This window comes from Haliotis rufescens, unplaced genomic scaffold (assembly GCF_023055435.1).
Source record: "Haliotis rufescens isolate VD_foot unplaced genomic scaffold, xgHalRufe1.0.p SCAF_3, whole genome shotgun sequence".
In the NCBI taxonomy this organism is placed as follows: Eukaryota; Metazoa; Mollusca; class Gastropoda; order Lepetellida; family Haliotidae; genus Haliotis; species Haliotis rufescens.
In genome coordinates, this window is record NW_025964001.1 from 15672088 (window position 1) to 15779255 (window position 107168).

General features: G+C 39.3%; 2 protein-coding genes across 11 annotated transcripts in view; one reads left to right on the forward strand and one right to left on the reverse strand.

Moving 5' to 3' along the window:
* The first annotated feature begins 590 nt into the window (after positions 1-590).
* LOC124134880 (thyroid receptor-interacting protein 11-like) lies at positions 591-88595 on the forward strand. 10 transcript variants are annotated; one of them, XM_046499959.2, is made up of 28 exons: positions 591-839; positions 20380-20456; positions 21728-21838; positions 34328-34472; positions 59556-59695; positions 64554-64628; positions 66179-66344; positions 66754-66905; positions 67355-67553; positions 67866-67969; positions 68887-69021; positions 70041-70158; positions 70547-70708; positions 71188-71248; positions 71918-72149; positions 72776-72832; positions 73265-73432; positions 74137-74215; positions 74653-77894; positions 78448-78519; positions 78949-79070; positions 79838-80001; positions 80447-80550; positions 81313-81412; positions 84505-84586; positions 85174-85288; positions 86111-86230; positions 86933-88595. In XM_046499959.2, exons 1-28 carry the CDS (start codon positions 746-748, stop codon positions 87284-87286), a joined length of 6750 nt encoding a protein of 2249 aa, XP_046355915.2. In that variant the 5' UTR covers positions 591-745; the 3' UTR covers positions 87287-88595. The 10 variants fall into 10 exon arrangements, with proteins under 10 accessions (XP_046355915.2, XP_046355916.2, XP_046355917.2 ...); XM_046499960.2 differs by having other exon boundaries at positions 71957-72149; XM_046499961.2 differs by having other exon boundaries at positions 67866-67909.
* Positions 88596-93386: 4791 nt separating this feature from the next.
* Positions 93387-107168, reverse strand: part of LOC124134881 — an 18741-nt gene continuing 4959 nt past the window's right edge. Inside the window, exons 2-5 of the mRNA XM_046499971.2 lie at positions 103051-103171; positions 101063-101160; positions 99788-100310; positions 93387-99086 (exon numbers count right to left, since the gene is read on the reverse strand). Of these exons, the coding sequence (XP_046355927.1) occupies positions 98752-99086; positions 99788-100310; positions 101063-101160; positions 103051-103171 (1077 nt within the window). The 3' untranslated portion in view covers positions 93387-98751. The remainder of the gene's footprint in view (positions 99087-99787; positions 100311-101062; positions 101161-103050; positions 103172-107168) is intronic.

Here is a 107168-nt window from a genome sequence, read left to right on the forward strand (position 1 = left end):
GAACAAGAACCAGCCCTTACTACGAAAATATATCTTAAAATGTGTTATGGAACATAGATAAGTTTTGTTTGTTTTTTGTTTAACGCTGCGCTCAGCAATATTCCAGCTATATGACGGCGGCCTGAAAATGATCGAGTACGGACCAGACAAACCTGTGGTTGATATTATGAACAACACCCAACACCGTTGATGTACGATGATCAATCAATCTAGCTCCTGCGAATAAGATTTGTATTATAACCTGGAAAAGCACGGGAGGGAAACAAATTGTGTTAAATAAGCCTTTAGAAGATTAAAAATTCCTTTCTGAAAACAAGTTTTTTTTGCGTAAAATCCCTTTTTAAAAACTCTGTGGTTACAGAAGAAAGTAATGTGATTGTCGCGTGGTGAATGTTTTGAGGCATTGTTTGTTCGGAAAAAAAGGAAAGAATTCGTAACATTTAGGTCGTGGTAAAAGTGACTGTGTTGACAAGAATTGTTAACTCGATCCTCATACCATCTGCACAGCGCCGTAACATTAGCTTTGCAAGTTGGCTTGTGCACGAAATGAGAGTGGCCTCCCATTGTATATTTACACATGCGCATTGACACGTCGAGTGCCAATATGGCTACCGTCGTGTTGGCATTCGGCATGTAACAAGAAGTTTCATTCAAGATGTCAGTGGCATGCAAACTAATTATAACAAGTAGAAAGTAAAGAATATCATCAGAAACAATAAATGCAGATGCGACTGATGTAAGCAACATGTCATGGCTAGGCGGAAGCATATCCTCTCTAACAGGCCAGATTTCCAACTTGACAAAAGATATCTTGACAGAAGGAACTGAGGAAGTTAGCGGTATGTGTTGGATGATGTATCTGTTTATGCATCTTTTGTTTACCATTAAACTTTCAACTCATATGCATAAAATAGTGATAAAATAGATTGCATATTGAAATGGGTTTTTAAAAAAAAGAAGAAGAAATATATAGGGTACATACATTCTATAAAGGTATGTTTGTGTTCCGGTAGAAAGTGTAAGACCATATAGATCAGTTTGATTCATGCTCAAAATGTTGTCTCTACAGAAAAAAATAATTATATTTGCTTGTGAACCCATACTACCATGAGTGTTTTTTCCAAGATACTATCTATCAATTGACTTGTGAAGTATATTGAATGCAATATCATGCTTAAAAACGTTTAGGGGTCATGATTAACAGATGATTGTCTGGTTTTGGTTTGTTGTGATAGTTTTTATCTTAGAGCACAAATGAAGCCTAAATACCTGTGAAGATCAGGGTTAGAATTGGTCTACAATGACCCATGCTTATCATAAGAGGCAATCAACGGGATAGGTGGTCAGACTCATTGACTTGTTGATACATGTCATCATATTCCAGTTGTGTAGGTCGATGGTCATGATGTCAATCACTGGGTTGTCTGGTCCAGACTGAATTATCACTGTCTGCTGTCATATAACTGGAATATTGCTGAATGCGGCATAAACAACAAACAAACAACAAATGATGCATAAATGTTTCACTGCATCTTCATATATTCATGCGACGTAATGAGTATGATGATATCTGTGATCATATGTTGGAGCAACTTTAGAATGAAACGCTACAATTTCTCATGAAGACAACTTAAACCTGTGACCTTTTGATTGTCATTCCAACAAACTTACTGACAAAGCTGTGTCCACAAAGTTACAATTACCCGGTCATGATTAGGGTATTGTGGGTATGGTAGATTTGCATATTAACATGGTGCCATGCATGCACGTTTCACATTTCATTGGTAGTAGTATGTATCACCACTTCTCGTTTTCTGTGTGTTCTATAACCTGACATTTATCTTGTTCGGAATGACATGATGGGTCATGATATGTAGTTTTAGCACTGCCTGTCATTTGACATCACACATCTCTTTCCATAATCTACAAGATCATGAGTGGCCAGGAAGGCGCTGAATTTGGAAATAGCTCTCAACAGTAGATGCTGAGTTCACAAGCAGTGAAAGGATATTTATGAATTTGTTGGAGGGTTTTGTGACAAAAAGGTCTTGAAGGGTACACTGTCAGGATAATCACTGATAGAATTTGGCCCTAGTTGTATAGTCCTTGCCAAACTGCCCAATAGTTAAGATTTCATAAGGGCTGGTAGATATTTGTCATTTTTAAGGGTTTTGCTTCATGTTATCATTATAAGGACTAGTGGACCAAAAATGATAGTTTCTTTCACTGATAATGTGGATTTTAGTGAGGAACAAGGATGCCTACTATCTGAATCATATCTTTTGATTTGGCGTGCACGTTCCTTGACACTTTCCTTTTGAGGACGTATGGTAGATCTGGAAATTAAATTGTCTCCAAATTAATACGACTGCTGACCCCAAGCCAAAAATGTGACTCGATATAATGCGACTCCCCCCATCCCATCCCAAGTGGAATGAAACATATCCTTACCTTAACAATGCTTAATCCAACCTTACCTGACCCGTGAAGATTCTGGGGTAGAATAGGTCTTCAGCAACCCGTGCTTGCCTTAAAAGATGACTCTGCTTGTCGTAAAAGGCGACTAATGGGATCGGGTGGTCAGGCTCACTGACTTGGTTGATGCATGTCATCGATCCCAATTGCGTGGATTGATGCTCATGATATTAATCACTGGATTGTCTGGTCCAGACTTGATTGTTAACAGACTGCCTTCATATAGCTGGAATATTGCTGAGTGTGGCATTAAACAACAAAGCAACCAACCAATCCAACCTAACCATAGCCTAATCAAACAGCAAATAGCACTGCTTATTAGCACTGAGTAGAGCACTTCCGTAAAACAACAATAAGTAGTGTTTTCCTAAAAATAACACACAGTTTATATGTTTACTCTGTTGGCTGGCATTAAGGAAGTTCAAAAGCAATAAGATAATTGAACCAACAACAGTTCACTGATTGGTATGCGGAGAAGGTGTCAAGAAGCTTGACACGAGTGGGTAGAACTCTTGATCCCAGCAGTGATAACTCACGGGATCCCGATTGTGTAGTTCCTATTATTTGAATGACATTATTATATATTTGCTACAACTACTGCTCAATAAACTGTGTTTGTGTATATATTTAAGTTGGTATTTCCGCTATCCAAAGTGTGCAGTGAGGCCGTGTTATTGTTGATAGTCATTTTGGAATCATAAATGCAGAGTTAATTTATGCGAGCAAAGACCACTAACATTTTTCGCATTTATTTCACATTCGCGTTAATTTCAAGATTTACAGTATTTGATACCAAACCACTACATCCTGCACTTTCGTTGTCCTTGTCTGAAAAATAACTGAATTCTGGAACTGTCGAAAACAATGAACGCATATTTGAATAAAACACACAGATTTGTTTCAAAATGACCACACAGAGTAGATAGAGAGTAGATAGATAGCAGAGTATGGATGCATGTTAGACATGTGCAGTGTCAGCCAATAATAAACCTAGAATGCACTCCTGTAGAAAGTACTCAAAATTATGGAATTGACAATATTAGAGAAGTGGTTGATAAGTTCTGAGCCTTATATCATGTACATAGAAAGACTTGACCTAAAGTTGTTGAAATGATTTGTTTTTCAATATAATCCCCTTTCACACTGATACACTGAGTTTCGTAGAAATCCTTCTCTTGGCTGTCTAGAAAGTTCTCCACAGCTGCTATAACATCATTGTTTGGGTGGAAATAGGTTCACAATAGAGCTTTCTTCATATTTGGGAACACAAGGAAGTCTGATGGAGCCGATCAGGAGAATAAGGCGGGTGCTGCAGGAGTTCAAAACCATATTCGTGGATTGTTGCCATGACAATGATTTGTGCACTGGCACATTGTCCTGATGGGAAAACACACTTTTTCTCAGGTTTCCAGGTCTCTTAGTCTTAAATTCATCCCTGTAATTGCTTCAAAAGTGCAACATTATATGCTCTGTTTATTGTTTTCCTTTTGGAAGATAGTCCCACCATGATGGCAACCTGAGAACATGGACGTAACCTTTCCAGGTGATGGGACAGTCTTTTCCTTCATTGGTCATGTTGGTGGTGGCTGTTTTTATTGTTGTTTGGACTCAGGCTGAAATTGGTTTCATCCATTGTCAGGAATCATTGCAAGAAACTTTCTGGATCAGTTTCAAACAGAGCTAGAATATCACGAGACATGTGCCTGGTATCTTTTTTGACCTGATGTCAGCTTTCGATAATAGAATGTACTCTCTCCTGGGAAAGGCCTTCTGAACAAGATATATGATGCTCAATCATTTGCTAGTCGGTCATCACCATATCTTGGGATTCTCTGGATCATTTCTGGTGATGGTGGCATAGGAAGGGACATCCTTCCCTTGTGTTGTACTTGTATTTTCATGCTTGATGTTTGGTGTTAAGCCCTCTTTTCCCTGCAAATACTTGATCACTGCAAGTCACTCAAGTTTGTCCATTTTCTTGACTTGTCACAGCAAAACAATTTGCTCAAGTGACTAAAGTTTTCGTATATATACAACATGTAATGTCCTCGACAAAAGAACAGCCTCAGTGGTCTAGTGGTAGAATGGAAGGTTGGCAAGTTTGATCGTCGGCACCAACATAGCAAAAGACATGAAAGATGATACTTGTTGTTACCCTGGCTGGCACTCAGCATTAAGGGGCTAAAATAAGGACTGGTCGGCTCAGAGTGAGTATATTCAGCACACACACTCACATGCATGCATGTCGCTATATAAGTGCAATAATTTTGGACGTGACATTAAACCACATTTCACTTCACGTCACCTCAACAATAGATTTTTCTATTACGCAATTCTGTCTATGTGACAACCTTCATATGAACATATGTACATTAGGAGTGGTCGGGTAGCCTAGTGGTTAAAGCGTTCGCTCGTCACGCTGAAGACCTGGGTTTGATTCCCAACATGGGTACAATATGTGAAGCCCATTTCTGGTGTCCCCAGCTGGAATATTGCTAAAAGGGTGGTGTAAAACCATACTCACTCATACATGTCATATGTACACAATGTATATTAGATCCCTTTTCATGCCATTTACACCCTGTGAATTAAGTTGAAACGGAAAAATTAAAAACAAAGGTAGATCAAAATTAATAATGCTAACATAATAAACATGATAAACTGGTGCCTGCTAAAAACTGTTCAACCAAAGGCTATTCGTGAAAATAAGCATGTGAAAACGCCAACCATTTCTCAGTTTATTCAATGCGGGAGTGAGTGAGTGTGATTTTAAGTGAACACTTTAACCATGTTAATCACTAGGCTACATCTTTATCCTCATGATCCTTATTCAATGATATAGCATATAGAGATTATATATCACTGAGAGGAGCTTATGAACACTAGATGATCCCATCCAGCGATGTCCAGCATCCAGAAATTGGCACTAGTCCTGTAGTCCTTGCCAAACTGCCCAATAGTAAAGGTATCATAAGGACTAGTAGAAATTTGCCATTTTTACAGGTTTTGCTATATGTTATCATTATAAGGACCAATGGACTGAAACTTTTGGCTTCTACCGCTGCCCATCAACCCTGTTTCTATGATGAAGTTCTAGGGTATGGTTTTGTTGGTGTAATTGAACATTAATATAATAATTGTGTCAAAAGGTATTGTAAAGTGTTTGGAAACTTTTTGCGCTGAATTCTAAAATAACTAATGTACAATTATTAAATCTGTGATTAAGTATGTTACATTGGTTAGGTTTTATTCTACCATGACCATGTTGATAACATTTTAGAATTATGCACTTTGCTTGGTCCTCCAGTGGTATAGAATCTACAGAAGACCATGATTTTGCTGATTTTGCACATTACCATGATTGCCACAAAAGAAAATATTCATTCACAAGCACTTCTTTCACAAACCCGCCTGTTTGGCAATTGCCAATACCATGAATACTGGTCTTAATCTTATTAAAAAACATTGCTAAGTAATGTGTTGCTGTTCCTACATTATGTACGGCATGTGTGGCAATATGTTTTAGGCAGAGAACCTGGCCAACCACTTAGACAGTGTATTGTGTACTGGTAATTCAGCAACATCCGCATGGCTTGACTTTTGGCACTACTCTATCATGTACCGGTACTGTGACAGCAGGTGTACTGCATCAAAAAGCTTAAACTGCCCAGCTGTAGAACTTAATGACATCATGACAGTGGTGCATACTTCGGGAACAAAACTTTACAGAGGACACTTCGTTATCTCTATGAATGTCAGTTTGAATAATTCTTGCAGGACATCTGCAATATGATTTTTATTGTATCTCATTGAAGTGGTTCAGTATTATGGTGAAAATAGAGGTTTTGAACTTCGGCTTGATACCTGTAAATATTTCAAATTTGAAACCTTATTGCATGTGATTTCAATACAATTCAAGGTATCAAATCTACATTTGAAACCTCTGCATTGAAAACATGCTGAGGCTTTATCTCCTATTTCTACCATGAATTGGGAAAATAACTGATTCTGATAGGTCAATCAGGCCAAAGAAGCTGAAACATTGCAGACTTGATTTTTACATGTTAAACTGTTGACTACTTATTCAGGTTAGCCACAGTGCAGTGATACTACCTTTAAGAAATGACTACAAAATCAAATTGTGATAAATCTTTAAAAACCCTTTTTTGCACAAACCAAAGTGCCTAGAGAGCAATATGTGACTTAGATTTTATTAATGGAATTGATCAAATCAATAATGTATTATTGAAATTAAATTCTTCAAATTGTGTAAAATGTTTAACCATGTTAACATGCATGTCTAAGCATCATCACAGAGTTTAGAAGGCACAAAGACCTGATATGTTGCAAGGATATGTAGCACAACAAGTGGGTTCAGAGAGTGTAAAAACTATTAGTATTACACTGTCATCAAGGTGATCATACTGCCCTCTCAAACACATCACATTGCGTTTGGATCCTACCTGGTGACCAGTTGTGTTTTGTTAGGCACTATTTGCATGATGTTATGGCACAACTAGTAAACTTTTAAATCACAGTATTAGCTGAAATTGTGTACTCATACAAAGTTTGATCATATCTTTTCCTTTATCATGTTTATTCACAGATCTTTTTAATTTATTATTAATATTTTACAGTTTTTTTCCAGAATGCACAAACATGACACAAATCATACTGTTGATACTTTACATTAATATTTGTGACAATAAGTAGTATATTCAACAACCCATGCTTGTTGTAAGAGGCAACTGATCATGTGGTCAGGCTCGCTGACTTGGTATCCCAATTGCGTAGATCAATGCTCATGATGTCAACCACTGGATTGTCTGGTCCACACTGGATTATTTACTGACCGCCATCCTATAGCAGGAATATTGCTAAGTGCTGCATTAAACAACAAACAACAGCAATAAGTAGTTGACATTTATCCTGGTCTCTGAAGACCAAGGGGAAGAACTCTGTCAGGACTAGCCTTTACAAGGCCAACTCTGACATGCCTGATATTCCAGTCACCTGTACACCGACAAGCTTGGAACAATTAGTTAGGATAATTCATTATTACAAAAAAACATGTAATTAGATGGCTATGTTCATTATTCTTCTTAATAAATGAGTCCTTGATGGTATGGGTTTTGAACTTTGGTTTACACTGTTTACAGATCGCCTTCTATGTCAAGGTGTTTGAAGTAGTTTAAGATAGAATATAAACACATGCCTTGTCACACAGTGGACATTTTTTATCTGGTTTTATCAATGATGATGGATTGGTCATAGTCAGCTGTAGTATACATCATTGTGCTATACATTTATGTGATAGTTTAGCTTCTAACTTGTAGTTCGTAACATTATCAACTATGTCCAAGGCTAGTTTTTCTGATAGTGTGATCTTGCAGAAATAATTTATTCAGCTTACATAACAGTTTTGCTTTTTGTCAGCTGCACCATACATTTGTTTATGATTCACCACACACTGTCTCTTATTCAGTACATATCACAACCAGGATACAAAAATCCCTAATAAAAAAGCTCACTTTTCCAGTTTCCATGAATAAGGAAGGGCCAGTATTTTCATTACGCACCTTTACAGCTATGTAAGATTTTATGGAAATTTGTTTGGCTGCTTATAGTTCCTGAATTTATACTTGATAAATGATTTATCATAGAAGGCTCAAGAATCACCACGGGAAAAGTGCCGTACACCATTCGTCAGTTTATGTATGAGGGCTTTATTTGACTATCACCCAACTCCCATGTGTCCTGTGTGTTCACAGTGCTGTTATGTAAACTGTTTGGAACTACAGTTACCCTGTGTGAAACACCACCTGGTCTGATAAATATTGGCCACAACTTGCACCACTGAAGCAACACCTGTTACCATGGTTACTGTGGTAACTAGAATGATAAGGAGTATATTTAGGTTCTCTGTAGTCTTTGTGCTGTAGTTCTGTGTCTTATTGGTTTCTTATTGAAATTTGTATGACTTTAATAACTGTTAATACATTTTACTTCAGAAAAAATAATGCACTTGATAAACTACTATCAGTCATTTAACAAATGTTTAAGGTATTCTTGAATCAAGGGATATTTTCTTTTTTTGTGTGTTTGTGCTGAGCAAGTGAGTCGTTTCCCCTCGATTGTGTTCACATCTACCACGGACTACAGGATACCAGTGGGTATTCCGGATAAAAATGTAGGTCCCCAGCATCCTATCCTTGTAAGAGGCAACTGGATTGGGTGGTCAAACTCGGTGACTTGTAGATCGCATGTCATCAATCCCGATTGCTCATGATGTCAGTCACTGGATTGTCTGGTCCAGATTTGTTTGTTGACAGACTGCCGTCATACAGCTGGGATATCGCTGAGTGTGGTGTTAGAGAAGGGGAAAAAACAAACGATATACAGGAAGTTAGGCCTGGGCCATGTGCCACAAAACAGTTGCAGTCCTAAGGCGATCGACCCGTGAAGATTCCAGGGTAGAATAGGTCTTCAGCAACCCATGCTTGCTGTAAAAGGTGACTATGCTTGTCGTAAAAGGCGACTAACGGGATCGGGTGGTCAGGCTCGCTGACTTGGTTGATGCATGTCATTGATCCCAATTGCGTGGATTGATGCTCATGATATTAATCACTGGATTGACTGGTCCAGACTCGATTATTTACAGACCGCCGTCATATAGCTGGAATATTGCTGAGTGCGGCGTTAAACAACAAACCAAAAGCGTTTACTGCTGTGACACCGAGGTCCCAGAGACTCTTGTGTAATAGATGACGCCAACATTTATCGAAGAAAACATCTTTGCTACAACATGTTGTACACCATTTGAAAGGTCTAATCCTATTGTTTATAAATGGGAAAGTTATGTTTATCACATTATTTAAATAATGCATTTACAACCTAATGAAGTTTGTTGTAAATAAAACAAATGTAAGCTAATACAATCATAATGTCCAGATTATTGACCAAGGAAGCGAAAATTTGACGATATTCGGCCATTATAAGATTTCATAAATACACTTTCCTATTTCTTTTTAATTTAGATTGTATACATAATTGGAAAATTATTTTAAGAAGAATTATTAATATTTCCCAATAAAAGCAGCTGTCCGCTCTATAACACGAAGAAATATGTCCGTTTTTTCGAAGCTTTGTATGAATAACACGTTTGTTGAAGACTGACATATGATGCATCGCTAGAAAGCTTCTTTTTTTTCCTCTACATGGTCGTAAAATCGCCTGGAATCTTTTCATAGCTGTAACGTGCAATTTTATTGGATAAAAATTTGTTTCTAATGAAGCTTTCTTGAAGAAATCTGATTCGTGATTGGTCAAATTTGAGCATGTGACCTAAGGCAGCCAATCAAATTTCAGCTATGGTACCGTCCTTGTGTATGATGAATTTCAGATTTTGAGGATTTTGAGGAAAGATTTTAAATAGTGTTATTCTGAACGTTTTAAGCAGGAAATCGTGATCTATATATTGAGCTTCATGGATATATCGTGCTAGGTTACGAGCTGTGACAAAAAAAATTCATGCATATATTTTGGCATTAGACATCGTGTCCGAGCCGAGAAATAGAGGCAACGAAAGCCGAGTTGTCATTTGACTTACATTACACGCGATCGCACGAAAAGACAAACATAATAACTAAGATGTAAGTTTGACAACTTTTAGATATATTTTTGTTGATTTTAACTATTACTTTGTATACTATATTTAAAGATTTGCTTGAAACGTCTTTATTTTGCTCTTTGACATGTTCTATGTGGACCTGTTGTTGAAGTGTATGTCTGAGAATTTTATTTTCAATAACATTGCGGAAAATAGTGAATAATTTTTTAGTCTATCAATAAAAAATGATAAATTGAAGTGGAATACGTATTTCAGACATTGTGAAATGTGATAGATTTAATAAATGAATGATATGACAGGTAGGTTCATAAAAATATATACTATTTTGACGTGACTACAGCTTGGCCGGTCTACCTGCCTATGGTGCCTGGGGACTCGAGGCTTCTTGGACGGTGTACTGGCCTATAGTATTGAAAGAGTTAATTTCCCTTCCACCCAGCCTTTTCTGTAATGCTATATATAAGGGTTGGTCGGGTAGCCTAGTGGTTAAAGCGTTCGCTCGTCACACCGAAGATCTGGGTTCGATTCCCGACATGGGTACAATGTGTGAAGCCCATTTCTGGTGTCCCCCGCCGTGATATTGCTGGAATATTGCTAAAAGCGGAGTAAAACCTCACTCACTCACTGTAATGCTATAGTCCTAAATGAAGAAAGTCTAGATTTTCACCAGGTTCTGAATCTCCCATCTCACTTGGGCTCCTTTTCAATCTAAATGGAGTTACTTGTTTCGGTCAACATTTTATATTTTCAGAGACTAAGTGTGAGTCTAAGTGATTTACCTGAGCTTTTCTATTTGTTAGTCCGTCAGCATGTTTAAACTCAGTTACCATGGCGACACCTTTTTCTAGTCTTAGGCATAATAATGGGGTTCCATTGTGGCCACTGTACTAACAACAAATATAATATTAACTATTTGTGAAGTTGTACAATAACCATGGATGGGTTTTCCTTGTTTGAAACAAAATGGTGTTTGAGTAAAGAATATCGGACACGGACATTAAAGTGTATGTGCATGCTAGCACGTCTACAGCAGCACTGGTTATAAATAAACATACTTTTTAGCACCCCATGGGACTGGCTATAAATTATTTGCATTCAGTCTTATTTTGTATGCATTCAGGATGCAATACAGGGTGTGAGGTAGGCTACGATTAACCATGCAGTGTATTGTTTCCCATCGACCTGTCAACCCATGATGTGACAGTTTATTGAAACTTGATCATGTTGACGTGTCATTATGTGCGACCCACCAGGACAAAAGGGACCTTATGGGTGCTAGGATACATATGGCCTATGACGTCAAAAAGACGTTCGACGTCGACTTACATCAGTGAAGATGTGTCATTTCATGTATTTATGTAATAAATATAAATTGAAGCTTGTGAATTGTATTTTTGTGTTCCAAAGATGCTGTATTTTTAAGATATAATGAAAAGTCAAAATGTGATTTTTCAACAATAAGGTCCCTTATCTCATGGTCGATGACATATATGGGTGTATCAATTGGTTGTCCCACCACTAATCCTGGGCCCACTTGCTCAAAGCGATCTTAGCGCTAAGATGATCGTAACTCCCATACTTTAACAATGGCTTACAATAGTTGTAGCGCTAAGATCGCTTTGTGCAAGTGGGCCCTGATCTGAAGGGGAATCTCGGTTAGAATTGGTCCCCAGCAACCTGGTTGTATAACTTGTATGAGGCAACTTAATGGATCGGGTGGTCAGGCTTTGTGGCTGGGTTAACTGCATGTCTTCTAACCCCTATAGGGGCGGTCGGGTAGCCTAGTGGTTAAAGTGTTCGCTCGTCACGCCAAAGACCCGGGTTCGATTCCCGACATGGGTGCAATGTGTGAAGCCCATTTCTGGTGTCCCCCGCCGTGATATTGCTGGAATATTGCTAAAAGCGGCATAAAAACCATACTCACTCACTCACACTCACTCTAACCCCTATAAAGCTGATGACCCATGAAGATGCAGGATAGAATAGGTCTTCAGCAACCCAAGCTTGCTGTAAAAGGCGACTAAGCTTGTCGCAAGAGGCGTCTTACAATGTCTAATGGGATTGGATGGTCAGGCTCGCTGACTTGGTTGATGCATGTCATCGTATACCAATTGTGTAAATCGATGCTCATGATGGCAATCACTGGATTGTCTGGTCCAGACTCGATTATTTACAGACCGCTGTCTTATAACCGGAATATTGCTGAGTGCGTCGTTAACAAACAAACATGATAAACATCACATCATCCCCCTACAAAGTTGATCCTTGCTCTTATTATCAATCCCTGAATTGTCTGGTCTCAATTAGTTACAGGCTGACATTATATGGTTGGAATATTGCTGGATGCAATGTTAACAATGAAACAAGCCTAATCTTGACTAGCCCTGGATCATCGTAACGTGGCAATGTGTTTGTACGTTTGTATTTATGTTGAATGTTATCACTGGTTGCCTTGTAACTCTAGTGTGAGCATGGGCTGAATCATGACTTTGTATTTCTAGTATTGGAGAAATCTAATGAAATATTTGTATCGTGGTATGAGTCACTGAAATCAAGTAAGGCCAGATTTTGTTTAGCATGTTTAAAGCTGACGTGTTAATATGAACATGTGAAACACGAGGTAGTCCAGTGCTAGCATGCAACAGCAAGTCTCTCGATCCAAGTGTTGTGACAGATCGGACAGTTCCATGGTTAGACGGGAGTGATAAATGGATGTAAGGACATGCTGGTTTGGATCATATTCATTCAGCAATTAGACATTCTTGGGGGGCTGACCAATAAGTTAAACAAGTGTTGGCTGACAAACCAAACTCATTCACTCACAAGACTTGGTGTACAGGCACAAGTACAATATCGTTTTGCTTATCAGCTACATGTCTTGTTTATTGACATGATCAATTTAATAAATGTTTACAAGATGACAGTATTGTGTGATGGACATATTATGAATGCTTATTAGCATTATCTCAGCCTTGGCTTGACAGTATTCAGTCTTCGAGACAACATTAACTGATACTGACATTTCAATGTCACCTTGTTTGAACTGTTGCGTCGTCGGCCATCTTGGACCTTTTGAATTCTTGAAACAAATGTTTAAAACATAGCCAACATGGCCAAAGGCCCTTGATTTAATGTTTTGTAGTTTGTTCATTTACATATTTGTATGCAACATGTTGAATGAAATTAGCATTGAAGATGTCAGGCAGAATCCAAATTGTTTTTGAACAATAGTTAAGTTTATATAATGTGAGGAAAATTATATCCTGTTTGGGACATTTGTGGTTGACTGAATCCATGGTTACGTCTATAAATCCAGTAATGATTTGTTGATGTGAGTGTTATCAGGCATGTTTAAACGTCAATACATAACACCTGGCAGTGTATTGGCTTTTGTTGAATGAGGCCGGTCCTCTCATGGCTATGGGTTCATAAAGAAACTCTTGAAGATATTTTTAAGATGCAAAATATTTCCATTGATATTTCCATTGATGTTTCATTAGTGTGATTAGATATGATTGTAACATGTTGTTAACAAACATTCAACTCTGCTCTAACATTGATTAAAATGAGTTGGAAGTAAGTGGTGTGGGAGTGAATTGAAACTGCTTTGTCGGCAGTATTGGCTTTACATGGTGACCTGTAAGGCTTCAAATACAAGCTTTAGAATATGCCGTGATCAAATCGTTTCCATGAAATTCAATCTTACAGATTAAATATTTAGGTAATTACAAAACATTAGATAGCATATATAGTATGTTTGGAAAACAGAAGTCTCAGTTTTACGTATGTAGAATTTGATGTTGAAAGAGCAAATTAATCTGCATCATTCAAATATTGTACAAATGTTGTTGTCCTTTCATTCTGGTTTCATCCATTATAAGGAAAAACAGACTTAGAGTGAAATGTTATTTATGTAAGCTTTGCTCTGTTGTTACCATGGTTACTCTATATGTAATATTTGTCGTCTGTTAGTTATTACTTTCTTCAAATGAAGACATTTCACACTGGAACACAGAACATACATGGGTAAGACAGAAATTAAGAAATAGTTTTTATGGGCAAGCATGGTGAGTCTTATGGTTACAGCGTTTCCCTCGTTTTGGAGAAGATCCGGGTTTGATCATGTTGATCACCACATTGGTATGAGGTGAGGTGAGGTGAGGTGAGGTGAGGTGATATGGGGTTTAACATCGCTTCCAAGATTATTGCACTTATATAGCGACGTGCATGCACGTGTGTGTCTCTGTGTGTGTGTGGCTGCTTGTACTAGCCCGGACTGATGCCGATTTATGGTGCTAGCCCACTGAGATACCATGTCGCAGTTTGACATGAATACCCCACTCAGACACTGTAAACTGACTCCGAGCTGACCAGTCCTTGTTTTAGCCCCTTAATGCCGAGCACAAGACAGGGTGACAACAAGTACCATCTTTTAGCATCTTTTGGTATGATGTGTCAGGGGATGGAACCCCAACCTTCCGCTCTGCGGGCGGACGCTCTACCACTAGACACAGAGGCGGTCACATTCGTATGAGGGGTTGCTGGCGGTTCAGTCATCTTAAGGCACCACAATTTTCGAGAGTTGTGAGTTGTGTACTTTAGGTGTGCTGGAAACCTATGGTCATGGGTATGGTACGAATCTCAGATTCTCGCTTATTATGTTTTTAGGTTTGTTGCAAAATAATGTTGCAACGTGGTAAATATCTATGACCTGTATTGCTTTGGGCTTTCCTCCCACATTCATTAAGCTGACATCACGTTTATTTGAAATACTGTTAAAAACAGCATTAAACCACTCACTCACTCACATGGGTATGATGTGTGTGATATAGTTGTTAAGAATGTGATTAAAATTCATAGGGAATGATTGTTTGAGAACTGGTATTTTGACAAATATGCGCACACACACACACACACACAGACATGCATATGCACGGACACACACGCACATGCACATGCACGGACACACACACGCACATGCACAGACACACACACACACACACACATGCACATGCACATGCACGGACACACACACAAACACTGCTGCACGTTGCCATGTAAGTGCAATAATCTTGAACATTAAACCACATTTCACCACCTGAAAAAACCTGGACCAGAGATGTTTGCTTTAAAGAGGCCTTCAGTGCTGATTTAGCTGCAATGGTCCTGGGTACATAGTTACTCGCTTTCTACCATGCAGTCGAGTACTATGTTACTGAACTTGATATGACTGTGACGGTCAGTGACTTGGTAAAACATATTTGGACTACCCCCAGGCCCCCTCCCCCTTTCAGTTGCAACACTTGCCCACTGCCTCCGTCAGATACCTGACACTAACATGACTACCGTATTCGACGTAATAAGCGCCCCGCTCTAATAAGCGCCCACGGCGATATTTGCTAATATATTGGCAAGTGAACAATCCCAATTAGCACCCCTTCCGATTGATCAAAGTACACAAGACTTATTTATTCGTGTATAATACGCACTTGTGTGGTATATGCACCCTTAATTATGGGGAATTAAATTCTGGAATCAGCATAAACCACAAAATTTATCTTTCAACTCTGTTTTTTCCACCAAAATAATTTTCTAATAAGAGCCCCCTATTTCTAATTTTGAGAGCGCCCTTGGCGCTTATTACGTCGAATACAGTAATACTTACAATGAGTCTTTTGAAGTCAGTCATTTCATTTATTTATGGATCCTTAAATACTATAAAGAAGTTCTTTGAAAGACCTTTATAAGGCTTTAAATTTGGTGACTGAAGTCTGCATAAACCATGGTCATACTGACACAATCATATTTATTACCCATACTTTTCATGCTTAGGTAACTGGAAGTTATTGAGATTAATCTAAAACATTAGTTAAAGCAGAAACATTCTGTGTGACAGTGGGAATCCATAATCGTGAATGTCAAACATTATGATCATGGTAAAATAACTGCACTATTCATTGTTTGATAGGCATTACTTAGAAGATGTCATGCTTGATAACGGTATAAGGATCTATACCGAAATGTCGCTTTTTACAGTATTAAAGAAGTTCTTATCCACAAAATTGTGTCTACCTTGCACTATTCATGATAATGATTATATTTTGTTATGATATTTTTGTACCAGTGAGTGAAGGCGACTTCACAGATTTTAATATTATGGCACAAATCTTTGATGTCAATTCAGAGATGACACACCCAATTTGACAATGCCGAAGCGAAAAAAAAAAACAACTGATTTGAATTGGATTATTTCAAGCCACCTACAGGGGTGTTGCCAGGCAGGAATTGAATATTTCAGATGTACACAAAGACTGTCTCAGTTCATCCAAGCGACTAAATTGAGTCCTTATCAAGATTTGATGTGTCATGTGTTATAGAGGAACTCGCAAGACGTTTATCAGGTGACTAGTCTGTCGTTATCAGGTGGGTCTAACCCTGCTCCTAGCCAGGGCAACATGTGTTGGTTACTAAGATATGAACAAATTTATAACCATTTCTGTCACCGTGTGTATTCAGTCCTTGATTTAATGGTTTATGTTCATTTTGGTCGACTGATACGGCTTGTTTGCCTAAGCTGGGCCTGTCTGTCGTCTCGTGAGCTATACAAGTATTCAGGCTGCATGCGTGGCACTTTAGCTGTAGATGACGCGGCAACGGAATACTCTTCTTTTACTCGGTCTTTTAAAGCTTTCTTTGCCCTTCTCACATTTCATCCATACACAGCATATGTTTATGTAGACCCAATTAATTTGCATTTCCATTGCACTGAACCATCGCTGAACAGGTCACTTCACTCTGTTCTCAGGCTATTCAAATTTTTCAGACTGAAATCTCGATGGACTAGTCTCTAGCTCCAAGTTTCCTCCATGTTGCTGTGTACTCTAGATAGGTCAATAAATTAAAAGCTGGAGAATATTGACATGAAAGTTCACTTTGTTCGTGTGTGAAATGTTGACGGACAGTATGCGGCTTTTGTGTGGTGTATTTGCACATTAAGTGATGTGTTGGGTGATATGAGGGGCTGAAGGGCTCGTGTGGCCTCGTCCTTTATTGGCTGGCTGCGTCTTTCTTCTTTGACATTGCTGGTATATCAAGTTAATTGCCCGTGTGGAATAAGGTAATAATGAATATGTTGACACAACCTGCTCATCTCTGTAGATAAATTAACTGACTCAAATCTTAATTATTTGGGGAAGAAATGGAGCGTGGGGGATCTGTAGACAGAAACATGATTGGAGTGTGTGGAGCGAGTGAGTGATTTGAGTTTTGGACAGTATTTCAGTATATCATCAGGGTGCATTATTTTTATGCATTGGTTTATCACTCTGGACATGCCGACGACTAGTAGTTGGATGATACACCAATGCATCGGTGGATCGCAATTTTTTACTCCTCAATACAAGTATTGATCACAGCCACACACTTAGTAAAAAATATCTATTCTCACCTTAAATGTTTGCTTTCATAACTGTTAAACCAAACACTAGTTTGAAGTGAAAATTGGTAGTGAAATCGTACGTATTTTCATTCATTGCGTCATACTTTAGACTGCCATATGTAAAGTTTGCCAGGTATTTGGCCATTCTGTCTATTAAAGAAATGGCTTACACACCACAGATAAGAGCAGGTGCAAGTATCGTGATACCTATCGGACCGTGAGCAAGGTATCGTGATACGTATTGGATCGCCCTACTATCGTCCCAGCCCTACTAAAGACCTGGGTTCTACCCACACACATGGATATGTTGCTGGTGTGACAGCTGTTATATTGCTGGAATTTTGAAAAATATCCAACTGTATTCACTCACTCAAATATATCCCTGTGTGTCAGCGTCATATGTAAGAAAAAGCCAAAGTGATTCAGGTCAGTGATATTTACGATTCTTGTGAAACCCAGAAACGGGAAGGAGGGAGGGAGGGAGGGATTTAAGTTTCCTAAAATAAATGAGACAATGTCATAAATATAGTAAGTTAAACCAACTTTGTCCTTCATACTTACTACACCTAGGTCATAGCAACAACATCAATGTCAGTCTGCAATTCTCCAACAATCATATTTCTAAATCTGGATGTTTAAAAATCCCCAAGGTGTTGATAACTTTCTGATGCGTAGGATTAGCTGCCATTGATGAATTTTGAAATATGTTTTGATCAACATTTAACGTGTTTATTAGTGCAAATTGTAAACCAGTGTTTAAAATAATACTCCATGTAGTGGTTTACTTGTGTTTATCAGTTGACTTTGACATTGTTTCAAGAGTGAGTGAGTGAGTTAAAATTTAACGTCACATCGGCAATATTTCAGCCATATCGTGATTGTTTCAAGAGCATTGGGGGGGGGGGATGGGTAGCCCAGTTGTCTTAGGTGCCGCAATCCGCCGTGCAGAGTTGCATCCCTTAGGCACGCCAGTAATCTATGATTGTGGGTTCGAATCCCGGTTCACCTCAATAACGTTTCTAGGTTTGTCAGCACCACCCCTGTGCTCGTGGGTTTCACCGAAGTGAGACCTGCATCCCACATTAAGCTGACACGCTGCAATGTAACTGTAATACTGTTAAAAGTGGCGTTAAACCCAACTCACTCACTCACTCAAGAGCATGGGGGTCCCAGTGGCTACAGGCTTCACAGCGTGCTGGTCATGTGTCTCTAAGTCCAGAGTCACCCTGATCCTTGATCTGTCAACACCCAAGATGTGCCTATTGTTTCACTGTAATAAAAACTGTGGCAGCTTAGAACATTGACTAAAGGGGATGCCTATTAAAACCATACGCAAGTTAAAATTGTTGTCAGAGATAGAGTGGAAGAGGACAGACATAGTTCAAACTTCCATGAAATTTACAATATTATGATAATACTTCATGTCTTGGCAGTACATGGTATACCCTTTGCACACTGCTGTGCTTATGGTAAAAAGATCTGTAATGTGCACAAGAAAAAAGAGATTGTCGTTCATATTTTCAGTGTTATCACTTGGCAAGAAAATATGGATTGTTGCTAAAATTTTCAGGCTTTGTACCAGACGCTTTTCAAGAATACTTAAAGTCTAGGAGCTGGGTCGGGATCGCCAGTTAGGGCAGGGCAATTAATATGGCAAATATGGTATGTGTTTCAACCAACTGGTAGACGTCAATGACAAGCATGAACTGATTCACTCTCCACCAGGCTTTCTACCCACATTGAACTAATATGCCATGATATAATTAAAAACTGTTCAGCATATTCAGAGCAGTGTTTAACCCACACTAAGTTTTTAGAGAGAGAGGTCTCCAACCTGTCATCCACTTTTCAGTACAAGGATCAGTGGACTGCGTTCTATATTCTCCCCAGAGGTTTTCTTTACTTCTTAAGGGGGCACGGGTGGCCCAGTCGTCTAAGGCGCCGCGATTCGCTGTGCAGAGTTGCGTCCCTTGGGCACGACAGAAACCTATGATTGTGGGTTCGAATCCCGGTTCGCCCCGATTATGTTTCTAGGTTTGTCAGCACCATACCCGTGCTCGTGGGTTTCACCGAAATGGTAAACGTCTGAGACCTGCATCACTTCGGGCTTTCCTCCCACATTAAGCTGACACGCCGCGATATAACTGGAATATTGTTAAAAGTGGCGTTAAACCCAACTCACTCACTTTACTTCTTAAAAGCATAAGGTATTTACTCAAATGATCTAGTTCAAGGCATTTGAAGTGTCTACTGTTTCTGCAGTATATGATTGTTTATAAACGCTTACTATAAGCATGATAAAGAAGAGAGAAAAATAAGTTTGATATGAAGTAAAGTTTGGAAAATCAAGGTAGGATTGTAAATTGTGTTTATTAATGTGTTACGATGAAAAGTGTGAGAATTGTAGATCCTGTATGTGTGACTGCCTGTAACCATGGTAACATGGTACAAACTGATTGAAGCATGGAAATACAGATTGGAATAGATTACTGCACAAAATTACATTTATCAGAAGTTCCACAGTCATTTATGGAGATATCCATGGAATCTGATTGACAAAAAAATGCACCTAAGTTTATTGAGTCCTCAATGTATCATGATACAAACTTGCCAGATTGCATTTCTCTTCGTCTTGACCTCTTGTAACCCCTGAATCGTTTGAAATTTGAAAAGTCAAACTGGCTAAACAATGGCGTCCTTACTGGTGGCATATGAACCCCTGACTTCATATCTGCTTATCGTATCCTAATATGGCTTATCAGCCAGCACGAGGGGGGAGTCGGGACCAGGGGAGTCTGAACAAGGGCGTGTGTTGAAACTGCTGTTTGTTTTGTAGATCATGCCACCGAGCTGCGTCTGGCTCAGGAGAAGATCGCTGAGTTTCAAACTTTGTGTGGGGCCCTCAAGACTGAGGTGAGTTGACCCTTAGGAGATATACCTGGGTAGTTAACGAGGATAGGTTTCACCGCCTCATTAGCAAGATCAGATGCACAGGCTGTCCCTTGCCATGTGTTGAATATGTATAAGCAGGGTCTATACCAGGGATTCTTCCAGCATGGTTTAAAATGAATAATTCAGATAAAGAATTATCTATGCTTGTCTGCAGAATATATTTTATGATTGCGATAAGTAAAGAAGTCCTAGTATATAAAGGTCTTAAATTTAAAAGTCCATCATTTTGAATTCAGGTTTCAAACAAAATACAGTAAACTACGTTTATAATGAACACCCTTATAACGAACTGACAGATATAATGAACTGTTTTGGGGTCCCGTTCATTTTCTGTATATATGCTTTTAACGAACTAGAGTTATAACAAATTTAAATTAGTGGTCCTTAGGGTTCGTTATAACTGTAGTTTACTATAACGTGTATTGGAGTGCCAATGGCACAGTTACAATCGCATAAGTTTAACTGTTAAGATAACTTCTTGGTTTCTGAGTGGCACACTTAGAGATCATATTTAAAATAACATGATGCCTTGTGAGGGTGTATATTATACAAAGCCAGTGATAAATGTACACTGTGATGACATTAAAGATAAATATTAAAACACTCTTATTGCACAGTATGATTCAGAAAATAAACCTGGGTACCAAAACCTGAACAGGATGTTATCAATCTCAGTAAAAGAAAAGGAGGCAAACTTTCTGAATTACAACCACTTTTTGTCTAGCTCATCGTGAAAAATACAATCACATTGATTCTCTTAATTTCTAAAGGACACACCTAAACATCTTTTGGGTGCCCTATGGCACGTTTGATCTTTCTATCCCAGTTTTAACCCTTGCACCCAGAGGATGGGTGGTAATGCTGAAATCTACTAAAATGGCAAAGAAAAGAATAAAAACACCAAAAAATCTGATAGCCCCTTTCATACATTATACTTCAACTTGATGTCCTTCAAATTCCCAATTACAATTTATTTATTCCATGGGGTATGATTCAGAAAATAAACCTGGGTACCAAAACCTGAACAGGATGTTATCAATCTCAGTAAAAGGAAAGGAGGCAAACTTTCTGAATTACAACCACTTTTTGTCTTGCTCATCGTGTAAAATACAATCACATTGGTTCTCTTAATTTCTAAAGGACACACCTACACATCTTTTGGGTGCCCTATGGCACGTTTGATCTTTCTATCCCAGTTTAACTTGTTTATGTATTGTGTTCTTGACTTCCAGAATGACCGCCTCAAGATCTTCAACAGGGAGTTAGAGGAGAAGGCTGAATCATCCGAGTTGCAGATCAACTCCATCTCCTCCCAGTATCGAGATGTCTTGCAGGAAAAGGAGGTAAGCAGATCACACTCTTCAATTATTCTTGGCGAGATGTTGAGGTGAGCTTCTGATGTGGCATGTCCATTGTCTTCAGGGGTTTGTGCTATACCATCTGCTGATATGGGTGTGGCAATCACCTTATGGCTTGTCAGTACAGGGTGTCTAGTAGCACCACCTTAACATCACATGGCCTCTCAGTACAGGGTGTCTAGTAGCACCACCTTAACATCACATGGCCTCTGAGTACAGGGTGTCTCGTAGCAGGACCGTAACATCACATGGCCTCTCAGTACAGGGATGTCTTGTAGCAGAACCTTAACATCACATGGCCTCTCAGTACAGGGATGTCTTGTAGCAGAACCTTAACATCACATGGCCTCTAAGTACAGGGATGTCTTGTAGCAGGACCGTAACATCACATGGCCTCTCAGTACAGGGTGCCCTGTAGCAGGACCGTAACATCACATGGCCTCTCAGTACAGGGTGTCTTGTAGCAGGACCTTAACATCACATGGCCTCTCAGTATATGGTGTCTAGTAGCAGAACCTTAACATCACATGGCCTCTCAGTATATGGTGTCTAGTAGCAGAACCTTAACATCACATGGCCTCTCAGTACAGGGTATCTAGTAGCAGGACCTTAACATCACATGGCCTCTCATTACAGGGTGTCTCGTAGCAGGACCTTAACATCACATGGCCTCTGAGTACAGGGGTGTCCTGTAGCAGAACCTTAACATCACATGGCCTCTGAGTACAGGGTGTCTTGTAGCAGGACCTTAACATCACATGGCCTCTGAGTACAGGGTATCTAGTAGCAGGACCTTAACATCACATGGCCTCTCAGTACAGGGATGTCTTGTAGCAGAACCTTAACATCACATGGCCTCTCAGTACAGGGGTGTCCTGTAGCAGAACCTTAACATTACATGGCCTGTCAGTAAAGGGGTGTCTTGTAGCAGGACCTTAACATCACATGGCCTCTCAGTACAGGGGTGTCTTGTAGCAGGACCTTAACATCACATGGCCTCTCAGTAAAGGGGTGTCTTGTAGCAGGACCTTAAAATCACATGGCCTCTCAGTACAGGGGTGTCCTGTAGCAGAACCTTAACATCACATGGCCTGTCATTACAGGGGTGTCTTGTAGCAGGACCTTAACATCACATGGCCTCTCAGTAAAGGGGTGTCTTGTAGCAGGACCTTAAAATCACATGGCCTCTCAGTACAGGGGTGTCTTGTAGCAGAACCTTAACGTCACATGGCCTCTCAGTACAGGAGTGTCCTGTAGCAGGACCTTAACATCACATGGCCTCTTCAGTACAGGGATGTCTTGTAGCAGGACCTTAACATCACATGGCCTGTCATTACAGGGTGTCCTGTAGCAGGACCTTAACATCACATGGACCCTCAGTACAGGGGTGTCCTGTCGCAGAACCTTAACATCACATGGCCTCTCAGTACAGGGGTGTCAAGAAGCAGGACCTTAACTTCACATGGCCAGTCAGTACAGGGTGTCTAGTATCACGACCTTAACATCACATGGCCTCTCAGTAAAGGGGTGTCTTGTAGCAGGACCTTAACATCACATGGCCTCTCAGTACAGGGGTGTCCAGTAGCAGGACCTTAACATCACATGGCCTCTCAGTACAGGGTGTCCAGTAGAAGGACCTTAACATCACATGGCCTGTCAGTACAGGTTGTCTTGTAGAAGGACCTTAACACCACATGGCCTCTCAGTACAGGGGTGTCCAGTAGCAGGACCTTAACATCACATGGCCTCTCAGTACAGGGTGTCCAGTAGCAGGACCTTAACATTACATGGCCTGTCAGTACAGGGTGTCCTGTAGCAGGACCTTAACATCACATGGCCTCTCAGTACAGGGGTGTCCAGTAGCAGGACCTTAACATCACATGGCCTCTCAGTACAGGGGTGTCTAGTAGCAGGACCTTAACATCACATGGCCTGTCATTACAGGGTGTCCAGTAGCAGGACCTTAACATCACATGGACCCTCAGTACAGGGGTGTCCTGTCGCAGAACCTTAACATCACATGGCCTCTGAGTACAGGGGTGTCTTGTAGCAGGACCTTAACATCACATGGCCTGTCATTACAGGGTGTCCAGTAGCAGGACCTTAACATCACATGGACCCTCAGTACAGGGGTGTCCTGTCGCAGAACCTTAACATCACATGGCCTCTCAGTACAGGGGTGTCAAGAAGCAGGACCTTAACATCACATGGCCTCTCAGTACAGGGGTGTCAAGAAGCAGGACCTTAACGTCACATGGCCTGTCAGTACAGGGTGTCTAGTATCACGACCTTAACATCACATGGCCTCTCAGTACAGGGGTGTCCTGAAGCAAAAAAAATCGATTGTTGCTAAAACTTTCAGGCTTTGTACCAGGCTTTTCGAGAATACTTAAATATAATATTAGAATTGAGGGATGGTTACAGCAAAAGATACAAGAAACATTAAAAAACATTTATTTGGTAATTGAAATCCCAAGACAATGCTGACAAAATTATTAATCATCCTTTTCCAGTCACAAAGCAATGCATGCATTTCTATGTTGAAAACAAATAAAGTCATCCGTCTCAATCCCAAGGGGGTTAATGCTGATTTCCTGTGTAAGAGTAAATAACATTGACAGCTTTACGAGTTAACAGCCATTCAGTGTATTGTTGTGCACGGCTTTCTATATACAACTATATTGATGGGGCTTTGCTGATCGTAACTCAGTCTGAAATTGTGCGCCATTTTGTTCATAGGTGGGGTCTATGACTGAACATTATGGGGGGTTTATGGATTGGGCTACAGTTTATGGCTTTCACTGTAGAGGAAGGGGAAAATCCTTGTATTGTGTAACAAACACTCTATAGTTGTTGGAGTGTTTTATTTTGAAATTCAGGTACAGGCAGACTGAGCTTGCGATTCACAGGTCTGTCATGGTCACTGGGCTTGTTAGGCTGTACCTTGTTGGTTCTTTTCAAACATTGAGCTATCAGTTGTCTGTCTTCAGTGTTGAGGGGTGCAGTTTCTCTGTGGAAGTCAGAGTGTTTGTGAGAAGTTGTGTTATTGATATATAGGAGAAATGAATGTTTTGTGGCCACAATTATATTTCATGATAGCCGGTGAAAAGAACATTACCATGTTCATTTTTCAGGCAATATCTCGGAGGAACAAATTATGATATGCAAAATAACATCTGGCCCTGTTATTCAGTGGGAAAAAAATGAAATGGTATGACCTGAACTAAGTCTCACAGTGCCTTATCTCACAGAGTATTGTCTATTATTATTGATCATTTGTTTGTTTTATCTTTCACATATTTGTTTTTTTCTTAACTAAATATAAAGCCAGCCTTACCAATTACAGTGCAAGTTTTAATGGATGATTCTAGCAATCACCATTTAGAAATGGTTATGTTGAAAATGTAAATGTGTTCACTTGTCACCTGTTTAGGTCTTAAGTAAGCTTTTACTTTCATGTATGCCCATAAGTCTTTATGGCGGCCATGTTGAAAATGTTATTTTGCCTGCCTGTTACAAATAACCAACAAGTCAGGTGAGCTTCAGATCTTCATGGCTCTTTCTTTGTGTCTATGATAAGATATAGACCAGTTTATTCATGTTAACCCTCTAGGGTTTGCAGGGATTCACCTTGGTCTGCCCAGAGGCGGATATTCGGCCCAAAAAGACTGCAGCAAAAGACATTTACGAAAATTACCAATTTCTAATTTAGTATAATATCACAATCATTTTCCCAGTTTGCCTGCGGAAGGCTCTTAGTTTGAAATCCTAGATAAATCCCAGGGTTTGCCATGGTAACATGCTAGTTTGTGCAGTATGTGTTAGGGCCATTTTGAAAAATTGAAATTTCAGAACCGCAAACCTTCCTGTAGATCCAAAAGAAGAAGTTTGCTTTTAGCTAAGGGTGAGGATATGTATTACATGTAGACATAAACCCTCCTTGTGTTTTAAAAGTTGAATTATTGATAAAGATTTTCCAAGAACTTCTTGAAATCTTGTCTCATATCGGCATGATTGTAGTTGGTTATTCATAGGTTAGCGCCGTCCTCATGGGTGATATGAAGTCCATATCACCTGCAGAGAGGGAGCACTAACCAACTTACGCCACGTTGTGAACTAACACTTGCGCCTCTCATGTCTGAATTGAGAGAAAATGGACATAATGCAGCCTAGTGGTATGATAAGAAAAATGACCTTTTAGTGCATGGACATTTTAGTGAATCTCTGAGAAATATATGTTTATCTACAAACTGATCATGACAATTGGCTTATCCATTTCCTTTGTTTTGGTTGTTAGCAAAGTGAGCAAGATGGAGTTTAACATTGCTCCAGTATGTTAGCAAAGTGAGCAAGATGGAGTTTAACATTGCTCCAGGATGTTAGCAAAGTGAGCAAGATGGAGTTGAACATTGCTCAAGAATGTTAGCAAAGTGAGCAAGATGGAATTTAACATTGCTTCAGTATGTTGGCAAAGTGAGCAAGATGGAGTTTAACATTGCTTCAGTATGTTGGCAAAGTGAGCAAGATGGAATTTAACATTGCTACCGTTTGTGAGCAAGATGGAGTTTAACATTGCTTCAGTATGTTGGCAAAGTGAGCAAGATGGAGTTTAACATTGCTTCAGTATGTTAGAAAGGTGAGCAAGATGGAATTTAACATTGCTTCAGTATGTTAGCAAAGTGAGCAAGATGGAGTTTAACATTGCTTCAGTATGTTGGCAAAGTGAGCAAGATGGAATTTAACATTGCTACCATTTGTGAGCAAGATGGAGTTTAACATTGCTTCAGTATGTTAGCAAAGTGAGCAAGATGGAGTTTAACATTGCTTCAGTATGTTATCAAAGTGAGCAAGATGGAGTTTAACATTGCTTCAGTATGTTAGCAAAGTGAGCAAGATGGAGTTTAACATTGCTTCAGTATGTTAGCAAAGTGAGCAAGATGGAGTTAACATTGCTTCAGTATGTTAGCAAAGTGAGCAAGATGGAGTTTAACATTGCTTCAGTATGTTGGCAAAGTGAGCAAGATGGAATTTAACATTGCTACCATTTGTGAGCAAGATGGAGTTTAACATTGCTTCAGTATGTTAGCAAAGTGAGCAAGATGGAGTTTAACATTGCTTCAGTATGTTAGCAAAGTGAGCAAGATGGAGTTTAACATTGCTTCAGTATGTTAGCAAAGTGAGCAAGATGGAGTTTAACATTGCTTCAGTATGTTGGCAAAGTGTGCAAGATGGAGTTTAACATTGCTTCAGTATGTTGGCAAAAGTGAGCAAGATGGAGTTTAACATTGCTACCGTTTGTGAGCAAGATGGAGTTTAACATTGCTCCAGTATGTTAGCAAAAGTGAGCAAGATGGAGTTTAACATTGCTACCGTTTGTGAGCAAGATTGAGTTTAACATTGCTTCAGTATATTAGCAAAGTGAGCAAGATGGAGTTTAACATTGCTACCTTTTGTAAGCAAGATGGAGTTTAACATTGCTTCAGTATGTTGGCAAAGTGAGCAAGATGGAGTTTAACATTGCTTCAGTATGTTAGCAAAAGTGAGCAAGATGGAGTTTAACATTGCTACCGTTTGTGAGCAAGATTGAGTTTAACATTGCTTCAGTATGTTAGCAAAGTGAGCAAGATGGAGTTTAACATTGCTACCGTTTGTGAGCAAGATGGAGTTTAACATTGCTTCAGTATGTTGGCAAAGTGAGCAAGATGGAGTTTAACATTGCTACCGTTTGTGAGCAAGATGGAGTTTAACATTGCTCCAGTATGTTAGCAAAAGTGAGCAAGATGGAGTTTAACATTGCTACCGTTTGTGAGCAAGATGGAGTTTAACATTGCTTCAGTATGTTGGCAAAGTGAGCAAGATGGAGTTTAACATTGCTTCAGTATGTTAGCAAAGTGAGCAAGATGGAGTTTAACATTGCTTCAGTATGTTAGCAAAAGTGAGCAAGATGGAGTTTAACATTGCTACCGTTTGTGAGCAAGATTGAGTTTAACATTGCTTCAGTATGTTGGCAAAGTGAGCAAGATGGAGTTTAACATTGCTTCAGTATGTTATCAAAGTGAGCAAGATGGAGTTTAACATTGCTTCAGTATGTTAGCAAAGTGAGCAAGATGGAGTTTAATATTGCTTCAGTATGTTAGCAAAGTGAGCAAGATGGAGTTTAACATTGCTTCAGTATGTTAGCAAAGTGAGCAAGATGGAGTTTAACATTGCTTCAGTATGTTGGCAAAGTGAGCAAGATGGAGTTTAACATTGCTCCAGTATGTTAGCAAAGTGAGCAAGATGGAGTTTAACATTGCTCCAGTGTGTTAGCAAAGTGAGCAAGATGGAATTTAACATTGCTTCAGTATGTTAGCAAAGTGAGCAAGATGGAGTTTAACATTGCTTCAGTATGTTAGCAAAGTGAACAAGATCGAATTTAACATTGCTTCAGTATGTTGGCATAGTGAACAAGATGGAGTTTAACATTGCTTCAGTATGTTAGCAAAGTGAGCAAGATGGAGTTTAACATTGCTCCAGTATGTTATCAAAGTGAGCAAGATGGAGTTTAACATTGCTTCCGTTTGTGAGCAAGATGGAGTTTAACATTGCTTCAGTATGTTGGCAAAGTGAGCAAGATGGAAGTTAACATTGCTTCAGTATGTTAGCAAAGTGAGCAAGATGGAGTTTAACATTGCTTCAGTATGTTGGCAAAGTGAGCAAGATGGAGTTTAACATTGCTTCAGTATGTTGGCAAAGTGAGCAAGATGGAATTTAACATTGCTTCAGTATGTTAGCAAAGAGAGCAAGATGGAGTTTAACATTGCTTCAGTATGTTAGCAAAGAGAGCCAGATGGAGTTTAACATTGCCTCAGTATGTTAGCAAAGTGAGCAAGATGGAGTTTAACATTGCTTCAGTATGTGAATAAGATGGAGTTTAACATTGCTTCAGTATGTTAGCAAAGTGAGCAAGATGGAGTTTAACATTGCTTCAGTATGTTGGCAAAGTGAGCAAGATGGAATTTAACATTGCTTCAGTATGTTAGCAAAGTGAGCAAGATGGAGTTTAACATTGCTTCAGTATGTTAGCAAAAGTGAGCAAGATGGAGTTTAACATTGCTACCATTTGTGAGCAAGATTGAGTTTAACATTGCTTCAGTATGTTGGCAAAGTGAGCAAGATGGAGTTTAACATTGCTTCAGTATGTTATCAAAGTGAGCAAGATGGAGTTTAACATTGCTTCAGTATGTTATCAAAGTGAGCAAGATGGAGTTTAACATTGCTTCAGTATGTTAGCAAAGTGAGCAAGATGGAGTTTAACATTGCTTCAGTATGTTAGCAAAGTGAGCAAGATGGAGTTAACATTGCTTCAGTATGTTAGCAAAGTGAGCAAGATGGAGTTTAACATTGCTTCAGTATGTTGGCAAAGTGAGCAAGATGGAATTTAACATTGCTACCATTTGTGAGCAAGATGGAGTTTAACATTGCTTCAGTATGTTAGCAAAGTGAGCAAGATGGAGTTTAACATTGCTTCAGTATGTTAGCAAAGTGAGCAAGATGGAGTTTAACATTGCTTCAGTATGTTAGCAAAGTGAGCAAGATGGAGTTTAACATTGCTTCAGTATGTTGGCAAAGTGTGCAAGATGGAGTTTAACATTGCTTCAGTATGTTGGCAAAAGTGAGCAAGATGGAGTTTAACATTGCTACCGTTTGTGAGCAAGATGGAGTTTAACATTGCTCCAGTATGTTAGCAAAAGTGAGCAAGATGGAGTTTAACATTGCTACCGTTTGTGAGCAAGATTGAGTTTAACATTGCTTCAGTATGTTAGCAAAGTGAGCAAGATGGAGTTTAACATTGCTACCTTTTGTAAGCAAGATGGAGTTTAACATTGCTTCAGTATGTTGGCAAAGTGAGCAAGATGGAGTTTAACATTGCTTCAGTATGTTAGCAAAAGTGAGCAAGATGGAGTTTAACATTGCTACCGTTTGTGAGCAAGATTGAGTTTAACATTGCTTCAGTATGTTAGCAAAGTGAGCAAGATGGAGTTTAACATTGCTACCGTTTGTGAGCAAGATGGAGTTTAACATTGCTTCAGTATGTTGGCAAAGTGAGCAAGATGGAGTTTAACATTGCTACCGTTTGTGAGCAAGATGGAGTTTAACATTGCTCCAGTATGTTAGCAAAAGTGAGCAAGATGGAGTTTAACATTGCTACCGTTTGTGAGCAAGATGGAGTTTAACATTGCTTCAGTATGTTGGCAAAGTGAGCAAGATGGAGTTTAACATTGCTTCAGTATGTTAGCAAAGTGAGCAAGATGGAGTTTAACATTGCTTCAGTATGTTAGCAAAAGTGAGCAAGATGGAGTTTAACATTGCTACCGTTTGTGAGCAAGATTGAGTTTAACATTGCTTCAGTATGTTGGCAAAGTGAGCAAGATGGAGTTTAACATTGCTTCAGTATGTTATCAAAGTGAGCAAGATGGAGTTTAACATTGCTTCAGTATGTTAGCAAAGTGAGCAAGATGGAGTTTAATATTGCTTCAGTATGTTAGCAAAGTGAGCAAGATGGAGTTTAACATTGCTTCAGTATGTTAGCAAAGTGAGCAAGATGGAGTTTAACATTGCTTCAGTATGTTGGCAAAGTGAGCAAGATGGAGTTTAACATTGCTTCAGTATGTTAGCAAAGTGAGCAAGATGGAGTTTAACATTGCTTCAGTATGTTAGCAAAGTGAGCAAGATGGAGTTTAACATTGCTACCTTTTGTAAGCAAGATGGAGTTTAACATTGCTTCAGTATGTTGGCAAAGTGAGCAAGATGGAGTTTAACATTGCTTCAGTATGTTAGCAAAAGTGAGCAAGATGGAGTTTAACATTGCTACCGTTTGTGAGCAAGATTGAGTTTAACATTGCTTCAGTATGTTAGCAAAGTGAGCAAGATGGAGTTTAACATTGCTACCGTTTGTGAGCAAGATGGAGTTTAACATTGCTTCAGTATGTTGGCAAAGTGAGCAAGATGGAGTTTAACATTGCTACCGTTTGTGAGCAAGATGGAGTTTAACATTGCTCCAGTATGTTAGCAAAAGTGAGCAAGATGGAGTTTAACATTGCTACCGTTTGTGAGCAAGATGGAGTTTAACATTGCTTCAGTATGTTGGCAAAGTGAGCAAGATGGAGTTTAACATTGCTTCAGTATGTTAGCAAAGTGAGCAAGATGGAGTTTAACATTGCTTCAGTATGTTAGCAAAAGTGAGCAAGATGGAGTTTAACATTGCTACTGTTTGTGAGCAAGATTGAGTTTAACATTGCTTCAGTATGTTGGCAAAGTGAGCAAGATGGAGTTTAACATTGCTTCAGTATGTTATCAAAGTGAGCAAGATGGAGTTTAACATTGCTTCAGTATGTTAGCAAAGTGAGCAAGATGGAGTTTAATATTGCTTCAGTATGTTAGCAAAGTGAGCAAGATGGAGTTTAACATTGCTTCAGTATGTTAGCAAAGTGAGCAAGATGGAGTTTAACATTGCTTCAGTATGTTGGCAAAGTGAGCAAGATGGAGTTTAACATTGCTTCAGTATGTTAGCAAAGTGAGCAAGATGGAGTTTAACATTGCTCCAGTATGTTAGCAAAGTGAGCAAGATGGAGTTTAACATTGCTCCAGTGTGTTAGCAAAGTGAGCAAGATGGAATTTAACATTGCTTCAGTATGTTAGCAAAGTGAGCAAGATGGAGTTTAACATTGCTTCAGTATGTTAGCAAAGTGAACAAGATCGAATTTAACATTGCTTCAGTATGTTGGCATAGTGAACAAGATGGAGTTTAACATTGCTTCAGTATGTTAGCAAAGTGAGCAAGATGGAGTTTAACATTGCTCCAGTATGTTATCAAAGTGAGCAAGATGGAGTTTAACATTGCTTCCGTTTGTGAGCAAGATGGAGTTTAACATTGCTTCAGTATGTTGGCAAAGTGAGCAAGATGGAAGTTAACATTGCTTCAGTATGTTAGCAAAGTGAGCAAGATGGAGTTTAACATTGCTTCAGTATGTTGGCAAAGTGAGCAAGATGGAGTTTAACATTGCTTCAGTATGTTGGCAAAGTGAGCAAGATGGAATTTAACATTGCTTCAGTATGTTAGCAAAGAGAGCAAGATGGAGTTTAACATTGCTTCAGTATGTTAGCAAAGAGAGCCAGATGGAGTTTAACATTGCCTCAGTATGTTAGCAAAGTGAGCAAGATGGAGTTTAACATTGCTTCAGTATGTGAATAAGATGGAGTTTAACATTGCTTCAGTATGTTAGCAAAGTGAGCAAGATGGAGTTTAACATTGCTTCAGTATGTTGGCAAAGTGAGCAAGATGGAATTTAACATTGCTTCAGTATGTTAGCAAAGAGAGCAAGATGGAGTTTAACATTGCTTCAGTATGTTAGCAAAGAGAGCCAGATGGAGTTTAACATTGCCTCAGTATGTTAGCAAAGTGAGCAAGATGGAGTTTAACATTGCTTCAGTATGTTAGCAAAGAGAGCCAGATGGAGTTTAACATTGCCTCAGTATGTTAGCAAAGTGAGCAAGATGGAGTTTAACATTGCTTCAGTATGTGAGCAAGATGGAGTTTAACATTGCTTCAGTATGTTAGCAAAAGTGAGCAAGATGGAGTTTAACATTGCTACCATTTGTGAGCAAGATTGAGTTTAACATTGCTTCAGTATGTTGGCAAAGTGAGCAAGATGGAGTTTAACATTGCTTCAGTATGTTATCAAAGTGAGCAAGATGGAATTTAACATTGCTTCAGTATGTTATCAAAGTGAGCAAGATGGAGTTTAATATTGCTTCAGTATGTTAGCAAAGTGAGCAAGATGGAGTTTAACATTGCTTCAGTATGTTGGCAAAGTGAGCAAGATGGAGTTTAACATTGCTTCAGTATGTTGGCAAAGTGAGCAAGATGGAGTTTAACATTGCTTCAGTATGTTAGCAAAGTGAGCAAGATGGAGTTTAACATTGCTTCAGTATGTTAGCAAAGTGAGCAACATGGAGTTTAACATTGCTCCAGTATGTTAGCAAAGTGAGCAAGATGGAGTTTAACATTGCTCCAGTGTGTTAGCAAAGTGAGCAAGATGGAATTTAACATTGCTTCAGTATGTTAGCAAAGTGAGCAAGATGGAGTTTAACATTGCTTCAGTATGTTAGCAAAGTGAACAAGATCGAATTTAACATTGCTTCAGTATGTTGGCATAGTGAACAAGATGGAGTTTAACATTGCTTCAGTATGTTAGCAAAGTGAGCAAGATGGAGTTTAACATTGCTCCAGTATGTTATCAAAGTGAGCAAGATGGAGTTTAACATTGCTTCCGTTTGTGAGCAAGATGGAGTTTAACATTGCTTCAGTATGTTGGCAAAGTGAGCAAGATGGAAGTTAACATTGCTTCAGTATGTTAGCAAAGTGAGCAAGATGGAGTTTAACATTGCTTCAGTATGTTGGCAAAGTGAGCAAGATGGAGTTTAACATTGCTTCAGTATGTTGGCAAAGTGAGCAAGATGGAATTTAACATTGCTTCAGTATGTTAGCAAAGAGAGCAAGATGGAGTTTAACATTGCTTCAGTATGTTAGCAAAGAGAGCCAGATGGAGTTTAACATTGCCTCAGTATGTTAGCAAAGTGAGCAAGATGGAGTTTAACATTGCTTCAGTATGTGAATAAGATGGAGTTTAACATTGCTTCAGTATGTTAGCAAAGTGAGCAAGATGGAGTTTAACATTGCTTCAGTATGTTGGCAAAGTGAGCAAGATGGAATTTAACATTGCTTCAGTATGTTAGCAAAGAGAGCAAGATGGAGTTTAACATTGCTTCAGTATGTGAACAAGATGGAGTTTAACATTGCTTCAGTATGTTAGCAAAGTGAGCAAGATGGAGTTTAACATTGCTTCAGTATGTTGGCAAAGTGAGCAAGATGGAATTTAACATTGCCTCAGTATGTTAGCAAAGTGAGCAAGATGGAGTTTAACATTGCTTCAGTATGTGAACAAGATGGAGTTTAACATTGCTTCAGTATGTTAGCAAAGTGAGCAAGATGGAGTTTAACATTGCTTCAGTATGTTGGCAAAGAGGACCCCAGACACTGAATAATATAAAGAACAACTTGCAACTTGTTATAACGGATTATTGGTGAATTAATGTCTTATGAAAGCCTTGTAATTTACATACAGTAAACTACGGTTTGGGGAACTGAAAGGGACCCCTAATTTTAATTCGTTATAACCGTAGTTCGTTATAAGCTTAAATATACAGCAAATGGACGGGACCAAAAGGAATCCGGTATATCCAACAGTTCATTATAAATGTGTTCGTTATAAACGTAGTTTACTGTAATTAATTCACAGGGAAATATGTAATCACTTTGTACCACAGCTCATTCAATATTCTCTATTTCTGTAACAAAAGACTTAAATGTTCCAAGATGAACATGATTATCAGAATCAAATGTAGCCAATAGTTTTATGTGTTCTGTTTCAGAATGACCTGAAGGAGCTGAAGAAGAAGCATAATGAGATTCTGGAACACCAGGCCAGGTCAGCGCTGTCGCCACTTACAGCGCCATCTACTGCGCATGTACCCGCTCCCTCCCAGCCAGGAAGTTTGTCCACCCAGACTGGCCTAGGTAGGTAGCTCCGTTATCAGGCTCAAAGTCCACCCTTCTGCTAGCTGCATGTCAGAGGCTGATTAATGCTGTCAACTGCCTAGTGACAAATGGTCCTTTCAGCAAACCTTTATAACTTTGCAAAGTCACACGCTCCTCCTACCATCCGAGGTGCGGCCTGTTCCGAGGGCAGATATCCGTTTTACTTGGAAACATTTGTAAACTTTGTGGCTGTGAGTGTTGAATCTTACTGTCTGACCTGTGGTTTCCTTGGCACCGAGAGAATGTAATCTTGAGAAAACCTTTATCTCTGGAAACGCTCTTAGTCATTCAAAAGGTCAGGAAAACTTATAGCACTGAAGGACAGGCACAAGTTTGTGGGACTTGACTTACACTTCGTGAATGGAAAGTTCTAGTTGGGTGACCTTTTGATCCATACTGCTGGGTAGAAGATCAAAAATATTGATCATGATACTGAAGGTCATAGCTCTATTGAAGTTATTTCACCTTCAAAATATGATCAGTGTACAATATTACAATGATATAGTTTATCATCCGTGATAATCCAGTGTATTATATCTCCATTCTGTTATGATAACTACCCTGGGCCCATTTGCCACCATAGATTCGTTCAGAGTCTGAATTTTGGGTACTATATTTAGCCATCCAATCAAATAACAGAACTGAGATACAGACTGAGATGTGACAAGTCTACAAATCTACCAGGACTTGTGTCAAGTACAAAGTTCCTTTCCAGGCAATTTCTGATCTCCAAAAAACTCTAATGTTAACTTTATTTGCATGACTTATGTGAATGTACTTTCTCATAAAGTGAATTTTGTGCATTTTTTTGGAGTATAAGAGAGCCATCGTCTATGCATGATAGTGCAAAGTGCATAGTCACACTAGTTCCCAGATTTGAGTAATGACTTAGGCACCAAATGACATGCCAACTCTATCCCATTTGCATAGGGATTCCATCATTTAGTATGGTATCCTCTGAAAATGATATGATTTGTTTGTTTGTTGTTTAACACTGCACTCAGCAGTATTCCATCTATATGATGGCGGACTATAAATAATTAAGTCTAGACCAGACAGTGATTGACATCATGAGCATCGATCCGCGCAATTGGAATACGATGACATGCATCAACTAAGTCAGTGAGTCTGACCCCTCACGATCCCGTTAGTCGCCTCTTACGACAAGCATAGTCGCCTTTTATGGCAAGCATGGGTCTCCGCAGGTAGAAAATAATTTGAGTGAGTGAGTGAGCGAGCATGGTGAATGAGTTGGGAATTACGATGCTGTGAATGGTTTTCTAGTTATATTACGGGGTGTCAGCTTGATGTGGGAGGAGAGCCTGTATTGATGCAGGTCTCAAACCTTTACCACTTCGGTGAAACCCATGAACACAGAGATGGTGCTGCGGACAGAGAAACATAGTCAGGGTGAGACCCGAAAGGAATATAAACATTTGAAATCAAAAAGTGAATTTGAAAATAAAATCAGCTTTTGGTTTGTAAGGTTGTGTTAGAATTACACAAGTTTGTCTTCAAAAGTATGTGTCTTCAAAAGTATCTCTAAACATATTGTATTGGGACTTCAGTATAACATGTCAGCCCTATTTACTCATGTGTCTGAATATAACAGACATAGTTTACTATCTTATTTATGTTGGTCGCAATAGAGATTTAATGGGAATTTTGTCATTGTTGGATTGTCTGAGCAGACAGTTTACAAATTAAGCAGGGTGTTTGTAAACTTAAATTGATTGTTCACAGGCTTCAAACATTTAACGCAAGGTCAGTGTCTGAAATTTAGTGTTTGACATGACTGTGTTTCCTAATGGTGTGTAGAGTGTTTCCCTATACACAGATGGATTAGTTTGACAGAGGCAGCTGCCACCTCTTGTAGTCATGACAACTGTAAGCTGAAGCTTAGGTAGGGGCAGATAACCCTGCCTTATCTCCCAACTTCCTGTTTGATATCTCCTCAGCAGATAGTGGAGAACTCGCTACCTGGATCCTCAAGAGCCTGCTATCTGCTCTAGTGGGATAATTTGCCTTTATCTCGTACGGTTTTCATGTACCTCCACTTGGGAGGCAATGGGAATCTTTGCATTTACTTCCAGACTGTGTGACTTCTCAAGTTGGAAGAGAATGTTTTGCATTAGGGTGAAAATCAGCATTAGAAATTATCACTAGTCCTACAGTCCTGCCCAAAAGTTAAGGTATCATAAGGACTGGTAGAAATTTGCCCCTTTTTAGGTTTTTGCTATATGTTATCATTATAAGGACTAGTGGACTAAAACTCAGTTTCTACCACTGAAAATGTTCTGCAGTTATTTGAAAATGTTTGGAAAAAACGTTGTGATTTGTCGAAAATTCGTGAAGGTTGGAAAAAATATTCATTTTAGATAAAATGTTCTCCCAGATATCAACAGATGTTCTGCAGTTGGTAGAAGTTTTCCTACAGTTAGGATAAAATATCATTTTAGTTTGGATAAAATGTTCTACTGATGGCAAAACATGTTGGGATCAAATGTTTGGCAGATGGAAGCAAAATATTCTTCTGTAGGAAAGTGTTCTGCTTTTGGGAGAAAAACTCTGCAGTTGGTAGCCATCTTTTCGAATAAGCCTGAAGTAGATGTACATACCCAAAAAAGTATGAAAACAGATTTGAAGACAATATTTCAGGAACAGTAGAAACAAATTGTTTTAGTTCAGAATAAGTTTCCGTACTTCATCTAGTTTGGCATTAAAATGGAAGTGAAGCAATGTGGTCTTTTTCATTATGTTATGACCACTATAGAATCTCAGTTTTCAACACAATAGAACTCTTCGTGTGTAAAAGTACATGACAAGTATAACAATTCATTCCTTTTCCTAAGTTATGTCAATCAACCCTTTAAACAGCATGCACCTTCCCCCATGCATCATCTGCAGCAGCCATGGGAAGAGAACTGTTTTCATGGTTTCATTATTGGGAAGGATGCCGACATCTTGAGTCAGAAGTCCACCAAATGAGCTGTATAGAAGTGAGCAGTTTTGTGAGGAATGCATTCTCCTTTTGAAGACAACAAATATTGACACAGGTCATATGATGGGGACTTAGACTCGCTAGGTGTTCTTCCCTAGCTCTCACATAGTCTTCCTGACTGACAGGGCTCTTGAGAAGTAGCACAAGCCATTGAGGACGACATTGAGCTGCCAACCCTACAGCTGCCTCCCTAGTCACTTGGTGTTTGTGGGGCAGTGAAGCCAAGATGGACCTGTAGAAATTTGAATATGGTGGGGATCTCCACCAGTAGATTTAATAAAGCTGTTTGAAATTGGCACTGGTCCTGTAGTCCTTGCTAAACTGGTCAATAGTTAAGGTATCATAAGGACAAGTGGAAATGTGCCCTTTTAAGGGTTTTGCTGTATGTTATCATCATAAGGTCTAGTGTACTAAAAAGGTTTGTTTCTACCATTGTATTGCTTATGCTTTGACAGTACACTAGATAGATGCCATATCAACATATTGTACAGACAAAAACTGGTCAAATACGAATAGATTGCAAATTACAACTGTCTCAAATACACAGGAAAACAATACTATACACTGTCATGATTAATTGTTCCCATACATTGTCTTTTTATTCTCAAAAATGTTCTACATTGATAAACTGTGTTTCATATTGGGCATTTCCTTCTGCTTAAACTGGGAATATGTTATTTCTTGTCATCAACAAATGGATTGGCTAATAACGCCCACTGAAATTCTCTTGTCATGGTTATGTTTGGCACCGAAATCCGAATGTACAACACAGGGTCTTTCAGTGATGGGGGTGCAAAATCATACCAGTACAAACGAGTAGTACAGTACTTTTTGGTTTGAAAAATATGACTCGCACTCGTCAGTTGTGACGATGGCCTGTACTGTACTCATGTGGCTGTAACAGTATCTGGAGCAGTGCTTTGATACAAGTGCAATAGACCATTACCGTATTCGACATAATAAGCGCCCCGCTCTAATAAGCCCCCACGGCGACATTTGCTAAGATATTGGCTAGTGAACAATCCCAATTAGCACCCCTTCCGATTGATCAATGTACACAAGACTTTTTTATTCGCGTATAATACGCACTCTTGTGTTATATGCACCCTTAATTATGGGCATTTAATTCTGGAAAAATATATCTGTCGTACATAAAGATTCAAGCTGTCGGCATAAACCACGAAATTTATCTTTCAACTCTGTTTTTTTCCACCAAAATAACATTCTAATAAGAGCCCCCTATTTCTAATTTTGAGAGCGCCCTGGGCGCTTATTACGTCGAATACGGTATACACCAGTCTCTGTCAACTTGTCCCCTTGTACTGCCAATCACATGTGTAGTAATATATCTAGGCCTTCAATATCAAATTTAGGACTGATTACAGATCAACAAAATTATCACTCCACACAAAAACAAAGACTCAGATATTAAATAATCAACATCCGGGATGATAACTGTTTGTAGAGTACACACGAGTAAAATGGTGCTATCAGTTTCTATGACAACAGATACCTTTTTTAATTTCCTCTGAATAATAATTTTTTTTGTTAATTGTAAGGATTTGGTATGGCTGATTAGAACCCTCACAAGTAAATGAGAATAATAAATTAGTCTGTAGGATAACTTTATTCTCCTCGAGTAAATCAAAACTTAAATATTTTTACTGAAACTTTGATTCCCTTTTAACATGTTGATTCATTTTGACCTCCAGGTATAGGGCCCAGTAGAATAAGTTTGTGATACATGCAAAACAAAAGAATGACTGCTTTAAGCCATGCTGCTGCAGTTCAGGATATCATACCGGTACCTGCACTAATTTATGGAGTGTTCCTTTGACAAATATTTGTGGATTTTTTTATCAATTACATGAAAAAGTCACGGTCACTATGTCTGTATACTTGAAATAAAGGAATATGGTGTTTATCAAGCATTGTTCTTCCCCTATATAAATCATAGTATGTTCTGATGAAATATTGAGCATTATACAACCCCACATATAAATGACACAATGCCTATGTAGTTTTCAGCATTATTCAACCCCCCACATTACATGCTGATGTGGTATGAAGGTTCATTCAACCCCAAATATAAACAACAATAGATGCCGATGCAGTGTTAAATATGTCTCGACCCCAAACATAAATAACAATAAATGTTGATGCACTATTTAGTATTATTCAACCTCAAGTATAGATGACAATAGATGCAGATGCAGTATTAAGTATTTTCCAACCCCAAATATAAATAGCAATAAGCTTTGATGCATTATTAAGTATTAATCAACCTCAGGTATAAACAGCAATAGATGCTGATATAGTATGAGGTAATATACATCCTCGCATATAAATGACACAATTCTGACATGGTATTCAACATTGCTAACCCTTCACATCAGGACAAGATGTTGATGGAGTATTAAGCATTAATCAACCCAAACAAAATGATAATAGGTGCTGACACGCTAATAATATAATCACTCTGTGCTGACAGGAAAAAACATTAGGAATGATCCAATATGCTGCATTGTTATCCTTAATGTCCCCTATGACAATGTTAAGCTGAGGCAATAGAAGTTTGCCTTATGCTTTTGTGTGAATCAATTTTTTCAAGGAAATACTAACTGCTACAACCCTAGCCATGCTCTAACAGTCATAATGAATACCCTATTGATGCTGCATCATGGGAGATATTGCGTTATGGAGGAAACTAAGTAATTTAAGCATGTAAGGGTAATCCCCATTTCAGTTTTTCTCATCCGTCTATTCACAATGCGTGGTCATGTGAACAGGTGCAGAAATCTATCCAGCGTGGGTTTCGCTTAACCCTTGAAGTAATACCCAGGCTTGTGTCAGTATGACATGTGTATGCTAGACTTGTCACTACAAGGAAGTAATGAAGGTCACATTGTCCTGAAACATCAATGGTTAAGTCTAACAGAATAGCAGTTTGCTAAGCATGACTTATTTCTTGTAACAAAACATCATTTCTTGTTCTAAGTGCACGTGTCACTGTAAGAATTCATTGCCAGTTTTGCTGGTGTGTTCTGGCTCATCGTGTTTGTGAAAATGCTTATGAAGGTTGAAATTTAAACACTTTCAAATTCAAAAGAGGTAATGGATATCACACCTTCTGTTTAATCCAATTGAAAGCAGGTCACAGGTTTCAGAAAGAGTGCTAATTTAAATAGTGAGGTTGTTCAGATTCCAGGAAATCACCTGCCTGTGTACCGGTACGTAAAATGTGTTTGTGAGCCAGAAGAGATGAGTGTTTGCCAAGCCTCTGTGCTGTGATAATACACTTATTACCTCTGTACATACCTTCCTGCCAAGGGTGTTTATCTGATTCAGTTCATACTGTTAGAGTTTATTGAAAGATATCAGGTATGCTTCTATATTTTCCTTAGTTTCATCCCAGAGACTTTTTATTTGTGTTGCTGCTCGATCCATTATGTTTTTTTACATGTTTGGTTTCAGCTAAGATGATATGTTGAGCATTCTTGTGATTGTGTGTGGATAGAAAATCTCGTAATCATCCTTCAGGTGACAATCATTATTGATGACTCATCCCCAAGTTTATATATAACTTCCAGACATTTTAAGTATATTTATTGATTAGGATTCTTTTTATATATTTACTGTGCTAACATATTCAATGTGAAGTCGAGGTCAAAATCGTTCAATCAGTTAATTAGTTTACTTTAAAGAATGAAATTGCACCTAGCAGTTTTTTAGAATTGAACCTAAAAAAGTGTCTCCCTGTGTCGGTTGTTTGGAAGTTGACAGGGTAGATCTCCTGCCATGTTTGGCCTCCATCTCGCCTTGCACTTCTACCTGACTGAGACTCATAACGTGGGAGGGCAGTCTACCTGGAGTGCCGACTTGTTCCTGCTGAGTTCTCAATCACCTGATATTTATGACGAGTTGGAGTGTGAGTAATACCGTTGATAAACCCACACCTGGCTCTGCGTCTCGTTTATACCTTGGCGGGCAGGTCAGTATGGCCGCCGCAGCCAGCGGGACGCTTCTTCTCCAACAGGATGTGCACTACAGCGGTTATGGCCCATGTGTATTGATTCGAACTTAATCATCAAAACACCAATATCTCCAGGAACTAGAAACCTCTGATTGCCTTTTCTGAGTGTGCTTTGCAAACTTCACCACTGTTTTAGGTGCTGTAATATCAGTCCGTATCAGAACAGCTATTGGGAAAATATGATTTCCACTGAGTTCTTATTTTACTGAGACATGATTAATTCACTTGAATGTTTTTTGTTTTTATATGTATTGGAAATTAGAAATAGTTTAAAGGGAGGCTGTGCTCCACAGTTTGAGTCCATTTTCCGGACTTTTTAATTAGTGCCAGGTGTGTTGGCATAAAATTGGAGTTGGCAGAGAGCCAGTCTAGTGATTGCCTCTGCCTAGTCTCCTACTAAGGCACTTTGTCACAAGTTTGTACAAGACGGTACCTGTTTTTTTTAATCATCATTTTGTCAAGTGCTAACATTATCATTACTCTGTGCAGAGTAGCATCCCTCGGGCATGCCAGATGGTGGGTTTGAATCCCGTTTCACCCTGATTATGTTTCTAGGTTTGTCAGCACCATACTCGTGCTCATGGGTTTCACCAAAGTGGTAAACGCCTGAGACCTACATCACATCGGGCTTTTTCTAGCTGACACACCGTGATATGACTGGAATACTGTTAAAGAGGGTGCTAAAACCAACCAACTCACTCACTATTAATATTATGTAAAAATTGTATCTTCATTGATGTTATCCAAAATCATCCCACCCTCACTGTTAACCCCATTAGAGGTTTTATTCTTATACAATGATTTAAACCCCCTCTCAAGTACTCCTCCCAATTAGAGCCATCTAGAGTCTGGAAGATAATTTAAGGTACCAATGTTTACTACAATATCTGAAAAACTATTGGACCTACTCCAGTCAAAGTTGGTATGAGATTATTAAACAGTCATACATAACTGGATATTACAATCGGTGCATGAATAAAATATGTCTATTTAGCTATCACTATATTTCATCAACAACCAGACCTGTTCGTCACAGGTGGAACGAGCATTCATTGTAACAGCCATCTGCATAATGCTACCCCTGCGTCACAGGGCCATATGACACAGTTGAACCAATCAACTCAACTCGAAAGGTTGCACGAATACACGAATACGGTGTTAGCGTTGGGCGTTTCAATTCCCGTGCAACCTGGCTATCCCACCCAAACCCTACGCAACCCAACCCCCTAGCTATATGTTATTACTGCCTTATCCACACTGTGACACTCTCCCCTAGCTATAGTTTCTAGCCCCCAGCCCTTACCACCTCACCCCCACCAACCGCTAGAGCGGGTGTGGTCTTGACACAACCCAACACTCAAGCTGCTCGTACCTATTGCACCCAAGCCTGCTAACACCCGCTAGTGTTTGTTAGTCATGTACACAGATCTAATCTACATTGCACAATACCCAGCGCAGGTGAAGAAACTCAACACATTATGCATGAGTACTTCAAAGCATTTATTTTAATCAAGTTAGTATTGTATTATAACTGGGTAGAAAACTGGTGTAGTGTCATGTTCATCTAATGATATAGGGAATATTATGAACGGATTGCGTATTGTGCGTGTGTCATAAAGTGAATAGAAGCTAATTGTATGATAATGTTGCACATTTGATCAGATATTTTCTTGTTTTACAGACAATATTGTCATAGTTGGAAAAGAAACAATCAGTGAATTTAAAGTGTTTTTTATTTCATTGGTCAATAATGGTCAATTACAAAGAAGTATCAATAATATTCAACATGTATACGATCAGGACATTTGTCTTGAAAACATCTCTTGATTTATAAAGGTCTATTTCCTTTTTTCTACTTTAAAAACTGTCATAATATGAAACGTTAAAGCAATATTACATTCAATTTGAGGGGTTAAATTGAATTAGTATATTTCCATTTGTTTTGTTGATGTTGAAACGTCAAGGCTGCATGTTCGTCAGAAAAAAACATTTGTTTAGCCTTTGTAAGAAGGATATAATAATAAGAAGATAGAGGATTATTTTCTGAATCTGGGCATCTGAAAAGGTTGACATCCCAGTTTGTAGAAAGTTCATGGCCAGCAAATCTAGCTAATGTCATCTGAACTGTTGACCATGAGGCTAATGTTCCAGTGTCCACATGTCCATGTCACGGCTGTGTGTCTGTGTGTCTGTGTGTCATGGAACCCACCCGAGTCTGTTGGAATCTTTGAATGAAATGTCCACTTCATGCAGGATCTTGAGACAATTAGCATGATTACCTGAGGATTAATTAACATGTGTAGTTTAACAGTCAAACACTTTTGAGTCAGCTAGCCCACATTTGGCTCTCAGCATCATTTTCAGTAGAATTTAGTGTTATTATATCGACTGTACATCAGCGGGAGGGAACAGAATGTTACTAGACTCAGGCCTTGGACTAGTGACTAAAGTTGCAGGGTATGGGAATTCGTTACATGTAGCAAAAGAAGATATTTGGTCTTTTCTACTGTAAATGTATCCTACTCAACATTTGATAGGGGGGGGCACGGGTGGACCAGTCGTCTAAGGCGCCGCGATTTGCTGTGCAGTGTTGCACCCTTGTGCACGCCAGAAACCTAGGATTGTGGGTTCGAATCCTGGTTCGCCCTGATTACGTTTCTAGGTTTGTCAGCACCATACCCGTGCTCGTGGGTTTCACTGAAGTGGTAAACATCTGAGACCTGCATCACTTCGGGCTTTCCTCCCACATTAAGCTGACAGGCTATAACAGTAACTGGAATACTGTTAAAAGCGGTGTTAAACCCAACTCACTCACTCACTCACTCACTCACTCACTCACTCAGCTTTTGATAGGGATATTCAGTGTCAAGGCTTGGATTGAGTTTGCCAGATTTGCTGAGAGTAGATGGCATACAAATAGTATTCAGTATTGCCAAGGAATATCAACAAGTGCAGCTTAAACAAGTGCAGCTTCATTTAAAGTAAATTACTAAGTTCCCAAATCAAAATGTTGATCTCTTCTGGTTTTGTAACAGTATGAACTATGTCACTACCCCTATCACATGTCGAGTGTGTCAAGCCAGAAAGAAGGATTTTCTTGTATGTTATGAGACAAAATGAACATAACATATTTTTATGGGAATATATGGGTTTAGTAATGTTTTATACACTCAGTAAGTCAAAGTAGTTCATGTGTAAGACATGCCTGACATTTGTGGGAGTTCCGCATAATGCCTATATCCATTGATAGTTGACACAGGGTTCTCAGTACATCCATTGAACTGACAAAATTTACAGTGTCAAATACTTTCTGGGACAAGCTCAAACTGTTCAGATGCTGATCTTATGATCAATAATTCAGTATTTATCAAACCAGAGCTTTTTTATTGGTCAGTGACTTGCATGATATTTCATAACTGCTGAAATATTGAACCATTCTGTCAATTTCCGGAACTGTTTATCCTTGTCGATGTCATGTTAAGGAGTGAGTGAGTGAGTGAGTTTGGTTTAACGCTACTTTGACCAGTATTCCATTTCAATCCTGGCGTTTCAGTTTAATGTGGGAGGGAAGCCCAAAGTGATGCAGGTCTCAGATGTTTACCACTTTGGTGAAATCCACAGACACAGATATGACCCTGACAAACCTAGAAACATAATCAGGGCGAACCGAGAGCAACAGACTTATATCTTAGAATAATGAAGTTTCGATTATTTTTTTGGGAAAAGTGCTGCTTTTGCTGAATTACAATGTTAAATAATCAGATTATTTCTCTTCCAAGTCTATATTAATAAAAAATTTAACATGAAATACAGGATTAAGCCTATATTAATTTAGAATGTGTAGTAGCTGTGTCATTTGTTGAATTATTAGTATTGTAAATATTGCTTATCTTTTTACATCCTTCATTGGATTGGGACGAAAAATCCAATCCACTGGTAAGCTGTGAAACATTGTACAACCTAAGACTATCAGTGTTTAAGATCACCTAAAAAGCCAGACTGGCGTGTTTGCAGTGTCTGTCGGACAAACAATCAGCTACACAATAACTTATATTGTAGGTAGGATAGCAACTTCCTTCTGTCAATATTTGTAAAAGGGTGGCGCCAGAAAACATGCAATTAATTCAAATATTTTAGTAATTGCTTGCCATGTGGAAATCCTCTTTGAGGTCATTTTAAAGGCATTATTATGAATGAGTTTTGTTTTAGAAACTGTATGTTAGAGCCTAGGTGAAACTGTATGTTAGAGTAGTTGAAACTGTATGTTACAGTCTAGGTGAAACTGTATGTTAGAGTCTAGGTGAAACTGTATGTTAGAGTAGGTGAAACTGTATGTTAGAGTAGGTGAAACTGTATGTTAGAGTCTAGGTGAAACTGTATGTTAGAGTCTAGGTGAAACTGTATGCTAGAGTCTAGGTGAAACTATGTAAGATTCTAGGTGAAACTGTATGTTAGAGTCTAGGTGAAACTGTATGCTAGAGTCTAGGTGAAACTGTATGTTAGAGTCTAGGTGAAACTGTATGCTAGAGTCTAGGTGAAACTATGTTAGTCTAGGTGAAACTGTATGTTAGATTCTAGGTGGAACTGTATGTTAGAGTCTAGGTGAAACTGTATGTTAGAGCCTAGGTGAAACTGTATGTTAGAGTCTAGGTGAAACTGTATGCTAGAGTCTAGGTGAATCTATGTTAGATTCTAGGTGAAACTATGTTAGATTCTAGGTGAAACTGTATGTTAGAGTCTAGGTGAAACTGTATGCTAGAGTCTAGGTGAAACTGTATGTTAGAGTCTAGGTGAAAATGCATGTTAGATTCTAGGTGGAACTGTATGTTAGAGTAGGTGAAACTGTATGTTAGAGTCTAGGTGAAACTGTATGTTAGAATCTAGGTGAAACTGTATGCTAGAGTAGGTGAAACTGTATGTTAGAGTCTAGTGAAAGTTATGTTTAGGGTCTGGGTGAACTGTATGCTGGAGTCTTGTTGAAGCAGTATGTTAATGTCCAGGTGAAGGAGATCAAGTAGTCTCATTAGCAATAGAAACTAACAGTTTTGGTCCACTAGTCCTTATAATGATCAAATATAGCAAAACTCTTAAAGAAGGCAAATTTCTACTAGTCCTTATGATACCATAACTATTGGCAGTATGACAAGAACTATAGGACTAGGGCCAATTCTAATGCTGATCAGGCCAAACACGCACTCGGTATGGAAGTTTGTAGATAAAAAGTCAAAAACAATTGTCACATTCTGACCACAGAGCATGTACAAATAAGAATATAAATAAAATGTTCATATTATGAATTCAAGACATTTGTTTGTCAACACCTGTTCATAAAGATAGTGGGGGCGCTGCGATTCGCTGTGCAGAGTTGCATCCCTTCGGCACGCCAGAAACCTATGGTTGTGGGTTCGAATCCCGGTTCGCCCCGATCATGTTTCTAGGTTTGTCAACACCATACCCATGCTCGTGGGTTTCACAGAAGTGGTAAACGTCTGAGACCTGCATTACTCCGGGCTTTCCTCCCACATTAAGCTGACAGGCCGTGATATAACTGGAATATTGTTAAAAACAGCATTAAACCAAACTCACTCATTCATAAAGATAGTTGTATTCTCAAAAGTATTACCTTGAATTAAAGACACCACCTCAAAGTAATAAGGGCTGAAAGAGAGGTACACTTGCAGTATACCTGTTGATGATATTTGTTTGATGCTTCTTTTGCTGAGGCACAATTTGAAAAATTTGTTCCCAAAACTTAAAAATAGAAGGGATTATGAATCAGCATGCATTTCATAGATGGCAGTTCAGTTCAATGACATTTGAAATATGACACTGATAGACAAATGAAGTGATATTCAAAGTTCAATGAATGGCGACTTATCTGGTGTCTGGAAATAAGTCTGGAACGTAATATGAAATTAAAAAAAGCATCAGTTGATGGGGCAAGTTCCCCCAAACCGCCTGGAATAACTCTGAAAATGGCAGGTGAAAAACTTGGAAACCATTACTAAATTAGCTTTTCAAGCACAAAATGTCTCATACCTTTTCAGAAAGGCAAAAGGTATCTGGTATTCTACAAGTGAACCAAAAGAGTTTGTTTTAAAAAAAGATGACAGGTAGACTCCAAATATGGTACAAAAGAATTTTCCTGGAGTGGAATTTGAAATGTTGATGTAGGTCGGTGATGTAGGATTTCCATGAATATCCCAATAAATTTGGATTTGTTTGTGCTTTGCATATTTTTGTCCTTATCGTTAACGGATTAAAATAGTCCAGGCAGCTGTTGGAAAAATCAATGTACCGAATGTAAAGAATAACCGATAAAATAAAACCTTGTTTCTGATGATAGAAAGCAAAAGCAGTTATTACATATTTTAGTTACAAAGGACTGTCTTTTAACCATTTATTTGCCTAATATGTACCATACCTTTTTTCTGTGTGAAAGAGATTCACCTCAGCCATGCAGAGTTTAGTTGAACTAAAAGGTTTCAAGTAGATAGATGTTTTGTTTGCCCCAACATGCGAAAGGTGTTCCCATGGCAAGTTTTCTAAACATGGCTAAATGACTTGTTGTATTGATATCCTACAAACTGATCTCTGGGGCAACCTACGTAGTCGGTGGGTCGGTCTCAATCTTACTCAATGAGTAACTTGTTCAGAAATAGCTGTGTTCTTTTAAACAGGTTTATGTGTTGTCCTCTTGAATGTCCTGGGGCGGTCGGGTAGCCTAGTGGTTAAAGCGTTCGCTCGTCACGTCGGAGACCCGGGTTCGATTCCCGACATGGGTACAATGTGTGAAGCCCATTTCTGGTGTCCCCCGTCGTGATATTGCTGGAATATTGCTAAAAGCGGCGTAAAACCATACTCACTCACTCTTGAATGACCTGTCTTATGCCAGTTAAATAAGTTTAGGAAGGATAAATATCCTTATTGGAAACATTTTCAATATTAATTTTAGTATGGAATAGGAGTGTAATGATCTATCGAACTGTCAAGGTATTACAATTGCTTGCCCTACAATTGTACTCTCTCGATAGGAATTTAAAACGCTAATGGTATATCGTATGTGTAACAATCAATAGTTTGAATAGTCACAGTTATAAATAAAACAATTGATTTGTCAGAAAACTCTGTTTTTACAGTTGATTTTCAAACCTGCCGTCTGTTGATTAGCAAGTATTCAATTAGAGTAACTTCCCTTTCGTTTGAGTTTTAACAGGGAGGAACATGGCCAACTAGGACATTGTCCACCATACTTTATTTGTTTCTGTTACATTGATTAATGTTACTATCAAACCTTAAAGTTGGTTAACACAGTCGCAATACTACAGTAAACTACGTTTATAACGAACACGCTTATAACGAACTGACGGATATAACAAACTTATTTTTTAGTCCCGGACATTTGATGTATATATGATGTTTATATGCTTATAACGAACTACGGTTATTACGAACTAAAATTACAGGTCCCTTTGATTTCGTTATAACCGTAGTTTACTGTGTTGCAATAATGTCGGGTACTATTGCAGAACTTTATCGCAATAGTGAAAATAGCCCCAATCATCCTCCATAGTTTGGAAGCAGTTCAAATGTTTGATGTCAGAGAAATATAAAGCAAGACACAAATTTGCGTACCATTGTGTAAACTCTATGAAAGCAGGGCACAAAAGATGTTGTGGAGCAACTCTAACACACCAAGAAAAGTTTTTGAACTGGCACAATTTTTCATCTATGTTTCACCAATGTTGTTGTTTGTTGTTTAACGCCACACTCAGCAATATTCCAGAGTCTGTTTCACCACTGATGGTGATGTTGAGTAAACATGCGATGATAAGAGCTGTTCTTTGTTGATCCTGAAACGTTGATTTAATCAGATTCTAAGCCTGTTAACTCCCAAAAGTTAAGGATTTATTATTCCACATTGAAATTAACCTTTGTGTAGATGTAAGATGTATTACGATAGTGTAAATCCGTTATATTTGGATATTATTAATTAATTATCAGATTTCCATCCATGCCTGTCCCTCAGCCAAACAGCCATCACATAATTGTATTGCCTCCAAGTACGTGTACAAACTATAGTTAATAGATGCCTAAATGGTTTGTTTTAAAAAAAATGAAATATTTTATTCCTCCTGCCAAATTTTATGTTTTTGATGAAAATCAAATACCTGGTATTTGAATTGTTATGGCCTTAACTAAATATAACTATGTGGTACATTTTACATTGATGTGTAGAAACCACTGTAAGGTGGACCCACTTTCCTGACCCCAATCGTCACGATATGGCTGAAATACTGCCGATGTGACATTAAGTATTTACTCACTCACACTCCTGGCCCCAATCGTCACGATATGGCTGAAATACTGCCGATGTGACGTTTAGTTTTCACTCACTCACACTCCTGGCCCCAATGTGGTGGGTGTTATGTATGAACTAGGGCCGTTACGATCCCCTCACGTATTTGGTGAATGGAACCGTATCCATTCATGAATTGAATTCGTTATTCGTGGCCACTAGAATTGAATATTTATGAATATGCAGTCATGTGCATTTACACACCCTGTACCTAAAAATATCCATAAGAACATATTATATGCATAGGTGTCTTCAAAAGACAACACTCTCATAATATTTAATTTGACAGTATTGTGGTCACTGGTCATTGTCACATTTGTGCAGATACTAGTTCCTGGATAAGTGCAGTATATAAATGTATAATATATTAATAATTAACAAACCATGTCAAATAATTTATGTTGTTATTGTTTCACTGATTACCACAAATAATACATCAACTGCTGACTTTCTTGTATTCGTGAATTGCTATTTGTATTCGTTACCCTATATTTGTGATACGAATCGTATTTGTCTCACAGGGTATTCGTTGCAGCCCTAGTAAGGACATGACCAGATGATAGCACATGATGGAGTGGGTAGGGATGAAGGAATGAAGGAGTGGTGTGAAGTTAGGCCATGTTTGTGTGGCCCTTTTTAATATTTCGTCAATACATCAGAATTGATATTTCCCATCTGTATTTAGCGACAGCTGGGATCGACTGAGAAAATCTGTTCCTGACAAGGTCCCTGTGTGTTTTCACAGTCCATATTTTATGTACATGAATGTTGTGGTCACTGTGTTCAATTCACAAGGTTAAAAATAAACTCTGATACTAAATGATATTTTATGCTAGGACAACTTTCTGAAAGCATTTTACAGCACATTATTATACAAAAGTAAGTTGCATTTGAGTCCATGCATTATTTTGTCAGTTGATGTAGACATGGTTGATATTTGATTTATTATTAATATTATCCTTGGCAATATGTTGCCAAAAGTCACTGATAGAAAAAATAATGTCTACCAAATTATTATGGTAGAAAATGTTAGTTGGGGAATTATTCATTGCTTTGTTATCTTTTTGCATCATATTGTATTAGCCATGTATTATATATTTGATAAATTTCATGAACACAAATTAAGGGAAAGGTACTAAAATATAAAAAAAAAATGTGCTTTCAGTTTTACTAACCAATATCATAATTTTGTTTTTCACTTTACTGAATAGTAGTCATGGTAGTGTGTCAAGCACTTTCGGTGAGCTTTTCCTTGGTTGGAATTTTCAGTATTGATATACATGCTACTGATTATTTCAATATATTGATAGTATTGATTACTTGAAGAAAGAGGATATCAAAGTAGTCAATATTATGCGGAAAAGGAATTGTTCCAGATTCAGTCATGGTAATATATCTCAGTCCTAGCTGTCATATTCATAGGGGGCGGTGGGGTAGCCTAGTGGTTAAAGCGTTCGCTCGTCACGCCGAAGACCCGGGTTCGATTCCCGACATGGGCACATTGTGTGAAGCCCATTTCTGGTGTCCCCCGCCGTGATATTGCTGGAATATTGCTAAAAGCGGCGTAAAACCATACTCACTCACTCACTCACTCACTCATATTCATAGTCTTATTTTTTAACATATGTTGTATTACAACTCAACATTTGCTAAGGACCAATATAGTTATCTTTGCTCAAAGTTGTGGCCCTAAGCCAACGTTGAGTACATGTAGTATACTTTTACTGCACTTTTGATATTGATATATGTATATCTCCATAACACAAAAATATTCTCAAAATATGTCAAGTGTATATTTAATTACATCTGACATGCCTTATTATCCCTTTCAAAAGTTGAGTAGTGTATTTTTTTATCAAAAAATATTTGTGCACAGTTTCACTCAAGTATTTCACAATTAATTATAAATCCTATTTGTATTGCTGTTCAATTAACGTCAAGCCAATCCATATGACTGACAACTGTACGTCACTGGCTGAGACTGTTATCAATGTCCTCCTCCTCCCATGGCTGGGTCCCTGATGTCGCAGGCCGGCCATACCACACTCGGAGGATACTTCTTTAATCTTCCTGTTTATTCAACCTCAAACACAGTTTCTTTTATAATGATATTGTTTGCTCTGCATGAAAATTTGTCAGACCTGACAAGGGGGCTTTACAGCCACTTTTACAATGACAGACAGTGTTTTGCTTTGATGAGAGTGTTCGGGACATTGTAGATTCAGTTTGGGGTGTAATGGAGAGTCATATTGGGGACAGTCTGACCGTCGGATATGTTCCTTAGCCTGCTTTGACTCCACACCTGTAGGTAAGGTGTTTGCAGGTAAAACCGTGCCTTGTTCAATGTCAGTGGTATCTCGTCACGTCCATGTGACAAGCTGCATGTTGCTCACATATTGCCTTCTGTTCATCTAACCTACTATTTGGTGTGCTTTATGTACCATGAGATGACAGAATGCAAACTTGACACAGCACAAGTGTTTATTAACAAGGATAAAACTATTCAGTCAGAGTGTTAAGTGTCAGTTTAAGATTTGAAAGAGTACTGTATTGGCCCAGATATTGGGAGGGATGAGTGGTTTAAAAAGACTTCAATTGACAGGAATTTCAACCAGCCTAAGGCTGGGAACAAGTGTTTAAATTTGATCAAGCTTTGGCTTTATCAGAGTTGCCTTTAATTACTTTGTTTTTCTGGTGGTTGCTTTGTACGTTGCTGACATGCTGTGATATAACTGGAATACTGTTCAAAGCAGCGTTAAGCCAAACTCACTCGCTCACGTGTTCCATTAAACATTCTGTTGGTCTCCTTTCCACATTCTTTTGTCAGTCACTCTGCTCGTTCTTCAGACATAAAGGGCATGGGTAGCACAATGGTGCAGAGTTGTGTCCCTTGGATGCAAGGATCCTCTGATAGTTGGTTAGAATCCAAAATTTTCCCATTGATTATCTTTTTGTCTGTCAACCAAATTGTGTTTTGCGTTTATGGAGGTATATAAATTCACGTAGCACTGAAATAGCATCACAGTGCTTTGCAGTCCATTTTGGCTTCATCGGTCACCACTCAAATATGTTTCATAAATTCTTTTTAAATATAGTATGCTCAAATATGTTTCACAACTTGTTTTTAGATAAAACATACAGATGCAGTATAAATACCTAAATTGTAAATATATTAACTTGGTCTCGTCGCTATATGGCTGAAATAATGCCGATGTGACGTTAAATTTTAACTCACTCACTCACTCATCGGTCACCATGACATCACTAATATCTGTACCACTAATACACGTTAGCTGTATTTGTTACACTCCAGACATTGGATAATACTGTTTACAAACTGAAAATTATTTTGGATGATAAATAGAATATCTCCCTTGACTTTTCAACTTTTATCGACTTGTGTTGAGTGAGTGAGTGAGTTTGTCCATACATCAACAAAAATAACTTCACAAACTGCATTTTGCCTTTAACACGAAAATAACTGTAGGCACCAATATGAAATCGATCTGGTAATTTTTACAGGCAGCAATGATTAGCTGTTTTACCCCAATCTGGGTAGCCTGACCCACACTTAATGCCTGACCCACCCATGGTAGTCTGACCTACACTTCATGCCTGACCCATCCATGGTAGTCTGACCCACACTTCATGCCAGACCCACCCATGGTAGCCTGACCCACACTTCAAGCCTCACCCACCCATGGTAGTCTGACCCACACTTAATGCCTGACCCACCCATGGTAGTCTGACCTACACCCCATGCCAGACCCACCCTGGGTAGTCTGATCCACACATCATGCCAGACCCACACATAGAAGTCTGACCCACACATCATGCCAGACCCACCCATGGTAGTCTGATCCACACTTCATGCCTCACCCACCCTGGGTAGTCTGATCCACACATCATGCCAGACTCACCCTGGGTAGTCTGACCCACACATCATGCCAGACCAACCCTGGGTAGTCTGACCCACACTTCATGCCTGACCCACCCTTGGTAGTCTGACCCACACATCATGCCAGACTCACCCTGGGTAGTCTGACCCACACTTCATGCCAGACCCACCCTGGGTAGTCTGACCCACACTTCATGCCAGACCCACCCATGGTAGTCTGACCCACACTTCATGCCAGACCCACCCTGGGTAGTCTGATCCACACATCATGCCAGACCCACCCTGGGTAGTCTGACCCACACTTCATGCCAGACCCACCCTGGGTAGTCTGATCCACACATCATGCCAGACCCACCCTGGGTAGTCTGACCCACACTTCATGCCTGACCCACCCATGGTAGCCTGACCCACACTTCATGCCAGACCCATCCTGGGTAGTCTGATCCACACATCATGCCAGACCCACACATAGAAGTCTGACCCACACATCATGCCAGACCCACCCTTGGTAGTCTGACCCACACTTCATGCCAGACCCACCCTGGGTAGCCTGGCCCACACTTCATGCCAGACCCACCCTTGGTAGTCTGACCCACACTTTATGCCAGACCCATCCTGGGTAGTCTGACCCACACTTTATGCCAGACCCACCCTTGGTAGTCTGACCCACACTTCATGCCAGACCCACCCTGGGTAGTCTGACCCACACTTCATGCCAGACCCACCCTGGGTAGTCTGATCCACACTTCATGCCTCACCCACCCTGGGTAGTCTGACCCACACTTCATGCCAGACCCACCCTGGGTAGTCTGATCCACACTTCATGCCTCACCCACCCTTGGTAGTCTGACCCACACTTTATGCCAGACCCACCCTGGGTAGTCTGACCCACACTTTATGCCAGACCCACCCTGGGTAGTCTGACCCACACTTCATGCCTCACCCACCCTGGGTAGTCTGACCCACACTTTATGCCAGACCCACCCTGGGTAGTCTGATCCACACTTCATGCCTCACCCACCCTGGGTAGTCTGACCCACACTTTATGCCAGACCCACCCTGGGTAGTCTGACCCACACTTTATGCCAGACCCACCCTGGGTAGTCTGACCCACACTTTATGCCAGACCCACCCTGGGTAGTCTGACCCACACTTCATGCCTCACCCACCCTGGGTAGTCTGACCCACACTTTATGCCAGACCCACCCTGGGTAGTCTGATCCACACTTCATGCCTCACCCACCCTGGGTAGTCTGACCCACACTTTATGCCAGACCCACCCTGGGTAGTCTGACCCACACTTTATGCCAGACCCACCCTGGGTAGGTGTACCTGTAGATATACAATCGGAAAAGCTTTAGACAAGCTTATCTGTCAACATATTGTCGGCCCAGGAAGCATAGGGACTGTTAGGTCTCGCAATACCCTCTTTTGAGTGGAGCCTTCATTTTGGCAAATACAATCAATGTTTACTCTATGATTAATCATTTATGTTGACACATAAGAAATCCTTCAAAAAGTCATGCGCTTCACAGCGAGGAAAGGGTAGTGAGGTGTAGGGTGTGGCTAGGGTAACTGATCATGTGCTCTGCAATTTTCCCGCCCAAATCACTTATCTCTCGGGCAAAGTCCGTTCTTACCCCTCTACCAACACACTTGAGGTTTAAATCAGTTGGCCCAGATTACGTCGTTGGTCCATTCACGAGCCGGGTGGAGAGTCGGGGGAAGACATAATGCACACCCAGTCAGCTCGAGGCATCACAGGGCAAGCATGGCCACAAAGAACTGCTCAGTCAGGGTAGGACGCTTGCTATTCACAGTCTCTTTCACAGCTTCTTCAAGCCTTCGCACCTAGGCCTGACTCCATGCATGCTGCCATATGGAGAGTATTCAAGTATGTGTACATGCATTCAAATGGGCCGTCGTGCGTTAATGTCGCCTGATTGGTATTCCAGTCTTCATCAGGCGGAGATTAGTCGGTATAATGATACACATTACTTGGACAGTATTGGGACCATGACTATGTGCAAGGATGTGTACTCTTTCCGTCTCTCACAACCTGGACTTGGGTGACAGTCATCTGCACAGGTATAGCATGGCACTTGAGTCTTATCTACTAACATATTACTATAGATTATTGATGTGGGAATTAATCTGCAAGTCATTGTGAACCACCACGTGGCGGGCTGATGAATCTGATGTGTAGAATAACCTGCCATACAGGCAACATGTAGTACAGGACACACAGCATGTTCCCAATCAGGTTGGTCTGGTGCCTCAGGGTTTCAAGGTGTTGGGCATGTTCACTGAAAATTTCATAGACATGTATTTGTACATTTTAATTTTAATTTTTTTTCTCTAATTTTCATCTCGTTAAATAAATTTATTTTGATTAATTTTAATTGTTATGTTGGTTGTTTTTATTATACTTACTCATTTTGTTACATGAATTTGGATTTGTGTAGACTTATTTAAGTACATGAAATGTACCGGTATACTTATTATTGAAGATGAGTCATAAAACGAGTTCTAGTTAATGGTTGGTATTGAGATATATTCTTTAATGACTTGCATGGTGCTTGTTCCATTGGATAATAGGAAATTACTTTAAATTTGATATATAGACTATGCAAATATTTCAAAAGTTAAGTTTAAGTGAGAAGGATATCAATTATTTCAGCAAAATTGATATGTAATTCATAGCCATGAGGACAGAGTGTATCAGTACTGACCGGGACAGAAACATCGTCACACATGTATGAAATGTGTAGTTGATAGTATGTATATGCTACATGCCTTGAGTTAAATTGTGTGGGTGTTGAAAATAACAGTTGCTGCATTTCCATCAAGCGGTTGCCCTCAGTACTCCATGACTGATGTTATTGTGTGTCCGGCACGGGTTGTGAAAAGAGGCTGATGTGCTCATGCTTGCTCTGAATGCGTCCATCAGACTGTGTAACCACTGTAGTTGTATGCTGATGTCGTCTTGCTTTAATTGGATGACACTACAGTGATTTAGAAAGAAACATAGGTGTTTGCTTATTGTAACATGGCATCGCCATGTTTTTATGTTTTTCTAGGCAATGGCTGCAAAAGTGGTGCTTGACATTTTTTTAATTAGTTGCTTTCATAAAAATAATTTAACCTATTTATTTGTAACTTGTGTCAGATTTTTTGGTTATTTTGTTATTTATTTGTTTATAATATTTGTGATTCTGACAGACCTGCAGACTTTAATATTAAAACCAACACCTCTTAATGATAAATTTGCAAGCATTTTTGGACCATTGATTTAAGAAGAAAAGTTTGTTGTAAAATACAATAGGGACAGGTAGGTTAACATTTTCATATATATTCACTAAGGAATGTTGTTATTTGTGTCATATTCATATGAAAATTTCACATAGACATTTCAAATCAAGAGAGAAAATGTATAAGGTTTTTCTGGTTTTGGATTAACTAGATTTTAAAAAAAAGCAATTTTATTTTATTTTGTCATTGATGTGGGTCAAAGGATGTTTTTTTATTTCATTTATTTATGACCTGGGCTAAATTATTTTCACACCATTTTAACATTTCTATGTGCAAACATGGCAAAAGGTCCTCTATTCTTTGCATGCACTAGGAATAATTGTGATGTTGTGACATACAGCAATATTCTGTCCATCTGTGCAGAATGACGCACAACACTGTCACTATACAGGCAATACCATATCGAATTGCTCAGTCTTTTGCTCGTACCATACATGATGGGATTTCAGTTTCACGTTTACGAGTCTACCACACGATGTGCCGGCCACAAGGCAAACAAGTGAATGTTTGCTGATAATCATAAATGGCCACATCTGTCCTTTCTGAAGATCATAAAAGTTTACAGCCTCTGTTTTCCATGACATGCCATGTGTCCATGTAACCCACTCGAGCTTCTCTCTGCACGTGCCGGGGCACATGGTTGTCCTATTGTTCCCCGCTGACTACTTCTGGTACATTTTTACTTGATTATTGTCGGAGTAGAAGAGTCATTTCCTGTGTGTGTCTACATCAAACTGACTTCGTGTTGAGTTACAGTGGGAATGTAGGATATGCATTCTCCATTCCCAGGAATATCTGTATCAAATCTGCTTTATTAGAAAAATATTAGGGCCACTTATTTCTTTATTATAGTAATGAGGTCAAAGGAAATTTCATCAGTCTGAAATAAGGTCATCTCATTTGAAGTAGGTTTATTTCCAGGTGTTTATAATCCAGGAGAAATGTACAGTAGACAGTGATAAGAAAGTCCATGTATTCATGTTGTAGGTCTAAAACATTTTTGTAGGTTGGGTAATTTGGACTATATCTTTGTTTTATGAACTTAGAGCTGAATTATTTTATTCATTGTTAGTCTTCTATTCTGAACAGATGTAATTTGTTTATCAAAATCATTTATCATTTTGAAGCTGTAAAAAAAATATCTTTTCATTCTTATTTCGGCTGATGTCATCCATATGTCCAGGTGTTTTTTGTGTGTTTTATAGTTATCAGCAAGGGCAGGTAACTCTATGGATACCTAAATGGCTTTGCCTTGTGTATTTTACTAAGTAGACATCCTTAATATCTGTATACCACACTCAAGGAATGACAGGAAGCTGTATAATCAGTAGCATCAATGTCGTGCAGTGAAAATATAATAAAAAGCAAACTTGTAACTTCTGAAACATGTGTGTACATCCCATGTTGTGTACAGTCTCTCTCCATCCAACAGTGTGTACAATATCTTGACATCCCATGTTCTGTGACATAATTTCTCTAAATCCCGTTCTTTGTACAATTTTTCCACATCACACACTGACAATATTTCAACACTCTCTACAGTGTTGCTTTAACTGTGTACAATACTTCTACATTCAACACTGCACTATACTTCTACATTCAACATTGCACTATACTTCTACATTCAACACTCTGTACAATACTTCTACATTCAACACTGTACAATACTTCTACATTCAACACTGCACTATACTTCTACTTTGAACGTTGCACTATACTTTTACATTCAACACTCTGTACAATACTTCTACATTCAACACTGTACAATACTTCTACATTCAACACTGCACTATACTTCTACATTCAACATTGCACTATACTTCTACATTCAACTATCTGTACAATACTGCTACATTCAACACAATACTTCTACATTCAACACTGCACTATACTTCTACTTTCAACATTGCACTATACTTCTACATTCAACACTGCACTATACTTCTACATTCAACACTGCACTATACTTCTACTTTCAACATTGCACTATACTTCTACATTCAACACTCTGTACAATAATTCTACATTCAACACTGTACAATACTTCTACATTCATAATGTATTTATAGGTCTTTGAAAGTTGATGATATACTTGTTGATGGATGTTACTGCATCATCTCCATGTATTTATACATGTCAAGAAAGCAGAATCTTTGAGCAGAGATTCTAGTTCATCTAAGATCACCTGATAGTGATTCTGGTTTTGTCAGCACCATACCCGTGCTTGTGGATTTCACCAAAGTGGTAAACATCTAAGGCCTGCATCACTTTACTTGCCTCCCATGAGAACACATGGTTATATACTATTCCATATGCCATGACATATTAACTATAGTAACAGGATAGAATCACTTGGTCCTTAACTTTCTTTGAGTAGTATATAACTGTTCAAAGCTGCAACCTAATCACCCATTCATCCATTCCAGCTAATATTTCATGTTTGTCTTTGTATCTTACAGGATTTTCTGAAGGGGTCGGTGGATCTGAATGGGACCTTGGTGACAATATCAGCCTCCAGCATGAAATCAACAGGCTGCGTCAGGAGGCCACACGACTACAAACTGAGGCTCAGCACTGGAAATCAGTAGCAGGACAACTGGTTAGTCATTACCTCTAATCCAGCCTAGTTTGGGTTTGAATTCCGGATGGGACTCATTATTTCCCCAACACTATCAATCACTGTTTTGTGTGGCCCAGACTCTGTTCCTTTTCAGTCCTGCCTGTATCTTTGACTAAAATGTAAAACTCACCAACTAGATCTGTGTTCTGTGACCTGTGAAGATCTGGGTAGAATAGGTCTTCAGCAACCCATTCTTGCTGTAAAAGGCGACTATGCTTGTCGTAAGAGGCGACGAACAGGATCACTGACTTTGTTGATGCATGTCATCATATCCCAATTGCGTGGATCATTGCTCATGATATCAATCACTGGATTGACTGGTCCAGACTCCCATTATTTACAGACCGCCGTCATATAGCTGGAATATTGCCGAGTGAGGCGTTGAACAACAACAAACAAAACAAACTGTAACACATAAAGTACATGTGCACCTGTTTGGCTTTGATCATATAAATGTGAAATTAATGAGATGGATGCAGAATTCCATGAAGATGTTTTGTGGACCCATGTCCACGCCCGGGACACATTGCCTCCATTGTTGATACTACTGCTTCCTGTACTTTGTTACAGTGTGATGGTGACGTTTACTACATCTGTCACAGATGTTGGGTGTGGCCATGTTCACACAGTCACATGAACACATGTATCCGCTAGTGTCGGCGCAGTTCATACAGTACTATCACACGCAGGCTCCAGGGAATAGAAGCTTTATTCAAGTGCATACGTTTGAAAAAGCTGTTTGACATTAATGTGATTAGGGTATCTTCCATGAAATCTTTAGCCATTATTATCATGATTATAGGTATGTATTCTCATTTATTTCATTCCCCATTGAATTTGGATTTACTTAATTAGTGTTATTATTTCATATTTCTATTTAGGGGCAATGGATACATTGGATAGTGTTTCATTCATTTCAGTATATACATGGTCTTAAAAGTAATGGCTGTTACACATATACTACTCAAAAGAAGTTAAGCACACCTGATTCTTTCATGTTGCTATAGTTGATCTGTAATGCCATGACAGATTAACTATACTTATAGGACAAATCGGGTGTTCTTTAACTTCTTGTGAGTAGTATAGATAGTAAAGATATTAGTTATTGATGCAAATGTTAGGTGGTATTGACTGACTTTCTTGACGGGATATATTTCGCTATAACGTTCTGGAAATCTCTTTGTATGGGATCAGTTAAATTTGGGGGTGGGGGCTTTCTGCATGTCACTCATCTGACATCCCTGGGTATTTCCTTAACTTTCTTGACTAGTATATAGTTGGGTAGTCCTGTGGTTGGCGTGTTCTCTCATCATGGCCAACACCTAGGCTAGGTCCCTTCACTGGTCATCTGCAGGTACGCTTTGTGAAGCCCATTCTCTGTGTTCTGTTGGTGTTCGATATGAGCCGTATCCCCCTGTACTGTCGGGATGGAGAATATTTAATTTACTGCACTTGATTTGACATTACCATACAAGTATAGTTTATTCTCAACAAGGTTATGGAATTGAAACATAATTTTCAACAATATTATTCAATAACTTCAAACTTCATTTTATGGAATAAATAAATGTCAGTGAACACTGGTTGTTTTCAGTTACAATGTGGTTGGAGAAAACCATGGCGACAGACTTTCTCACACACTCATTGGCACTGTAATGAGCAAATATACCATCTCTGTAACACAGCTACATGCATATCTCGCATGCACAAACTAGTAACACTTATCACCTATGTGCCTGGCCATATGGTGTGTTTGCAGGTAGGGTAATTACCCGTGTTATCCCGTAACTCCGGGTAGCTTAGGAACACGACTAGGACGATGGGTGATAACAGCATTGTTTGACACAAACGTTGGCAAGGTGTGTCTCCAACTTTCATTAAGTTTGTGTGTGTGGTGACAGGCCGCAGTGTTTGTAATATGGCGGAAACCACGGAGATAAACCAAGCTTCAGCCAATGTGGAGGGCCGCTTGATAGCACACCAACACTGAACAAACAGTCGTCATCGACTTGCTGAGAATTAGCTGAACTACGTCGACACTATGACATGTTGCAACACGACCATTACACGTGTAATTCAACTCGATCGACAAATTACCGCCATGTTTGTTTTGCGTTTGTTAGCTTTTCTTGTGATTAATTTGGTACAGTACATGGTTTTGATCCTGAAATGACAGATGATTATTTTATTAAATGTAGATAATAAAATATCATGAAATCGTTTGGCGCAGTTTTTAAGTAAATAATTTAGTAGTGGCATCAGATTTCAAATATACATGTGTGATTGTAGTTTCGATCGAATAGATAAATGTTTAAGGTCAATATAATACCTTGCACATCATATGTGGCATTTATTATATAACGTTTGTTGATTAAATATGCAATCGTGTTGTGTAAGTTGTATGGTGTATTGAGAGTTGATGATGTGTTTGTATTGAGCCTCCTGGTGTAGCACTGTGAGATAAGGCTGGGTCAAAGTGGTATTTCTCGTGATCAATATTGGGTAAATACTGAGTGTAGTCTTGTGATTAGCCAAATAAATGATTAACGTTGAGACTTCAGGATCCATTTGTTTGACTTTCCTTATTTGTCCTGATCAAATGGTTGTGAGAAAACCGCAGGTCATGACTTGCAGTGGGATAGACTGATATGTTTTGTTCAATAGTCAAGGGTCACGTAGGCACTTTATGTTTTCATGACCAAATATACTTGAAGTGTATTTGTCATGCGTGGAAGTTCACATGAACAAAGCAAAGCAAATCCACTCTGATCTAACACATGATGTCCTTCTAAATAGAATGATACTGATTTTTAGAACCGGTTCAAACCTTTTCTTGTGCTAGGTTTTTAAACTATTGTATTAAATATAACATTTTACTCAAATATTAACTGGTACAAGTGGTGCAGAATTTCTGCTGTTGGCATGTAAACACATTTTATAAATAAAATAATGTCTGTCATAATATTCTTAGGGGTTAATGCATTTGAAATGGGTTTGGGTTGATGAGTCGACCATTTTGTCAATGTAAGCTGTTGAATAGCTTAACCAGAGACAGTGGTCCACGTTCTGATGCCCAGTTTCAGTCTATTTCTAGACATTCTTATTAGTACCATGTGTCAAACTGGGACATTTCTCTGTAATTAGTAGTCATTAACAGATATGATTCATTAAATATGATTTGGCAGACAGTATTAAACTTGCTTGGAGACCAGTTACCCTAAAGTATTGTCTGTAGTTCTGATCAGGAGTTAGTGTTCTGTGGACTATGCACATATGATGTTAGGCTTAACTAATGCCTCGTCACGATATGGCTGAAATATTGTCGATGTGACGGAAAGCATTAACTCACTCACACTCACTTTACTATGGCAGCATGTTGTTTTTTTCCAAAGAATCCTAGACAGTTCTTGATTGTATAGCAAGGAAGCTAAAAATCGTTATTGACATTTACTGCATGTCTTTAATATTGCCCTTTATTGAACTTTGTGCTCCTGGAAAATAATGTTAATTTACATGTATAAAGTGTAGTCATGATTAAATACATTTTAGTGATTTAGTGATATTTAGGAAACTTAACTTTGGATACATAGATGAGAGGACAAGAATGCCAACAATTCTATGGTGGAATTCAGCATTTGTATTTAAGCTTCTTTTGTGGGGATATTTAGTAAGTCCAAGGATGTTCTAGATAAGTGGTCACCCATTGGTGACGTGGGATTTCCTGCTGGTGGTTATTGCATAAGACTGTGCCCTATCTCGCTGTGGTGTCTGGGTGCCGCAACGCCCATGTCCTTCATATAACCCACTTTTTGCCTTATCTGCTGATAAAAGAACTTAATCCCTTCATGAATCTGTTTGGATGATAAGAGGCACCTGATCAAAACGTAAACGCATTTATCTTGCCGGACGTCCATGTTGCTAAGATTGGAAAGAATTTTGCTCCAACTTTGAAGCAAGGTTATCAATCTCGAGTTGGCGTGGCGTTAGTGCCGGCCTCAATGTGGGAAGGACAGGTCTCGTACCACTCTCGGAGTGACACCAGGTTTGCTGAACAATTACAGTCACATTCACGACTTTTATTCGACTTCGATTTTGGAACTATGTAGATCTTTTCTCCACCATGCTGACCATGAAAGGTTCCACTTATATCAACTCATTGGGACTGCTTACCACCTGTATGGAGGTGGTGACAATCATTTCATGAGGTGCACTTTCTCATGGAGTGCTCCTTCACCCTACCTCCATTCTAATTGGTTAATTTGAAACCAGGCAGCCATCTTGTCTATGTGTGTGATTGGCCAACTTTCCACTGCACTTAGAGACTTGGGTTGAGGCAGCAGGAATTGATTATTAGCTTTTGCTCATCGAGTGTCAAACTTAATTGTTTAATGCAGAGCTGGATGTAATCCGATCTACAGAGTCTACTTTTGGAGATTGATTTGTTGTTTCATTGGGACTTGCGTCAGACTGGTATTCCTGCTGTGAATATTCTCACCTGGACAACTTCTAGTGTTTATCCTGAAACTTCATTCCGTTACTTCCAGGATGAACACACTGGGGAAATGGGACTTTTACCGCAACGATTTACTAAACTTGTAAAGATTTAAGTTTGAGAAGGTGCAATGTTTTTTCTGAATTTTCTTTCATTGACTTCTGGCACAGCATTGCAGAAGGTTGATTAGCACTGAAATATTTTATGGAGTATGATAGATAAAATTGGTAGTAAAATTGGATTTTTAAATCAAGGAGAGCCATCAAAGTAGTATCCAAAAACAATGGAGTTTTGTTGTTGTTGTGTCGTATATTGTGTTATTATCAAGCTTGTGTCTACTTTCAGAGCCAGTCAGGGACAAGTAATGAACAGTTTGAAGCCAGCAATGCTGAGATTATCCAGCTTCGAGACAGAGCAAAGGTATAAAGACTTCTTCTTATTTGATGATGATAATGAGGACAGTCCTAAAATAAAATTATATGTATAAACTGCATTTATCCAGATATCTCAGCTCAAATGCGGTTTAGTTGTTCCCGGACCAGTGGATACATATGCATTCCAGTTATCTTTTTAACTCCATGGGGAGTATACACTCCTAGCTGCCTACAAGTTCTAGAGGTTTTACTTTACTACCACCTCACATATCGGAGCGTAACCATAGGAACATTTGATTGAAAGTGTGTTTATTTCAAGTGGCTTTTCAAAAGCAGTTTAAAGGTGAAAAGGCAAAGTTTGGATTATATAGTGAACTGATATTTTAAAAATAATATCCGGAATTTTATAGTGGTGATTAATCACACCATTTTGTAATTTTTCTTATCTCCTTCTTGGCATACTGGCCGAGAAAATCTATAAAGAATAAATAAATTAGATTAGGCCTAGACATAGTTTGTCAACCAGGTTAAACACAATGAGATAAGGATTAAGCAAGTATCTTGTTTGTTTGCTGTGTAATGACACACTCAGCATTATTCAGCTATCAAGGGAGAAGCCCAGTGGTGGTAGAACATGTCCTTGTCATAGGTGAGGTGAGGTGAAATTGGGTTTAACGTCGCGTCCAAGATTATTGCACTTATATAGCGACGTGCATGCACGTGTATGTGTGTGTGTGGCTGCTTGTACTAGTCCGGACTGATGCCGATTTATAGTGCTAGCTCACTGAGATACCATGCCGCAGTTTAACATGAATACCCCACTCAGACACAGTATACTGACTCCGAGCCGACCAGTCCTTGTTTTAGCCCCTTAATGCCGAGCGCCAGACAGGGTAACAACAAGTACAATCTTTTAGCATCTTTTTGTATGACGCAGCCCGGGATCTCCGGGCGGACGCTCTACCACTAGACCACGGAGGCAGTCCCTTGTCATAGAGACAATCCTGGGGGAAGTTGTACACATAAATAACAATTTTGCTGTCTAAATCTTACTTTAATACTCAGTTGAAAATAAATATTGTAAAACAGATCAATGTATTGATTATCAGGTAATACAATCTATAAATTGGTCTACCATATTTTCTGTAATAAAAGCTCTGGGCGCATAGGAAGTTGACAAATGGGCGCTTATTAAAACCATACACATAAGTTATTTGTTTTCAGAAATTGAGCAGTCGTGAACAAACTTAGTTCAAATGTTTATGAAACCAAAAATGTTTTCATTAATTTACTAGGCAATTATATGCGCCTTCTACGTTACTTTTTTCTGTAATATACAAAAGAAAATGTGATCTTTTTCGGTTTTCAAAGTGGCCACTTCTGAAGATTACTTTTCAGGGCGCTTATTCGAGGCGTATGCTTACTACAGCGAACGCCATATATATCATTCTCATCTGTTCTGAAACTGTTCTCATCCCTTGATGCCCAAATGAAGCTATTACACTTGCTGTAACAATTAAACTGGCTTGTATGTCATGTTTTGATTGAGACTTCACAACCTATGATTAAAGTCTGTTTGATTCTCTGTTATTGCAGGAGTTGGAACATCAGCTGGTACAGGCCCGGGATCATCAGCAACATGAAGTTGTCTCCCTTCAGGATGTACACACAGACAAGATGGCTGTCATTAAGAAGAAGCACAAACAGGAGGTGGCTGACTTCAAGAGACAGATTGTGGCACTTGAGCAGCAGCTGAGTGAAAGTGAGTGATGTAACATTATCTCACTTCGCATGCTTTTTCACTTTACATTGTCAGGCACGACTTCTATCTCACCAAGAAGATGTAAAAATGTGAATCTCAGTGTGGGATGATAATGTTACATATTTTTATTCTCAAAAGTATATGTGTATGTTATGAATCTATCTTTTTGATGGAAAAAAAACCCTAACCATTCAGCCTTAACTCAAGTTAGCCAACTTATTTTGTATATATTTTCTGCAGCTAGCGTACTCAACATGGCATGCATCCATGATTAAATTATTGAAGGGTGTTTTGTTCTGTGCAATTTAGTAGATATTACTGTTGCTATGTTGCAAAGATAGCTTAACTAGACAAAGTAAGGGTCTTTCCCAGTGTCTGTTGTTGAATGATATGATGAAATGTCTGTCAGGTCGGGACAATGACAGTGTGAGGCATGGATCATCCAACCTGCCTGAGGCTGACCGAGCTGGACTCAGCTCTGAGTCTGATGTTCATGAGCTGCGACGTGAGCTGCAAGACCTGCACACACAGCTGTCCAAGGTCAATACGGAGAAGAACAAGGTGAGGGTTCATGTGTGAACAGCAGTAGAGATTATAATAGTTGCTGCTGATATACTACTCTGGCCATGACAGATTAAATACACAGTGGTAGAAACTTTTAGTCAACTAGTCCTTATAATGATAACATACAGCAAAACCCTTCATAAATGGCAATTTTCTTCCAGTCCTTATGATACCTTAACCATTGGGCAGTTTGGCATGGATTACAGGACTAGTGCCAATTTCTAACGCTGAATATAGTAATATGAAAGAATTGGGTGGTCCGTAACTTTTTGTAGTAGTATATTTGGCAATTATAATTGTTGTTGCTGATATTTCATCTTATGTCAGGCCATTATTTTCAAAGTTGGCAAAGTTACGACCCTTTTAGGACAAATGATGGTTCTTTTACTATGATCGACAAACCTATTTAGAGATGTGCAGACTAATCTGTTTATGACACATGGCAGATCGAGACTGCGAAGCGCCACCTGGAGGGAGTGTTGGAGGAACTGCAGACAGAGGTGGGCAAACTACAGGATGAAAGAGACAGCTATGTAGAGAAGATCACCCTCCTGGACTCGACTGTCGCTGACCAGCTGGCCGAGCTCGAGACGCTGAAGCAAGCTGCTGGGGATGACGTTGTACAGTTAAAGCAGGCTCTTGAACGTGAGTCAGCTGTTGCATATTGATCAGAATAGCCTTCAGTGAACTCATGTTTGATTTTTATCATTTATAATTTAGTTAAACAAGCATGTGCATTTTATTGGGGTATAAAGCAAACTTTCTTGAAAAACTGAATCATGTTTGATTTTGGAAATAATTATATAAGTTATATATAAAGATTACTCCTGCTGAAGAGGAAGGGGGTGTTAGATGATAAGTTTGAAAGCAAAGTGAAACCCCCATTGGCTTTGACTTTAAGCATTAAGATATGACTTGAAAAGACTCATTGTTACTTATCATTATTGTATATTTCAGAAGCTCTCTCAGAAAAAAGTTCCCTGGAAAAAGAAGTCGGACAGGTTGGCCTATCTTTGTTTGATGCAAAACAGAGACTCTTGGAGCAACTGGATGCAAACCATGTACTGTCAGCAGGCACTTATCTCCCCTTGGATAGTTGTCTCCCCTTGACTAACTTTGCATGCAACTATGACAGCTGCATCTTACTTTTCTGCATGGAATTAAGTGTACTTGTATATTTCAGCTTTGTTCACTCATTTGACTACTTTCCTTAGGAATGTATCTGAAATTGCAGAAAACTACTGCACCTGTTAAATTCAATCAATTTGGTTCTGTTCCAAGATTTCTTTGTGTAGTAGGGGGCCTATGCTGAAATATGCTTGAAATATATGTAAGGCATTCTTGTGATTGAAACTAATGTTCCTGACTAAAACTTGCAGCAGTACTTCTTGTGTCAGTTTGAACTAATTTTTGACAACAACAACAACAACAAGAAGACGCATGGTTTGCATCTGGATGTGCTTGACAAGAGCCCTGAGTGATGTTGAATGTAGCGATAGCTAGTCTCAGTCTCCAGTGTTATGATGTAGAAGTAAAGATACATCTATGTTGCATGTACATTCTGCCTCACACATGACCTGATACTGCTCTTGCAGCATGTCCGTCTGCACTGTTGATCAGTGAGTTGTCTCCCCTCTTCTGCATGCCATAAATTGACCGCGTCGTTTATACTGAAATTGAATTCGCAAAAACTAAGAAAACAGAGTAATACCTTTGTATTGACTCTTGGAATTCCCTTTATGTTTCAAAATGTGTCTTTGTTTTTGCTTTGGGAGGAAAAACATAATGCACATAAATTACAATTCATTGTTCATGCCTCATAATGTTTAATTTTAATTGTAAATATCACTAGACACATGGTAGAATGAGCCATTTTCCTCATCTCTTTTCATGTAAATCATAACTAAATTGTCTGAACTGCTGATGAAACTTTAATCAATATTTTGTTTGAATTCATCAATGAATGCCCCCGTTCCAGGCTGATGCTTTAGAGGTATTAAGTGACTTGCAGCATGTACGCCACCAGATGGACAATGACAGTGCAGGCAGACGCAACCGTCTGCTGAATGAGAAGCAGAAACTAGCCAATCAGATCTATGTCTTGGGGCAGAAGGTTAGCTACATGCAACAATTGATGCGGATTCGTAAAGCGATTAATATATTAAATCAATGGCACTTATGGCTTAGTCAATCATCATTGCTGTAGGTCTCGAATGGTTAGGCGTCTGCTTGATTCCCAACATGGTTTGATTCTCAATATGGATGCATATTACTATCTTCTCATCCCCTACTTTCAAACAGTTCACACGACATTGCTGATATTTTGAGGGATGAGTGAATCAAACTTAAATTTGTTTTCATATGATGACTTCAACAATAGAATTCAGCTGTATTCTGATAGAAAAATAATCCTTGATAAAAGAGGTGATGTCCTTTGCCTCGTCTATAAACTGCTCGAGTGTCATCACCTGTTTTCGGACACCTGATTGGTTTGGTACTTTAGTGGGGTGGGGCTGTCGGGTAGCCTTGTGGTCAAAGCGTTCGCTCGTCATGCTGAAGACCCGGGTTCGATTCCTGACTTGGGTACAATGTGTAAAGCCCATTTCTGGTGTCCCCCGCCGTGATATTGCTGGAATATTGCTAAAAGCTGCGTGAAACCATACTCACTCACTCAACATACCGGTAATTGTTGCAGGTCGTCATTAAAACTCTAAATGTAATTGAAAGTCTGGAACCTTTTGACAAATCATGAATGTTTGTCAAATTATACTATACACACTATTTTACTCTTCCTTCTCATCATGACATGGGCAATTCTGAATGGAATGTTCTGAATGTGTACAGTACTTCACAGGAACCAAATGTTGACAAGTCAGATGTGTGCACTGTCTAGTCGGCAGCTTTGATGATGTCACACCTCTTGTTATAACAGGAGAAATCATAGTCAATATGGCTGTTTGAAAGCAGGTGTCATTCCAAAACAGGGAATGCTGGAGATGTAATGACAAGTATGAATATGAAATAGAACTGTTGGTCCTGCAGGAGAAGCATGTTAATGTAAAATGTAAGTTTTCATTACTGTGATGTTGCCGTCCACTACTGTATGTCTAATGGCTGTTGATGTGTGCACAGCAAGGGCAGGTGAAGTCTAATCTGGTGGAAGTCAAGTCTCTCAGTACCCACCTGACCACTGAGGCAGCGGCCATTGTGGAGTCTCTCGGCAGTCCCGGTCATCAGCAGGTCACTGCAGGTAATTAATTCATGGCCTTTCAAGTCTGCAGACGATTTCAACTACATTATGTTCCAGTTTTTATCAGTCTTGTCTGAGAGTTTCAATTTTGGGAAAACTATAGCCATCCTAGTGATATGCATGACACAAAATAATTTGTTTGATCATCTGATTATTATTGTACAGGTTTAAGAGTGTACATAACTTCATTTCTGAAGGTTATATCTTTGCATTTGGAGACTAAAACATTAAAACTCATTGCGTCGTGTATTATGCACACTCCCATCTACACAACTGTGTTTCTTGGAAAAAAATGTGTGCTATACTCAAGAAAATGTGTTAGGCAATGTTGGTTGTCTGTTTTATGTCTTTATTTCTTTGATAGTGAGGATTATTTTGCCCATTTCAGAACTAGTTGCATCACTTGAGAAAGAAAACCTGTACCTGAGAGAACAGAATCTGAAGTGCCAAGAACAGATAACTCTGTTGGAGCGAGCAGCAACCACTCAGGCCCAGGAGAGGAGTCGATGTGAAGACACCATCGCCAGGTTGAAGGGGCAGCTGCAAGATGGTCAGTTTCAGTTATCTCCCTTGTTTCACCAGACAAATGCCCATTACCGTATTCTACATAATAAGCGCCCAGGGTGCTCTCAGAATATTAGAATATTATTTTGGTGGAAAAAAACAGAGTTGAAAGATAGATTTCGTGGTCTATGCTGTCAGCCTGAACTGTTTATATACGACATATATATTTTTCCAGAATTTAATTGCTTATAATTAAGGGTACATATAACACACGAGTGCGTATTATACACGAATAAATAAGTCTTGTGCATATTGATCAATCCGAAGGGGGGCTAATTGGGATTATTCACTTGCCAATATACTAGCAAATATGGCCGTGGGCGCTTATTAGAGTGGGGCGCTTATTACGTCGAATACGGTATTTAAAAAATAACTGTGATTCAGTTTTATAAGGATAGTGTATGAGGATAAATTAATTGAGGACGTTCCATTTGCAGATGTGATATCTTGCCCCTTTTTTTCTAGATGTGGATGAATCCAGTTCTGTATCCACCCTGAACGACAGTCTCTCCACGGGCAGTGTTAGGTGAGACATTTATACAACTGTGTTGATTCTCAGGTATTCCTGCATATGTTAAGCTTCCTGGCAAAGCCGTATTTAATTTTGGCTTCATGTCAATAATAGATTCATGTGAAAATAGTTGACGGACTCATCCACATTAAAGTAAGCTTGGTTGCATAATTCATTATTGCAGATATTAACTGTTAGATAAACAACTGTTTGTTTTTCTCGAGCTTTAATTCTACTTCTTTGTCTTCATATTCCCATCTTTGTTCACATTATACACCCCACCTAATAACAGCATGCATACTACTCAAAACAAGTTAAAGAACACCTGCAAATTGGAAGGCTGGGATACCCACCAGCCATGACAGATGAACTTTAATCTTTTGAAACAATTGGGTGTTCTTAACTTCTTTTGAGTAGTATATTAACAGTATTCTATCAGCTTTGATTTTTATTTGAGTAAACCCCATGCAAAGACTGTAGGTGAATCTGTAATGAATTTCATAGCAATGCAATCTCATTTTATCGTTTGGTTTGAATGAATTGTGGGAAATTATTTTTGTTTTGCTTATAAAAACTTGCATGCATGCCCGTTCCTGATGTGATATACAATATAACCAGTGGATGTTATCATCTGGCTTCCTATACCCACTGCATATGGTGATGGTGTTCAATATTATTACACAGGACAGTTGATGGCAGCGACATATCTGAACTCTCACGCAGGAATCGTGAACTTGACCTCAAGGTGGAACAGCTCCAGACAGAGGTCGACAAATACAAGACAGACATCGATCAGTTTGAATTTGTGAAATCTGATTGGCAGCTGGAGAAAGAATCTCTTGAAGAAGTTTTACTACAGCTGCGGAAACAGCTTCAGGAAAAGGAGATGGAACTGAACATCGCACTTGCACAGAAGGTGATTGTTGTTAGTGGTGTGAGTGAGAGAGTTGGTTTTTTTATGCCCCTTTGAACAGTGTTCTAGTTATATCACGGCGTGTCAGCTTAAAGTGGGTGGGAAGCCGAAGTCGGGCAGGTCCCAAATGTTTACCACTTTGATGAAACCCACGAGCTTGGTTATGGTGCTCACAAACCAAGGAACATAATCGGGGCGAACCAGGATTCGAACCCTCAATGATATTTTTCTGGCATGCCCAAAGGATGCCACTCTGCACAGGTAATTGCTGTGCCTTAGATGACTGGACCACCTGCTCCCGAGTTAGTGCTGTGATTTATATCTTGGTTGATTTAGCTGTAAACCGGTAAAAAATATACTGCCTCTGTAATAGTTTTATTTGTTTGCAAGAATGATGCGAGACATGGGGTCAGGGAAAAGTGTGCATTTCAAATCAGTATTTGAAATTAAGGTGAGTCTTGGGAACCTTGAAGTTTTGCCCTATGGTATTTCAATGTAGGGTCCCCTCAATGTCTACCATTCAACATTTATAGTGTAACAACAAGGACCCTTCACTTTCGTGCCCATAACACTGACAATATCTGAGCATCATTAGAATTGTTCATTCATTTGAACTGTTTATATGCCAGGGTCTTGCTGAGGTGAAACGTCAGGAGAAGAAATCCCAGGCAGTAGAGAGGACTCAGGTAATTATCAAATATCTAACCTATTCCCCCTAGGATTGCTATGGAATAACAAGTCTTTCATAATTCATGAGAATGGAAATAGACAAGTAATCATCCAAGGATCAACTTAATTATACCTTTAGCCACTAGAAGTGAAACCTCAACAGGAAAAAATATTGTTGGAAATGAGGGTTCATGCGTGTTTATGGACCAGTGAGGACAGGATGACGATGTAACTTTGCTTGATCAACTGCCTGCTGCTTTTGTTGACAGCTGTATGCTCATTACAGAAAATCAGCTCTTTTTGTGGTCGTGTGCAGAGATGAATGTAATGAATATTATGAGTTGTCAATTCCATCATATAGATTTTCAGCTCTTTCAGAATAAGGAGTGACACTACATTTCCCCTGAAACCTGAGCCATTGTATCTAATTGCTGTGTTTGGACTTTCAGACAGGAGAAGTGGTCGAGGAGACAATTGTGGCAGAACACCAAGATCTTCTGCAGACAGGGGAGACAACTCTAGAGGCCGACATTGAGACCTTTGCTGCCCAGGCTCAAAAACTGAGTGATGCCAATCTGCAGCTGGAGGAGGAGCGAGATCAGCTGGAGGCTGACAAGGTGAGATCCTGCCCATGGCTCTTTGCATCCATCATGCACCATTTTACGTACTACCGTATTCAACGTAATAAGCGCCCGCGGCGCTCTCAAAATTAGAAATAGGGGGCTCTTGTTAGAATATAATTCGAAAGAATGTAAATTTTGTAGTTTATGCTGACAGCCTGAAAGGATACAAAAGAAAAGTATGTTCATATCATACACGACAGATATATATTCCAGAATTTAATTGCCCATAATTAAGGGTGCATTTAACACACGATTGCGCATTATACACGAATAAACAAGTCTTGTTTACATTGATCAATCGGAAGGGGTGCTAATTGGGATAGTTCACTCGCCAATATGTTAGCAAATATCACCATGGACGCTTATTAGAGCGGGGTGTTTTATTACGTCAAATATAATATTTGTACCTCATGATTCTCAGTATGTACACTAATGACAGGCTGTGCTCTTCCAAAATTGGCATTACCAGTAAATCTGAAGATGGAAGTGACTTTGTCTATGATTTATTTCTGGGAATTTTTCTTGTTATGAGATAGGATAAATTCTTTCAAAGAACAGTCAGCCAGACTGACACTTTGGATTGCTGTTAAAGGTGTTTGGACAAAGTTTGCTTATTATGTCCAAGTAGGATCTCCTCGTTTCTGTGTTTCATAAACGCTGCTTATATTGTTATTGTCAATCTTGTCATTGTTTTGCAGGTTGCACTTGAAGAAAAGATTAAACGTTTAGAAAACAATGTATCCACATTGGAGAAGTCACTACAAAGTGAAAAACAAGGTAAGACTATTTAGCGTCCATCGGGATTCTGGGTTAGAAGAAGTTCCCAGTAAGCTATGTTTGTCGTAAGAGGGGACTAAATTGATGGGTTGGTCAGGCTCCGTGATTTCGTTGATTACTTGTCATTGCACCCCAATGGCAAGTGTTACTGGTTTGTCTGTTTAATTATATGCTGGTCACTGCTATATTGCTAGAATATTGTAATTATGACGTTGAATAACAAACAAACAAATCCGGGTCTAGTTCCATGAAGCTGTCTTAGCGCTACAATTGTTGTAAGTCTATTTTAAACTATCGGAGTTACAAACGTCTGCGCTAAGACCCCATTTTGAAGTGGTACCAGAAGCTTGTAGTAAGTTATCATGTTGAAACATGTATATGTTATGTATATCAGTTTTGATTGGTTGTCCTAACATCAGTTTGACCTTGTGTTGTAGCATCTCCCCAGCAGCAGCAGCAGCAGCAGCTGGAACAGAGAGTCCAGCAGCATGAGGTGGAGATGAAAGCCATGGAACAGGAGAAGCTGGACTTGGAGTCCAGTCTGGAGGAGCTGGACCAGCAGCATCAACAGGCCATGGACAAACTCATCAGCATACGGGACGACCTCTCACAGCAGGTCGACACCCTTAACACCAGTCTTTCCCAGAAAGATACAGAGATTGTCAACCTCACTGAAGAACTGGATAAGTCCCGGGCTCAGATTGAGGAAGCTGCTTCATCATCAAAGGACCTGACTGATGCTGCTGAAGGACCGGATGAGGCTCTGGTTGAGGAGCTTCAGGCTAAACTGGAGAAGATGGAGTCTGATAAAGCGAAGGAGATTCAAGATTTGAAGGAGAAGTGTCAGAATGCTGCAGTGGCAGTGAATGATCTACATATGGACAAGCGCGAGCTCCAGGAGGAGCTTGGGAGAGTGAAACAGGAGATTACAGGGAAGGTGGCCAAGTTGAAGGAGATGAGGGAGGACCACACCCGCCTAGTAGAGGAGAACAAGGACCTCAGGGAGAGACTGCAAGAAGCTGAGGACGAGATTGAGGACTGGCAGGAGAGGAACGAACAAACTCAGGTACACAACTCCCAGAAGGAGGCGGTGAGTAAAGAGATGGAGGAATTGCAAAATGAAATCTCTGAACTGAGATCAAAACTTGATGAGTATTATACTGCCTGTGAGCATGAAAAGACTAGATGTTCTCAGCTTTTGGCTGAGAATCGGAGATTGTCTGTTCAAACTGAGCAGTTTGAAGTTCAAAAGCAAGAAAGTACTCGGCAGGCATCACAACCTCTGCACGACAGAATCTCTGTGTTGGAGACTCAGTTTGATGCTGTGAACTTAGACAAGGTAAATCTTGAGAAGGAGATTAGTCAGTTAGAGGACAAACTACATGCTCAGACTAAACATTATGAGAGTTACATCCAGGAACTGCAGAACAGCCAAGACAAGGATGCCACAGCGTTACAGCAAGACCATCAGGCCATGATGCAGACTTGTCATGAGAAGGAGCTTGCAATCAGTGATCTGCAGTCTCAGATTAACTCTTTAAAATCAGAACTGGACATGACTAAAGAAACCATGCAGACGTCTGTCGACAGCCAGTTGCAGCTGACTTCTATTTTGAAAGAGAAAGATGTTGAAATTTCTTCACTGAAGTCTGCAAATATTGAGCTAAATTCGGAGTATGAGGAGTTGTGTGCCCATCTGAAGGAGCAGGAGGTCCTCATGGAAAGCATGAAAGGTATGGAGAAACTCCTTGCTGATTCGAAGGAGGAGATTCAGAGATTGAGGACAGAGATTGAGGTGAATAAGATGAACATGGAACAACAGAAGCCTGATGATATGGATCAGCAGAAGACGCTGGAGATAATCACTGAGCTGGAGAAAGAGCTTGCTTATTGTAAAGACAAAATATTTAGGTTAGAGGAAACTGTCCACAGTCAGGAGTCCCTGATTAATGACCACAAGGCAGGAATTACTCAGTTAAATGAAAAACATGAGGGGTATATTAGGGAAATCGAAGAAGAAAGAATAAAGCTTGCAAGACAGGATGATTTAATTTTAATTCTACAAGAGAAATCTGCAGACAAGGATGAAGAAATTGCAGATTTGAAATACAAGTTGACACGAGCTTCATCCCTTGTGGATGCTAAAAAGCTGCAATTACTCAATGAAGAAGATTCTCAGCCAGGCCTCCCTGCTCTTGAATATCCAGAGAAGGCAGCAATAGAATACACTTCACCGTCAAGGAAGTGGGATGAAGAAGAATTTGTTGATCAGGATGATTTTGATGGTGACACATCCAACAAGATTGAGATGATTTCAAAAGAGATCGGTGAACTTCAGCTTCGCCTGCAAGAGAAGGATCTAGTGATTCAGGAACTTCAGAGCAATAATGCCTCATTGCTAACAATGCTGGAGGCCAAGTCCCTGACGTCACATGGGGATAAGTCTCTCGTCAGTGTGCATAAGCTGGAGAATGAGGTCAAGGCCTTGAAGATGGAGCGAGAACAGATTATGGCAGTGATGACCGAGAAGTCCCGAGAATCAAGTTCCCTGAAAGCTGAGGTGCATCGGTTGATGAGTGTTGTGACTGCCGAGAAGAGCGCCCTGAACAAGCTGCAGGAGGACAACCACCAGCTTCAGAACAGGGAGAATCCTGTGGATGACATGCAGAGGGAGGCATTGCAGAACTTGTCTCGTCTCGTTCGCGATCGGGAAATGGAGATTGAGGCACTGAAACAGAAAAATGACACACTTCTGGCTGTGCTGCAAGACTCTTCTCAGGAAACACAAGGGACACAGATCAATTCTCTTCTCCAGGACAAGGATAATCTAAGTAGGCAGATGATGACATTTCAGGCTGAGCGAGAACAGATGATCACCTACCTCAACCAGAAACATCAGGAGAGTGTGACGTATCATAATGAGATTCAGAGACTTACTGCGTTAGTGTCCACACAGACGGAACAGTTTGAAGCTCTAAATCGCAACTATACTAATCTTGTTCCTCAGTTTGAAGACAAAACTCAGACTCTGCTTAAAACTCAAAATGAACTATTAAATTATAAACAGAAATATAACGAATTAGAAGTTAAGTATGGTGAGTTGTTGGGAAGGTCTAACATGAGTGAAACGGTTGACATGGCAACGTATAATACCAAGATGGTGGAACTCCAGAAATGTCAGGACAGGTTATCAGAACTACAGCAGGAAATAAATGATCGAGACCTGAAGATTCAAGGATTGTCTTCGAGGATTCATGAACTGGAAAGTGTTGTGTCAAGTAAAGAAGCTGAGAGGACTAGTTTTAAAAAGCAGGCTGATAATTTAACATTTCAGCTTCAGGGTTTACAAACAGAACTCCAAGACTTCAGAACTGAAAGTGTATCCACAAAGCAGAAATCCTCCGAAATAGATTCAGAACTTCAGGTGTTGAAAGATTCCAATAATCAGCTGACTTTGTCCCTGAGAGAGAAGGAGTTTGAGTTGACGAGTCTGCGTGAGAAGACGGGGACATTGACGACGCTGCTACAGCAGCAGCAGGGTGAGCAGGGGCAGGTGGATCACCTTGTCCAGGAGAACGCCTCACTGCATCAGCAGACGGTTCAGTACCAGCAGGAGAGGGACCAGGCCATCATGGCTCTCCGACAGAAACACACGGATGTGGAGGAGCTGAATAAAGAGGTGAGACTTTGGCATAGGAAAGAGCGAGTCAGTTGGGTTTAACGCCGCTTTGAACAGTATTCCTGTTATATCGCAGCGTGTCAGTTGGGGGGACAGTCCAAAGTGATGCAGGTCTCAGATGTTTACCACTTTGGTGAAACACACAAGCACAGGTGTGGTGCTGACAAGCCTAGAAATATAATCAGGGAGAACTCGGTTTCAAACACACGATAGTAGGTTTTTGACATGCCCAAGAGGTGCAACTCTGCGTTGCGAATTGTGGCGTCTTAGATGACTAGGCCATCCGTACCCCTGCATAGGAAGGATTGGTGCATGAGACCTACTGGAGAATGACAAGAAGATTCAGAATGAACATAAGATATTTTTATTAATTATTTTCATGGTAATCAATCTTTTGGTGTTTTAGCCTCAGTATAATTCAGAAATATGTTTTGGAGATACTTGAGATAGACTTAGTACCGGTAAAGGTCACTGATTCATTTGCTGATCATTATTTGTCCAGTGTTTAGCTTGCAAATGAAAAGGAATCTGATTGTCTATATCTGTGTTGCAGATTGCCCGTCTGAAGGAGAAAGAAATGAAACTGAGTCGGGAACTGGAGAGACTGAGACAGCACTTGCTTCAGGTATACACTTGGGCAATACTGGGCCTGATCCCACATGGGTACAATCTCAAGCCTATTCAGGATGTCACACTCACATTTTACTAAGTGTGCAGCTAATTATACTACTATTAAAATGTTAAGGACCCCTGATTCTTTTATTTTACTATAGTTACTCTGTCATGGCATGTTTTGTTGAGGGGGCGGTCGGGTAGCCTAATGGTTGAAGCGTTCGCTCATTACGCCGAAGACCCGGGTTCGATTCCCGACATGGGTACAATGTGTGAAGCCCATTTCTGGTGTCCCCTGACGTGATATTGCTAGAATATTGCTAAAAACGGCTTAAAACCATACTCACTCACTGTTTTGTTGATTAGTATAGTTCATATCTGCATTTGGTTGTTCAAGTTGGATCCAAGAAATATGTTTTCCAATATGTGGTATTTATTGCAGATTGAGGAGGGCTACACTGGTGAGGCTCTGGAGGCCGAGGAGAGGGAGAAGGAGTTGAGGAACAGGCTCGCTGTGGCCGAGGAGAAGATCCTCTCATCCAGCTCTGCAGTGCAGAATGCCAGGTGAGACATTCCTAGAGAGACACACGCATGTAATTAGCTATTAAACCTGGAGTCCCCAAGGGGTTTGTACGGTCGGGTAGCCTAATGGTTAAAGCGTTCGCTCATCACGCCGAAGACCCAAATTTGATTCCCGACATGGGTACAATGTGTGAAGCCCATTTCTGGTGTCCCCCGCCATGATATTGCTGGAATATTGCTAAAAGCGGCGTAAAACCATACTCACTCACCCCAGCTACCTGTGCTGGTTGTGAAAGGTGACTGAATGAATCAGGTGGTCAGGCCAAGTGGCTTGGTTGATTATGTGTCATTGCACCCCAACATGTGCTCATCATGTCAACCACTGGTTTGTCTAGTTCAGACTTGCATAGGGGGCTCGGGTAGCTCAGTTGTCTAAGGCAGCGCAATTTGCTGTGCAGAGTTGCATCCATTGGCTATGCCAGAAACCTATGATTGTGGGTTGTTCGAATAGGTTTGCTCGATAATATTTCTAGGTTTGTCATCACTTCCTCTGACGATAAGCTGACACGCCATGATATAACTGGAATATTGTTAAAAGCGGTGCAAAACCAAACTCACTCACTCACTCACTCACTCACTCACTCAGACTTGATTATTTATAGGCTTCATCATTCAGTTTTGATATTGCTGAGTGCAGTGTTAAACAACAAACTATAATTTGGCCATTTTTCACAAATCTTACAAAAGATGAAGATGATTATTGACTTTCCTTCTTGACTATATGAATCTACCATCTTGTCCATCTGCAGCCAAGCAGCCAGCGAGCAGGTGGAGACCTTGCAGCACCAGCTGCACGGGGTGACCAGTCAGCGGGACGCAGCCTACATGCAGATGACGGCCATGCAGGACCAGTGCCAGCAGTATGCCGCCTCCCTCGGCAACCTCCAGATGGTGCTTGAACAGTTCCAGCAGGGTGGGTAACTCTCTCATTTAAGGACCTGTGAAGATTCCGGGGTAGAATAGGTCTTCAGAAACCCATGCTTGCCATAAAATCCGACTATGCTTGTCGTAAAAGGCGACTAACGGGATCGGGTGGTCAGGCTCGCTGACTTGGTTGATGCATGTCATCGATCCCAATTGCGTGGACCGATGCTCATGATGTCAATCACTGGATTGTCTGGTCCAGATTCGATTATTTACAGACCGCAGTCATATAGCTGGAATATTGCTGAGTGTGGCGTTAAACAACAAACCAACCAACTCTCATTTAAGGGTGGTACAAGGGTTCTTGCTCTCCCATCACAGGGTGGTACAAGGGGTCTTGTTATGCTTCATAATGATACCCTAGTGTAGGATATTTGTAGCTTCTTGTTTTGAATCAGTGTGGCACTGTTGTATAACATCTATACATTTTGCAGATAAAGATGCTCAGATCGCTGCAGACACTGAAAGGTACCAGGATGAGATAAAACTCCTGAAGGACAAGCTCAACACCCTGCAGAGAGCACTTGACACTACAAAGGTATGTGATGCTCAGTCCACAGGTGGGCGGTCGGGTAGCCTCGTGGTTAAAGCGTTCGCTCGTCACGCCGAAGACACGGGTTCGATTCCCGACATGGGTACAATGTGTGAAGCCCATTTCTGGTGTCCCCCGCCGTGATATTGCTGGAATATTGCTAAAAGCGGCGTAAAACCACACTCACTCACTCACTCAGTCCACAGGTCTTGATATTATGAGCAATGTCCCATGCTGTCGGTGTCAGATGACATGACGTCAACAACATCACATGCCCCCCATACCAGTTTAGTCTCTTATGAGGTATACTACTTACAATGTAGATTTCATGGGACCAATCCTACCCTCGAAGCCCAAGTGGCTTCATCTGGAGAAAATAGATACACTACTTGTATTAGTAATGATGACAGAGCACACTCTTTTCTCTTTTACCCAAAGTGATATCATATTTATGGAAAAAAACACCACTCCGCTACCTTTTATACTGTAAGTCTCACTTGATAGTTTTTGTCCCACCTAATACATACCTGTCAACTCTCATGCATCTCGTGTGAGTCTCACGCATTTATCACCTATGTCACGCTCACACGCTCACAAGCAAGGTTGGGAAATTTTCACGCATTCATATAAAATGTAGATAAAAATAAAATTTGCGCCTCCCCACCAGGGCTTAGCCCTGGCTTCTCACGCATTTAGACATCCAGGGGTTGACAGCTATGCTAATATGTCCTCTGCTCTCATGTACTATCTGCCTTACAACTATTACAGACGGAGCTGGAGGAGGCCTCAGATGGACTGGAGGCAGCATCTCGTCTCAGTGAACAGCTGGACAAGAAGGAAGAGGCTGTAGCTGCGTTGAAGGAGGAAGGTAGGTGTTGGATGTTCTCTCCAGTTTCTGGTGGCTCTATCCTCTCCTTGTCTCTAACATCAACTGTGCTCCTTCACTAACCATGTCACGACTGCTGTTCAGTGTCTTAATTTACAACCAAACTGACCTAATAATAATGTTTGTGAAATGATATAGACATACGTTTTGATATGAGATATGATTAAAAAGAATCCTTTTGGAGTAACTAATGTTAAAAAGTCAAGGGGAAATATAAAAAATCTAACTTTTAACTTGACACCATGACAAGAACCATGGGCCTGTTCCACAAAGGGATCTTAACGCTAAGGTGATCGTTACTCCCGTACTGTTTACTTAGGCGACGATCATCGTAGCACTAAGATCGCTTTTCAGGAACGAGGCCCTTTACTTTAATTCTATATTTCAATCACCGTTATGAGATTGATAATTCCATGAGAGAATAGAAAAGTGTTCGTTACTTTTTCAAATCAGTTGTTGCAGCAGCAGTTTAGTATTGTGAATCTGTTGTTACTGAATGAGCACTACATTTGTATAACACTAAGTACGTGTTACGTGTTACACTGACTGGATACTGCATGGGTATGTTGTGTATGTGACCCTGCATGTGACCCCGCATGAGCTGTGCACTGGGTGGTATAACATCAACTAGCATGGGGCTACACAACAGAGTGTTCATGGTACTGGCTTAGATCATGACACTAACACTGACAAAAAGCTGGACTGGGTGTTCAACCATTGGATTCAAGGAGCTGGTGTTTCTTGTTGATAAAATCGAAGCTTCCAGCATCCCACCTTTTTGGATTTTTGTCCCTCGGGAATCTATTTAATCTCAGCTGGTAATTCCGAGTCTCTCATTTCTCGAGCGCCTGGCTGGGGTGGGATAGATATCCTGGCTTCACAACATTTAATTGCTTTTACTCACTTGTTTCATTCCTCTCATTATTTTCTTATGCTCATTTTTCAACCTTTTTTGAGTTGCTAACTGCCCTGTTTGGTGCTTCCTGTGTGACAGAGCTATTTTTAGATTTGCTTCTCACAAAGTTGTTTGGCTTTAACTTTTTGAAATTGCACACAGCAGTGTTTCCTTTTTACAATTTTTAAATCAAGATTTGCTTGCTTTGAGTGTGCACAGAAAATTTTGCAATTTCTGGGTTTGGGGTGATTCCTTCAAATTTTACGAGTAGTTTTTCTTGGAGAAGATTACAGATTTTGCCATTCTAAGCCTGGTTTCTTAATATCAGCTGGTAATCCTGAGAGATCCACGCCTCAGGATGCTGACTGATATATGGCAAACGGGTACTTGTATTCCTCGTCACAACGGGCAGATAGCGCCTCTACGTATCATCTCATTGAATGTCTATCATTGTTCATCCATAATGTGTTCAGTTGTTAATCAGGAGTAGTGTCATTGCAGCATTTATGTTTTATTAGGCAAACATCACATTCAATCTCGTAGGCTTATACTGGAGACTGATTTGAAATATTGTTTTGAAATTATAATCTAAATGATTGAAATTTGTCCGATTTAAACAAATCTAAATCTGTAGGAACTTTGGCCCAGTAGACAAAATTTGTGCATGTTTTATGCTCGAATGAAAGGGCTTGCATGTGTTGATGTTTGTCTAATCTCAGCTGGTAATTCTGAGTAAAAAGGAGGCCTCAAGTTACTAGCCGAGATTACATAAATATCTTACCGAACAGCATGGACTAACCTATCCTAACAACTGACCAATCAGCATGGCCGAGACAAAATGCTGCAGTCTTGTGGAGGGAACCATCTGGCAGAGACGCATGTTGTCATTGGTTGGTGTAAAATAACACAGCTGATTGATTGAGCTTTAGGAACAGCATGTATTTCTTCATCACGATTGTACTGCATTTGTATGAAGTAGACATTTGTGAGCTTGACCTGTGTCGATGCTCGGACCTGAATATCATTACAAGACTGCATGAGAAATGGAGTGAGTTAGGACGTGCGAGATAACGTCCCGGGTTGTCCACAACATGCATGAACGCTATGTTGTAAGTATGTTTTCAACTGTGTGGTGCTTGGTGGCTGGATACACTAACAGGGTTAGCCTAACAGGTTACTGTAGTGCCCGACTAACATACACCTATCGGCAATAACCAAATATCTATGTGTGTAAACTATTTGACTACTTATGTATAACTGGCATTTTTAGTTAGGTGTGAGCCATAACGCTGATGTAATCCTGTGTAATTATGTAGATATTGGTTGTGATGGTAACTGTAGGAATATAACACCAATTTTAGTAATTTGGATGGATGCAGGAAGGGAATTTTGGTGAATTGCAGTAACAATTTCATTGGAATATATGTTGCCATGGTAATAATATTGATCCATATGATTGTAACATGAAAAGTGAGAACAGTTATCATGTGTGAAAATATTGTGATTGTCCATTGTGTGAAAATGGCATTGTCTTCATATGCTTGTTAGAACCATCCCTGAAGTCCGACTTTCTGTGTACACCATAGTCGATGCAGTAGATCATTCCAGTCTAACACTAGCACCTCTCCAGTGTAGCCACTGGTCGTAGAAACAGCTTTATCACAGCAAGTCAAGATGGCCGCCGCCGCCACAGTGTGTTGTCTGGCCTGGTCACCGCATGAGCTAAGTTGGATGTACAAACCATGAGTATTACATCAGGTACTGAAGGGATGAGTGTCAGTACCTTTTGTGATATTCGTAGTTTGTATGTCAGCAGCAGCAGCACCGTGTTCACATTGTGTAGATGTAGTTGTTCTACTCAGCATGGAGAATTACCTCCCTTGGCGACCACACGATCCTGGTTGTCTAGTGCCTGCCTGCCTGCCTCCTCCCTTCCCTAGCCCACCAGACGATCCTTGGTTGGCTAATTTATTGCCTTCTGTGTTTTATTGCTTGTTTTCTCACTGTTTGTTATGTTAATTATTTGCATGTTTCTAGTTTGTTTTTTTATTACTGATATCGTTTTGTAAAGCACTTAATGAATAATTTGCTATGGAATAATAATGTGTGAAATTGCTAATCATTGAAGCTTCATTGAGCTGTTGTTGTTACCTGTTGACACGTCACTTCCTGTTTACAGTCCTGCTGCGAGAGAAGACTCTGAAGGCAGCCGAGGAGGAAGTCAGGAAGCTGACCACAAGCACTGAGGCCAAGGTTGACAAGTGAGTGGTCACATTTAGTCAGTGACGCATTTGTATAGTTTTGCAAAAATGATCTAACCTTTGGAGACCTGCAGTTGTGTATTTTCTATCTATTTCTAAAAGGACGACATATATTGTGTTGAGACCTGTGCCTCCAAGTTGTCCTCATTCTTAGAGTCTTACTTGGTTTCTTTGGAAATATTTTTAAAAAATCCAACACACATATTTCCTAGTCTGTATGATATGGGTAGAGGGACACGGGTGACTCAGACATATGAGGTTCCTGGAATTTGCTGCAAAGAGTTACGTCCCTTAGACATGCCATAAACCTATGATTGTGGGTTCAAATCCCAGATTCACCCTGATTGCTCCTAGGTTTGTCAGAATGATATTCATACTTGTGGGTTTCACCAAACTGCATCACTGATGGCGTCCTCCCACATCAAGCTGACACACTGTGATATAACTGAAATACTGTTGAAACTCAACTCATTCACTATATAACATAGAGGGACTGTTGGTGTATGTTGTATCACTTATTTATCCTTTCTGCTGTGTCATGTATGAGTTATGATTTTCCTCTCATGTCCTGTTTATTTTGTGGTCAGGTTGTTGATGAAGAACATGCTGATTGGCTATTTCCAAACTCCGACTGGTCGCCGGAATGAGGTCATTCATATGATGGGTGGGGTCCTCAACTTCCAACTTGACGACTACGCCAAGGTAACGAGAACATTTCATTTGAAGATAATAATAGGACTACCAGTACTACACAGACCGCTTCCTGTGAATGAGATCTGAAGATCATTTTGCCCAGTAATCATTCCTGTCAAGGCACTGCCAAACTACTAGTGGTGGCACGATATACGGCGGATTGCGATTTTTTACTTCTCGATACAAGTATCGATCACAGTCACACACTAAGTAAAAAGTATCGATTCTACCTTAAATGTTTTCTCGAATAAGTGTTACACCAGACACTAATTGCTAGTGAAAATAAGAAGTAAAAATGTAAATATTTTCATCCACTGTGCCTTACCTGACACTGCCAACTGTTAATCATTAGTGTGCCAGGTATTTGGCAATCCTGTCTATGAAAAAGATGGCTTTTGCGCCACAGATAAGTGCACATGCGAGTATAGCGATATGTATCGGATTGTGCGCAAGGTTTCGTGATACGTATCGGATCGCACAGTTGGTGTATCGTCCCAGCCCTAGAGCTACATCAGTAAACTATTCAGCCCAATAAACACCACACTTGAAAAATGCTCCCAATCCAGAGCTCACTGGAACGAATATTGTATTTCCAACATTTCCACATGCCATGTCCTACAAATGTTCATTATTCAATGGAACAATAATGAACATGTTTAATCATGATGATGATGATGTTGTAGATTTAACGATTGCTGCCGATTTCGCACACATGTTTAAATGAGGTTGTGTATTTATCAGTGTTAACTATGCTTTCATGAACACAAAACTAGGAATCAGTGCATCCCACTGTAATGAATGTATTGTAAGTGTTGACATTCTGTTCCCCAGATTAATCAGACGCAGACCAGCTGGGTAGCAGGATTCCTCCGGTTTGGGTCCCCTCGGGCGGGCCCCACCCCACCGACCACACCTGTATATGCAGGGAGGAGGGCACCTTCACTGGACCAGGTGAGCCATTGGTAGTCCTGGAGGAACTTCTGGTTGTAGCTATACATAATGGGTTGCTCATTGGTGGTAAACTGTCAGGCAGACTTCGCGATTAACGTAGCTAAGTGGTTACGACATTCCCTCATCATATCAGGGGCGGTCGGGTAGCCTAGAGGTTAAAGCGTTCGCTCGTCACGCCGAAGACCCGGGTTCGATTCCCGACATGGGTACAATGTGTGAAGCCCATTTCTGGTGTCCCCCGCCGTGATATTGCTGGAATATTGCTAAAAGCGGCGTAAAACCATACTCAGTCAGTCAGTCATCATATCAAGGACACTGGTTTAATACTACTCAAGTACAGTGTATGAAGCTGATACATTGCTGAAGTATTGCTGAGATATTTCTCAAGTATTGTTGAAGTATTGCTAAAAGCTGCGTGAGACATCACTAATTCAAGTTGATAGGAAGTAACTGTTGTTTTTATGAACTATATTTTCATATCTAAAGAATGATGAGTGTCATAGTGTTACAAGTGTAGTGATCATTTACGACAGTGTAGCATGGTCACTCAAGAAAAACATGAATATCACCTCCTCATTGTCCTGGTGTAACATTGTCCTGTATGGCTGGAAGATAGGCTTCAAATTATATATAGTTTGTAGGAGTTTATAAACAAAAAAGGATGTTGTAACATTTAAAAACAATCATTTTTGTCGTTTTCAGTCTTTCTCCCAACTGTTTGTGAAGTTCCTTGAGAAGGAGTCCTCTCCTCCCCCACCCCCAGTCCGAATGCCGGCGGAGAAGATGGCCCAGGAGGTGAAGGACAAGCACAAGGAGAGCCAGAAGCCTGTGTTCAACCCATTCACCGCCCCCAGACATGTCTCCATGCCCCTGCAGCTAGGGGAACAGACCGCTACCACCAAACCCCACATCCTCATGGGGCCCATGTCTCCTGTCACACAGACCAATCCACTTATGGCACCAATGTCTGGAGAGTCTCTCAGTCAGCCAGGCTCCGGCAGGTCCACGCCACAGAACTCCAGTGCAATTCTTAAAGATGTACTCGGCACAAGATGATAATAGATTAATTAGTGTATTGTTCATATACTACTCAAAAGACGTTAAGGATGATCCAGATTGACGATAGTAATAAGAACCGGGTGGTCCTTAACTTCTTTGAGTAGTATAAGTATTCCTGTCAAGTCATGAGATGATGTCGACACAAAGAAATAGACTTAACCATGCATCCACATAAGACTAATCTTTACAGCTTTATCATTATGACAGTGAAAGCACCATTTTCCTATTTTATATAGAATAATGTTGCATTTTGTGTGTAAACAAGACATACTAGGACCAAATGATGTCATAACTTTGAATTGTTAGAACATATATATTTTTTTTGTCCACAGTTTATTAGAACTGGTTGGTTGTTGTACAGTTTGGTAGAGACATAAAAGCCCATACATCGTTTCACTCCATTCTGGCAGACCAGTAGCTGTGTTGAAACCTGATGAAGGAATTAGAGTGAAGTTGTTGTTCATTGACAGTACTTCCCCTTTAATACTGTGAGGATATTTCCGTCATTGAGTTTAGTTGATCCACATTTTTAAACAGTATCCATGATCCCTGCAGTGGCTCCACACTATGCAACACATGTAGTTTTTAAGTATTTGTTTTAGAATTTACAATTGTTAATGTTCTCAGTATTTTATTAGCTGAATGTACAGGGCTCTTGAATAACTGCATTAAGTTTCAAATTATTGGCATCTGGTAGAGTATTGAGGTGTGTAATGGTTGAGTGGGATTGGGCCTTGGAACATTGGCATGTACAGTCTTAAGTTAATACCCTCATTGTAAGTATCCACTGAATCGTGTGTATATATTGTACAAATCTAATATATGTATGCAGCACTAACCACCATATATGGGGTGTCATTGTACAGGCGTTCACAATATTGGCGTTCATTTACAAGATTCTCTTTGGTAACATTTCAGTGGGGTTATGTTATAAATGCAACTGGATTTGTTTGTTTTCGTAAACATGATTATCATAACATTTTAGGGAGTAGGTTTAAATAAGTGCATGGCATTTGGGTACTAGTCACCAGGACCGACAAGCACAACGTGAACCTGTGGCACGACTATTTTACGATTGTACCATTTACAACACTTTCTGCACGAAGATCATGTGTGCAAGTGGGTCGAGAGAAGTTAACTGATTAAACTTGGTATGATTATATGAGAGTCTTTCATTGCAGCGTAGTGGTTTCCATAATGAGCATCAGATACATAGACCTTACATGTTTGTAATCAGTTAAGATTTCATGTGATGTCATGTGCTTGATGGGTGATGAAGAGGAAATAAACATATTTTCCTACAGTGCTACTGACTTGTGTTTCTATGAATCCAATACAGTTGGGGGCACTTGGCCCAGTGGTCAGAGGTCATTCCTTGTACTTGGGTCCAGTAGTTGTGTCAGGTGATGTGTTATGGGGTCGCTTTCAAGATTATTGCACTTACATGGCGACGGTGTGTGCATGCATGCTTCCTTGTACTAGTCTGGACTATGCCCATTTTATAGTGCCAGCCACTGAGATACCCACTCAGACACTATACTGACTCTAGGCCGACCAGTCCTTGTCATGACCCCTTCATGATGAGCACTATCTTTTAACGTCTTTTGATACGACGCGGCCGCGAATCGAACCCCCGACCGTCTGCTCTCCGGGCAGACATTCTACCTCTAGACCACGGAGGTTGTTCCTAGCTCAGGATCTGCTGTTTGAATAGATCATTTGCCCTGATTATGATCCTTGGTCTGTCAGCATGCTCAAGGGTTTCGGGTTGGTAGTCGTCATCAACGAACTTTATCGTATTGTTCTTTCCACACATTAAGCCGACACACAGTGATATGACTGAAATTCTGTTCAAAGAAGTGTCAAACCAGTCTTCAGTGATGTAGCATACAAAACAAAACACAGATGATAAATTTGAATTGTTTTAATTGCTATACAGATAGTTTTCATTTAAATGCCTTTTGTGACACTTGTTTTCTCCCAGCCTGCTGGATGGTCGTTAGCCAGGTGAACAACAACCCTGCAGATCTCCATCCTCCTCCTCCTCCTCCTCCTCATACATTCACTAATACAACAGCATGGACAATGAGAGTCAAACAGATTTCAGTCAGTAAGGCCTAAAAATGTGTCTCCAATTACTATTAAATAAGCCAGACATTAGGCACATTTTCATTTAAATACTTACAGACTCAATTCTATCACAAACTCCATGGGAACTTAGACTAGAGATCCATTTTTCACATCATAAAAGTTCTAATTCACATCCCATGGTCATCACATGGTCACTACATGGTTTAAGACTTTCTTATCTACTGGGTTGAATACCTTTATATTCCATTCAGGACAACTATTACATGAATGTTAAAACAGACCTTTTTCATGTTCTCTTTCAATTATGACACCCAAATTAGAGTAAGGTAATTGGAATCACAACATTTACATTGACCATATATTTAAATTAAGAGTGGTTCCTTTCACATTTTACATAGATATTATGTAAATATATTTATAAAACATTTAATTTAATCATCATTATAGAAAATATGTAAGCTGTGATTTACTCTTGTAACATTTGCAAAATATTGTCAAACATATTGAAACTGTCGAAACTGCATCACAACTTCCATAAAATCTGATCTGTCGAAAAACATTGAAGACATTTTGTTTTGGCAAATTGACTAATGCATTAAAAGCTCCAGCAATTCAATGGATGGAAAGTTATAAGCACTTACTCAAAACTGGATTTCATAACCTCCAAAATATATTAACCATTGAACATTGTATTTTAAATATATATTGCACTGCAGTATAATATTCAGTCAATAGAATACATCATCATTGTATCAGAGTGTCCGTTCACAGATAGCAAACAGTAAACACTATTGTAATGTGTTGTGAATCGGCAATTCTTCACGGGTTTGTACACACTTCCATGGTGGAGGAACGCAGCGTATACAATCCCGTGAAGTGTTACCATGTGTATCACAATGTCTGTCATCAGGATTGCACAAATTACCCATGAGTATAGCAGTAATCAACCACATGGAATGTTCACTCAGCGCTTCCTCTAGAACACTGAGGAAGTTGGCAGGAATACATCATTCTTTTGATTACCAATGAAGTAGAGGACAAACAAGATGTTTATGGGATACAATCTAGTTATATCTAAGAATACTCAAAACTGTCAAAGTAGCTATTTACAATATCAACCAATCAGATCCTAGGAATTTACAAGGTACATGGATATTGAGTCAAGACCAAAAAAAAAAAAAATTATCTTCAATCAAAGAAGGCATAATCTTTACTTTACTTCTAAAGTCATCACACCTGCAGGTATTGTGATAACAGATGATTATGTTTGTAATTTAACATGATTAAAAACATTTAACATATTAGTGTATTCTTTGTCATAATTAATAACTGAAATCAACTACTTTCTTCTGTCAAGTGTTGAGAATGGTTGGCATGAGAGAACCTAGAGTGTTTATTACTCCTATTACGACAAAGAATGGATATCTGAAAAACAATTTCCGTTAGACAATTCTATAAGTTGATACTGTAATAGGTACCTATGAAGCCTTGTGACAAGTTACTAAATAGACTGGTTTGAAAATGCTGAATAGGATTACATAATTAGATAATCACTGAAATAAATGCTATCAACATGGCTGTTCACAAAGATAGGAACAACTGAAAATACCCAGTGGCTGCTTCAAGAGGAGCACAGTAACATATTCCATACAACTGATTCTATGTTCACATGTGTGGCAACCTTTGTGTGATTGCAGGACAAGTATTAAGTTAAACAGATAAGACCAAGTAATGGAAAAAAAGTACAAATAGAAGGAGTTAAAATGTCCCGTATAAAAAGCCAGGCACTAGCAAAACAATACACATCATAAAAAAAATTCTTAAAAATAATCCTAACATGTAAATTGAGAGTTTAATGTGAAATCAAAATAATTAAGTCTGGGTTCAATACCTCCGGATAATTAAGTAGCCTCCCTTGCTTTCAAAGAGCATGCACATATTTGTGACTTTTCATAACTGCCTGTGTTGCTCCAAGCTGAAACAGACAGCCATTGGAGGTAGTCGGGTACAGAGCTACTTCAGCCAGAATAGCATCAAGGATAAGGTTACCCTGGCAACCAGGAACTCTGCGTTCTTTTAGACATAAGCCAGGATGAAAAGGGGGATTTTCTCCAATTGTAAACAGGCAACTCTATATCTCAAACCCCAAAACAGAGAAATAAATATAAATTGTAGCAATTTGTCTCAATTGACTCAAGCAGCACTTTAGAAATCACTATGAAGTTGGAATTACTAATGCACACAGAGATTTGGCACTTTGTAATATTCACAATAAATTACATATATACAAACAGTGTTTATTACAAAGATATTTTGCCATCCTTTCAACACGTTAAAATATACACAAATATTTGGAAAATTGCAACTGTAACATCAAGTCTAAAAATAAAATCTTCTAGGACTTTGATTAATTCATCCAATATTGCATACTATGTTCATATTTCTAACAATGTAATGGAAGTCTCTTCATTAAACAGTGATATTTCTTTACTAATATCTATGGTTTCTCAACATTAAGATATATCCTCCGAATATACTCTGTACAAATGTAATGAACAGATCACAATACATACTACATCAGTGATACATAAAGAGGCTAACATGATCTAGAGTTACAGCACAGTCTCCAATCTTAGGCCTCACACTTTGTTTTTGCTTGGTTAATGGAAATGATGGATCCCACCTTTAGAAAAAAATACAAATGAGAATGACAGGGTTTTTTTACTGCTGACAGTAAAGAGCTCTTTGACAATAAAAATAATCCAAGTGATTTTTACGACTAAAACAAATTTTTTTTAATGATAATCAACATATATATTTTTTGCCACCTTATCAATCAAAAACAAACTTTAACATGTTTAAGATGATACAAAAAATCCTGTACAATGGATTTTATTATATATTTTTTTTTACCTACCAACCAAATATTCAAAATCCATAAACAAAACCCAAAAAGTGCTTTGCCTTAGGACATTACCCGTAATTCAAAATCATACATTGTACCCATGTGGGGAATTGAACCTGGGTCTTCGGCGTGACGAGCGAACGCTTTGACCACTAGGCTACCCCATCGCCCCTCTGGAATGAAGAATCTGATTCAATCTTATTACCATGATAACTTCAAATTGTGATGACAGATATACTTATATTACAATGGGTACTGAAACATACAATGTTTCTACACTGTCAAACTCAGTGTAAGTACATCAATAACAGTAACTCATTTTCACCACCCAGTGCTTCTGCACTGCAGCACACCGTGTTCATTGGTCAACAGTCATAGTCATGGCAGCCACTTTGAAAATCAGATTTGAGTGAGTGAGTGAGTGGGTTGGCTTTAACGCCGCTTTTAACAGTATTCCAGTTATATCGCAGCGTGTCAGCTTAATGTGGGAGGAAAGCCCGAAGTGATGCAGGTCTCAGATGTTTACCACTTGGGTGAAACCCACGAGCACAGGTATGGTGCTGACAAACCTAGAAACATAATCGGGGCAACTGGGATTCGAACCCACAATCATAGGTTTCTGGCGTGTCCAAGGGACGCAACTCTGCACTGCAAATCACGGCGCCTCAGACAACTGAGCCACCCGTGCCCCAAAATCAGATTTGAATCTCTTCAAAGAAATGGACATTGGTGGGAACAGGCATTTAAAATTTTCACTTAACTTGGCCACTGGTTTCCCAGACAACAATGAAAGCTGGACAAGCAGGCTGTGATTAGCTCACTTGACTTTCAGTCATGTGAACAAAAAAACGATGGCCTGTTTGAGGAATACTGAAATGGCTATTGCTCTTCTTATTACAGCTAAATGTAGATCACTAAAAAGATATGAAATGGTTACAAGATCTCCAGGAATACAAAATGATCTTTTAACCTAATTTGTTCCATTGTTTGATTATTTGTTATACGCCGCACTCAGCAATATTCCAGCTATATGAGGCCGGTCTTTAAATAATCGAGTCTGGACCAGACAATCCAGTCATTGTCATCACAAGTATCGATCCACGCAATTCGGATACCATGACATGCATCACACAAGTCAGCGCGCCTGACCACCCGATCCCGTTAGTCGTCTCTTACGACAAGCAAAGTCGCCTTTTACAGCAAGCATGAGTTGCTGAAGACCAATTTGTTCCAAGTAGCAATTTCCCATGTTTACAATATCAGCCAATCAGATCACATATCTGCACCCAGCTCTGAGACAGAATACTTTTCAGTGACAAAATAGTAATGATATTGTCAAAGACTTTCTCTCACACATCTAATGCAAGATGAAACATATGATTCAATGACAGTGAATCACTAAGTGACTAGATTTCACACAGCATGGAATGTCTGTCTACAAGTACACAATCTGTTAAAAGTCATCTCTCTTCTTGTACGAGGCCCAGCTGGTCTGATTTAGGGGTTGTCTCAATAGTTTTGTAGTTTTTAGTTTGGTTTTGGCAAGTTCAATTTGATTTGGAAAAGGCAAAATTTGTAAGGCTGTTATCACATTCTGAATCACTCTTCCATCTTGTTCCTTGACAGAAACAAAATACTTTTGATCTCCCCTAGAAACAGTATAAACACCATCAAAGGCACAAAAACAAGTGACATGACCAAACGCAACCAAAGAGTTGGAAACGAAGAACAAATCACCTAAACACAACTCAAAGCATCATTTGAAATGAGCTGTGAAGGTATACAACACAGCACAAACAAATTAATTGTGAAAAATAGGAAATTTCTATTTGTATTGATATTAAGTAGGATATTACAACGACTTGATGGGAAGCTAGAGCAATGAATTGTTTTAACAACGAAGAGAACTTCAAGTCGAGAGAGGCTTCTGAACCCGTCCTTTGAGTGCGCATGTCGGGATGAGAGATAAGAAACACGAAACACTTTTCATATTCATTCATATTTCATATTCACAGATGACCCTGGATAAATAAATAAATTTTAATTCTGCAACATTCAAAATGTCTACTGGAAACATTGAGCTGAGATAAGTACCCTCCTCACTAAACCCTTCTCTTCTCAATCCACTGGACATATTGTTTTACTTTTTTTAACTTGATTAGACGAAAACTATGTACAATAAACTAGATAAAAACATCAGCAGTTTGAACAAATTCAAACGGGCCACCAGAAAAATTGAGATTAGCTGAACAATGGATATATCAGTCAAAATATGTATAAGCATTTATTGGTTAAAGTTTTGATTTATGGCTAATTCCAGTTGGCACTGAAACAAATACATTACTGAATATTAACAGTTCACCATATAGTGAAAGGTGAGCTTCTTTCCCTTTTGGTATTTCCTGCAAAAGTCATCTTCAAGGTTAGAGAAAGTAAGGAGTGATGCAAAGAGACGGAAAACAGTTGCCATGGATACCCAAAAATACAGTGATTTTTTTCCCCAAGGTAGGTGTGCAAGGTTGTTCAATTCATAATCGATTTGTTACAGCCTTCACTATTACTGATATCTACATTACGCATAGTTCATCCTGTAAGTTGTTTGGTTGTTATTTACAAGAATCAGTTGCTACACAAACAGGCTACTGTTACTAGAACAGAAACAAACAACAACCATAGCACTAAATGTATGCAAAACAAAACACAAACATCCAACATTTTCTTGCAAATCAATATACAGATATCAAATGACACATACAATAATTACAGTGAGACTCCAAAATCGCAAACAATTTTTCCAGTTACCCTGGATGTAAAAAAAACAAAAAAAAAATATGCTTAGGCTTAAAAACATAAAAGAATTGGTTCTCAGGCACTGGCTTTTGAAAATGTGGGCTGGGGGTGTCTTTTTTGTTTTTGTTTGTTTTGTTTTTAGTGGGTTTTTTTGTTGTTTTTTTTTGGGGGGGGGTCTGTTCACACTGGTATGTAAGCAAATAAACAGTTGTGCAACCAAATAACAGATGTGTACAATCAACCTGGGAAAGGGCTTCACTACATCAAAGTACATTCCTAATGAGTAAAATACTGGAATACAGGATTCGACTCCCCTTGGACTTGGAATATTTAAGGATTTTTTATATTTAAAAAAAAATGGAAATAAATATGAAACGTGTAGAAAACTTTATGATGATGCGGGCGATGCTCGAGAACCAAGACTTTTATTTTTTTTAGCCTTAGCAATAATAGGTTGAACTGCTCTCAAATACTTTACACTGACTATAACAGTGTAGCATGGAATATATAAGATATATGACATACTTAGCATAGCAAGAGATTGTCATTACCAGGGCCTCGTTCCACAAAGCAACTTAGCACTACGACTGTTGTCATCCTGTGATGTGTTCAGGGCCCTGTTCCACAAAGCTATCTTAGCGCTAAGGTGATCGTAACTCCCATACTTTAACACTGGCTTACGATAGTCGTAGCGCTACGATCGCTTTGTGGAACAGTGCCCAGATCATCTTGGTGCTAAGTTCACTTTGTCGAACAGGGACCTTCCAGCTGTTCTCCCATATCTGTGTCTCCTGACACTTATTCCACTACCAGCATACCACCTCAGTCAACACTTGCGTAGTGATAATACATAAAGTAGTTCCAGATCCAGCGGTGTAAAGTATGTATAACATGTTGGTCGTTCTTGAAGACAGCTCAGTGTATGTTTAATAGAAATATGGTACATGCAATTTGATTTGGTGTAAAAGGCAAATAGAAACACTTTGAACATTTTTTTAAGTGCTGCTTGTGACTGTTAGGTTCTGTGTCAGAGGAATCAGTTGAGTTGAAGTTGAGCGACAGGGCTATTAATATCATAACTCATCTATCCTGTGGTGAAAGTCATGGGAATGAAAGTAGTTCCAACAGTTCTCACAATGAGGGCTAAGATGGCTTAGGGAGCAACCATTTAACCTTTTCTTTTTTGAAAGAGAGAGAAAGTCTTAAACAGTAATCATGATCCTGTTTCACTGCTAAATAATTACATATGCAACACACTGTGGCCTTTTCATGCAGACAAGTATCCAAAGAATATATTTTGGTATTTATATTTCTTTAAAAAAAATAATTGAGCATCTGTTTATGTTGGAAAATATAATTGAGCTCCCATATATTAAAAAAGAAATGCTGATCTTAAACAAAAATCCTGCCGCCACCATGAAAATCAAATGGTTGCTCCCTTATGGGACTGTGCATCTGCTGCCAAGGGAGATAACTCTGTAAGACTACATTGTGAATTGTCATTGCTTACACAATCAAACATTCATTTTGATAAAGCATGAAGATCATATGATGATCCTGCATGCGACATTGATAACAACTTAAAATGTTTAAAGATTTCTGGAATAATATTAATATACTGTTTGGATTGATTACTCCCAAGTAATATGATGTATTGATACAGACATCTGGAACTACGTCTCCAGCATGTTCAGTCTTGTTGTTTTCAAGTTATCACAGATAATTCAAGTCGCATGTTCTAAAACATAAGAAGCCTCTTGAGACAGTCATGAAATACTGATTTCACACAATACTTTATGCACAATGACAGAGCAAAGCCTTGTTCACAGCCAAGATTAACAGCTATATCCACAGGCACACCATCATCAGGGCTCCAGGTACTTACTCACATGTTATCATGCACTTTGGGTATTCATAGTATTCTTTGGGTACTCAATATAATTCTACGCCCTTGAGTCCAGTTGACTGGGTGTCTACTGGTGGATGTATTTGTGAGCAGCGATAGAAACTAACACTTATATTCCACTTGTCCTTATAATGATAACATATACCAAAACCCTTAAAAATGGCAAATTTCTACTAGTACTTATGATACCTTAAGTACTGTGCACTTTGGCAAGGACTATAGGACTGGTGCCAATTTGAGTCTTGTTAATCTAACATATTCTCAGATCCTTATAGTTTTTCAAGGTATATCCATACCAAAATGGTCGCTTCATGGCATATATATTAGCTGATTTTCAAAAATGTCCTACCTACCAGTACCACAAAACCAAATATCTGACCATGATGGCAAGTTTGTGTATACATCCTTTGTATGACCATGATGAAAAAAGGAACTTATTGTGCCAAACAAAGACACTTCCAAATACTGGGAATGTCAGACAGGATACAATTTGTTGTTAATGTAATTGAGACATAAGGTCTGAAATATGTTGGAAGACTGATCTACGTGTCACCCCAGGCAACTGCGTCTTCCTGTACAGTACCAGGCCTGGTGCTTCAAAATAAAATTGTCAAGAAGGACTTGGTTTCATTCTGTCCAATAGTAGAAAATAATGTTTCAGTCAGAGTGAGTGAGTGAGTGAGTATGGTTTTACGCCGCTTTTAGCAATATTCCAGCAATATCACGGCGGGGGACACCAGAAATGGGCTTCACACATTGTACCCATGTCGGGAATCGAACCCGGGTCTTTGGCGTGACGAGCGAACGCTTTAACCACTAGGCTACCCGACCGCCCCTGTTTCAGTCAGAAAACACAAACAAACAAACAAGCTCTAGAACATCCTCTGTCACATGTTCTCATAGACCAATGGTTAGTCTCCAAAACTACATAATTTTGATAGAAACAAGCTGCAACGTTTAAATTGAAAAGTGACCCAGTGAGATTGGACGACATTCTGAACCTGTGGAAAATCTAGACTTGCTTTTTTAGATCTATAGCATTACATGAAGGGTTGGGGAAAGGAAAAATAAAATGATTCAGGGACTGTGAGACAGACTACATGTTCTCAATGAACATCCAAGTTCCCTCTGCATGCTCTCAACATGTTCACATGCATTGTTCAAAATGGCCACCAATGTTAAAATGGGCAGTTGGTTAGTTTGATGGCTGGATTTCGGCTGGATACATTTCAGTAGCAGCTTAGATTTATCAACATTCAACTCTCCAGACCTATTGCTCTGGTATCATTTTTTCAAGTAACCTGGTTAAGTATAGAGTGGCACGCACAATAAGTCACTTACACCTTTGCCATGTTTGCTGTGGTACGGTACAACAGTAAGGCTAAAGGTTTGGTCGGACCAGCTACACATCTATGTACTATCAATCCATTGCACCATTAAGAGCATCTGAAGCAACGATTCACACATGTAATCAAGGTAAATATCATGGAAATACTCTGTTACCATGGTTACACGTGAAAGTATTATACTTTGGACTTTCATTATGTTTCTTTGTCATCATGATCATAATTAAATTCATAATTCATAAAGTATGATAAATGGAAATATGGAAGATTTGAAAATGTAAGAATTTCATAAACATGGTTATTTTCCAACACATTTGTGAAGCTGCCCTCTGTTACCATGGTTACCTATGTGATGTATACAGTCAGCACAATGTCCTCCACTGTTTTTGCATGTTTTGTACGTGTTCTAAACACGTCTCCGCCATCAAGACACGGAACACTGACACTTGGTGGTATCTTCCTGGGGGGTGGCAGGGCTCACAGTTGCACTCGTCTCGGTCATCTGCATCTGGTTGACAGCTTCCGATAAAGATCCTGAGCTACAGGATAACACCGGATGAGCTCGTCGGGAATAGAACTTCTTGTGACACTCCATGACATACTCGTCATATCGCCTGTCAAGTTCTTCTGCAGCTGCTATCTGCTCTTTGCGTGCCGGCACTTCCAGTTTCTCCGCACACTCCCGTGAGCACGCCCAGTGTTGGAATGGCACACATGTGTTGCCCAAGTATGGGTTTTTAAATGTTATTACTTTGTATCCTAGAAAAATAAATTGAAAAAATAATTATTTCTTTTTCATATGCAGCATGTTTAATATATCAGCTGATGTATGTTCTAAGGCTTGAAAAATCCCCCTGAATTAATACAACATGATCAAATCACGATATGCTTCATGTTAGTGGGTGTGAATAATAGAATGGGTCTCAGCCAATCAGAGTCCAACATCTATGTGTAAGGTCATATAAACGTGGCATGTTTGGAGCCAAATGACTTGGTTCTCTTTGCTAAGGCTAAAAAAAAAAAGGCTTGGTTCTCAGGCACCACCCGCATCATCATAAAGTTCGCCGCACATTTCGTTTTTATTTCCGTTTAAAAATTAAAAATTAAAAATCCTTAAATATTCCAAGTCCAACAAGAGTCAAATACTGTATTCCAGTATTTAAGTCGTCAAGGAATACATTTATGTAGGGAAGCCCTTTCCCAGATTGATTGTACACAATTGTTTATTAATTACACAACTGTTTATTAGTTACATACTGGTTTGAACAACAACAACAACAACAAAAAGACACCGCCCGCACGCCCGCACTATATTTTCAAAAAACATTGCCTGAGAACCAATTGTTATTTTTTTTAGCCTAATCTGTCTCAACATTCTTTGCTAATCTGTCTCCACATTTATACTATAAACTTCAAAGAATATTTCCAAATCAATACTGCAAATGACAAATCCTACCAACCTTGTAAGTGTCCTAGCTGAGCTTTGTTGCAGTAGTTGCAGATATGGAAAAAATAATAGATATCCGAAATGTAGTCCTTCAACACAGGGGCTACTGAATTGTCACAGAAGAAGTCCTTCTTGGAACTGATCACAGCCTTGGCAGCCCAGAACTGAAGCCGCTCATAGCTGCGGTACAGGTTACAGTCGTTGCTACCGGCTACCGGTATGATCCTGTAGTTCACGTCAGTATGATACCACATAAACGTGGCTTTGAAATAGTTGTGATTGCCATGGCGATGGACGGTTTGTATTGATGGCATTTGAAGCAGGAATCCAGGCAAAGCGTCCAGCAGGTTGTTGTCAAGGAGGACTGTCCGGAGATTCTTGCAGAACGTGAGAGTGTGGGGGAGGGAGTGCACCTGCAGCTTGTTATTGGTCAGCGCCAGGTATTCCAGTTTGTGCATCCGGCCTATTTCAGCCGGGATGCGGTCCAGGCTGTTGTACTTCAGAGACAGGAACCTCACATTGGCACACTTGAAGAGCTACAAGTGCAGGGAAAAGGTTAGAGACAGGCATTTACAATGTAAGGGAGATAACTCTGGTTACTGGAAGTGACAACAAACACACTGTCAATGAGTTGGGTAATTCTAATGTTGCTAAGTAACTGGTAAGTAATGGTAAGTAATCAAAATTTATGTATGTCACTAGGATATCTGGTAAGGTGGTGAGGATGTATTGGATATTGTATAATACTCTGAGTCTAGTTCTGAAATAAACAAGTCGTGTTGTAACCAGGTGTTCATGATCTTTCAAAGGTCATGATCAACAAGGCACCCTGATGTAGCACTCATCAATACCATTCTTGATATGCTTCCTTCTGTATTGATAAACACAGTTTCACAATTATTTTTCTTATTGGATTTGAATACCTCGATGTAACTATTAGCTACATTGCTTAGGGGTACAAGAGGTCGTACCGGGGGTCAAGGGCTGAGAGTTTTGTTACAAGATATTTTTCAATCACTGCTTCAAAACAGAATTTTTTCTCTGACAGGAGGTGTCAAACAAATCTGAGGCAAGATCCCATTTTTCAGAGTTTTTCAGGAACAATTCTTTTTCTAAATCCCTGCACCCAAACGCCCATCATTATCAAACAACTGGGCTCTAAGCAGGAGGACAAACCCTAAAATCTACATACATAACTTCTAATCATTGGTATTACATCAGTTTATATTAATATATTTAGGGGTGGCCTTACCTAGGAAGTAGAAGATGGGTTACCATGGTTACATACCTCTCTAGGAAGCCTGTTGTCGTCACCATACTTGAACATGGAGTCCAGGTAGAACTCGGTGAACTGATGACTAGACAGGTAGCGAGACAGCAGTGTTTCTGTATGTGAGACAAACATGAGTGAGTGAGTGAATGTTATGTTATACAGCGGCCAGCAATATCACAGCTAGATCACAGCAAAATGCAAACAAAAATTTCTGTCCCAGAACAACATTAAGTTTTTGCTTGTTTTTTTGACACTGCTCTCAGGAATATTCAAGCAACATGACGGTGGCCTGTAAATAATCAAGTTGAACCAGACCAACATGTTTTTTGACATTTGGGTATTTTAACATGAAAACCTGTTCTGTTACCACGCTTGTAAGAAAAAGACTTGATTTCATTTCTAGACAAGTGTAACAACACAATCACGTTTCATTGTGTTTACAACTAAATATCAGCCATGGATGTTTATGTTCCCATTCTTAAATTGGGTTTTGTTACCTGGTTACACACGGTTACCATCATGTTTTTACCGTGCAGCAGAGTTAGTGACTGACGAGATTACTTCACTCAAAACATAACCCACAACACTTTTTTAACAATTCATGAGGAATACCCCAACTCAAATATCAGAATAAAAAGCTTTTTGAGAGAGCTCAGGACTCAATGTATATATGTAGCTACAAATACTTTTTCCCAGATCGTCACTGGTAATTCAAGAAGTCAAGCCAATATTGTACGTAGCCAAAAACGTTTGAAGTTATCTTTCACGAGCATTCTATTCAAATTGATAACATACACAAGTCATAGGATTAGTCTTGGAATTGTATATTAGCCACGCATACATCGTTAGCCATTCTTTGTTTCAGTTTCTTTCCCAAGCAACCATTCTTTATTTTCATTCAAATGTCATTGTTATGGTTTAGAACTCCATGTCTGTATTTGACTACATCAGCTCGGAATCCTGTCAACCATCACTATTACTAGTACCAACGTTACTCTCATTATTGTTTCCACTCACAGCATTTTTGCTGTGCGGAGATGGAAAAGTACTTTGCAATGATGTTGTCAAGTAAAACTAAATGCATGTTAGAAGTACGTAAATTTGATGCACTGCACACAGAAAAATTATTTAGCATAACCGAATTCTCACAGCGCAACATGGAGCTATCAAAATGATCAGTGACACAAATGATGAGTGCTGTTATACGAGTTCTATTGCAATCTGAAAAACTGGCGATCGAGAAAATGACATAGGAAATGTCAGTCAAGTTATTTATTTCTGTGTCTACTAATGCGAAATATATATATCTAATAAAATTCAGTTGCCACAAGATATTTTTTTCAAGAATTCGATAGCAATGCCCATTGTTTTAGTCTCAACTTTGAGACCTTGAGTTTGAAATTTTGTTTTGCCCCATGTGCTTGCAGCATGTCCAGTGACCTCTTCGTGAAGCCATTTTTGTTTGCAAAACCTAGCATTGTAAAAAAGAAATGAGGTCGTTGGACACTCTTTTCAGAAGGACCAATCGGCTGTTTAAGATACATTGACTAGGCTTGAATTTTTGGAGTTTCTTCGTCACACGTTTTACCAAACGTAAATGTTGGTAAATGAATTTTGGGATCGGCTGATTGTTTCATCTAACTGCTGTAAAATATGCATAGTTTTATTAGAATAGCACATTTATAGTTTCTGTATTTGATACACTAGGATTTTATTTTGTCTGCATGTTTCGGTTTATTTAATTCATAATATGCAGAAAATACACAGCTTATCTCGAGCTCTGTTAATCAACTATAAGCATATAGTAGATACAGCTAGGACAAAAAAGAAACTTGACAGTATACATCATATACATGACATAATGGCAGAAATCTCTAACAACTGTTTCATTTCAATAGGAAATAATTTGGATCTACATTTAGCCAGTGTTGAAAATACAACAATCAGTTACCTTGGTTACATTTTGACAAGAAATGAGGCTTCCTTCTTGTCTGAGCACTCACCTCCAGCTTTGGGCAGACGCTTCTCTCTCTCCCTCTGCACCTCTTTCTGAACGAGTTCCAGCAGGTAGCGCTGACGACGGTGGAGAGTCACAGACAGATACCATAGGCTTTGGGGGATCTCCTGAAATACACAAGCAATCATTCAATCAATCACAGGCTCTGGGAGTCTCCTAAAATAGATACAGCATTCACTCAATCAATCACAGGCTAAGGGGGTCTCCTAAAATAGATACAGCAATCACTCAATCAATCACAGGCTAAGGGAGTCTCCTAAAATAAATACACCATTCACTCAACCAATCACAGGCTCTGGGAGTCTCCTAAAATAAATACTGCATTCATTCAATCAATCACAGGCTCTGGGAGTCTCCTAAAATAAATACAGCAATCATTCAATCAATCACAGGCTCTGGGAGTCTCCTAAAATAAATACAGCATTCATTCAATCAATCACAGGCTCTGGGAGTCTCCTAAAATAAATACAGCATTCATTCAATCAATCACAGGCTCTGGGAGTCTCCTAAAATAAATACAGCATTCATTCAGTCAATCACAGGCTCTGGGAGTCTCCTAAAATAAATACAGCATTCATTCAGTCAATCACAGGCTCTGGGAGTCTCCTAAAATAAATACAGCATTCATTCAATCAATCACAGGCTCTGGGAGTCTCCTTAAATAAATACAGCAATCATTCAATCAATCACAGGCTCTGGGAGTCTCCTAAAATAAATACAGCATTCATTCAGTCAATCACAGGCTCTGGGAGTCTCCTAAAATAAATACAGCATTCATTCAGTCAATCACAGGCTCTGGGAGTCTCCTAAAATAAATACAGCATTCATTCAATCAATCACAGGCTCTGGGAGTCTCCTAAAATAAATACAGCATTCATTCAGTCAATCACAGGCTCTGGGAGTCTCCTAAAATAAATACAGCATTCATTCAATCAATCACAGGCTCTGGGAGTCTCCTTAAATAAATACAGCAATCATTCAATCAATCACAGGCTCTGGGAGTCTCCTAAAATAAATACAGCATTCATTCAATCAATCACAGGCTCTGGGAGTCTCCTAAAATAAATACAGCATTCATTCAATCAATCACAGGTTCTGGGAGTCTCCTAAAATAAATACAGCATTCATTCAATCAATCACAGGCTCTGGGAGTCTCCTAAAATAAATACAGCATTCATTCAGTCAATCACAGGCTCTGGGAGTCTCCTAAAATAAATACAGCAATCATTCAATCAATCACAGGCTCTGGGAGTCTCCTAAAATAAATACAGCATTCATTCAATCAATCACAGGTTCTGGGAGTCTCCTAAAATAAATACAGCATTCATTCAACCAATCACAGGCTCTGGGAGTCTCCTAAAATAAATACAGCATTCATTCATACAATCACAAGCTCTCCCGTTCTCATGAAATCACAAGTATCTCTTGAAATATTTTTCACCCATGTCTCAACAATGTCTCGCTGATGTCTCAACTATCTTTCACCCACGTCTTACATGTCTTAACTATCTTTCACTCATTTCTAAAGAATGTTTTACCAATATGTTAACAATGTATCAGCTATGCATGTATCAACTATGCATCGACCATGTTTCAATCAAGCAGCAGCCTTGCATCAATTATGTATCAGCAATGTATAAACTATACATCAACATGATCCACTAAGCATCAACCAAGCATTAACTATGTATCATGAACTATGTATCATGAACTGTGTCATGTATTAACCATGTATCAACCTACAGAATGAACTGTATATCAACTATGTAGAAACCATGTATCAACTATGAATCAAATGTGTATCATGAACTGTGTCATGTATTAACCATGTATCAACCATGCATAGTTAACTGTATATGAACTATGTATGAACTATGTATGAACTATGTATGATGAACTGTGTCATGTATTAACCATGTATCAACCATGCAGAATGAACTGTATATCAACTATGTACCAACCATGTATCTATGTATCAAATGTGTATCATGGACAGTGTCATGTATTAACCATGTATCAACCATGCAGAATGAACTGTATATCAACTATGTACCAACCATGTATCAACTATGTATCAACTGTGTACCATGAACTATGATCAGCCATGTGTACAACAGCCTGCCACACAAGACATCAAGGCAGTATGACATATACACAGGACACATGGAACACAGAGACAGGTGGGACAGGCTGATATCCACCAAGGTTGATTCATTGTGTAATATTGTGTTACAACAATCTTTAGTGATCCATTACTCTTCACACAACCTGAGCCACACAAGAACTAAATTACAGCTACATTAATAACATTGAATAACATTGAATAACATTGTGTGACAATGTCCCACATGACATGTAATAATAACCAGACAACTTGTAACATTCCTTTCATATCACATACATTCATCATGACTACATGTCATTTATTTCATATGATTATCAATCTATTAACATGGTTAAAACATTTGTTTGTTTGTTGTTTAACACCGCAATCAGCAATATTCCAGCTATATGACGGCGGTCTGTAAAATAATCGAGTCTGGACCAGACAATCCAGTGATTGACATCATGAGCATCGATCCACGCAATTGGGATCGATGACATGTATCAACCAAGTCAGCGAGCCTGACTTGGTTGATAGTTGATTTTACAAGTTCCAAAGTTCTCAATTATTTATCATGCAAGACCATGAAAAACCCATCAAACATCTGAATTGACCGAATAGCAAACATCTAATATGTACACGACATTTGAATTACTTTAACCCTGCTAAACCCAGCTAAATCTTTGTTTTAAAAACATTGCACCTCCTGACTGTAGTAAAAGCTTAACGAGCATTTAGCCGTGTCGATGCAGTCAACAGGATAGTCGAGGAAAATACTCAATTAAATGAAAGCTTTCGGCCTCTTGTGCTAGCAATTCGTTTAAAGGAGCTACATATTGATTTTGCTGTCACTAACCTAGTGCTGAGCATCAGTGAATGCAATTGCAAAATGTCTGGAATGTGGTAAATCTCTCGTATTCACACCTCAACTGACCTGTTATGCTGGCTGCTATCAGATGATATCATTGATTATTGGCTGTATACGACTTGGCAGCACAGTGTGTGACAGTTTGCAAAATCGGTGAATTCCATCGTACAAAGAAATGAGTGATACTTGTTGACGTGTCAGAATCAATAAATCTGCATTAAAGCTTCTTTTTTAACATTAATGATGTCTTCCTTGGGAAATTTAACTTCATTTCTGCATGATATTTTCTTTCTGTAATTCACCCCTGTTCACATTATACAATATTGGAACATAAGAGTTTCCACATCGGAATCAAAACTGAAACAAAAACACTCTTTGTACTGCAAATGTCAGCAGAGAAGACTAATTTGCTTGCCAGTCAGACATCATTTTAACATTTGGCAACTACATTCTTTAGCTTGATCAATACAGAAAGTCCTCTAGCAGAGGCAGAGTTTTCAATTTATTCTGATCCATTCTCATGATGCAATGACCATTGTTGGCTAAACTGACCATCTTGACCCAGACTTTACACATGCCAACTTCAACTTCAAGCATGTCAAGTGTCATTCAAAGTGGTGGTTGGACTAACAAGCCACAACAAAAGTCTGATAACATTTTGGCCATCATAAAACCTGCTGTAATAATTTGAAGCCACCTCCTTCTTTTGACCTGAAGATTAACTGACTAAGGGTTATGGAATGGTATGGTAACATGTCTAAACATGTTGGTATGGTTGAGCGATCCACTGCTTTTCATAAACAAAACACAGCACCCCTCAGAAAGTGCTCAAAAGCAAAGGTACCCTTCAGTTAAAACATAAAAAAGATGTCAAGGAACATAAGTCCTCCATCCACAAAGAAGACCTGGAATCATCCCTATCAGAACCTATCACTATCAATATTCCCCACCATTCCATCGCCTGGCAACACACAAAATTCCTCTGTACAAACATTCCCAACTAGAGGAAGCACAAGCTCCAAGAAGCTATCCACATCCTAGCCATCAATCAATCGTGATGAGGGACATTTAATTATCATCTACTTATCAACTCATGTAATCTATTGTAGAAACACATTACCTCGAACCCACG

What these genes read in the sequence shown, in the direction of transcription:
- LOC124134880 (XM_046499959.2), top strand. Translation starts at nt 746, where the DNA reads ATGTCATGGCTAGGCGGAAGCATATCCTCTCTAACAGGCCAGATTTCC. An exon ending in TCAATACGGAGAAGAACAAG is followed by an intron (nt 66,906 to 67,354) that starts GTGAGGGTTCAT and finishes GACACATGGCAG; the next exon opens with ATCGAGACTGCGAAGCGCCA. An exon ending in AGCTGCGTTGAAGGAGGAAG is followed by an intron (nt 81,413 to 84,504) that starts GTAGGTGTTGGA and finishes TCCTGTTTACAG; the next exon opens with TCCTGCTGCGAGAGAAGACT.